The sequence below is a fragment of the Ranitomeya imitator genome, chromosome 6 (assembly GCF_032444005.1).
Source record: "Ranitomeya imitator isolate aRanImi1 chromosome 6, aRanImi1.pri, whole genome shotgun sequence".
Classification (NCBI taxonomy): Eukaryota; Metazoa; Chordata; class Amphibia; order Anura; family Dendrobatidae; genus Ranitomeya; species Ranitomeya imitator.
The window spans coordinates 510,696,507-510,840,685 of record NC_091287.1 but is presented as its reverse complement, the minus strand read 5'-3'; the positions used below and the strand labels follow the sequence as shown (position 1 = coordinate 510,840,685).

The 144,179-nt window shown below is 44.2% G+C and overlaps 1 protein-coding gene across 3 annotated transcripts; it reads left to right on the top strand.

Annotated features, from left to right (window-relative positions):
• The first annotated feature begins 45,217 nt into the window (after nt 1-45,217).
• On the top strand, nt 45,218-125,730 carry TMEM74 (transmembrane protein 74). 3 transcript variants are annotated; one of them, XM_069731781.1, is made up of 3 exons: nt 45,218-45,344; nt 120,387-120,433; nt 124,685-125,730. In XM_069731781.1, exon 3 carries the CDS (start codon nt 124,742-124,744, stop codon nt 125,549-125,551), a length of 810 nt encoding a protein of 269 aa, XP_069587882.1. In that variant the 5' UTR covers nt 45,218-45,344; nt 120,387-120,433; nt 124,685-124,741; the 3' UTR covers nt 125,552-125,730. The 3 variants fall into 3 exon arrangements, with proteins under 3 accessions (XP_069587882.1, XP_069587883.1, XP_069587881.1); XM_069731782.1 differs by lacking the exon at nt 120,387-120,433 and having other exon boundaries at nt 45,221-45,344; nt 124,685-125,156; nt 125,245-125,730; XM_069731780.1 differs by lacking the exon at nt 120,387-120,433 and having other exon boundaries at nt 45,221-45,344.
• Nucleotides 125,731-144,179: the final 18,449 nt, after the last annotated feature.

Sequence of the window (144,179 nt, the reverse complement as noted above, 5' to 3'; positions counted from 1 at the left end):
TGCCTTGATACAGCACTCTGGGAACAGCCTATTTGTTGAGAAATTTCTTTCTGGGTCTTAAGGCCCCTTCACATTAAGCGACGCTGCAGTGATACCGACAACGATCCGGATCGCTGCAGCGTCGCTGTTTGGTCGCTGGAGAGCTGTCACACAGACCGCTCTCCAGTGACCAACGATGCCGGTAACCAGGGTAAACATCGGGTAACTAAGCGCAGGGCCGCGCTTAGTAACCCGATGTTTACCCTGGTTACCATGCTAAAAGTAAAAAAAAACAAACACTAGATACTTACCTACCGCTGTCTGTCCTCCAGCGCTGCGCTCTGCTCCTCTGCTCTCCTCCTGTACTGTCTGTGAGCCGGAAAGCAGAGCGGTGACGTCACCGCTCTGCTTTCCGGCTCACAGACAGTACAGGAGGAGTGCAGAGCACAGCGCTGGAGGACAGACGGCTGTAGGTAAGTATCTAGTGTTTGTTTTTTTTTACTTTTAGCATGGTAACCAGGGTAAACATCGGGTTACTAAGCGCGGCCCTGCGCTTAGTTACCCGATGTTTACCCTGGTTACCAGTGAAGACATCGCTGGATCGGTGTCACACACGCCGATCCAGCGATGTCAGCAGGAGTCCAGCGACGAAATAAAGTTCTGGACTTTATTCAGCGACCAACGATCTCCCAGCAGGGGCCTGATCGTTGGTCGCTGTCACACATAACGATTTCATTAACGATATCGTTGCTACGTCACAAATAGCAACGATATCGTTAACAATATCGTTATGTGTGAAGGTACCTTTACCCTCTTGCTTGAGGGTGTCAATGATGGCCTTCTTGACATCTGTCAGGTCACTAGTCTTACCCATGATGGGGGTTTTGAGTAATGAACCCGGCAGGGAGTTTATATAAGCCTCAGGTATCTTTTGCATGTGTTTAGAGTTAATTAGTTGATTCAGAAGATTAGGGTAATAGGTCGTTTAGAGAACCTTTTCTTGATATGCTAATTTATTGAGACAGGTTTTTTGGGTTATCAGGAGTTGTATGCCAAAATCATCAGTATTAAAACAATAAAAGACCTGACAAATTTCAGTTGGTGGATAATGAATCTATAATATATGAAAGTTTAATTGTAATCATTACATTATGGTAAATAATGAAATTTAACACTATATGCTAATTTTTTGAGAAGGACCTGTATATCTTCCTTCCTGAAGCTCTGCAGACCAACTGTGGTATCAGGTTTCACACAGCAGCTAGAGCCAGGAGACTATCTAGAGGGAGGGGGTTTCCTGAAAATCTGGTGAGAAGGGAGAAATGAAAGTAGAAGAGATGTGCCTGTCAGGCCTATTGTATGTGACGGAGGGTTAATGATTAGACCCAGAAAACTCCTGTTAGGGCATTCTCCCATCTGCAGCAAAGCCATAAATGTTGATGTTAAGTTTGTGCACACTAGGGGGCTTAGAAGAGGGGATCATTTGGCTTTCAGAGTGTGGATTTTACTGGATTGGTTTCTTGGGAGCCATATTGTTTTTCCAGCGCCTCTGAAGTGCTAGTAACATGGACAACCCCTATTTTTCTGTCGACAGACAACAGGGGCTTGTTTTTGCAGGATGACATTAACTTTTTATTGGTGCCATTTGGGGGTACATAAAATTTTCATTTGCTTTTCATTCCAATTTTGTGAAATAGAATGAACAAATGAAAACCAGGAATTGTCTTTAATTTCTTTAACCCCTTCATGACCCAGCCTATTTTGACCTTAATGACCTGGCCGTTTTTTTGCAATTCTGACCAGTGTATGAGGTAATAACTCAGGAACGCTTCAACGGATCCTAGCGATTCTGAGACTGTTTTTTCATGACATATTGGGCTTCATGTTAGTAGTAAATTTAGGTCGATAAATTTATACGAATATTTATGAAAAAATCTGAAATTTGGCGAAAATTTTGAAAATTTCACATTTTTCAAATTTTGAATTTTTATTCTGTTAAACCAGAGTTATGTGACACAAAATAGTTAATAAATAACATTACTTACATGTCTACTTTACATCAGCACAATTTTGGAAACAAAATTTTTTTTGCTAGGAAATTATAAGGGTTAAAATTTAACCAGCGATTTCTCATTTTTACAACGAAATTTACAAAACCATTTTTTTACGGACCACCTCACATTTGAAGTTAGTTTGAGGAGTCTATAGGGCTGAAAATACCCAAAGGTGACACCATTCTAAAAACTGCACCCATCATGGTGCTCAAAACCACATTCAAGAAGTTTATTAACCCTTCAGGTGCTTCACAGCAGCAGAAGCAACATGGAAGGAAAAAAATGAACATTTAACTTTTTAGTCACAAAAATGATCTTTTAGCAACAAATTTTTTATTTTCCCAAGGGTAAAAGGAGAAACTGGACCCCAAAAGTTATTGTCCAATTTGTCCTGAGTTTGCTGATACCCCATATGTGGGGGGGAACCACTGGCACACGAGAGGGCTCGGAAGGGAAGGAGCGCCATTTGACTTTTTGAATGAAAAATTGGGTCCAATCTTTAGCGGACACCATGTCGCGTTTGGAGAGCCCCTGTGTGCCTAAATATTGGAGCTCCCCCACAAATGACCCCATTTTGTAAACTAGACCCCCAAGGAACTTATCTAGATGCATAGTGAGCACTTTGAGCCCCCAGGTGCTTCACAAATTGATCCGTAAAAATGAAAAAGTACTTTTTTTCACAAAAAATTTATTTTAGCCTCAATTTTTTTCATTTTTACATGGGTAGCAGGATAAAATGGATCCTAAAATTTGTTGGGTAATTTCTCCTGAGTACAGTGATACCTCACATGTGGAGGTAAAGCACTGTTTGGGCGCACAGCAGAGCTCAGAAGGAACAGAGCGTCATTTGACCATTTGAATGAAAAATTAGCTGCAATCGTTAGCGGACACCATGTCGCGTTTGGAGAGCCCCTGTGTGCTTAAACATTGGAGATCCCCCACAAGTGACCTTACTTTGGAAACTAGACCTCCCAAGGATCTAATCTAGATGTGCGATGAGCACTTTGAACCCCCAAGTGCTTCACAGAAGTTTATAACGCAGTGCCGTGAAAATAAAAAAATCATTTTTCTTTCCTCAAAAATTATTTTTAGCCTGCAATTTTTATTTTCACAATGGTAACAGAAAAAATTGGACCCCAAAAGTTGTTGTCCAGTTTGTTGTGAGTGCGCTGATACCCCATATGTGGGGTAAACCACTGGTTGGGCATACGTCAGGGCTCGGAAGGGAAGTAGTGATGTTTTGAAATGCAGACTTTGATGGAATGGTCTGCGGGCTTCATGTTACATTTGCAGAGCCCCTGATGTGCCTAAACAGTAGAAACCCCCCAAAAGTGACCCCATTTTGGAAACTAGACCACCCAAGGAACTTATCTAGATGTGTGGTGAGCACTTTCAACCCCCAAGTGCTTCACAGAAGTTTATAACACTGAGCATTGCAAATAAAAAATCATTTTTCTTTCCTCAAAAATAATTTTTTAGCCCTCATTTTTTATTTTCACAAGGGTAACAGGAGAAATTGGACCCCAAAAGTTGTTGTCCAATTTGTCCTGAGTACGCGGATACCCCATTTGTGGGGATAAACCACTGTTTGGGCACACGTCAGGGTTCAGAATGGAAGTAGTGACGTTTTGGAATTCAGACTTTGAAGGAATGGTCTGTGGGCGTCATGTTACGTTTGCAGAGCAACTGATGTGCCTAAACAGTAGAAACCCCCCACAAGAGACCCTATTTTGAAAACTAGACCCCCCAAGGAACTTATCTAGATTTGCTAGATGTGTGGTGAGCACTTTGAACCCCGAAGTTCTTCACAGAAGTTTATAACGCAGAGCCATGCAAATAAAAAATCATTTTTCTTTCCTCAAAAATTATTTTTAAGCCCGCAATTTTTTACTTTCACAAGGGTAAAAGGAGAAATTTGACCCCAAAAGTTGTTGTTCAGTTTGTCCTGAGTACGCTGATACCCCATATGTGGGGATAAACCACTGTTTGGGCGCACGTCAGGGCTCGGAAGGGAAGTAGTGACGTTTTGAAATGCAGACTTTGATGGAATGGTCTGCGGGCATCACATTGTGTTTGCAGAGCCCCTGATATGCCTAAGCAGTAGAAACCCCCCACAAGTTACCCCATATTGTAAACTAGACCCCCCAAAGGAACTTATCTAGATGTGTGGTGAGCACTTTGAACCCCCAAGTGCTTCACAGAAATTTATAACGCAGAGCTGTAAAAATAAAAAATCATTTTTTCACGCAAAAATAAGTTTTCAGCCCCCATTTTGGTATTTTCCCAAGGGTAAAAGGAGAAGTTAGACCCCCAAAGTGGTTGTGCAATTTTTCTGAGTACACATATGTCCCATATGTTTGGGTAAACCACTGTTTGGGCGCACGTTGGGGCTTGGAAGGGAGGGAGCACCATTTGACTTTTGAACGCAAGATTGGCTGGAATCAATGGTGGCGCCATGTTGCGTTTGGAGGCCCCTGATGTGCCTAAACAGTGGAAACCCCTCAATTCTAACTCCAACACTAACCCCAACAAGCCCCTACCCTAATCCCAACTCTAGCCATAACCCTAATCACATCCCTAACCTCAACACACCCCTAACCACAACCCTAACCCCAACACACCTGTAACCCTAATCCCAACCCTAACCCTAACCCCAACACACCCCTAACCCTAATCCCAACCCTAACCATAACCCTAACCACAAGCCTAACCCTAACCCCAACACATTCCTAACCCTCATCTTAACCTTATTTCCAACCCTAACCCTAATTCCAACCCTAACTCTAATTCCAACCCTAACCCTAAGGCTATGTGCCCACGTTGCGGATTCGTGTGAGGATTTTTCCTGACAGTTTTTGAAAAATCCGCAGGTAAAACACACTGCTTTTTACCTGCGGATTTACCGTGGATTTCCAGTGTTTTTTGTACGGATTACACCTGCGGATTCCTATTGATGAACAGGTGTAAAACGCTGTGGAATGCGCGCAAAGAATTGACATGCTGCAGAAAATACAACGCAGCGTTTCCGCGCGGTATTTTCCGTACCATGGGCACAGTGGATTTGGGGTTCCATATGTTTACATGGTACTGTAAACGTGATGAAAAACTGCTACGAATCCGCAGCAGCCAATCCACTGCAGATCCGCAGCCAAATCCGCACCATGTGCACATAGCCTAATTCTAACCTTAATTCTAACCCTAACCCTAATTGCAACCCTAACCCTAGTTCTAACCCTAACCCTAGTTCTAACCCTAACCCTAGTTCTAACCCTTACCCTAGTTCTAACCCTAACCCTATTTAACCAAAATATACTGGCCTAATAGAGGCACTTCCAATTCTAACAAAACCTACAACAAAAACGGAAGTAATGCCAAAGTAGAAGATTAAAGCATAAGTTTATTACATATATACGTACAATACATAGATAAAAATAAGGGGAACAACACAAAGAGAGCCACAGAAACCACAGAATATTGCACTCAAAGTGTTAGAAGTACATAAATTGTAAAAAATACTTGTTTAATCCACTCCAACAATCACAATATTCTATTCCAAGGTAAGGGATATAAAAAATAATACATTTTAATAAATTTTAAATTTTATTAGATAATGAAATTAATTAATAAATATAAAGAAATAATACATAATATGCACCCAAACCAAGGAACAGAATGTAAAGCTGCACTTCAGTATGACCCAATAACTGCACAAAAAGTCTCAATAAACGCAAAATAAATATTTACTTAATTAGTCCTTAATAAACAAAAAGTAAAAAATACTGCGCAAAAAAGGCTAATAATAAAGTGCCAAGTGACAAAGGAAAATGTTTCCATGTATAAAATGAATTCACTTCAAATATATATCCATGATATCGTAATGGTAATCAAAAAAGCGCCATATGTAAGCAGCTAAATAGTTAATGCATAAGTGCAACGTGCTGATAAACAATAAGGCTCTACTACTATATAGGGAATCCTAATAGATACTACATTGTGTAGCCACTCAATTAATCCACAATGGAAAAGTAGAGTTGTGCAAAAAGGCAATCAATAAGGTGCCAGATAATAAAGAGTTTTCATATATATAAAAGAGATTTGCTCTAGATATGAGCCCAAGCAAACAGCTGACTGGTTAGTGCATAAGTGCAAAGTGCTGACTACAAAGGAGAGATTAGAGGTAGAGGCAATACATAACCTGGGTATGTGGCTCGGAACCCGAGGAACCCGACGCGCGTTTCGCGTGTAGCTTCTTCGTTGGGGAGAAGTAGTATGAGTGGGAGACATAAAGAAGTCCTTATATATACGCCTTTGAGATCAGTGGTGGCAGCGGCATATGTGCGGCGCTTCCGTTACGTAAAACCGGATGTGACGTCCACACAGACCGGCGTCTCACGTCACCCGTCCACGCCTCCCTCCGACGCATCAGAGCGAGAGGCGCGGCACACGCGACGAACAGGACGCGTCACTATGGGGACACACATGCCGGCGATGCGGGAAGCGCTCACCGCTGAGGGGAGGGGAAAAGAAGACCTGGCCGTAAGTATCCTAATAGTTGCACAAAGGAACGAAAATATTGCAACCAAGAATTAAAACAAGTGCTGATAGTGACCATGAGAGCACATATACCACCAATCTAGAGAATATACATCACTAAAAGGAGAAAGATCATATAACATAATGCTACAGGCACTTGTACTCTACTGCAGATTAGGGAGGCTGGTGGAGGAAAAATGCAACGGGCAAAGAAAATAGGAAAGAGATACAATAGAATTATAGCTGCAATTCCTGTACAGTAAACTTGTGCTACCCTAACCCTAATTGCAACCCTAACCCTAGTTCTAACCCTAACCCTAATTGCAACCCTAACCCTAGTTCTAACCCTAACCCTAGTTCTAACCCTAACCTAGTTCTAACCCTAACCCTAGTTCTAACCCTAATCCTAGTTCTAACCCTAGTTCTAACCCTAATTCTAACCCTAACCCTAGTAGAAAAATGAAAGTAAATATATATTTTTTTAATTTATTATTGTCCCTACCCAATGGGGGTGATAAAGGGGGGTTTATTTATTATTTTTTTTATTTTGATTGCTGTGATAGAACCTATTAGAGCAATCAAAATGTACCTGGAATGAATCTGCCGGCCGGCAGATTTGGCGGGCGCACTGCGCATGAGCCTGCCATTTTGGAAGATGGCGGCGCCCATGGAAAAGACGGACGGACACTGGGAGAGACACCGGAGGTCAGTAAGTATGCGGGGGTGGGATCGGACAGCAGGGGGGTGAGATCAGACTGTGGGGGGAGCGGACAGGAGGACGGAGGGGAGCGGAGCACAGGACGGAGGATGGGGGCGGTGGATCGGTGGCGGTGGCGGGGCAGATCGCGGTCTCCAGCCATGGCCGATGATATTGCAGCATCGGCCATGGCTGGATTGTAATATTTCACCAATTTTCATTGGTGAAATATTACGATTGCTCTGATTGAAAGTGAAAGTGAAACGTCACTTTCAACAGCCAATCAGAGCGATCGTAGCCATGGGGGGGTGAAGCCACCCCTCTGGGCTGAAGTACCACTCCCCTGTCCCTGCAGATCGGGTGAAATTGGAGTTAACCCTTTCACCCGATCTGCAGGGATGCGATCATTCTGTGACACAGCATATGCGTCACAGGTCGGATTGGCACCGACTTTCATGACGCATACGCTGTGTCACAGGTCGGGAAGGGGTTAATGCCATTTTACGTTGTTAACCTTGCGGTAAACATGATTAGATAACTTTTTTCTTTCGGGTCAGTACAATTACAGCGGCAGTACAGTCATAAAGTATTTTCAGAATTTCCAAAACTCAGGGAACGTGCCATCTTCATTGCATAAAGAGGGCAACACATCATCATGTAGCAATTTCAGATATCAAGTGGCATTGAGATTTCCATTGATGAAGAATGGCCACGCTATCTTTGAACCCCATATACCACACCATACCATCAATTTTTGTGTTCCAACAGTATTGTAGGGATCTATCCATTGAGGGTTAGTGGGTTAGTGTCAGACCAATAGCGGGGATTTTGTTTAACTTCACCATTCACAAAAAACTTTGCCTCATCACTGAAGATGGCACATTACCCGAGCATTCCTACATGAACAGTTTCCTGGAAAGTGGATTGGTCATCGTGGGCCAGTTGAAAGGCCACCAAGGTCTCCCGATCTGACTCAATTAGACATTTATCTTTGGGGTCATCTGAAGGCAATTGTCTATGCTGTGAAGATATGAGATGTGCAGCATCTGAAACAACGGATTCTGGAAGTCTGTGCTAGCATTTCCTCTTTGTTACTATCAGTGTATCATGAGTGGGAGAAGAGGGTTGCATTGACAATCTAACACAATGGGCAGCACTTTGAACACATTTTCTAAGTGGTCATAAACTTGTAAATTAAGGTACCGTCACACTCAACGACGCTGCAGCGATATAGACAACGAGCCGATCGTTGCAGCGTCGCTGTTTAGGTCGCTGTAGAGACATCAAACACAGCAGCTCCGGAACGATGCAGGAGCGATCCAGTGACGTAACGGCGACTCACTTATCGTTCTTGCTGGTTGTTCGCTCCATATAAAACATTGCTGGCATTGTTGCTTTTGATGTCAAACATGACGATACACGCCAACCTGACGACCAAATAAAGTTCTGGACTTCTAGCTCCGACTAGCGATATCACAGCGGGATCCTGATCGCTGCTGCGTGTCAAACACAACGAGATCGCTATCCAGCACGCTGCAACGTCACGGATCGTTGTCGTTCTCGTTGTAAAGTTGTTGAGTGTGAAGGTACCTTAACTCATGAAAGAATAAAGTTACGTTAAAACCAAGCACACCATTGTTTTTCTTGTGAAATTCTCTTCTCATTGGAAAAATAAAGTTGGATCCAAAATGGCCAACTTCAAAATGGCTGCCATAGTCACCACCCATCTTGAAAAGTTTTCCCCCTCCCATATACTAATGTGCCGCAAGCAGGAAGTTGATATCACCAACCAGTCCCATTTTATTTAGGTGTATCCATATAAATGGCCAACCCTGTAGTGCAAAAAAAGTGACTTGAAGAAATCACCAATGTTTAAAGGGAACCTGTCACCTGAATTTGGCGGGACTGGTTTTGGGTCATATGGGCGGAGTTTTCGGGTGTTTGATTCACCCTTTCCTTACCCGCTGGCTGCATGCTGGCTGCAATATTGGATTGAAGTTCATTCTCTGTCCTCCATAGTACACGCCTGCACAAGGCAAGATTGCTTTGCGCAGGTGTGTACTATGGAGGACAGAGAATGAACTTCAATCCAATATTGCAGCCAGCATGCAGCCAGCGGGTAAGGAAAGGGTGAATCAAACACCCGAAAACTCCGCCCATATGACCCAAAACCAGTCCCGCCAAATTCAGGTGACAGAGTCCCTTTAATCAACGCTTTTGTCTTTTTTTTAACTGTTTAAGTTCTAAGACCTCAGAGGCGAGGTTTCAAAAACAGCCAAGCGCAGCTCCAGGTTGCTGGTTACATAATTCTCAATTCTGTTAAGCAGCTATTACCATCTTGTCTATGAAAGGCACAGATTGGTATAACCTTTTCCTAAAAAAAATAATTACAATATTCCAAGATATAGCCTATATTAATGTCGAATATACACAAATGTTAAGGGGTTATTCCTACAATCACATTAGTTTTCACAAAGCACAGAAAATGTTTACTAATTGCTAATATACAGACAAGGCCCAACATTACATTCCTTTCTTGTATCATAGCTCTCAAACCATCCCAGATCAATGGGACAATCCGGTGGGGTCAAGGCTAAGTCCCGACTTTCACTCACTCTGTATCTGAGATAGCACTTATCCTGTCCTGCATCCTTCATCACGCTTTACTGAGTTCATTTCTCAGTCATTCCTCCTTCTTGTGGGAAGGGGCTGTCATCTCTCTATGCTATGTAGATAGATACTTAGGGTATGTGCACACGTCTGGATTTTTTGCGTTTTTTTGTGGAATTTCGCTATAAAAACGCTATAAATCCGGTAAAAAAACGCTAACATTATGCATCCTATCCTTTAGAATGCATTCCGCATTTTTTGTGCATATGTTAGCGTTTTTTTCCGCAAAAAAAAACGCATTCCGCAAAAAGAACGGACATGCTCATTTTTTTTGCGGATTTTTTGCGGATTCCTTATCAAAAAGGACATTCCGAAAAAAAAAAAAACGCAAAAAATCCGCGCAAAAAACGCGCAAATTCCGCGAGAAATCCGCGCGAAAAAACACGCGGATTTCTGGCAGAATTCTCAGGATTTTGTCAGGAAAAAAACCTGACGTGTGCACATACCCTGACAGTCATTAAATCTACTCAGTCTTTTGTTTTTCCCTAGAATTCAAACTCTCAACCTGTAGCATTGGAGACAGCAATAATAGCTATGAGCCTTCCCTAATTAAGGAATTGTTGCTTCTTTATTTATTCCTTTTCCCCTTCAGGCAATGTGCACACGTTGCGGATTAGCCTTAGGAATTTCTGGTGCGGATTCTGCCTCTCCTGGCAGAAAACGCACCTGCGGATTTGTCGTGTTTTTTGTGCAGTTCCGCAGCGTTTTTTGTGCATTTTTTGTGCATTTTTTCAGCGTTTTTTTTGTCCGGATTTGCTGCATTTTTTACCCCTGTGGTTTTCTATAATGGAGTGGGTACAAAAACACTGCAGATTCGCAAAAACGAAGTGACATGCTAACATAGTAACATAGTTAGTTTTGGTGACCTTTTAGGCAAATCTCCCCTGATTTAGTCATTCTCTTTCTTTTCATCTCCATCTTGTCCAGATGCCATGATGACTTTTCAAACCACCGATCTTCTCTGCAGACGTATCTCTTTTCCAATCTTCGGCAGCACATAATTACAAAGTGACCATAAAAATAAAAGTGTTATTAAAATGCCCTCTGCACAGAAATATCTATAAATACAATGCCCTAAACAAGCCTCCAACGGTATATGGCCTGTACACTGTCTGCCCTTATGAGTTATACCCACTACACTGTCTCTCCTACTGGGCTATAACCACCACACTTACTACTATTATGGGCTATAGCTGTCACACTGTCCACCCTTATGAACCATGGCCTACACCTTGGCTATCCCTTCTCCACTGTTTTCCATTATATATAAGAGGCATCATGATTACTCGCTAATCCCGCCCCCTGCACAGTAGCTCCGCCTCCCACCACATCACCATGCACAATCCCGCCCCCACCACATCACCACACATAATCCCGCCCCAACACATCACCACACATAATCCCGCCCCAACCCCATTACCACACACAATCCCGCCCCTCACCCCATTACCACACATAATCCCACCCCCCACCACATCACCACACATGATTCTGCTCCCCCACACATCACCACACATAATCCTGCCCCCCACCACATCACCACACATAATCCCGCCCCCAACACATCACCACACATAATCCTGCCCCCCACCACATCACCACACATAATCCCGCCCCCAACACATCACCACACATAATCCCGCCCCCCAACACATCACCACACACAATCCCGCCCCCACCCCATTACCACACATAATCCCGCCCCACCACATCACCACACATAATCCCACCCCCCACCCCATTACCACACATAATCCTGCCCCTCACCTCATCACCACCCATAATCCCGCCCCCACAACATCACCACCCATAATCCCGCCCCCACAACATCACCACCCATAATCCCGCCCCCCACAACATCATATATCACAGTCAACACATGCTCCAGTGTTATTGGGATTCAGTAAAGCCAGCTGATCCCCTGCTGTGTGTGTGGCAATTTCGCCTGCTCCCTCCACATTCACACTACAACAGATATTAAACTTCCTCCAATTAGGCCTCAGCCTACACTCTGTTTCTAGCATTGACCCTGGGATCCAACACTGCCACACTGCCAGTTGCTGCTCAGAAGTGCCATCTGCACAGTCAACACTTACTGCCGTGTTATTGGGGTTCAGTAACGTCAGCTGCTCCCCTGCTGTGTACCCGGCAATTTCTCCTGCTCCGTCCACGCTCACACTACATCAGATATTAAACTTGCTCCAATTAGGCCTCAGCCTACACTCTGTTTCTCCTGTAATCCCTGGGCTCCAACACAGCTGGTTGCTGCTCAGAAGGGTCTTTGGCATGGGTAGTCCCTCCTGCCCAGCCTGGTTCCAGCACGCCAGCTGTTTCCGGGAAGTGTCAAGGTCACTTTGCCTCCAATACGTTGTCCTGTCTTGTTGCGGTCAGCTTAGCCGACTCTATGGTGCCTGCAGTTTAGGTGCTTCCTATGAGGGCTGTGTGAACTGGCAATCAAGGCTGGTTCCGTAGTGCCAATAGGACAAGCTCCCCCTGTAGGTCTGTGGGTGTTCGCTAACTACGGCCGGCTTGCAGCCTTGCAATTTTTTTGTTCATGTGGACCTTCTGATGCCTATCTGAGTTCCAGCACCATTAGCTGGTTCTTTGGAAGTCAATCATGAATAGGTCCTCCTGGGTTCCAGTACCGTCAGCTGGTTCTTGGCAGTTCCTCAGCCTTCTTGTACCTTCTGCTACATTTCCAAGTTCAAGCTTTTGGAAATAGTTTTTGCTAATCACTCTGAATCTCCCTGACGACGACCCTAAAGATGAGGACCCTGAAGACCACCCCGAAGAAGACGACGACCCCGGAGATGACCCTGGAGATGACGACCCTGAAGACCACCCCGAAGAAGACCAAGAAGCAGAAGAACAAGAAGCTGCAGAACAAAAAGCAGAAGTACATTAAGCATAAGACTAAAAATCATAGCAAAATATATTATCTAAATTATAAGCAGAAGAAGACTAAGCAGTGTATGGGGGAGAGTCCGTTCCTCCTCGTGGTGCCCTGGAAAAAACCTGCTGCTGCAGGCAAAACTGAACATGGACAGATCCTGTTGTAAATCTTTTGGGACAGGCAGAATGGAAGGTGTAATCTTCAAACTTTTATAGGTAACCACTACAGGGATGCCTGTCACAAATAAGAATATGATGAAGAAGAAGAAGAAGTAGAAAGTGAAAAAGAATAGTTGAATAAGAAGAATATGAAGAATGTAAAAAAAAGGAATAATAGGGGGAAGGTGAAGAAGAAGAAGAAGAAGAAGAAGAAGAAGAAGATGAATAAGGGGAAGAAGTTAATGAAAAAGATGCTGCTGCTGAGGATGATGAAGGAGAAAGTGTGGGAGAAGTAAAACATGTGAAAAGCATGGAAATAGTGAAACATAAATATCTGACAAAATATAAAAAGCTTAACATAGTCAATATCTTTGTAACTCCGAACGTCTTAAAAAAAATTAATTCCTGCTATTCCATTAGATTGGCCTAAACCTCTATGCCTTTAATATCTCCTCCACCTCCCCAAATACATTCTACGTTATTCTTAGTTGTTTTCCTTCATGTAGAATTAACCTACAAGGAAAGAAAGGGTTTATTTTAATTCTGATATTTTTGTCCCATTGACTTGCATTGGTTTCTGGTATCCAATCCGATACCGATATTTCCCGATATTGGAATGTATCGCTCAACACTACTGATAACATGCACAGAAGTTGACAAACATATGTTTGAATGGCTATCAAAGGTAACATCCTCATCAGTGACCTGTTTGCTTGTAATCCATGTGTGTGCATAAAAACTGTGATTTTCTGGGATCCAGACAGACTCTTGCATCTATCATCCAGCCACTGAGGTTTCTGGATTCTGAGTAATAAAGAAAGCAAAAGAATTGTCAACAGATCTATGGGAAAAGTTGAACTGTATAAAGCAGGAAAGGGATACAAAAAGATATCCAAGCAATTGATAATGCCAGTCAGCAGTATTCAAACTGTGATTAACAAATGGAAAATCAGGGTCTCTGTAAAAACAAAACCACAGTTAGGTAGACTAACAAAAGTTTTGTCCAAAACTGTCAGGAAAATTGTTCAGAATGCAAAGAAAAACCCACAAATAACATCACCTGAAATACAGGACTTTCTCAAAACTAGCAATGGGGCTGTTTCAAAATACACAATAAGGAGGCACTTGAAGAAAAATGCGACTGCATGGTCGAGTCGTTAGAAGAAAGCCATTACTGCACAAACGCCACAAAATATCTCGCCTACAATACGCAAAACAGCACAGAGACAATACTCAAAATTTCTGGAACAAGTTAGTTTAGAATAAGGAGACCAAAATTTAACTTTTTGGTCACAATCATAAACGTTACATTTGGAGAGAGGTCAACAAGGCCTATGATGAAAGGAACACCATTCCTACTGTAAAACTCGGAGGAGGATTGCTGATGCTTTGGGGATGTGTGAGCTACAAAGGCACAGGAAACTTGGTCAAAGTTGAAGGAAAGATGAATGCACCACATTATCAGCAAACACTGGAGGCAAATTAGCACTCATCAGCTCGGAAGCTGCGCATGAGATGTACTTGGACATTCCAACATGACAACAATCCAAAACACAAAGCCAAGTAGACCTGTCATTGGCTACAGTAAAACAAAGTTAAGGTTCTGGAGAGGCCATCTCAGTTTTCTAACCTCAATATCATTGTGCCACTCTGGGGAGATCTCAAGCGCACAGTTCATGCTAGACAGCCAAGGAATTTACAGGAACTGCATGCTTTTTGCCAAGAAGAGTGGACAGCTTTACAATCTGAGAAAATAAAAAACTTCATCCACAACTACTACAAAAGACTTCAAGCTGTCATTGATGTTAGGTAGTCAGGTCAGGGACCCATCCGATTCATGAGATTACCTTGACGTTGGTAGATGGCCTCATATTTTTTGGCCAAATTTTGTGCTAAGAATCTCATGTGTTTTTTCATATATTTCACAAGCCATTGTGCTATTCACATTTCATGTATCGCACATTCATTTGCTTTAGTACAATTCAATGCAACCATTTATCTATTTGCTATGTTCCTCTGCCTGTACACACGTTGTGCATCTGCCGCCGGGATTAGCCGAATGATTCACTGCACCTGCGCATAATTCACGTAAATCAGACCGCCACCATCTTTGTGCAGACAGATAGCGGCTGTCACATAAAAACTGTGCATGGACTCCGCCTGTCCAAAGATGGTGGCAGTCAGTCAATTATTCGGCTGATCCCGGCGCCAGATTGTTCGTGACAGTGTTCGGCTGGTGATACCATGCAAGAGGCTGCGTGAGAGTGTGTATAAGTGTATGAGTGTGGGAGTGTGAGTGTGGGATGTGAACGGCGTATAGTGTGTGTGTGTGTGTGTGGTGCGATGGTGTTCCACTGGTGGTACCACAAAATAGGTTGGTACCAACAGCAGTTTCCATATTGAGATACCCATCACTTGGGTGTCCCAATATGGCTGTCGGTGAACTTCCTGCACTTGGAATTCTGGGATTCGAGGGCGTCCAGACGGAAGTGCATGACAGACAATTTAAGGCAATTATATAAATAGATACCAACACAAAGTAGCAAGTATTTCTGAAGAGTAAAGAAAATGATACATACATTAGTTTTCCATTCATTTAAAAAAAAATAAAAAATCTGAATAACTACAACTATTTTGTAAAGGATACAGAGGTTTGCTTGAGAATAGTTAGTGTGATCAAATAGCAGCATAACAACTATTGAAAACAACAGACAGGTCAAGAATAAAGTTGTGGAGAAGAGAAAAGCATGGTTACGTTATAAAAAAAATAGCCCTAGCTCTGAACGTCACAGGAGTACTGTTCAATTAGTCATCGAAAAATTTAAGAATTATAGCATAACTGCAAACCTACCAAGACATGGCTGTTCACCTAAACTGACATCCCAAACTAGGAGAGTGCTAATTAAAGAAGCAGCCAAGAAGGCCATGTTCACTCTGGAGGAGCTGCAGAGATCCACAGCTCACATGGGAGAATCTGTCCATAGGACAACTATTAAACATATGTTCCACAAATCTGGACTTCATGGAAGAATTACAAGAAGAAAGCTATTTTTGAAAGCAATCCATAAGAAGTCACATTTTCAGTTTTCATACATACAATAACAGGGACTGGGGAGCCATGTATGCCAGGACAGGGACTGGGGAGCCATGTATGCCAGGACAGGGACTGGGGAGCCATGCATAGGACAGGGACTGGGGAGCCATGTATGCCAGGACAGGGACTGGGGAGCCATGCATAGGACAGGGACTGGGGAGCCATGTATGCCAGGACAGGGACTGGGGAGCCATGTATGCCAGGACAGGGACTGGGGAGCCATGCATAGGACAGGGACTGGGGAGCCATGTATGCCAGGACAGGGACTGGGGAGCCATGCATAGGACAGGGACTGGGGAGCCATGTATGCCAGGACAGGGACTGGGGAGCCATGTATGCCAGGACAGGGACTGGGGAGCCATGCATAGGACAGGGACTGGGGAGCCATGTATGCCAGGACAGGGACTGGGGAGCCATGCATAGGACAGGGACTGGGGAGCCATGTATGCCAGGACAGGGACTGGGGAGCCATGTATGCCAGGACAGGGACTGGGGAGCCATGCATAGGACAGGGACTGGGGAGCCATGTATGCCAGGACAGGGACTGGGGAGCCATGCATAGGACAGGGACTGGGGAGCCATGTATGCCAGGACAGGGACTGGGGAGCCATGCATAGGACAGGGACTGGGGAGCCATGTATGCCAGGACAGGGACTGGGGAGCCATGTATGCCAGGACAGGGACTGGGGAGCCATGTATGCCAGGACAGGGACTGGGGAGCCATGCATAGGACAGGGACTGGGGAGCCATGTATGCCAGGACAGGGACTGGGGAGCCATGCATAGGACAGGGACTGGGGAGCCATGTATGCCAGGACAGGGACTGGGGAGCCATGTATGCCAGGACAGGGACTGGGGAGCCATGCATAGGACAGGGACTGGGGAGCCATGTATGCCAGGACAGGGACTGGGGAGCCATGCATAGGACAGGGACTAGGGAGCCATGTATGCCAGGACAGGGACTGGGGAGCCATGCATAGGACAGGGACTGGGGAGCCATGTATGCCAGGACAGGGACTGGGGAGCCATGTATGCCAGGACAGGGACTGGGGAGCCATGCATAGGACAGGGACTGGGGAGCCATGTATGCCAGGACAGGGACTGGGGAGCCATGCATAGGACAGGGACTGGGGAGCCATGCATACAATGACAGGGACGGGGGTGCCATGCATACCACGATAGGGATGAGAGGACAATACATACCAGGCTTATACTCGAGTCAATAAGCTTACCCACTACATTTAGCCCAACTTGGGTCTCTCCCTAAGGTGGCTAGCATATGTGTAAGCTTACCCAGTATTTCGTGGCAAAAGTAGGTGCTTCGGCTTATACTTGGGTCGGCTTATACTCAAGTATATACGGTAAGTTTGTGGCTGTAATTTAAAAAAATGTGGAAAAGCTCACAGCGTATGAATAATATTTCAAGGTACTGTAGATTTACAGTACAGTGGATTTATCTATTGGATAATATTTTTCTATGTCTAAGATAAGGATATTTAAATGTTATTTATATGCTGGATTTGTTCATATTCATAAGCATATAAATAAAATATACATTTTACATAGGTGTGCAGACTGTTATATGTATTGTGGTGTGGTTGGACGCAGTTACAGCTTCCGCTCACTATGTCCTGAGTGGTGACTGACACCATGCCGGCTGCATCTCTGTGTCTGAAGGCAGGAATAATGTTCATTTCCTCTTGATAACTTGGACTTCAGTGCAGGAATTAACCTGCAGATTAATCCTATATCTGCAGGTCAACATCATTTTAGGACATGACAGGTTCCATTCAATAGTTTTTAACATTGAACAAAATGCTAAGTAAATGAAAAAAGAGAGATCTAAATTATGTTTGGTGTAACCACTCTTTGCATTCAAAATCATCAGTCCTTCTTTGTACAGTTGCGCAAGGTAGAGATTTTGTAGGATTATAGTCACGTGAATGAGTAACCAATTATACCACTGAGGTGATAATGATCATCATTTACATATGTAGGTCGAATACCATTCACTAACTGATATAAAAATAGCTGTGTAAAAAGCTTAAAACTGGGTGAGGAACAGACAATCTCAATTACAAAAGTGAGGTCGTGGAAGACATTTTCCTGTTATTAATCATTCACCTTGACAAGATTGAGCACAGCAACAAGACACAAGGCAGTTATACTGTATCAGCAAAGTCTCTTCCAGGCAAAGATTTCCATGCAGACTGGGATTTCAAGATGTGCGATGGAAGATCAGGTTCAAGAAGCATCAAGAAATGGGCAATCTTGAGGAGTGTAAATTCAGTGGTTGACCAAGGAAACTTAGTGCCACAGATGAAAAGACTCATCATCCTTACTTCTCAGCAGTGCCATTATCTCAGACCTGGCCGCACCAGTGGGATTCAGCCACACCCATCTACTATTAGGAGAAATTTGGCTAGAAGTTGTCTTCGTGGAAAAAATGTGGCCAAAAAGCCATACATACCTTCGACATGGAAACAAGGCCATGCAACTCAACTATGCACAAAAACATAGGACCTGGAGTGCAGAAAAATGGCAGCAGGAGCTCTGAACTGATGAGTCAAAATGTGAAATATCTGGCTGTAACAAAAGAGTTTGTTCACCATAGGGATGGAGAGCAGTGCAATAACGAGTGTCTGCAGAGTTTTAGTGACTCTATAGCGACAGGGTCTGTTCCGCAGGACTGGCGCATAGCAAATGTGGTGCCAATATTCAAAAAGGGCTCTAAAAGTGAACCTGGAAATTATAGGCCAGTAAGTCTAACCTCTATTGTTGGTAAAATATTTGAAGGGTTTCTGAGGGATGTTATTCTGGATTATCTCAATGAGAATAACTGTTTAACTCCATATCAGCATGGGTTTATGAGAAATCGCTCCTGTCAAACCAATCTAATCAGTTTTTATGAAGAGGTAAGCTATAGGCTGGACCACGGTGAGTCATTGGACGTGGTATATCTCGATTTTTCCAAAGCGTTTGATACCGTGCCGCACAAGAGGTTGGTACACAAAATGAGAATGCTTGGTCTGGGGGAAATTGTGTGTAAATGGGTTAGTAACTGGCTTAGTGATAGAAAGCAGAGGGTGGTTATAAATGGTATAGTCTCTAACTGGGTCGCTGTGACCAGTGGGGTACCGCAGGGGTCAGTATTGGGACCTGTTCTCTTCAACATATTCATTAATGATCTGGTAGAAGGTTTACACAGTAAAATATCGATATTTGCAGATGATACAAAACTATGTAAAGCAGTTAATACAAGAGAAGATAGTATTCTGCTACAGATGGATCTGGATAAGTTGGAAACTTGGGCTGAAAGGTGGCAGATGAGGTTTAACAATGATAAATGTAAGGTTATACACATGGGAAGAGGGAATCAATATCACCATTACACACTGAACGGGAAACCACTGGGTAAATCTGACAGGGAGAAGGACTTGGGGATCCTAGTTAATGATAAACTTACCTGGAGCAGCCAGTGCCAGGCAGCAGCTGCCAAGGCAAACAGGATCATGGGGTGCATTAAAAGAGGTCTGGATACACATGATGAGAGCATTATACTGCCTCTGTACAAATCCCTAGTTAGACCGCACATGGAGTACTCTGTCCAGTTTTGGGCACCGGTGCTCAGGAAGGATATAATGGAACTAGAGAGAGTACAAAGGAGGGCAACAAAATTAATAAAGGGGATGGGAGAACTACAATACCCAGATAGATTAGCGAAATTAGGATTATTTAGTCTAGAAAAAAGACGACTGAGGGGCGATCTAATAACCATGTATAAGTATATAAGGGGACAATACAAATATCTCGCTGAGGATCTGTTTATACCAAGGAAGGTGACGGGCACAAGGGGGCATTCTTTGCGTCTGGAGGAGAGAAGGTTTTTCCACCAACATAGAAGAGGATTCTTTACTGTTAGGGCAGTGAGAATCTGGAATTGCTTGCCTGAGGAGGTGGTGATGGCGAACTCAGTCGAGGGGTTCAAGAGAGGCCTGGATGTCTTCCTGGAGCAGAACAATATTGTATCATACAATTATTAGGTTCTGTAGAAGGACGTAGATCTGGGTATTTATTATGATGGAATATAGGCTGAACTGGATGGACAAATGTCTTTTTTCGGCCTTACTAACTATGTTACTATGTTACTATGTAATAGTGAAGCACGTGGGAGGTTCCTTGCAAGATTAGGACTGCACAATGACAAATGGAGTTGGTTATTTGGTCAGTATTAACGGTTTAGTCAATGTTGAGATATACAGGTAGATACTGTGAGAGCAGGATTTATATCTATTTATCCTTCCTCCAATTTGTTTTTTTTCTGTACGTGCATCTCCTTGCTTGCAAAATGGAGTCTTAGGAATGTCTTTGTCTAAAGCCTTATCGATAATGGAGAAGTGAAATTCCATTCTTACACTATCTAAATTTGTCCTTCTTTCTTGGTCCCGGTGTGTTTTGGGTAAGTGGGCCCACAGATCACTCGATCTGTTCATAGTAAGTGGGTCCATTATTGTTAGAAAATGAACCCCTGAGGAAACCTTGTGTACTGTGTTGAATTCCTGTGTTGTATGTTGTATGGGAAGTGTGTATTTGGCATTTCACTGGTCATCTGTTCGTGGGGCTGGATTGTAGTGATTAGTTAATTGTAAAGAAGAAAAATGTCCAGCTCCACGGAATCCGTGAAGATAAAGTTTCTTTATTCACAAAACTTGTGACATAAAGGATGCAAACTTCAGCACAAACCGAATAAGTGTGAATATCAACGCGTTTCTGGAGACTAAGCTCCCTTAATCATGACATGAAGCTTGTATCCTCTATGTCACAAGTTTTGTGAATAAAGAAACTTTATCTTCATGGATTCGGTGGAGCTGGACATTTTTCTTCTTTGGATTACAAACGCTTGGACACAGTGGTCCCAAGCTCCCGAAGCTCAGTTAATGCATTGACTGGTGAGCTGGTATTTAAATTTTTTTCTTCATTAGTTAATTTTACCTGGTGGAGCTAATGTTGGTGATTGTCGGCATCAGCCTTTTGTACTGCTAAAGATACCCATATGGTTGCAGCTCCTATACAGTACAGACCAAAAGTTTGGACACACCATCTCAATTAAAGATTTTTTTTGTATTTTCATGACTATGTAAATTGTACATTCACACTGAAGGCATCAAAACTATGAATTAACAAAAAGTATGAAACAACTGAAAATATGTCTTATATTCTAGGTTCTTCAAAGTAGCCACTTTTTGCTTTGATGACTGCTTTGCACACTCTTGGCATTCTCTTGATGAGCTTAAAGAGGTAGTCACCGGGAATGGTCTTCCAACAATCTTGAAGGAGTTCCCAGAGATGCTTAGCACTTGATGGCCCTTTTGCCTACAGTCTTCAGTCCAGCTCACCCCAAACCATCTCGATTGGGTTCAGGTCTGGTGACTGTGGAGGCCAGGTCATCTGGCTTAGCACCCCATCACTCTCCTTCTTGGTCAAATAGCCCTTACACAGCTTGGAGGTGTGTTTGCGGTCATTGTCCTGTTGAAAAATAAATGATGGTCCAACAAAATGCAAACCGGATGGAATAGCATGCCACTGCAAGATGCTGTGGTAGCCATGCTGGTTCAGTATGCCATCAATTTTGAATAAATCCCCAACAGTGTCACCAGCAAAGCACCCCCACAGCATCACACCTCCTCCTCCATGCTTCACGGTGGTAACCAGGCATGTAGAGTCCATCCGTTCGCTTTTTCTGCGTCGCACAAAGACACAGTGGCTGGAACCAAAGATCTCAAATTTGGACTCATCAGACCAAAACACAGATTTCCGCTGGTCTAATGGCCATTCCTTGTGTTATTTACCCCAAACAAGTCTCTTCTGCTTGTTGCCTGTCCTTAGCAGTGGTTTCCTAGCAGCTATTTTACCATGAAGGCCTGCTGCACAAAGTCTCCTCCTAACAGTTGTTGTAGAGATGTGTCTGCTGCTAGAGCTCTGTGTGGCATTTACCTGGTCTCTAATCTGAGCTGCTGTTAACCTGCGATTTCTGAGGCTGGTGACTCAGATAAACATATCCTCAGAAGCAGAGGTGACTCTTGGTCTTCCTTTCCTGTGGCAGTCCTCATCTGAGCCAGTTTCTTTGTAACAATTGATGGTTTTTGCCACTGCACTTGGGGACACTTTCAAAGTTTTCCCAATTTTTTGGACTGACTGACCTTAATTTCTTAAAGTAATGATGGCCACTTGTTTTTCTTTACTTAGCTGCTTTTTTCTTGCCATAATACAAATTCTAACCGTCTATTCAGTAGGACTATCAGCTGTGTATCCACCAGACTTCTGCTCAACACAACTGATGGTCCCAGCACCATTTATAAGGCAAGAATTTCCACTTATTAAACCTGACAGGGCACACCTGTGAAGTGAAGACAGTTTCCGGTGACTACCTCTTGAAGCTCATCAAGAGAATGCCAAGAGTGTGCAAAGCAGTCATCAAAGCAAAAGGTGGCTACTTTGAAGAGCCTAGAATATAAGACATATTTTCAGTTGGTTCACACTTTTTTGTTAAGTATATAATTCCACGTGTTAATTCATAGTTTTGATGCCTTCAATGTGAATATACAATTTTCATAGTCATGAAAATACAGAAAAATCTTTAAATGAGAAGGTGTGTCCAAACTAATGGTCTGTACTGTATGTAGGGGCCAATGGTTTTTGTCTGATTATGTATAAGTCAGGTATGGAGTGACAGAGAAAGTGACCATAGCATAAGGTAAAAGTCCCACTGGTTTACCTCTCTAGTCCTCCAGAATTCCTGTTGAAAAACACAAGCTGGGTAATCTGTTCAATTAGGGACAGATTGAGCATGGTGGAGGTGCTGCTGAAGTGGTGAAAGAGAAAGAAGAAAAAAAATATGCACAAAATGCATAGGTTTTGTTTAGCGTCTAGTTGTACAACGGGTGTCAGCCATAATAATCTTTAATTTTATATAGCGCTAACATATTCCGCAGCGCTCTACGGTTTGCACACATTATCATCACTGTCCACGATGGGGCTCACAATCTAAATTCCCTGTCAGTATGTCTTTGGAATGTGGGAGGAAACCAGAGTACCCGGAGGAAACCCCGGCAAACACAGGCAGAAGATACAAACTCTTTGCAGATGTTGTCCAAGGTGGGATTAGAACCCAGGACTCCAGCGCTGCAAGGCTGCAGTGCTAACCACTGAGCCACCGTGTGCCCTGATGAAGGTTTCTGGAAAAACGTGTTGAAGGAAAAGAGAGGTTGCTTAAATGATGATGGCTTGTTAGACCAGGCTGAGGTATGGTGGGAAACCTCTAAATGTGTAACTAGAGGCAAGTTGAAGGAATAAAAACATGGTGATAAGTTGTTGTATGTTACAGTATGTAACAAGTATGTCACCAAGTGACTTTGGTGTGCTCGAAAAATATGTTCAAGTGGATGTCTTGCGGCTATTTGACGGCAGCAAAGCATAGAGGAATTGCCTGTTTGTTAGGCAATCCCTGCATGTGTTGCAGCTGTTGAAAAGTTGCAATACATACAGCTGCGGTGACTCAAACATATTTTTCGAGCACGTCGGAGACACTGCAATATTTGGTGTAATGGAGGGGTTGCAGACCAGAAGATAATTCATGGGAGCAGGTGTGCAATGTCCATGCACCCAGGCTTACAAGAGCCTTTCATCAGAGACATCCAGAGGCCATCCTGGAAGGAGGAGAGTACGGTCAAGACTCAAAACCAGCAGCTATTGTGCACCATGCAGCAGCTCTTCCCTCTGAGCTATTCAGCTTGCTGGACAATTCCTTGCTAAACCAAACACTAGATTGTCTCCACTCTGAGTTCCTGATTGGCTCAACCCTGTCGTCTCCTGATTGAACACCCTACTTAAACCAGGTACTGCACTTCCTTCCTTGCAGGATTATTGAGCTCCGAGCTTTTAGTCTAGACTCCTTCCACCTGCTGCTTATCCTCAAGATTTTCCTGCTGCTCTGTGTACCGACCTCTGGCTATTTCATGACTACGATACGTGCTTATCCTCCCAACTATACTGCTTCTCCATATACCGACCTCTGGCTATTTCATGACTACGATACCTGCTTATCCTCCCAACTATACTGCTTCTCCATATACCGACCTCTGGCTGTTTCCTGACAACGCTACCTACTTATCCTCCCAACTATACTGCTTCTCCATATACCGACCTCTGGCTGTTTCCTGACAACGCTACCTACTTATCCTCCCAACTATACTGCTTCTCCATATACCGACCTCTGGCTGTTTCATGACTACGATACCTGCTTATCCTCCCAACTATACTGCTTCTCCATATACCGACCTCTGGCTATTTCATGACTACGATACCTGCTTATCCTCCCAACTATACTGCTTCTCCATATACCGACCTCTGGCTGTTTCATGACTACAATACCTGCTTATCCTCCCAACTATACTGCTTCTCCATATACCGACCTCTGGCTATTTCATGACTACGATACCTGCTTATCCTCCCAACTATACTGCTTCTCCATATACCGACCTCTGGCTGTTTCCTGACAACGCTACCTACTTATCCTCCCAACTATACTGCTTCTCCATATACCGACCTCTGGCTGTTTCATGACTACGATACCTGCTTATCCTCCCAACTATACTGCTTCTCCATATACCGACCTCTGGCTATTTCATGACTACGATACCTGCTTATCCTCCCAACTATACTGCTTCTCCATATACCGACCTCTGGCTGTTTCATGACTACAATACCTGCTTATCCTCCCAACTATACTGCTTCTCCATATACCGACCTCTGGCTATTTCATGACTACGATACCTGCTTATCCTCCCAACTATACTGCTTCTCCATATACCGACCTCTGGCTGTTTCCTGACTATGCTACCTGATGGTGCTGCCCCTACTGGTTGCAATATCACTACTCCAACTCAGGTCAGTCCGCAACATATTGAGAGTTTTACCTGTGATACAATATTACTTTCTCTCTGAGGTATAAAAAGTGTTTAGATATTGAACACTGACGAGTTGCCTTCTCTCTATTATGTTTTTTTTATTGATTTTTTTTTAAACTTGATATGCATATATTGCTTTGACCACCAGGTGGGGATGTAATACATTTCTTTTCTGTGAAATACCTATATGTGATTTACATTGCATCTTTTATCCACATGCACCTTTTATCAGGATCAATTGCGCCCTTTATAGTTATTATGATCAGCATTTCGTTGTACTGACATAACACTTATACTTATTTTTGTTTTCTGCAGTTCAACTTCCCTTTTAATTGTGTTTACTTACTGTATGTGTTGTTATTATTTGCATTTTCAATAAAGGAATAATTTATTGAAATATGGGAGTATGTTTGTCAGCTTTTGTTATTTTTTCTATAAGAACTACCAGTTGTAAGCTGTGTTATCTTTGTTCCTGAATAAATATATATTCGCTGTCAAATGGCTGGACAGTGCAGACATTAATCCGCTGCCAATAGTAACAAAAAATAAATAAAAATGTAACACGCTGTAATAGAAAACTATACAATATGCAGAAATGTAGATGAGTGAATCAATTCATGGGACCTTAGTCCAGTGGCCAGGTCAATAATCCATGCATGATGCCACAATGATGACGTAATGCTTGATCTACAAATCAAAAGTGGCGCCATGGAAGCTGGCAGGTAGGAAGACGATGGCATGATTCCCTCCCAATGGCCACAAGGTACAAGCATGCCGCGAGTCAGTCTCTAGGGTTCGTTCAGATGAGAGTGTTTTCCTACATGTGCTGCCTGTGTTTAAGCTGGATAACACTTGAATCAATTAATGCATATGGTTGTTCAGATGAGAGTTTGGTCATATAGACCAAGAGCCCATGTGAAAAAAAATCTCAGCAAGCACTATTCTCCTCCATATTTCAGCTGAGTTTCACCTATACAAGTCTATTGGTGCACAAAGAAAATCGGATGCCAGTGGATAATCTGTATTGCCATTGGTGTAACTACAGTCCAATAGGCCCCATTGCAATTTTGAACCTGGTCCCACCCCCTGGTCATTTATATGGGCCTTTAAAGTGTTCTATATCCTATAAAGACATACTTTCTGCATGATGTACTAATCTCCACATCCTGCCCCCCTCCAGGTATATATGTCACCCATCCTGGGCTCCTTAAAGTTATATAAGACACCAATCCTGGGCTCCTTACAGGTCTATATGTCACCCATCCTGGGCTCCTTACAGGTCTATATGTCACCCATCCTGGGCGCCTTACAAGTATATATGTCACCCATCCTGGGCTCCTTACAGGTCTATATGTCACCCATCCTGGGCTCCTTACAAGTATATATGTCACCCATCCTGGGCTCCTTACAAGTATATATGTCACCCATCCTGGGCTCCTTACAAGTATATATGTCACCCATCCTGGGCGCCTTACAAGTATATATGTCACCCATCCTGGGCTCCTTACAAGTATATATGTCACCCATCCTGGGCTCCTTACAAGTATATATGTCACCCATCCTGGGCTCCTTACAGGTTTATATGTCACCCATCCTGGGCTCCTTACAAGTATATATGTCACCCATCCTGGGCTCCTTACAGGTCTATATGTCACCCATCCTGGGCGCCTTACAAGTATATATGTCACCCATCCTGGGCTCCTTACAAGTATATATGTCACCCATCCTGGGTTCCTTACAGGTTTATATGTCACCCATCCTGGGCTCCTTACAAGTATATATGTCACCCATCCTGGGCTCCTTACAAGTATATATGTCACCCATCCTGGGCTCCTTACAAGTATATATGTCACCCATCCTGGGCTCCTTACAAGTATATATGTCACCCATCCTGGGCTCCTTACAAGTATATATGTCACCCATCCTGGGCTCCTTACAAGTATATATGTCACCCATCCTGGGCGCCTTACAGGTCTATATGTCACCCATCCTGGGCTCCTTACAAGTATATATGTCACCCATCCTGGGCTCCTTACAAGTATATATGTCACCCATCCTGGGCTCCTTACAAGTATATATGTCACCCATCCTGGGCTCCTTACAAGTATATATGTCACCCATCCTGGGTTCCTTACAAGTATATATGTCACCCATCCTGGGCTCCTTACAAGTATATATGTCACCCATCCTGGGCTCCTTACAAGTATATATGTCACCCATCCTGGGTTCCTTACAAGTATATATGTCACCCATCCTGGGTTCCTTACAAGTATATATGTCACCCATCCTGGGCTCCTTACAAGTATATATGTCACCCATCCTGGGCTCCTTACAGGTTTATATGTCACCCATCCTGGGCTCCTTACAAGTATATATGTCAGCCATCCTGGGTTCCTTACAAGTATATATGTCACCCATCCTGGGCGCTTTACAAGTATATATGTCACCCATCCTGGGCGCTTTACAAGTATATATGTCACCCATCCTGGGCTCCTTACAAGTATATATGTCACCCATCCTGGGCGCCTTACAAGTATATATGTCACCCATCCTGGGCGCCTTACAAGTATATATGTCACCCATCCTGGGCTCCTTACAAGTATATATGTCACCCATCCTGGGCTCCTTACAAGTATATATGTCACCCATCCTGGGCGCCTTACAAGTATATATGTCACCCATCCTGGGTTCCTTACAAATATATATGTCGCCCATCCTGGGTTCCTTACAATTATATATGTCACCCATCCTGGGTTCCTTACAAGTATATATGTCACCCATCCTGGGCGCCTTACAAGTATATCGCTATATAAATAAAGATTATTATTATACTAGATTGTGGCCCGATTCTAACGCATCGGGTATTCTAGAATATGCATGTCCACGTAGTATATGGACAATGATGATTCCAGAATTCACGGCAGATTGTGCCCGTCGCTGATTGGTCGAGGCGACCTTCATGACATCATCGTCGCCATGGCAACCATTATGACATCTACGTCGATACTGTGCCCGTCGCTGAATCAGAAACGTGGGATTTCTACGTCCTGTATGACATCATCGTCGCTGTGCCCGTTGCTGATTGGTCGAGGCCTGGCGGCCTCGACCAATCAGAGACACGGGATGTCTACGTCCTTTATGACATCATCGTCGCTGTGCCCATCGCTGATTGGTCGAGGCCTGGCGGCCTCGACCAATCAGAGACGCGGGATTTCCAGGACAGACAGACAGAAAGACAGACAGACAGACAGACAGAAAGACAGACAGACGGAAAAACCCTTAGACAATTATATATATAGATATGTCACCCATCCTGGGCGCCTTACAGGTCTATATGTCACCCATCCTGGGCGCCTTACAAGTATATATGTCACCCATCCTGGGTTCCTTACAAGTATATATGTCACCCATCCTGGGCTCCTTACAAGTATATATGTCACCCATCCTGGGCGCCTTACAAGTATATATGTCACCCATCCTGGGTTCCTTACAAGTATATATGTCACCCATCCTGGGCTCCTTACAAGTATATATGTCACCCATCCTGGGCTCCTTACAAGTGTATATGCCACCCATCCTGGGCGCCTTACAAGTGTATATGTCACCCATCCTGGGCGCCTTACAAGTATATATGTCACCCATCCTGGGCTCCTTACAAGTATATATGTCACACATCCTGGGCGCCTTACAAGTATATCGCTATATAAATAAAGATTATTATTATATATTTCACCCATCCTGGGCGCCTTACAGGTCTATATGTCACCCATCCTGGGCGCCTTACAAGTATATATGTCACCCATCCTGGGCGCCTTACAGGTCTATATGTCACCCATCCTGGGCGCCTTACAAGTATATATGTCACCCATCCTGGGCTCCTTACAAGTATATATGTCACCCATCCTGGGTTCCTTACAAGTATATATGCCACCCATCCTGGGCTCCTTACAAGTCTATATGTCACCCATCCTGGACGCCTTAGAGGTCTATATGTCACCCATCCTGGGCGCCTTACAAGTATATATGTCACCCATCCTGGGCTCCTTACAAGTATATATGTCACCCATCCTGGGCTCCTTACAAGTCTATATGTCACCCATCCTGGGCGCCTTACAGGTCTACATGTCACCCATCCTGGGCTCCTTACAAGTATATATGTCACCCATCCTGGGCGCCTTACAAGTATATATGTCACCCATCCTGGGCGCCTTACAAGTATATATGTCACCCATCCTGGGCGCCTTACAAGTATATATGTCACCCATCCTGGGTTCCTTACAAGTATATATGTCACCCATCCTGGGCTCCTTACAAGTATATATGTCACCCATCCTGGGCGCCTTACAGGTCTATATGTCACCCATCCTGGGCTCCTTACAAGTATATATGTCACCCATCCTGGGCGCCTTACAAGTATATATGTCACCCATCCTGGGCGCCTTACAAGTATATATGTCACCCATCCTGGGCGCCTTACAAGTATATATGTCACCCATCCTGGGCTCCTTACAAGTATATATGTCACCCATCCTGGGCGCCTTACAAGTATATATGTCACCCATCCTGGGCGCCTTACAAGTATATATGTCACCCATCCTGGGCTCCTTACAAGTATATATGTCACCCATCCTGGGCTCCTTACAAGTATATACAGTGGGGCAAAAAAGTATTTAGTCAGTCAGCAATAGTGTAAGTTCCACCACTTAAAAAGATGAGAGGCGTCTGTAATTTACATCATAGGTAGACCTCAACTATGGGAGACAAACTGAGAAAAAAAAATCCAGAAAATCACATTGTCTGTTTTTTTAACATTTTATTTGCATATTATGGTGGAAAATAAGTATTTGGTCAGAAACAAAATTTCATCTCAATACTTTGTAATATATCCTTTGTTGGCAATGACAGAGGTCAAACGTTTTCTGTAAGTCTTCACAAGGTTGCCATACACTGTTGTTGGTATGTTGGCCCATTCCTCCATGCAGATCTCCTCTAGAGCAGTGATGTTTTTGGCTTTTCGCTTGGCAACATAGACTTTCAACTCCCTCCAAAGGTTTTCTATAGGGTTGAGATCTGGAGACTGGCTAGGCCACTCCAGGACCTTGAAATGCTTCTTACGAAGCCACTCCTTCGTTGCCCTGGCGGTGTGCTTTGGATCATTGTCATGTTGAAAGACCCAGCCACGTTTCATCTTCAATGCCCTTGCTGAGGAAAGGAGGTTTGCACTCAAAATCTCACGATACATGGCCCCATTCATTCTTTCATGTACCCGGATCAGTCGTCCTGGCCCCTTTGCAGAGAAACAGCCCCAAAGCATGATGTTTCCACCACCATGCTTTACAGTAGGTATGGTGTTTGATGGATGCAACTCAGTATTCTTTTTCCTCCAAACACGACAAGTTGTGTTTCTACCAAACAGTTCCAGTTTGGTTTCATCAGACCATAGGACATTCTCCCAAAACTCCTCTGGATCATCCAAATGCTCTCTAGCAAACTTCAGACGGGCCCGGACATGTACTGGCTTAAGCAGTGGGACACGTCTGGCACTGCAGGATCTGAATCCATGGTGGCGTAGTGTGTTACTTATGGTAGGCCTTGTTACATTGGTCCCAGCTCTCTGCAGTTCATTCACTAGGTCCCCCCGCGTGGTTCTGGGATTTTTGCTCACCGTTCTTGTGATCATTCTGACCCCACGGGGTGGGATTTTGCATGGAGCCCCAGATCGAGGGAGATTATCAGTAGTCTTGTATGTCTTCCATTTTCTAATTTTGCTCCCACTGTTGATTTCTTCACTCCAAGCTGGTTGGCTATTGCAGATTCAGTCTTCCCAGCCTGGTGCAGGGCTACAATTTTGTTTCTGGTGTCCTTTGACAGCTCTTTGGTCTTCACCATAGTGGAGTTTGGAGTCAGACTGTTTGAGGGTGTGCACAGGTGTCTTTTTATACTGATAACAAGTTTAAACAGGTGCCATTACTACAGGTAATGAGTGGAGGAAAGAGGAGACTCTTAAAGAAGAAGTTACAGGTCTGTGAGAGCCAGAAATCTTGATTGTTTGTTTCTGACCAAATACTTATTTTCCACCATAATATGCAAATAAAATGTTAAAAAAACAGACAATGTGATTTTCTGGATTTTTTTTTCTCAGTTTGTCTCCCATAGTTGAGGTCTACCTATGATGTAAATTACAGACGCCTCTCATCTTTTTAAGTGGTGGAACTTGCACAATTGCTGACTGACTAAATACTTTTTTGCCCCACTGTATGTCACCCATCCTGGGCGCCTTACAAGTATACATGTCACCCATCCTGGGTTCCTTACAAGTATATATGTCACCCATCCTGGGCTCCTTACAAGTATATATGTCACCCATCCTGGGCGCCTTACAGGTCTATATGTCACCCATCCTGGGCGCCTTACAAGTATATATGCCACCCATCCTGGGCTCCTTACAAGTATATATGTCACCCATCCTGGGCGCCTTACAAGTATATATGTCACCCATCCTGGGCGCCTTACAAGTATATATGTCACCCATCCTTGGCGCCTTACAAGTATATATGTCACCCATCCTGGGCTCCTTACAAGTATATATGTCACCCATCCTGGGCTCCTTACAAGTATATATGTCACCCATCCTGGGCTCCTTACAAGTATATATGTCACCCATCCTGGGCGCCTTACAGGTCTATATGTCACCCATCCTGGGCGCCTTACAAGTATATATGTCACCCATCCTGGGCTCCTTACAAGTATATATGTCACCCATCCTGGGCGCCTTACAAGTATATATGTCACCCATCCTGGGCGCCTTACAAGTATATATGTCACCCATCCTTGGCGCCTTACAAGTATATATGTCACCCATCCTGGGCTCCTTACAAGTATATATGTCACCCATCCTGGGCTCCTTACAAGTATATATGTCACCCATCCTGGGCTCCTTACAAGTATATATGTCACCCATCCTGGGCTCCTTACAAGTATATATGTCATCCATCCTGGGCGTTCTTTACAAATATATATGTCACCCATCCTGGGCTCCTTACAAGTATATATGTCACCCATCCTGGGCGCCTTACAAGTATATATGTCACCCATCCTGGGCGCCTTACAAGTATATATGTCACCCATCCTGGGCTCCTTACAAGTATATATGTCACCCATCCTGGGCTCCTTACAAGTATATATGTCATCCATCCTGGGCGTTCTTTACAAATATATATGTCATCCATTCTTGGCCCCTTTCTGGTATAGATGTCCTCCATCCTTGGCCCCTTTCTAGTAGGTATGCCCCTATCTTGGTATTTATTACCTCTCTTCCTGAGCCCCTTCTTGGTATATTTGTCCCCCTTCTTGGAATAGATGTCCCCCATCCTGGTATACATGTCCCCCATATTGGGCCCCTTACTGTTATATACCATCATGGCCGAAAGTGATGGCGCCATTTAAATTGTTGCAGAAAGTGATGTATTTCTCCCAGAAACGCATTGCAATTGCACGTTTTGTTATACATACAGTACAGACCAAAAGTTTGGACACACCTTCTCATTTAAAGATTTTTCTGTATTTTCCTTACCTCGAAAATTGTAAATTCACACTGAAGGCATCAAAACTATGAATTACCACATGTGGAATTATATACTTAACAAAAAAGTGTGAAAGGGAACACTAAAATACCACATCCTAGATATCTCTAAATATTCCATTTGCAAATTTTTATTCATTGCATAGTGGAATGCGTTCAGAACAATTAAACATAACAATTATCAATGTAAGTCAAAATGAATATCCCATGGAGGTCTGGATCTGGAATGATACTCAAAATCAAAGTGGAAAATTAAATTACAAGCTGATCCAACTTCAGTGGAAATGCCTCATGACAAGGAAAAGATGTTCAGTAATATTTGTGGGCTCCACGTGCCTGTATGACCTCCCTACTGCATAACGCCGGGGTATGCCCCATGATGAGTCGGCGGATGGTCTCTGAGGGATCTCCTCCCAGAGCTAGACTAAAGCATCCGCCAACTCCTGGACAGTCTGTGGTGCAACGTGATGTTGGTGGATGGAGTGAGACATGATGTCCCAGATGTGCTCAATTGCATTCAGGTCTTGGGAATGGGCGGGCCAGTCCATAGCTTCAATGCCTTCATCTTACAGGACCTGCTGACACACCCCAGCCACATGAGGTCTGGTATTGTCCTGCATTAGGAGGAACCCAGGGCCAACCGCACCAGCATATGGTCTCACAAGGGGTCTGAGGATCTCATCTCAATACCTAATGGCAGTCAGGCTAACTCTGGCGAGCACATGGAGGGCTGTGCGGCCCTCAAAAGAAATGCCACCCCACACCATTACTGACCCATTGCCAAACTGGTCATGCTGAAGGATGTTGCAGGCAGCATATTGCTCTCCATGGCATCTCCAGACTCTGTCACATCTGTCACATGTGCTCAGTGTGAACCTTCTTTCATATGTGAAGAACACAGGGTGCCAGTGGCGAATTTGCCCATCCTGGTGTTCTGTGGCAAATGCCAAGTGTCCTGCACGGTGTTGGGCTGTGAGCACAACCCCCATCTGTGGACGTCGGGCACTCAGACCATCCTCATGGAGTCAGTTTCTAACCGTTTGTGCAGACACATGCACATCCAACTCCTGGACAGTCTGTGGTGTAACATGGCAGTGGTGGATGGAATGAGACATGATGTCCCAGATGTGCTCGATTGGATTCCGGTCTTCGGAACGTGCAGGCCAGTCAATAGCATCAATGCCTTCGTCGTGCAGGAACTGCTGACACATTTCAGCCACATGAGGCCTAACATTGTCATGCATCTCAAGGAACCTAGGGACCACTGCACCTAAATATGGCCTCACAATGGGTCTGAGGATTTACCCCGGTACCTAATGGCACCCGGTACCTCTGCTTAGCACATGGAGGGCTGTGCGGCCCTCCAAAGAAATGCCTCCCCACGTTATTACTGATCCACTGCCAAACCAGTCAAGCTGAAGGATGTTGCAGGCAGCAGAACGTTCACCATGACATCTTTAGACTTTGTCACATCTGTCACATGTGCTCAGCATGAACCTGCTCTCATTCTCGAACAACACAGGGCACTAATACCGAATCTGACAATCTTGCCATTCTCTGGCAAATGCCAATCGTCCTGCATGGTGTTGGGCTGTAAGCGTAACACTGACTTGTGGATGTTGGGCCCTGACACCACCCTCATGGAGTCAGTTTCTGGCAGTTTGAGCAGACACCTGGATGTTAGTGGTGGGCTGGAGGTCATTTTGCACGGCTCTGGCACTGCTCCTCCTGTTCCGCCTTGCACAAAGGAGGAGGTAGTGATCCTGCTGCTGGGTTGTTGCCCTCCTACGGCCTCCTCCACCTTTCCTGGTGTTACTGGCCTGCCTCCTGGTATCTGCTCCATGCTCTGGACACTGTACTGACAGACACAGCTATCCTTCTTGCCACAGATTGCCTTGATCTGCAATCCTTGATGCCATCCTGGATGAGCTGCAAATTCTGTGGGTTGTAGACACCACGTCATGATACTGTTCAGTACCTTTAGGGGTCAAAACGAATGTGAACAGAGAAATGGTCTGTGGTCTCCCCCTGCCGAACCACTCCCTTATAGTGGCTGTCTTGCTAATTGCCGATCATTTCTACCTGTTGTCTGTTTCATTTTGCTCAACAGCAGGAGAAATTGTTTCACAATCAGTGTGGCTTCATAACTGGACAGTTTGACTTCACAGAAGTGTGATTGACTTAGAGTTACATTGTGTTGTTTAATTGTTCCCTTTATGTTTCAGAGCAGTGTATATATTCATTACTTATTGATGGATTTTTATATTAGATTTCTAACTTTAGAAAAAAAGAATGAAGACAGTACTTTTCAGCAATCAGTAAGTCTTTGACAAGTGTGAGAGCTGAAATGTTCATACTTCGGAAATAGAATATATCACATTTTCTACTTGTACTGTATTGAAATTCTGCATTTTTTTCAATTTTATTGTCTCCTCAGTAGAGATGGGCCGACCCCAGGATGCTCGAGTCTGGTAGTTTTGGCTGAACTGGTAAAAAAAAGTTAGGGTTCGGGTACCAGAACAGTACCCGACCTGAACTCGGACCCCATTAACATGTACATGACAGTGCGGCGAACACTGTTTTTGAAAGGCGGTAAAATCATTATCACCGGTCAGAAAGCCATGGTTGCCACGCTGTCAAATGACAGCATGAGGCTGCAGCTATGATCGGAGGTAAAAGTTTACCTCCGGTCACTGACGTTGGATGATAGAACTACTGCTTTCTTCAGCTTATGGCTGCTGCCGCTAATAACAGCAAGACAGACAGTGGCTGATGGGAGAATTAATCAGCCGGTGCCTGTGCTCTAACAAAAACGGTGTGGGTTCCCCTGTATTTTTGATAACCAGCCAAGGAAAACTGACAGCTGTGGGGTGCAACCCTCATCTATCAGGGTTAGCAAGGTTGTTTATCAAGAACAGCGGGATCCCCACATTGCTTTTTTTAATTATTTAATTAAATCATTTAAAAAATGACAAGGGGTACCCCCATTTTTTACAACCTGCTAAAGCAGACAGCTGGGGCTGGTGTTCTCCAGCTGGTAAATACAGAGGTGACATCAATCTCACAAATATGAACCCTACTTGTCACTACCCCATATTTATGGGGTTAATGTCACCTTTTTATTGTCCAGTGACATCAAACCCACGGCTTATTAACCCCTTTGTGTCACTGGACGTACTATTCCGTCCATGTGGGGTGGGCCTAAATTCCCAAGGACGGAATAGTACGTCCAGCGCGATCGGCCGCGCTCACGGGGGGAGCGCGGCCGATCGCGGCCGGGTGTCAGCTGCCTATAGCAGCTGACATCCGGCACTATGTGCCAGGAGCGGTCACGGACCGCCCCCGGCACATTAACCCCCGGCACGCCACGATCAAACATGATCGCGGTGTGCTGGCAGTGCAGGGAAGCATCACGCAGGGAGGGGGCTCCCTGCGTGCTTCCCTGAGACCCCCGTAGCTACGCGATGTGATCGCATTGCTGCGAGGGTCTCCTTACCTCCCTCCCTGTATCAGGCCCGGATCCAAGATGGCCATGGCATCCGGGTCCTGCAGGGAGGGAGGTGGCTTACCAAGTGCCTGCTCAGAGCAGGCGCTTGGTAAGATTGCAGTGCTCTCAGACAGATCGGTGATCTGACAGAGTGCTGTGCAAACTGTCAGATCAGCGATCTGTGATGTCCCCCCGGGACAAGGTAAAAAAGTAAAAAACAAAATTTCCACATGTGTAAAAAAAATCCTAAATAAAGAAAAAAAATATAATATTCCCATAAATACATTTCTTTATGTAAATAAAAAAAAACAAACAATAAAAGTACACATATTTAGTATCGCCGCGTCCGTAACGACCCAACCTATAAAACTGTCCCACTAGTTAACCCCTTCAGTAAACAGCATAAGAAAAAAAAAACGAGGCAAAAAACAATGCTTTATTATCATACCGCCAAACAAAAAGTGGAATAACACGCGATCAAAAAGACAGATATAAATAACCATGGTACCGCTGAAAGCGTCATCTTGTCCTGCAAAAATCGAGCCATGATACAGCATCATCAGCAAAAAAATAAAAAAGTTATAGTCCTCAGAATAAAGCGATGCAAAAATAATTATTTTTTCTATAAAATAGTTTTTATCGTATAAAAGCGCCAAAACATAAACACATTATATAAATGAGGTATCGCTGTAATCATACTGACCCGAAGAATAAAACTGCTTTATCAAATTTACCAAACGCGGAACGGTATAAACGCCTCCCCCAAAAGAAATTCATGAATAGCTGGTTTTTGGTCATTGTGCCTCACAAAAATCGGAATAAAAAGCGATCAAAAAATGTCACGTGCCCGAATATGTTACCAATAAAAATGTCAACTTGTCCCGCAAAAAACAAGACCTCACATGACTCTGTGGACTCAAATATGGAAAAATTATAGCTCTCAAAATGTGGTAACGCAAAAAATATTTTTTGCAATAAAAAGCGTCTTTCAGTGTGTGACGGCTGACAATCCCGCTATAAAAGAAAATCAACCCCCCCCCCCCCCCATCACCCCCTTAGTTAGGGAAAAATTTTAAAAAATGTATTTATTTCCATTTTCCCATTAGGGTTAGGGCTAGGGTAAGGTTTAGAGTTAGGGCTAGCGTTAGGGCTAGGGTTAGGGCTAGGGCTAGGGATAGGGCTAGGGTTAGGGTTAGGGCTATGGTTAGGGTTAGGGCTAGGGTTAGGGATAGGGCCAGGGTTAGGGTTGGGGCTAGGGTTAAGGCTACAGTTAGGGTTGGGGATAAAGTTAGGGTTAGGGTTTGGATTACATTTACGGTTGGGAATAGGGTTGGGATGAGGGTTAGGGTTGTGTCTGGGTTAGAGGTGTGGTTAGAGTTACCATTGGGATTAGGGTTAGGGGTGTGTTTGCATTAGGGTTTCAGTTATAATTGGGGAGTTTCCACTGTTTAGGCACATCAGGGGCTCTCCAAACGCGACATGGCGTCCGATCTCAATTCCAGCCAATTCTGCGTTGAAAAAGTAAAACAGTGCTCCTTCCCTTGCGAGCTCTCCTGTGTGCCCAAACAGGAGTTTACCCCAACATATGGGGTATCAACGTACTCAGGACAAATTGTACAACAACTTTTGGGGTCCAATTTCTTCTGTTACCCTTGGGAAAATACAAAACTGGGGGCTAAAAAATAATTTTTGTGGGGAAAAAAAAGATTTTTTATTTTCACGGCTCTGCGTTATAAACTGTAGTGAAACACTTGGGGGCTCAAAGTTCTCACAACACATCTAGATAAGTTCCTTGGGGGGTCTAGTTTCCAATATGGGGTCACTTGTGGGGGGTTTCTACTGTTTAGGTACATTAGGGGCTCTGCAAACGCAATGTGACGCCTGCAGACCATTCCATCTAAGACTGCATTCCAAATGACGCTCCTTCCCTTCCGAGCCCTCCCATGTGCCCAAACGGTGGTTCCCCCCCACATGTGGGGTATCAGTGCACTCAGGACAAATTGGACAACAACTTTTGGGGTCCAATTTCTCCTGTTACCCTCAGAAAAATACAAAACTGGGGGCTACAAAATAATTTTTGTGGGAAAAAATTTTTGTTTTATTTTTACGGCTCTGCATTATAAACTTCTGTGAAGCCCTTGGTGGGTCAAAGTGCTCACCACACATCCAGATAAGTTCCTTAGTGGGTCTACTTTCCAAAATTGTGTCAATTGTGGGGGGTTTCAATGTTTAGGCACATCAGTGGCTCTCTAAACGCAACATGGCGTCCCATCTCAATTCCTGTCAATTTTGCATTGAAAAGTCAAACGGCGCTCCTTCCCTTCCGAGCTCTCCCATGCGCCCAAACAGTGGTTTACTCCCACATATGGGGTATCAGCGTACTCAGGACAAATTGTACAACAACTTTTGTGGTCCAATTTCTTCTCTTACAATTGGGAAAATAAAAAATTGGGGGGAAAAGATAATTTTTGTGAAAAAAAATGATTTTTTTATTTTTACGGTTCTGCATTATAAACTTCTGTGAAGCACTTGGCGGGTCAAAGTGCTCACCACACCTCTAGATAAGTTCCTTGGGGGTCTACTTTCCAAAATGGTGTCACTTGTGGGGGGTTTCAATGTTTAGGCACATCAGTGGCTCTCCAAACGCAACATGGCGTCCCATCTCAATTCCAGTCAATTTTGCATTGAAAAGTCAAATGGCACTCCTTCGCTTACGAGCTCTGTCATGCGCCCAAACAGTGGTTTACCTCCACATATGGGGTATCGGCATACTCAGGACAAATTGTACAACAATGTTTGGGGTCCATTTTCTCCTGTTACCCTTGGCAAAATAAAACAAATTCGAGATGAAGTAAATTTTTTGTGAAAAAAGTTAAATGTTAATTTTTATTTAAACATTCCAAAAATTCCTGTGAAACACCTGAAGGGTTAATAAACTTCTTTAATGTGATTTTGAGCACCTTGAGGGGTGCAGTTTTTAGAATGGTGTCACACTTGGGTATTTTCTATCATATAGACCCCTCAAAATGACTTAAAATGAGATGTGGTCCCTAAAATAAAATGGTGTTGGAAAAATGAGAAATTGCTGGTCAACTTTTAACCCTTATGACTCCCTAACAAAAAAAAATTTTGGTTCCAAAATTGTGCTGATGTAAAGTAGACATGTGGGAAATGTTACTTATTAAGTATTTTGTGTGACATATCTCTGTGATTTAATTGCATAAAAATTCAAAGTTGGAAAATTGCAAAATTTTCTACATTTTCGCCAAAGTTCCATTTTTTTCACAAATAAACGCAGGTGATATCAAAGAAATTTTACCACTTTCATGAAGTACAATATGTCATGAGAAAACAATGTCAGAATCACCGGGATCCGTTGAAGCGTTCCAGAGTTATAACCTCATAAAGGGACAGTGGTCAGAATTGTAAAAATCGGCCCGGTCCATAACGTGCAAAACACCCTTGGGGATAAAGGGGTTAATGGAGAGGCATCTATAAGGCACCTATCCATTACTAATCTTATAGTTATATTGTAGTTAAACACCCAGCCAGAATAAAGTCCTCTAATTGAAAGAAATACACAGACACCTTTAATGATTCTAAGTTAAACCATACTCACATCATCGCACATTTCATTGAAGCCATCGTCTCCTGTAATAAAACAAAAATAAAACACAACAATTTCCCTCACATGTCCGTCGTTCTGCCACCTCTCCATTACTAACCCATGGGCTTGAGGTCACCAGACAATGCAGAGGCGACATGAATCCCACAAATATGAACCCCATTTGCCACCGCTACAGGGCAAGTGGGAAGAGCCCTGCAAAGCACCAGAATTAGTGCCTTTTCTGGGTGGCTTTGGGCTGCTATTTTGAGGGTGGGGGGCAATATCAATGGCCTCTAAACAGCCTGAGAATACCAACCCCCAGCTGTCTGCTTTAGCAAGGCTGGTTGTCAAAAATTGGGCGACCCCATGTAATTTTTTAAAATTATTTTCTTAAATAATGAAAAAAGAAAAGAGTGGGGACCCCTGTGTTCTTGATAACCAGCCTTGCTGAAGCTGATAGCTGAGGGTTGCAGGCCCCATCTGGCAGTTTTGCCTGGCTGGTTATTAAAATTACAGGCAACCCACGCCGTCTTTTTTAAATTATTTATTTAGAGCGCAGGTGCCAGATAATTACTCCCATCAGCCGTTGCTCTTGCTGTTATTAGCGGCAGCAACCGTCGCCTGATCGGAATAGTTGTGCCATCAGCTGATACCAGTGACCGGAGGTAAACTTTTTACCAACGATCACAGCTGCAGGCTCACGCTGTCATTTGACAGTGTGGGAACTGCTGCTGTCTGACCGGGGGCAATGGTTTTGACCAGGGCCAGCATTAGGGGCAGGCAGACCAGGCAGCTGTCTGGGGCCCCCGCTCTCCCAGGGGCCCTCAGCTAGCGGCACATCATGCAGCCACTATGGGGCACCTTTGAGGCAGGGGGCCCGCCTGTTGCCAGCGCCAACTCCACCGCTGCATTGAAGTATATCGGCATCTGCTGGTACAGTTCAAAGCAATGATGGAGGAGAGAGCATCAGTGCAGCCGCTGAGAAAGGAGAAGGGAGCAGCGCGGGCACGAGGAGAGGTGAGGAGTGTTTTTTTTTTTACTGGACTGTGGGTTGTGTTATATACTACTTGGCTGTGCTATATACTATGTGGCTGTGGTATATACTACATGACTGTGCTATATACTACGTGGGCTATGTTATATACTACGTGGCTCTGCTATATACTATGTGGGCCATGTTATACTACGTAGCTGTGCTATATACTACGTGGCTATGCTATATACTATGTGGGCTATGTTATATACTGCGTGGCTGTGCTATATATTACATGGCTGTGCTATATACTGCGTGGGCTATGTTATATACTACGTGGCTGTGCTATATACAACGTGGCTGTGCTATATACTACGTGGGCTGTGTTATATACTATGTGGTTGTGCTATATACTATGTGGCTGTGCAGTATACTACGTGGCTGTGCTATATACTACGTGGCTGTGTTATATACTACATGGCTGTGCTATATACTACGTGGACTGTGTTATATACTACTTGGCTGTGCTATATACTATGCGGGCTGTGGTATATACTGTGCGCGCTGTGGTATATACTATGCGAGCTGTGCTATATACTATGCGGGCTGTGCTATATACTATGCGGGCTGTGTTATATACTATGCGGGCTGTGCAATATATACTATGTGGGCTATGCTATATACTCTGGAGGTATATCATATTCTATGGGGGAGGCTGTGTTATATACTATGTAGTGTGTTATATACTTGGAGGGGTACATTATATTATATTTTATGGTTTCATTATATTCTATGTGTTATATACTGTGGGGTCTGCATTATATTCTATGGGGGGCTACATTATATACTATCGGGAGGTGGGTTATATTATATTCTATGGTGGGCTACATTATATTCTACGGGGGGCTGTATTAGATTTTATGAGGCTGCATGAAAATAGAAGAAATGCGGGCACTCACCATCCAAATAAAATCCAAACTTTATTCTGACATCATGTCAAATGCAGGACAGGCAGGGAAACACGGGCTTCCACAAGACGATGGCCGTTTCGCGCAGTTGCGCTTCCACGGATTTTTGGGGATTTTATTTGGATGGTGAGTGCCCGCATTTTTTGTATTTTCATGCAGCGGTGATTTGGACTTATTTTCAGCGTGAGCACCTGATTTCCAATTCAGCTTCTTGATATCTGAATCATGCTTAATTTATCCAGGTGATAGAACCAGCTGTTAGTGCGGTCTTCTGTTTTTCTTTGGTTTTTGGATTAGATTTTATGAGGGATGATTGCATCATACTCTTTGATGGGGCTACATTTTATTCTATGGGGAGGTGGGCTGTATTATATTCTCTTCGGGGCTACATTATATTCTATGGGGGGCTGTATTATATTTATATTCTATGAGGAATGATTTCATCATACTCTATGTGGGGGCTACAATATACTATATGGGGAGGCTGCTTTATATTCTATGGGGGTTATATTATACTCTATGAGGTGGTTGCATTATACTCTGTGGGGGTGGCTACATTATACTACATGTGGGCTGCATTATACTGTATCGAGGACTATGGGGAATACATTATACTATATGAGGAACTATGGGGTGCATTATACTATGGGAAGTGAATTGTACTGCATGGATGACTATGGCGGAGCATTATACTATATGGAGCACTGTGAGGAATGTATTATGCTATATGGAGGACTATGAAGAGTGTATTATACTATATGGAAGACTATGGGAAGTGTATTATACTATATGGAGGACTATGGGGCACATTATAATATATGGAGGACAATGGGGTGTATTATACTAAACAAGTAAAATGCTGCATATTCATCGAGTGATTGGATTGTTTATGCCGGAACAAAAATCCTTGTTCTCAGCAGCACATCGCCGGTGTAAACTGTAGATGTGCTGCTGATAACATGATCCTGTATGGTGATCTGTTAAGGTACCGTCACATTTAGCGACGCTGCAGCGATCTAGACAACGATGCCGATCACTGCAGCATCGCTGTGTGGTCGCTGGAGAGCTGTCACACAGACAGCTCTCCAGCGACCAACGATGCCGAAGTCCCCGGGTAACCAGGGTAAATATCGGGTTACTAAGCGCAGGGCCGCGCTTAGTAACCCGATGTTTACCCTGGTTACCAGTGTAAATGTAAAAAAAACAAACACTACATACTTACATTCCGGTGTCTGTTGTGTCCCCCGGCGTTCTGCTTCCCTGCACTGTGTAAGCGCCGGCCGTAAAGCACAGCGGTGACATCACCGCTGTGCTCTGCTTTACGGCCGGCCGACGCTGACACAGTGCAGGGAATCAGAACGCCGGGGGACGCGACAGACACCGGAATGTAAGTATGTAGTGTTTGTTTTTTTTTACATTTACATTGGTAACCAGGGTAAACATCGGGTTACTAAGCGCGGCCCTGCGCTTAGTAACCCAATGTTTACCCTGGTTACCAGTGAAGACATCACCGATTCAGCGATGTCTGCGGGAGATCCAGCGACGAAATAAAGTTCTGGCCTTCTAGCCCCGACCAACGATGTCACAGCAGGATCCAGATTGCTGCTGCGTGTCAAACACAACGATATCGCTATCCAGGACGCTGCAACGTCACGGATCGCTAGCGATATCGTTGTTAAGTTGTTCAGTGTGAAGGTACCTTTAGTGATCTATTAGTGATCGTTCTGTCCCCATCATTCTTTCTCAGACGGTGGAAAGAGGCCGGGAAACAAGCGTTGAACGACTTCAATATTGTTGATCACACTCGTTTAGCGGCCTGAACTCAGCGCATGTAAATATAACCGAAATGCTTTTGTGTGATGTGCAATATGTTAGCATTTGGGACCCCATTTTAAACTTGCCTAGGGCCCCACTTTGCCTAAAACCGGCCCTGCATATGACAGTGCGACAAACACCCGCTGATTGGGGGATCGAACCTGAACAGTAAAACGGACAACCTGATGAAGTCCATGTTTGGTGTCCTTGCCTGACTAGTAGTTGTCCGGTACGGACGCCGAACTTTACTAATCAGGATTGTCCATCTGTACTCCTGAGGTCCTGTCTACAGTGGATCAGGCAGGCGGCTCCCACACTTCACTGGATCATTTCTACTATATTATCCATTTTTTGTGTATTTGGATCTGTTGGTCTATATCTGTAATTTTTTTTCCTGTTTTCTTCTTATTACATACATACATTTAAAATGTGTTTGTTGTTAACGTCCTGCAATTGTAAATACTTGTATTTTTGTCACTTTATATACATATCGCATTGGGGTGAATACAGTTTCAATTTTTACTTTGATACCAAACTGGAGTGCTGCCAATATGGACTGAGTAGGATGCTGGGTGGGCATCCTGGGGTCTGCAGCATCTGCTACATGCTTAGAGCTGGTTTATTCTGCATCTTTCTATTAATGCATTTATCTATATTACCTATCTATCTATCTATTATCGTCTATCTATTATAACTATATGTCTATTATCTATCTATTGCGGTATGTATCTATCATCTATTATTTATCTATTTTATATCTATCTATTATCTATCTATTGATCTATTTTCTTTCTATTATCTATTATCTATCATCTATCTATGTATTATCGATCTATCTATCTATTGTCTATCTATCTATACAGCTCTGGAAAAAATTAAGGGACCACTGCAAAATGTTCCGTTTGTCTGATTTTTCCCTTTATAGGTATATTTTTGAGTAAAATGTAAATTGTTCATTTATTCTATAAACTTCTGACAACGTGTCTCCGAATTTCCAAGCAATAATTTTTGTATTTTTTTTCTGACAAAGAAAAATGGTCAAAATTTAAAAAACAATAGTGCTTTCAGACCTCAAGTAATGCAAAGAAAACAAGTTCATAATCATTTCAAAACAACAATACTAATGTTTTAACTCAGGAAGAGTTCAGAAATCAATATTTTGTGGAATAACCATGATTTTAATCACAGCTTTCATGCATCTTGGCATGCTTTCCACCAGTCTTTCACGCTGCTTCTAGCGCAAAAATGTAATCAGTTCTTCTTTGTTTGCTGGCTTGTGACTATCCATCATCCTCCTGATTACATTCCAGAGGTTTTCACTGGGGCTCAGGTCTGGAGAGTGGGCTGCCCATGACAGGGATTTGGTGTGGTGGTCTCTGAATTTTTGCCTGAGCTGTATGTATTATCTTTTATCTATCAATCCTTCTATGTATCTATCTCTATATATCTTTCTCTCTCCTTACATAGATCAGTAAGTAAACCACTACATTACATTGTGAACATAAAAAAATATTGAATACTGTAACAAACTGGGCTCTGCTCCATCTGTGTAACTCCAGTAGTCTGTCCCGTTAGCTGATGTCGGTGCATTTATACTATATTATTGTGTATCACCTCCATCTCCCCGTGCCTCCATCCACTCACACATCCTCCCAGCAGTCATCTGTGAGCACAGACAGCACAGGAGCATCCGGACTAAAACTACAACTCCCAGCAGGCAGTGCGCACAACCACTCCCCAGCTAGGATCGTCCCTGCTGGAGCAGCCAGAGGAGAAGGGCAAGAAAAGCGAGAGCAGCCGCCGGGGCTACAAGTGCTGGAGCCCGGACCGTGCACAGGCTGGACAGCAGGGCGGCCGGAGCGGCGACGAGTGAGTACACACGGCTGCCACACTGTCACACTGCCACACTGTCACACTGCCACACTGCCACACTGTCACACTGCCACACTGCCACACTGTCACACTGCCACACTGTCACACTGTCACACTGCCACACTGCCACACTGTCACACTGCCACACTGTCACACTGCCACACTGTCACACTGCCACACTGTCACATTTCCACACTGTCACATTGCCACACTGTCACACTGCCACACTGTCACACTGCCACACTGTCACATTTCCACACTGTCACATTGCCATACTGTCACATTTCCACACTGTCACACTGCCACACTGTCACACTGCCACATTGTCACATTTCCACACTGTCACATTGCCATACTGTCACATTTCCACACTGTCACACTGCCACACTGTCACACTGCCACACTGTCACATTGTCACACCGTCACATTGTCACACTGCCACACTGCTACACTGTCACATTGCCACACCGTCACATTGTCACACCGTCACATTGTCACACTGCCACACTGCTACACTGTCACATTGCCACACCGTCACATTGCCACACTGTCACACTGCCACACTGTCACACTGCCACACTGTCACACTGCCACACTGTCACATTTCCACACTGTCACATTGCCATACTGTCACATTTCCACACTGTCACACTGTCACACTGCCACACTGTCACATTGTCACACCGTCACATTGTCACACTGCCACACTGCTACACTGTCACATTGCCACACCGTCACATTGTCACACCGTCACATTGTCACACTGCCACACTGCTACACTGTCACATTGCCACACCGTCACATTGCCACACTGTCACATTGCCATACTGTCACATTTCCACACTGTCACACTGCCACACTGTCACATTGCCACACTGTCACACTGCCACACTGTCACATTGCCACACTGTCACACTGCCACACTGTCACACTGCCACACTGTCACATTGTCACACTGTCACACCGTTACACTGCCACACTGTCACATTGCCACACTGCCACACTGCCACACTGTCACACTGTCACATTGTCACACTGTCACACCGTCACTGTCAGTGTTATCCTGTGCTGCATTGTTTCTTATAGCATCAAATCAGCTTTACAACTGAAAATACAGTAGTCAGTGCAAGCTCCCTGTACAATGGCCCTACACATATAGGTGTGTATACATGCACATGGCATATATATATGTGTGTGTGTGTGTGTGTGTATGTATGTATATATATATATATATATGTGTATATATGTATATACATGAATGTATAATATATGGATAGTATAGATCAGTGGTTCTCAACCTTTCTAATGCCGTGACCCCGCAATACAGTTCCTCATGTTGCGGTGACCCCCAACCCAAAAAATAATTTTGGTGGCTACTTTAAAACTGTAATTTTATTAGTTATGATTCGGAATGTAAATATCTGATATGCATTATGTATAGAGGTAATACAGAGATCACTGGTGACATTATACACAGGACCTCTATATAGTATACAGTGTATAGTGTCAGTGTATAGGTAACACTGACTCACCAGTGACGTCTCTAGGTGAAGTCCTTCATCTTTCATCCAGCACAGACCGCCATCATTCCTTCCAGCCAGGACTCGTTTCTGCAGGAAATAACACCGTTATCTAGAGCTCCGCTTGCAGAACACATTACTTAATTTTTCACAACTTCTACATTACACCACATGAAGATAAAAAGGCGATATAGTGTCACTCTGCACAGTAACAGGACCGCCCCCCCATTTAAAACAGTATACTCAAAAAATAAAATAAATACATCACTGCAGTAATAATATCCCTTAATTATCCCCTATTATGCCTATGGTAACACTATTCCCCACCCTGGCCCCGTTTATCTCATTCCTGGCTCCAGCCATATGTTCTCGCATCCTGCCCTCATGAGTATCCATTCTACTCCATATGATCTCCCCATCCTGCCCCACCAGCCTCCATCGTATCCGTCCTGCCCCATGATCCAATCCTGCCCCGTGTCTCCAATCATGCCCCGTATCTACATTCTGCCCATGCCTCAAGTCCTGCCCCCAGTGTGTCCAGCATATTACCCCCATGTTGTCCAGCAATCTGCCCCAGTGTGTCCAGCATATTACCCCCAGTGTCCAGCATTGCCCCAGTGTGTCCAGCATATTACCCCCAGTGTGTCCAGCAATCTGCCCCAGTGTCCAGCATTGCCCCAGTGTGTCCAGAAGTCTGCCCCAGGGTCTCCAGCATTGCCTCAATGTTTCCAGAAATCTGCCAAAGGGTCTCCAGTATTGCCCCAGTGTGTCCAGCAATCTGCCCCATAGTCTCCTGTATTGCCCCAGTGTGTCCAGCAATCTGCCCCATGGTCTCTAGTATTGCCCCAGTGTGTCCAGCATTCTGCCCCATGGTCTCCAGTATTGCCCCAGTGTGTCCAGCATTCTGCCCCATGGTCTCCAGTATTGCCCCAGTGTGTCCAGCAATCTGCCCCATAATAGTCTCCTCTATTGCCCCAGTGTGTCCAGCAATCTGCCCCATGGTCTCCTGTATTGCCCCAGTGTGTCCAGCATTCTGCCACATGGTCTCCTGTATTGCCCCAGTGTGTCCAGCATTCTGCCCCATGGTCTCCAGTATTGCCCCAGTGTGTCCAGCAATCTGCCCCATAGTAGTCTCCTGTATTGCCCCAGTGTGTCCAGCAATCTGCCCCATGGTCTCCTGTATTGCCCCAGTGTGTCCAGCATTCTGCCCCATGGTCTCCAGTATTGCCCCAGTGTGTCCAGCATTCTGCCCCATGGTCTCCAGTATTGCCCCAGTGTGTCCAGCAATCTGCCCCATAGTCTCCAGTATTGCCCCAGTGTGTCCAGCAATCTGCCCCATAGTCTCCTGTATTGCCCCAGTGTGTCCAGCATTGCCCCCAGACAGTCAGACATAAAGAAAAAAAAAAAAAAGTAAAATCCTCACCTCTCCCGTTCCTAGCGCAGGTCCGGTGCAGCCAGTCAGCGTCTCTCTGGCTCTGCGACGCTCAGGACAGAGAGGCAGAGCGGCGCGCACAGTAGTGACGTCATCGCGCCCCCGGGCTCTGAGACGTCGCAGAGTCAGAGGACGCTGCAGCTGCCGGCGCCGCAGGAACCAATAGAGGTGAGTATTAGAGCGGGGGCGGGGCCCGGGGGTGGGGGGAGCTGGCCCTGGTCGTGGCGGCGGACGGCGCCGCCCGAAGATTTAAAGGGGCGTCTTTTTTTTTTTCTTCTTCTCCCCCCTTCCTACGCCACTGGTGGCGACCCCTGTGTTTTGGTCGTTCGACCCCCCTCGGGGTCGTGACCCCCAGGTTGAGAACCGCTGTTATAGATAGATATTGTGTGTATTTGTGTACGTGTGTGTATGCACATATATACATACATATATATATAGTGTGTGTATATACTGTATGTGTATATATATATATATATATTTATATTAACAATGATAAATGTAAGGTTATACACATGGGAAGAAGGAATCAATGTCACCATTACACACTGAATGGGAAACCACTGGGTAAATCTGACAGGGAGAAGGACTTGGGGATCCTAGTTAATGATAAACTTACCTGGAGCAGCCAGTGCCAGGCAGCAGCTGCCAAGGCAAACAGGATCATGGGGTGCATTAAAAGAGGTCTGGATACACATGATGAGAGCATTATACTGCCTCTGTACAAATCCCTAGTTAGACCGCACATGGAGTACTGTGTCCAGTTTTGGGCACCGGTGCTCAGGAAGGATATAATGGAACTAGAGAGAGTACAAAGGAGGGCAACAAAATTAATAAAGGGGATGGGAGAACTACAATACCCAGATAGATTAGCGAAATTAGGATTATTTAGTCTAGAAAAAAGACGACTGAGGGGCGATCTAATAACCATGTATAAGTATATAACGGGACAATACAAATATCTCGCTGAGGATCTGTTTATACCAAGGAAGGTGACGGGCACAAGGGGGCATTCTTTGCGTCTGGAGGATAGAAGGTTTTTCCACCAACATAGAAGAGGATTCTTTACTGTTAGGGCAGTGAGAATCTGGAATTGCTTGCCTGAGGAGGTGGTGATGGCAAACTCAGTCGAGGGGTTCAAGAGAGGCCTGGATGTCTTCCTGGAGCAGAACAATATTGTATCATACAATTAGGTTCTGTAGAAGGACATAGATCTGGGGATTTATTATGATGGAATATAGGCTGAACTGGATGGACAAATGTCTTTTTTCGGCCTTACTAACTATGTTACTATGTTACTATGTTACTATATACACACACACACACAATATCCATATATAGTATCATGAATTTTGTTTATATATATATATATATATATATATATCGCAAAATAGAAGAAAGAAGCGCACTACCTGGACATCCGATGCAGTAAAGCTTTATTCCAAATGCATAAAAAACATCTTCACGACCGGGGGTGCTGTGAAAGGACCCGTTGAAGCGCCAGCCGGGCGCGAAACGGCCGTCGTCAAGCCTAGCCGCATTCCTTTCACAGCACCCCCGGTCGTGAAGATGTTTTTTATGCATTTGGAATAAAGCTTTACTGCATCGGATGTCCAGGTAGTGCGCTCCTTTCTTCTATTTTGCGATATATTTGTGGCTGCTTTCTTGTGGAGTCGTTGCACCCTGGACTGAGCCTTTCCTCCAAGACACAGGTGAGCGGTTCACTCAGCGTCAGTTGTCGGAGGTGCCGTCCGGCTGTTTTCTTTTTTTGGTTTGGATATATATATATATACTAGATTGTGGCCCGATTCTAACGCATCGGGTGTTCTAGAATATGCATGTCCCCGTAGTATATGGACAATGATGATTCCAGAATTCGCGGCACACTGTGCCCGTCGCTGATTGGTCGAGGCAACCTTTATGACATCATCGTCGCCATGGCAACCATTATGACATCTACATCGATACTGTGCCCGTCACTGAATCAGAAACGTGAGATGTCTACGTCCTTTATGACATCATCGTCGCTGTGCCCGTTGCTGATTGGTCGAGGCCTGGCGGCCTCGACCAATCAGAGGGCCGGGATTTCCAGGACAGACAGACAGACAGACGGAAAAACCCTTAGACAATTATATATAGAGATATATATATTCTGTATTATATTTTATATATACTGTATTATTTTATATATACTGTATTGGATAATTCTATGTGTGTGTATATATATATATATATATATAAATATATATATATATATTTATATATATAATATTTTAATAATAATGTTGTATATTATAATATATATTCATCATGCACTTCTTCCCAACTTTTCCGATTTCCATGGACCTTCTGTGATAAGACCCTCCTGATAACCTAGGTTTATTATTACACGTACTTGCACATTACTTTTGGCTACCAGCTCCTCTTACTATCACTACCATGTATTTCTGTGGAGCTGAGTATTAACCCTTTGCACATTGTGTATACATATTTCATTAGAAATGTTTCCTTATCTATGGCATTACTGAATTTCTGCTGCTGAAGCAGCGGCGCGTCCCCTCGGGATTATCACATTTCCTTGCAGGATCCTCGCTATCTCTGGGTTACAATAGCCACCACCAGAGATCTCCTGCATTAATCTGCGTCGAGCTCAATCTTCTCTCCCCCTCGGGGGGGCTCTGTGGACAGTGTGCTTTCTCATGTTCATTAGTCACTATAATGTCTTTTTTTATATGTGCAGTATATAGACTTTTTTTTTATAAGTGACGGCTTTAAACAGCTGCCATTGATCTGATTTATGAACGTTAAATGCATCCTGACTTTCAGATCCTGCTTCTTCCTGTCCGGCCGACATTAAGTTTCCATCTTGATTATAGATTATAGCAGTGACTGATAGAGGCTTGTACGGACTACGGATGACATTGTAGTGTATGGAGGGTAGGATATTGGAACTAGTTTGGCAGTTTTGGTAAAACATGCTTTCCTTTCTTATGTCGAAGCTGTGGGAATGGACATATTGTAATGAGAAAACCTTGTATTGCTACTTAGCAGGAGAGTTGAGAAAACTGATTTGTAAAACATCAGATTCACTATGAATTGCTTTAAAAAATTTGATGTCGCCAAAATTGTAATACTTTGGTATTCAAATTGCACAAATACAGTAACATTTTGCTGGGCCAAAAATGGTTAAAAAATAATGAAAGTTTGTTCTCACTTACCCTAAGATCCCCCCTTAACTCTCCTGCAGCCGCAGCCCCCTTCCTGGTTCTCCACTCACTTCCTCCACTCTTCGCTCTTTCTTCACTGACTAGGCCTCATACGGTCACATAGGACATGACCCACTTCAAATAATGAAAGTTTGTACTCGCTTACCCTAAGATCACCCCTTAACTCTCCTTCAGCCGCAGGTCCCTTCCTGGTTCTCAACTCACTTCCTCCACTCTTCGCTCTTTCTTCGGTGACTAGGCCTCATGCGGTCACATAGGACATGACCCACTTCAAATAATGAAAGTATGTACTCACTTACCCTAAGATCCCCCCCTTAACTCTCCTGCAGCCGCATCTCCCTTCCTGATTCTCCACTCACTTCCTCCACTCTTCACTCTTTCTTTGGTGACTAGGCCTCATACGTCACGTAGGACATGACCCACTTCAAATAATGAAAGTTTGTACTCGCTTACCCTAAGATCCCCCTTAACTTCCTGCAGCCGCAGCTCCCTTCCTGGTTCTCCACTCACTTCCTCCACTCTTCTCTCTTTGGTGACTAGGCCTCATACGTCACGTAGGACATGACCCACTTCAAATAATGAAAGTTTGTACTCGCTTACCCTAAGATCCCCCTTAACTCTCCCGCAGCCGCAGCTCCCTTCCTGGTTCTCCGCTCACTTCCTCCACTCTTCACTCTTTCTTCGGTGACTAGGCCTCATACGGTCACATAGAACATGACCCACGTCAATGAGGGTAGTACATAGCAGGGCAAGTCACGTGAGAGGTAAGCATAGGGCAGGTGAGTTATTTTTTATTAAGCTTGGGGGCCTGGGGAAAGTTCAAAGCTCAGTAAATGTATTTTCATGGCAATTTTGCTTTGGACTAATTTTTTTCATACCGACTTGAACAAATCTTTATAAATTTGCTTGTTCGTAGCACTTTCTTTCGTTAATTTCAATAGTGTAACTAGGGCAGGAAAACAAGGAGGGCAAAAGGGGTGAATGCCCGTGTGGTTCCATTATCCAGTAACTCTGTTCCCTTTTGCCTTTAAAAGGGTGGCCTCTAATATTAAAACTGCAGCAGTATCTACTGTATGTCCTTACTTCTATACTCCTGTGTGAAGGTTCGCGCTACTTTTGTTATGTCTCCTTGCTAAGCCAAACCTTCTCACATCTCTCTGAGATGGTTTAGTTAATCCTGCATTGAGCACGGGGTTGGACACGATGACCCTGGAGGTCCCTACCATCTCTAACATTCTATGATTCTGTTTTATCTGCTGCATCTTTCAACTGCACTAGTGTCATAAGCAATGCTGCGCAGGCATAGTGTATTTCAATGGATGAGGCCGAGTGACATCTCTGGTTACATGCCCTTCTATCTTCCACCAATTTATGGACCAGAGTGCCAATGGCTTGCCAAGCGGCATGGTTTACTAAATGTATAGATCTTCATACAGGGGTATATCAGTGAGGCTGTAACGTGTTAGACAATTAAAGGGAACGTATCAGTAGGATCAACCCTCCTAAGCAATCTTTATGGGCATGTAGGTCATAGGAAGCTGAGTAAAACGGTACCTTGATATCTGCAATCTGATGTTTTATTCCAGAGAAATCCATGTTCTTCCAAATATGTAAATTAGCGGTTAAGATCTATGGGTGGGAGATGTATCTCCCTGAGAATCTGTCTCCAGAGCTTATTGTGAATTAAATGGGGCATTACCAGTGTGGCGCACATGGTTCGTGAACCCACTGTGCCATGGACCGGACTCATCCTTGAGGGGCATGACTAAGCAGCTGCCTGGGTGTTCGCTGGAGCCACTGGTGGTGAGGTCAAACTTGTGTGGCAGGTTGCTGCCAGCTGCCATTCCTGGACGACGTCCGGCCATAGCTGCTGACCCCAAAGGGCAGAGACGCTACTTCTGCTTCTCCGACTAAGCAGGATGGCCACTTGGGACAAGTTCAGACAGGACAGCCTCTTGGGACAAGTTAAGGTAGGACAGCCTCTAGGGACAAGTTAAGGTAGGACAGCCTCTTGGGACAAGTTAAGGTAGGACAGCCTCTTGGGACAAGTTCAGATTGTGCGGACAGGATGGCTGTAATAGAGTGCAGTATGAATATGTCGCCACGGAACAGACAGACCAACTGTTGAGGGGGATTTATTAACAGGAGTAAGATTCTCCTCGCAGGGAGAAAACAGGGGGTTAGTAGAGATAAAGCAAACAGTATAACAATACACAGCAAGCTAACTGAAGCTATGAAACAGTTAAGCGGAATAGAAATGGTTAACGAGTGTTCTTGTAACTTATCAGTCCAGCGAGGTCCTGACTGGAGGGTCCTTATTCCAACGTGGGTACAGTCACCCGCAGCACTTGAAGATTCTGAAGTTTCTCCTCTGTATCCTGGGAACTGGAGACTCTGGGGTTAAATCTTTGCAGTCTTTTTCTCAGAGTGAAACTGGAAGCAAGAAGTAGCACAGTCACACTGCTGCATGAGTCTCTGTATGTTAAGCTGGCAGTCTCTCTGAAGTAGCAATGCTACACACACTGGGCAGTTTACTTATCACACTCAGGGGTCTTGGCTTGTCACTGCGGTCGGGTAACTGTCTCTGCACTGTCTGGGAAAAGTCTTCTCTGATTACGGAAGCTTCTGAGTCCACACCCTCACATACAGCCTTCACTATGGTGGGTATCTCAGCCTCAGTGCCCTCATGGGGAGCACTCTCTCGTGGGGAGCGCGGCGCTGCAGCCTGCTTTCTCTCGCGCATGCTGTCCCCTCTGTCCCGCGCGCTCTGCTTTCCCGCTCTTTTCTGACCACACTCCTCTCTCTTCCTCTCTGCCCCCAGCAGTCACATAGTCTCCTCTGTCCAGGGCAGAAAGTCCTTCCCCCAACAACCCAGCTGTCCGACTAAGTGGTTCCAGGTAAGGAGCAGGGAAAGCATCCTCCTTTGGGCTCGTCTTCCTCTTCACTCCCTTACACGGCCATGAGTACTGGTTCTCCCTGTGCAGACAGGGAAGCCACAGGGACAGATTCACACGGTGCAGATTGGACGACCACAGGGATAACTTGACAGTTCTGGCTAGGGTATTCAGCCCCCAGGATGGCAAACATACTGCCGATGCTGCCATGGGGTACGCACACCACCAAAGCGGTCACAGGACAGCAAGGGCAACTATGGCGGACTAACGGGTACATAGGATACGGGATACTATTAGACTAAGGAAGGGGGACCTGGCAACAAACAGTTGCACACCAAACCACCTAAAGAACTATAGGGGTTGCACAGGCATCTCCCAGTAGGGGAGGGTGCCTTTTATACAAGATGTCTCCCAGCTATGGGAGACACCTTGCAGATGTAGGGATATTAAAGTAAATGCCTCCCAGCGGGTGCTGGGAGCATTTTTCATGTGTGTGCTGCCTTTTTAAGAACAGGCCTTAGGCATGCTGCTGAGACACAGTGCGGCGTGCACATAGGAGGAAGGAGGCAGAAACAGGAGCATAACAGTGATCGCGCTAAGGACCTGGGCGGTGAGTAGGCTGGAGTCCCCGCATGGTGGCAAAACGGAATACCATGCAGGGGCACCGGACATAGCGTTACAGTGAGACATGTATATCAGGAGAGCGGACTGTCAGTCTATACATGTCTCAAATTGGTAACGCCCCAGGTCATTGAACATAAGCTCTGGAGGCAGATTGTCAGGGAGATTTATGTCCAGGAAAGAGATCTTAACAGCTCATTTACATATTTAAAATAACAGACATGTCGGGAGAGGCGACATCTTTAATATGTAGTACCTCTTACAATATAAGGCCGGGGTCAGACGAGCGTATGGCATCTGATGCGAGAGCATTGGATGCGATATGCTAATGACCCTCGGCTCCTGCTCTGCTGTGAGCGGGACTCACGGTAATTGGGAGCTGTCCCATAGATGAATACTGGTCTGAGTGCTATGCGATGTTTTATCACATAGCACTCGTTCGTATTCCTCACACGTGTGACCCCAGCTTAAGAAATCTAATAGATGGTAGCAGATGTAATTATGTAGCCTTGGCTAATTACTTATTGGGGTCAGAACTGAATTATACCGCTTGCACTGCCAACCAGAAGGAATCCTAGGTGGACTGCATATTACCAGTATAAAGCAGCCGTCCTATAATTCTGGATCCACTTGATAGAATTAATTCAAACATACCAAAACCTGTTTCCTCCAATAAGCAGACATCGGGGGTAGTGGGCTGAACCCTCACATAAGATTTGTTAAATCCGGTTGTCATTAGTGGGATCTGGCAACATTTGCCCTCGTATGTCATAACACTGATGGTAGGAATTGGAATGACCATCATCAATTTTTTTTCTGAGGGATCTCCGCCAACTTGATCTAGCTCTGATCATGACATTGAGGGGAATAATCATTTAGGCAATCCGCCCAAACCATTGGGGTGGTCTATAGTTGCACTATAGTATATACCACACAGAGCGCAAAATAACTTAAAGGAATTGTCTGAACTTCTTGAATGGTGAAAGTTGCAATGTGCTTGCTCTTTCAAGTAACTTTAAATATCCCTTCTCAATAACAGAGAGACTTTTAATTCTATACTTTACTGCTCGTTGCGAAGGTTACCGGCTACCTTTGCAGTCTATCAGTCATTGCCAGTTTCTTATAAATCTTGCAAGTGCCTATCAGATCGCCGGATCTTGCCAGATTCAGTGCCCCTACACCAATCCGCTGCTGCAGGCAATGCCACCTTTCCTACCAGTATGAGAGAGCACTAATTTCAGACTGGTGGTGCTCTGATGCCGCTGGTCTAAACTGTCAATCTTCAGGAACACACTGCCCTCTCACTAACAGGAGGTTGAGACAACCCCTTTAATGTCCGAGAGGTCACCATAAAGTAGGGGGTCAAAAAAATATATGGTGATATTTCATGGGGCAATTACCTTTATTTCCTGGGGGCATAGAAATTCTGCTGCAGTGATTCTCGATACTACTCCGACTGCAGCTGAAACTGTTCGCTCACCTATAGCATGTCTATGAAGAAAAAAAAAAAAAAAAATGGGAGTATGCTGTGTATTTTTCTGGGGGTCATCTTTTGGGAGCGCCCAGTTTTCTTTAACTGTCCTCTATAAATCACATGGACAAAAAGGGCAAAAATCCTTTCTATAGTAAATTAATCTGGCTTAGTTTTGGGACAATATTTTAAAATTCTGAACAGAGACAGCCAATTACAATTTATTTGATGGTAAGGTTAAATGAAAGCTGCCTATTATGTGTTGTTATATGTTATATTTGGGCTGTCTTCTTGACTGTTTTTAACCTCATCTCAACTTACATCTTTATTAATAACAAAAAAACAGTGGAATACTCACTATAAAGAGAAAACTAGAGTGAGATCTGTCATGCAGCTTTTCTGGGGCTGTCACAACCTTATTAACATAAATTTTCTAAGCAGAAACTCCGATTGGTAGAAACCTTCTCAGCTGTGCTCCACCAATCAGCAAAGAGGAAGCTCTGTCTGCACAATCCCCTGCAGAACTCTGGCCTTGTGAGCGGATGCTGCAGCTTTATGCACTGCATTATTTAGGCTTTATACTGCACCGTACCATATAGGCAGTATGTAAACCCCACAATGTCTGATTCACAGAGATTGGGTGGTATCTAAGCTTTCATGAATGCTTCTCTAGCCAAGTTTCGAAATTCCATATCCGGTGCACCATTGTCTGGAGCCTTCCACCAACAACTCCAGATCCTTTTATTGTCACTTAAAATAATGTTATATTAATCTGCAAAGTAAATGAAATTCCTCAACAGATAATGTGACATAGTACAATTTATACAGAAGACTTATGACTAGTATACAGCCTCTGGAGAGAGAAAGAGGACCTCACTGACTATAAGAGCTTACACTCTACAGGAGAGAGGACCCCACTGACCATAAGAGCTTACACTCTACAGGAGAGAGAGGACCCCACTGACCATAAGAGCTTACACTCTACAGGAGAGAGAGGACCCCACTGACCATAAGAGCTTACACTCTACAGGAGAGAGAGGACCCCACTGACCATAAGAGCTTATACTCTACAGGAGAGAGAGGACCTCACTGACCATAAGAGCTTACACTCTACAGGAGAGAGAGGACCTCACTGACCATAAGAGCTTAACTCTACAGGAGAGAGAGGACCTCACTGACCATAAGAGCTTACACTCTACAGGAGAGAGAGGACTCTGCTGACCATAAGAGCTTACACTCTACAGGAGAGAGAGGACCCCGCTGACCATAAGAGCTTACACTCTACAGGAGAAAGAGGACCTCACTGACCATAAGAGCTTACACTCTACAGGAAAGAGGACCCCACTGACCATAAGAGCTTACACTCTACAGGATAGAGAGGACCCCGCTGGCCATAAGAGCTTACACTCTACAGGAGAGAGAGGACCCCACTGACCATAAGAGCTTACACTCTACAGGAGAGAGAGGACCCTGCTGACCATAAGAGCTTACACTCTACAGGAGAGAGAGAGGACCCCACTGACCATAAGAGCTTACACTCTACAGGAGAGAGAGGACCCTGCTGACCATAAGAGCTTACACTCTACAGGAGAGAGGACCCCACTGACCATAAGAGCTTCCATTCTACAGGAGAGAGAGGACCCCACTGACCATAAGAGCTTACACTCTACAGGAGAGAGAGAGGACCCCACTGACCATAAGAGCTTACACTCTACAGGAGAGAGAGGACCCTGCTGACCATAAGAGCTTACACTCTACAGGAGAGAGAGAGGACCCCACTGACCATAAGAGCTTACACTCTACAGGAGAGAGAGGATCCCACTGACCATAAGAGCTTACACTCTACAGGAGAGAGGACCCCACTGACCATAAGAGCTTACACTCTACAGGAGAGAGGACCCCACTGACCATAAGAGCTTCCATTCTACTGGAGAGAGAGAACCCCACTGACCATAAGAGCTTTCAATCTACAGGAGAGAGAGGACCCCGCTGACCATAAGAGCTTACACTCTTCAGGAGAGAGAGAAGACCCTGCTGACCATAAGGGCTTACACTCTTCAGGAGAGAGAGAAGACCCTGCTGACCATAAGAGCTTACACTCTTCAGGAGAGAGAGGACCCCACTGACCATAAGAACTTAGACTCTACAGGAGAGAGAAGACCCTGCTGACCATAAGAGCTTACACTCTGCAGGAGAGAGACTTATTCAGTAACTCTGGAGATGGAAAACGACTCTTTTGCGTAAACTGTGCTCCTCTGGGAACCGCTGATCTGTAGAGTCTCAAGTGCTGACCCCCACTGTACAAGGTGTGGTAATTCACTAGATGTCATAGCTGCAGGGCATTATGGTGAGGACCGTGCTACGAAAAATGACATTTGCTTTTTGATGGTTCAGCACTGTGTGAAAAGGTGCAGGGCAAGTTTTTATTTTACAAACTGCAAATCGAATCTCAAAATGTTCTGTTCAAATTTATGTAAAACTGCAAATTTCATGAAGTTCAACTCAAACTCAATAATCTGCAAATCGATCTGCTTATCTCTAGAAAAGAGTAATACTTGTAGAACAACAAGCTCTGGGCCCTCCTGCCCCAGGATGTTGCAGTGTGATGGTATGAAGCAGCGCCCACAAGGGCCCCATCCTAGTCTTGGTATACGGACCCTCTGCGGAATGCTAATCTGAGATAGAAAAACAACTAACCCGCTGAGAAAGTCATTGATGACATATCACGTACAGACACAAAGAATGCATTATGTATGTAATATAAATGTGGCATCTTTAGATTTGTGTGTCAGCGGCGTATCTCAATTTTTTGCATTGTTATGTTGTGACATGGAGCTTCCTCGGTGACAGTGCGACGACTGAGGCTGCCTCATATCAGTGTAGTTGACAGCTGTAGCATGTTCGCAATTGCATTGCGGCATCATGATTCAATTACTACAGTTGTAGCAGAGCTGAATTTGTTAATTACGTCTTTGGGGCTGCACGAGTCATCGATAATAATGATATTCTCATTCTGCTGTGATAACCTGTGCTTATGGAAAACAAATTCATATGCAATTAATCTAAAGCTCAATTGTATCTTACAAAAATCCCCTCTTCTCTGTGATTTCTGTAGTTGTATAATGAAAGGAGCTGTTAATGATTATTGACATTTTCTTTTTTAATGTAATCATTTGGATCGCCCCCCCAAGGGCCGTGGGGTACTCGGTACCGGGTCCGGTCTTCACAGGGGGATGTCATGGTAGCTGACCCGGTCCATGACCCTGGGACGTCCATGTAAGAGAGAAAGGTCTTTAAAGGGATAAGTTTATGTTCGTGACGCCACCTGTGGTATTCGGTCAGGGTGACCGACGCTGCTTTCAGGGGTCCGCTGGGGTGATGTTATGGCAGCTAGATGGAATACCTTCCGACAGGTGAAGTATGTCCCCAGGGCTTCCCGGTGTATAGATGGTGAATGGTGAATGGCCAGTGAAGAACGAGGACACAAGGTTGCAGTCTCTTTACCTTTACTGGAGACTTCAGCATCCACAGTCCAGGGCACCAGATCACAGGGCAGGCAGAGTCCGGCCGGTTTGGAGGCAAGCCCAGAGTTCCCTTGTCCAGGTGGAAATCAGAAGCCTTCCCTTGGCTGCGGTGGTGTAGTCCCTTACTGTCTATGGCTTCACATAAGGGTCTCACAGATGTGGTGTTTCATTCTCTCTGTCCCCCATATAGGATAGGACAAAACCCATATGACTGGTGACTTGAGCCTGTTTATAGGGTCTCTTAGATAACCCAGCTCTGTAGGTGTCACTGTGCCTCCTGGGTGTAGGTGCGGACAGGTAACCTGCAATTAGCTGTCCTGCCGGTCTCTGAAATAAGCTGTAGAGGTCCTTACTCCCTCAGTGTTCTGGCTACAGGGATTTTGCGCCTTAGAAGGAGGCAGCCTGAGCGGGGCTGGTCCCCTTCTGGTATCCTCTCCTTTGCTTCGACTTCCTTCACGCTTGCTGCAATACAATTCTGCCTTTCAATGTCTCTTTCCGGAAGCTGCAGCTCTGAGGGCATGCACAGCTCCGTTAACCTTCTGTCCTCCTCAGACTCTGGTCTGGAACTAACAGAACTCCTGTCTGGAGCTCTGTCAGGAACTGACTAACTTTCCCTACAGACTACCAGTTATATATATGTGGGGAGTGACCTAATAAATAGGAGCAGAAGGTCCCCCTGGTGGTCTGGAGTGTGAAATGTGTTGCATGTTTGTGATACCTGGATGCAGTTATCCTTTCATGCCTCCAAACGTAGCATCACTCTCCCCGAGAGGAAAGCAATACCACTGCGATGACCAAGACCCTGGGGCGCCGCACATTTGTAATAGTGTCCCTCATCCTGGCCCCCTTTCTGATATAATGTGCCTTTCTGGTGTAATGTCCCCCATGCTGAACCCCTTCCAGTAATAATGTCCCCCATCATGTGCGCTCTCCTATTATAATAACTTATTTTATATTTTATATTTTATTTTAATAATTTATTCTGGGCTCCTTACTGTAATAATGCTCCCCATCTTATAATATTGTCCCCTATTCTGTGGCCCTTCCTGGTATAATGCGCCCATCCTGAACCATTCCTTGTATAATGCACCCCATCCTAGTATAATTCTCTCCATTCTATGCCACTTTCTTCTATAATTTCCCCCATCCTAGACCTCTTCCTGGTATAATGACCCCCAATCCAGCATAATGACCTCCATCTTGTGCCCCTTCCTTCTATAATGTCTCCCATCCTAAGCCCCATCCTGGGTCCTTTTTTTGTATGTCTCCCGAACCTGGGTCCCTTTTTTATGTCTCATTTTTGTGTAATGACTACCCATCCTGGGTCACTTTTTTATGTGATGTCTCTCCATCCTGGTTACCTTTTTTGTTTGATGTTCCCCCATCCTGGGTCCCTTTTTTGTATAATGTCTACCCATCCTGGGTCCCTTTTTTAGATGATGTCTCCCCATCCTGGGTCCCTTTTTTGTATAATGTCTACCCATCCTTGGTCCCTTTTTATGTGATGTCTCCCCATCCTGGGTCCCTTTCCTGTATGATGTCTCCCCATCCTGGGTCCCTTTTTATATGATGTCTCCCCATCCTGGGTCCCTTTCCTGTATGATGTCTCCCCATCCTGGGTCCTTTTTTGGTTTGATGTCTCCCCATCCTGGGTCCCTTTTTTGTATGATGTCTCCCCATCCTGGGTCCCTTTTTTGTATGATGTCTCCCCATCCTGGTAATGTCCATTCTGCTGCTGTTTACCAACACATAAAAAAATGAAATGATTCTTCTTACCTTCTTCTGCTCCCACGACATGCGGTCTTTTGTGTGCGTGTCATGGTCGGTGCATGATGTCACTGCCATGTGTCGCTTGTGACAGTACGCTGACGTCAACTGCTGACCTCTCATTGGCTGGCAACATTTATTTCAGTCTGGGTCTCTGCATCCCAATACACTTCAGCTAAATGTCCATCCTCGGACACACATTCAGCTGAAATCGGCGCTGGTGTCGGCGGGTCTTCATTCTGCACGGCCTGGTTGCAGTCTCACGCTCCTCAACCACGATCATTACGCCCTGGCTTTGATACATTTTATTAAATAATTGTCAAACATACTAGTGAATGGGATTTTAATACATGCTAATATTTAACGGCCGAAGTATCTAGTGTTTTCTGACCTCAACTCGCCCATAAAATCAGTTCTATAGAAAGAAATAGATCTCTGTAGATCTCTTATGCCTTCAGTATAAATAGTATGTACCGTAACTGAATAACTGTAACTCCAAACTTGTCTACCTCCGCAAATGTGGCCAAGGTCAGAGCATTTCATGTTTTTTTTTATAGTGAAATCACATTTTTGTTTCCTTTAATAATTTTTAGAATATCAGCTCCAAACACACTGATACTGCATAAGAGCAGATCATTTGCTCTGTCAGCTTTTATAAAACTGCCTTTGTTTAATTTGAGAATATATTCAATGGCAAAAATGTATTCTAAGACCTTCAGCCAAAGCTACATTTATATGATAAAACGCCACCGTCCACAGTCCAGGTCTACATGGTGAAACAGCTTACGCATTATTGGATAGCTGCTATTCAGGAGCATGAATATGAAAGCATAAAGGCCCATTCTGCAGATATTTTGTTGATCCTGGACCTGATATCAAAGAGTCATCTCCATCTCAATCACTGGGATATGCCATTACTTAATGGTTGCTGCTTGGGGCTCAATCTCTGGGACACTGACTGTAACGGGGTCTACCAAGCAGGGGTACCTCTTTCAGTACCACCCCGTGTTTCAGGAGGTCCACTCTGCTTTTGCTGGATTCTGAATGAAGGACGCTGGCTGGAATTCCTTGATTACGTGAGAACATATAAAAGCTGACTGCTACTCCACGTATTTCCAGTCTAAAAGAACACACTTTATTCACAGCACACAGAATATATAACACAGATACAGAGGGCAGGCCAATAGAAAAAGCAGGCCAGACATACATTACAATAGCCGCAGGGGGCCGGAACCTGCTGATATTTACTGTGGGAATTACAAAGGTGGGGGGCGGACAAAAGGGGATATTTTGTCCGCTCTGCCCAGGGGCGCAGCCTGTGGACTGATGCATTTCACATGGAACCTATTATACATAATATATACTGCATAACATATTATTGGTGCTGGGGGTTCTGTAACACTGACCAATCTTGAGAATGAAGGAGCCTCAGCGCTGCATTGGTCCATACATCGCGGTGCTCGTTGCCACCAGGCATTGCAGGGAATTGCAGCTATCCCCATAAATTTGATTGGAGGTTCACTGTGGCATGTGGCCCTGAACATTCCTATGTGGAGGAAAAACTGTGAAGGGGACACATTGGTGCGTCTTTCCTTTGTTAGGATGGAGGAGCAGTCCTCCAATGGCATTAAAGGGGTCATCCAGAACATAAATATTGATGGCCTATCCTTAGGATAGCTAATCTATACCATATCAGCAGTGATGTGACACCCGGTTATTCAGTTGTCCCTGGAGTTGGCGGCTGACGGATGTGATTAGTTGTGGAGCCCCACAGCACAGTTCCATCAACTGCATAATGGCCACCGCCGGGTGCTGCACATCCATGCTCCACACGAATGATCTGCAGTTCCACCCTGTGGTCACTATGCAGTGGACAGAGTTGTACTGTGCAGCTCCAAAACTAAGCACATCCGGCTGATGTCGACATTGGGAACAACTGATCTACAGGGGTGCTGGGTGTCAACACGCACAGATCGGTATTGATGACCTATCCCATCAATTTAAAAGTACCGGACTCTTTGGGTGGCAAACCTTAGTGATAGTGAATCAGTCACTTTACAAAATATCTGTCACAGAAGAAATAGTTACAATCAGCCCTTGGATAGCTCTATACATGTATTAGTTTATAGCAGCCAGAAAATGTACATATAAAGCCAGCAGTTTCAAGTCTTTTCCACTCCTCTTCATCATTTTTGCAATGTTCATTTAGTTGGACAGAGCCATTTCCTTTCCCCATACTGCTCCTCTCTCCTCTGCAGCTTCATCTCCTCCTATCCCCCCTCTCTCTCTCTCTCTTCTCCTCTGTGACAAACTTTATAGGGACTAGAAGAAGAAGAACCGATTATTTTCATCAGAGTTTGACCACAGTGTGGTCCGATTGTTATCCCTTTTTCTCGTGCGCGAAGAGAAGAAACTAAATGTCTCTCCACCTTTTCCATTCTGACAGTCCGTGACAATCAGGCCACAATAGGATGTCACATGAGTGCGGTCCGTTATTTTTATGGTGCCACAGACTTGCATTGGCAATATGGATCCGTAACTCGGGTCAAAATCAGATGTCTCAGATATTTTCCGCAGACCGGTCGATTCAGGAGAAATTCGCACATTTGCACAACCTATAGATTATCATAGGTACGAGTGCTATTCGTGAAAACCATGGATAGCTCTCGTATGAGAAAGTCGGACGTGTGAACGAGCCCTTATAGAGAGACTTCAGGCAGAGAAACAAAAAACTAAAGAAATATCGGAAGGTGAAGAAGCAGCCTTGTAGAGGAGCCATGTGCTCAACATCAAACTCTACATTCAACATAGGTGAAGGAAAGACTTACTAGAACTCTGCCTTAGCTCTGCCAGAATAAAAATGGAATAAGTGGCTTAACAATAGGGTTTAATAATAAAGCATGAACCCGGCTATATATTGCCCATGTCAGGTTCCTTACTTTTATGTAGGAAACAGACATTTCTCAAAGTTTTTTTTCTATAGATATTTTACATTTAATTGGAACAGTAAATGCCTGGAAGGTCCTAATTGTCTCCATTCTTTGGCAATGAAGGGTCGTGAAACCATGGAAACTTCGGAGACGAGAGAGAGAAAAACTACTGTACATACAGTATTACAGTAATGGGGAGACGAGAATGAGCTGTATAAAGGGCCGTTACCAGATGACCTCACTCTTACTAATGTTCTCCTGCCAGGTCCGCACGTAGAGGAACATCACAAAGCTGTGAAGAAATTTACTCCTTTCATGCAAGCGTTAATTTTCCAGCATTCAATGATTTCATATCGTACATATCACTCGGAAGAGGAAAGGAAATTTAGCACGGCAAAGCAAGAATGAGACATTATTATGCATGGGGAGATCAAAGAACAAAATCGTTGAGGGGGAGTTCAGCGCTCTACAGGGTGCATCCGAGGATCTACCCTCAGTGAAGCCACACATCGGGAAACGGCCAGGAAAATGAAAATGAATGAAAAAATGATGACGATAAATTGATATCAGCCTTGAGCTTCACCGTAACACCTGCTGTGTTTAGAAAAGTGATTTACGTAGTGACACAGTCCGACATTTCACACTTATCGTGGGAGGAATAGGTGATTACCTTAGGCAATGTTTACATCTCGACATACAGGTGCATCTCACAAAATTAGAATATCATCTAAAAGTTAATTTATTTCAGTTCTTCAATACAAAAACTGAAACTCATATAGAGCCATTACAAACAGAGTGATCTATTTCAAATGTTTATTTCTGTTTATGTTGATGATTATGACTTACAGACAATGAAAACCCAAAAGTCATTATCTTAGTAAATTAGGATACTTTATAACACCAGCTTGAAAAATAATTTTAAAATACGAAATGTTGGCCTACTAAAATGTATGTTCAGTAAATACACAAAATACTTGGTCGGGGCTCCTTTTACATCAATTCCTGCATCAATGGGGCGTGACATGGAGGCGATCAGCCTGTGGCACTGCTGAGGTGTTATGGAAGCCCAGGTTGCTTTGATAACAGTCTTCAGCTCGTCTGCATTGTTGGGTTTGGTGTCTCTCATCTTCCTCTTGACAATACCCCAAAGAGTCTATGGGGTTCAGGTCAGGTGCGTTTGCTGCCAATCAAGTACGGTGATACTGTTGTTTGTAAACCAGGTATTGGTACTTTTGGAAGTGTGGACAGGTACCAAGTTCTGCTGGAGAATTAAATTTCTATCTCCAAAAAGCTTGTCGGCAGAGGGAAGCATGAAGTGCTCTAAAATTTCCTGGTAGACGGCTGCGCTGACTTTGGTTATGATAATATACAGTGGACCTACACCAGCAGATGACATGAGTCATATGAGTTTCACTTTTTATATTGAAGAACTGAAATAAATTCATATCATTGTGATGATATTCTAATTTTGTGAGATGCACCTGTATACCCTATACGCAAAATGCATCTAACGGAGAAATTCGGCACTCATCTAAAGAGTCAAATGCCATGTGAACCTCAGCTCATTGTTCACAACTATCCATAGAATAGTGCTATAAAATGGTTAGTGCTGGTACACAAAAATATGTAAAATAATATGGTCTTTTTAATATTTATTGATCATTTTACAAATTATTATTTATTTCTTAATTTATTTAGCTGTCACCATTACCTTCCTGATCTTTATAGAGCATATTACTGGGGTGAATCCTTGTAACAATTGCCAAGAATAGTTTGGTGCAGACACGTGAAATACGAGGCATATTACCAATTATGGCAGACCACGAGGCCGCTATTGGGCCCATGAGTCACAGGGGCTCAGTGCAAATGCTGGCTTCCGGTCCCCCTAGATGCAGAAACAGTTGAAAACAATGATACAACAAGGAGTCATAAGCTCCGTGTTCCATGATTCTCCATGTACATCTCTCTGTGCTTTAATGTCTCAGCATGGCAGACGCGATGACATCACTACATTCTGCCCTTTACATAGAGTTTCAGGGGAAAACGGATTTTTTTTTCATTTTTTGGTAAGTGGGCATCATACTGTGTTAATCACTTCACTACCTTGTGATATTCCCTTTTTGTGTCTTTGTTTTTTGCTCTCCTTTTTCCCAGAGCCATAACTTTTTTTATTTTTCCATGAATATGGCCATGTGAGGGCTTGTTTTTTGCAGGACGAGGTGTACTTTTGAACACTATATAGTGTACTGTAAAATGTAAAAAAAATGTTAAGTGCGGAGAAATTGGAATGGCAAGCATGGGGGACTCCTGCAGACCCACGCCTGTCATGCCAGCCCATAGGCGCCCCGCAATCATGTGAGAGGGTCGCCGATGGGCAGGGTAAGTGACGCGCTTCCAGCGCGACCATGTTAAATGCTGTTGGCAGAGATTGACGACGGCATTTTACATGTTCGCAATTCCACCCACGGCTGTTAGGGGTGATGAAATCAGCTGTTATGTGCCTGAAAACATGCGGACACTGGAGCCTGCATCAAAGTGGGGGAGGCGATCTGTAATGTTTAAGTACTTCATAGTTCGTAAAGGGGTTAAGGAGATATGGAGCTATCAGCTGTATATGGGGGTGGTAGAATTGTGTATTACGCTTTGTTGCGCTATTATATTGTACATAAAGCTGTGTGGGGGACATTATACTCTGCGGAGGCCATTATACTGTTATGGCAACTCTGTGGGCTGTGGGGACCATTATACTGTGTGACAGTCTGTGTGCGGGCCGTTATACAGTGTGGAGGGTTGTGTGCATGCCATTATACTGTGTGGAGGGCTATGTGGGGACCATTATAATATACTATATTATAGGGCTGTGTTTGGGATGTTGTACCGTGTGGAGAGCTGGCTCTGTTTTATTACGTGGGGCTGTTATGCTGCAAAGGGGTCATTTTACTGTGCAGAGGGCTAGGTGGAGATCATTATACTATGTTGGGACAATTAAACTGTGTCAGACCATTTACTGTGTGGAGGGCTGTACGTGCCTCATAATGTGTTCTGGACTGTGGGTTTATCATACTGTGGAGGAATTCACTGTGGGGGTATCATACTGTGTTTGGGGGTATTTTTGTCAGCATAATGATTTACTGGGGAAGTGAAAGCTTTATTGTAGTGTGTGAGAACACTAATGGGCTTCAAGAAGGGCAAAATTATTATATTAGTGTCACAATACAAATCCTTCTTACTGTCTTTAAAAGTTGTGACATACGAGCTTTAGTCACTACGCCTATGTGCTGTGATGCACTCCTACTCTGCCGAATATATATATTTTGGGGGGTTGGGGACCCAATTAAAACTTCTGTTTTGAGGCTCCATGATTCCAATACAAATTGTGCAAACAGTCCAATAGAGTGTGTAAATAATTAGCCTGAATCAGAAGTCCTTTTTGTCTACAAGAAAAAATACAATTTGATTTCAGTCTGCTGGATCTGATTTTCATCCATTTTTTGCTCTTTGTGTCCATTTTTAACATCAGATTGACATCTGTGTTAGGGCTAGCGGAACACACCGAGTAAATATAGAAGTTTTATTGCAATAGATGTGTTCGCAGCCCGGGTCCACCGTGCAGGAGAACCTGCTGCTAGCAAGCGGCGGAACTATATGGCGGTATGAGCTAACTCTGTTACTTCACAGAGTAGCCGTGAAATCAACGCACTGCGCCCTGTTTGACTTCACAGAGGCACAGGCTAACTACCCAAGTGAGAGCAGTCAGTGGTCATGCATGCACAAAAAACTCGTCGCCGGTGGTGCCAGCATTCTAGGGGCTTATTTCAGCCTGGTCCCTGAATACATATACACAAAATCTCCTCACCGGAGGTGCCAGCATTCTAGGGGCTTATTTCAGCCGGGTCCCTGAACACAAACTCTCATGACCACACTGGTGCAAAGCACATAACATAGAGAGATACTAGCGCATGGCCATGCGGCCATGCGAGCCTTAAATAGTTGAAGCACGTACAGGACCTTCCTAGAAAGACCAATGAGAGGCTGCTACAGAGCCTGCGCACCTACAGGACCTTCCTAGAAGGACCAATAGATATGGCTGCAGTATATGATCATCTGACCTTCGATCTCCACTGAGAGATCTTACTCTGGGCATGCTCAGAACGAGAAAAGCAGGACGTAGTCCCAGAAGCGTCTGCTCGCCTCTGCCCAACACTGGCTTCAATGGCAGAAGCAGGAAAGGCAGCAGTAACTCTTTGTACAGAGTCAGCCTGAGCGAGACGCTGGGACCGACGTCTCCGCTGAGCAGGCTCCACTGCGTCAGAGGAAGAATGGGAGACCGCAGTGGAGATTGCCCGAGATTCCCCCTGTGCAGAGGCGGGAACTCGACCCCTAGCATTACCCCCCCTCCTAGGACCCCCCTCCTTGGCCCTCGCTATGTTAGAAAGCAGCAATGAGCTGCGGAGACCAAATGTGTTCAGCAGGCTCCCAGGACCTATCCTCAGGACTGTAACCCTTCCAGTTCACCAAATAAAATGTTTTGCCACGTACTACCTTGCACCCCAAAATAGCGTTCACCTCATAATAGTCTGTAGACGAACCCGATGTCCCGGCAGATGACTCAGAAAACCGGGACATGTATACGGGCTTAAGGAGGGACACATGAAAGGTGTCGGTGATACCTAGGCGTGGAGGAAGGGCTAGACGGTAGACCACAGGATTAACCTGTTCGAGGACCTTGAAGGGACCCAAGTAGCGAGGTGCAAACTTAGTGGACTCAACACGCAGCCTGATATTACGGGCGGAGAGCCACACTAAGTCACCAGGAGCAAAGGTTGGGGCAGGGCGCCGATGTGCATCGGCGGAGGATCTCATTCTCTCCTTGAAGGCCCGGATGGCATCCTGAGTGCGGTCCCAAATGTCTCGTGCCTCCACTGCCCAGTCTGCCACCCTCGAGTCAGCAGAGGACATGGGCATAGGCACAGGAACCCGCGGATGCTGGCCGTAATTAAGGAGGAAAGGAGTCTGACCGGTGGAGACAGCTACAGCATTGTTAAGGGCAAACTCTGCCCATGGTAATAAGGATGCCCAGTCATCCTGCCTGGCAGAAACAAAATGTCGTAGATATGAGACCAGAGTCTGATTGGCTCTCTCAACCAACCCATTCGTCAATACTGAGTAAACGACAAAGCTCTCTCCAGAATCGAGACGCAAACTGGGGACCCTGGTCACTGACAATCTTGTCCGGCATACCGTGTAAGCGAAAGATATGTTTGATGAACAACACAGACAGAGCCCGTGCAGAAGGTAGCCGTGGAAGAGGCACCAAATGAACCATTTTGGAAAAATGGTCGGTGATTACCCAGATAATGGTGCAGCTACGAGACTTGGGTAAGCCCACCAAAAAGTCCATCCCGACCATCTCCCAGGGCCTGTCCACCACCGGCAGAGGGTAAAGCAACCCAGCTGGCCGTTGCCAAGGGGACTTGTTCTTGGTGCAAGAGACACATGCCCGAACATAGTCTGCGACATCACGAGCCATATGTGGCCATCAGTATGTCCTCGCCAGTAACTCAGATGTCCTTTTGGAACCAAAATGTCCACCCACCCTGGATGAGTGAACCCAAGAGAGAACCTCCGGTCGCAAACTGGATGGTACAAAAGTCTTGCCCGGAGGCACAGACTCTAGCGAAACCGGGGCCACAGTTCTCAGACTCTCGGTAGGGACAATAAGCCGCGGCTCCTCTTCCTCCTCCACAGATGATACAACGGAGCGAGAGAGAGTGTCGGTATGAATGTTCTTCTTCCCAGAAAGGAAATGGAGGGTGAAATGAAACCGGGAGAAGAACAATGACTATCTGGCCTGGCGAGAATTTAACCGCTGGGCTGTCTGTAGATACACCAAATTTTTGTGATCTCTGAAGACTTGGAAGGGAAAACGAGCTCCCTCCAAGAGATGTCTCCACTCCGAGAAAGCCAACTTCATGGCTAGCAGCTCCCTGTCTCCAATGGAATAATTCCTCTCTGTAGGTGAGAAGGTCTTAGGAAAGAAGAAGCAAGGATGCTTCCGACCTTGAGCATCCTTTTGGAAGAGGACTGCTCCAGCACCAACAGATGAGGCATCCACCTCCATGATAAATGGCTTATCAACATCGGGGCGATGTAGGATGGGAGCGCTAGCGAAGTGTGACTTAATGGAGTTAAAGGCCTTGGAGACCTCCTCAGACCACAATTTGGGATTTGCTCCCTACTTGGTGATGGCAACCAAAAGAGCTACCAAAGTTGAGAAGTGTGGAATGAACTGGCGGTAGTAGTTAATGAACCCCATAAAGTGCTGCACCGCTTTAAGAGAATGGGGTTCCTGCCAGTCCATCACAGCCTGTAGTTTGGCAGGATCCATAGCCAATCCCTGGGTGGAGATGATATAGCCTAGGAAAGGTAAGGACTCCTGCTCGAACATACACTTCTCCAACTTGGCATAGAGAGAGTTTGCCCATAGGAGGTTGAAGACTTTGCAAACATCTCTCCGGTGGGAGTCAGTATCTGGAGAGTAGATGAGAATATCATCCAGATAGACTACGACCGAGGTGGAGAGCATATCCCGGAAGATGTCATTCAAAAAGTCTTGGAAAACGGCTGGGGCATTTACAGAGCCCGAAGGGCATCACCAGATATTCATAGTGCCCATCCCTGGTGTTAGAAGCCGTCTTCCATTCGTCCCCCTCACGGATGCGAATCAGGTTGTAAGCACCCCGCAGATCTAATTTAGTAAATACCCTTGTTCCCCAAAGCCTATCAAAGAGCTCAGATATCAGGGGCAAAGGACACTTATTCTTAGTGGTGATGGCGTTAAGACCCCTGTAATCTATGCATGGACGTAGTTCCCCATTCTTCTTCTGCACGAAGAAGAACCCAGCCCCAGCAGGTGACACTGACTTCCTGATGAACCCTCTTGCCAGATTCTCTTGAATATACTGTGACATTGCCTCTGTCTCCTGGAGAGATAACGGATAGACTCGACCCCGGGGAGGCTCAGCACCATGCAAGAAGTCAATAGGACAGTCATAGGGGCAATGGGGCGGAAGGGTCTCCGCCACCTTTTTGGAGAACACGGCCGCATAAGACCAATATTGCTTGGGGAGAGAGGATAGATCTGTGGGTACCTCTGTAGTAGCAACCTGAACGCACTCCCTCTGACACCTACCCCCACAAGATTCACCCCATCCCAGAATTCTGCCTGAGGACCACTCGAGTGGAGAGTGGTACCGTAGCCAAGGTATCCCCAACAGGACCTCATCAATTCCCTCAGGGATGACGAGCAGAGATATAATCTCCTGATGGGATGGTGACATGGACAGAGTAAAAGGGATGGTCTGGTGTGTTATCTGTGAGGGTCGTGTCGACCCATTCACCACTCGTACCATTACTGGTTGAGCTAGCATAACCAGGGGTATTGCGTGACGTTGGGCGAAGGCAGAAGACATAAAATTGCTCTCCGCCCCAGAATCCACGCAGAGCTCTACCGAGTGGGAGGATGAGCCTACAGTAATCGTCCCCTTAAAGGACAATTTGGAGGCAAACGTCGCCGTGTCTAGTGTACCTCTACCTACTACCACTAGACGCTGACATTTCCTCGACCGCTGTGGACATCTGGTGGCAAGATGTCCTGACTGCTGGCAAACATGACAGGCCTTGAGTGCACAAGCGGTCTGGGACTTAGATCCCGCTCGTGACACTCCCATGGCCTCATGTGACTCAGGAACCAGGACCGGAGATTCCAGAGGTTTGGCGAAGGTGGGAGCCTGCCGAAACCTCTGCCTACACTGGGCTTGCTCTAACCTCAGCTTGTTAAAACGGAGGTCAATACGAGTGGAGACAGCTATTAACTCCTCCAGTGTGGCAGGAATCTCCCTAGTGGCAAAAGCCTCCTTAACATGATCAGCCAGCCCCCTCCAAAATATGGGGATAAGGACTTTATCCGACCACTCCAGCTCAGATGCTAAAGTACGGAAGTGGACGGCAAAATGGTTGACCAAGGACACTCCCTGAGTTAATGCCAGCAGTTGGAGCGCCGTGTCATGGGTGACTCGAGGTCCTACTAAGACCTGTTTCAGAGTGCTCAGGAACAGCGGAGCACTCTGCACCACATGATCGCCACGCTCCCACAGCGGCGTAGCCCATTCCAACGCCCTGTCCGACAAGAGAGACACAATAAATCCCTCCTTAGCCCGCTCTGTGGGAAAACGTGCAGCCAGGAGCTCGAGGTAAATTGACCACTGATTCACAAATCCCCTACAAGATTTACTATCTCCAGAAAATTTTTCTGGCAGCGGGAGGCGAGATAATGTCGGAACAGGGGTGGCAGTGGACAAGGTTGCTGCAGCCACGCTGGCAGCCTGTACAGCAACTGCGGTAACATCCCCAGCTGAAGTTGTGCTCTCAAGAGCCAGCAACCTACCCTCCAGCTGCTGGATATACCGCAAGGATTGCTGAATGTCCTCCATTAACTAGCCAGACCCTGGCGCTGGTATACTGTTAGGGCTAGCAGAGCGCACCGAGTAAATATAGAAGTTTTATTGCAATAGATGCGTTCGCAGCCCGGGGTCCACCGTTCAGGAGAACCTGCTGCTAGCAAACGGCAGAACTATATGGCGGTATGAGCTAACTCTGTTACTTCACAGAGTAGCTGTGAAATCAACGCTCTGTGCCCTGTTTGACTTCACAGAGGCACCGGCTAACTACCCAAGTGAGAGCAGTCAGTGGTCATGCATGCACACAAAACTCCTCGCCCGAGGTGCCAGCATTCTAGGGGCTTATTTCAGCCTGGTCCCTGAATACATACACACAAAATCTCCTCGCCGGAGGTGCCAGCATTCTAGGGGCTTATTTCAGCCGGGCCCCTGAACACAAACTCTCATGACCACACTGGTGCAAAGCACATAACATAGAGAGATACTAGCGCATGGTCGTGCGGCCATGCGAGCCTTAAATAGTTGCAGCACGTACAGGACCTTCCTAGAAGGACCAATGAGAGGCTGCTACAGAGCCTGCGCACCTACAGGACCTTCCTAGAAGGACCAATAGATTTGGCTGCAGTATCTGAACATGTGACCCTCGATCTCCACTGAGAGATCTTACTCTGGGCATGCTCAGAACGAGAAAAGCAGGACTTAGTCCCAGAAGTGTCTGCTCGCCGCTGCCCCACACTGGCTTCAATGGCAGAAGCAGGAAAGGCAGCAGTAACTCTTTGTACAGTCAGCCTGAGCGAGATGCTGGGACCGACGTCTCCGCTGAGCAGGCTCCACTACGGCAGGAGAAGAATGGGAGACCACAGCGGAGATGTCCCGAGATTCCCCCTGTGCAGAGGTGTGAACTCGACCCCTAACAATCTGTTTTTCTCAAATACAGAAAAAAACATAAAAAAAATTAAGGTTTCTTCTACCTTTCAAACAGTAAAAATGGACAGCACTAAATTGACACATAGATGACATCTGAGTGCTGTCCAATTTCCAATTTTTTCACTGATCCTCTAATTTGATTTTGCAATTTTGAATCCAGAATCGGATCAATGTCAAACACCTGTGGGTTTGCTTTTGCAGATACGTGAACAGCCGATTGACTGCAATGTGTTCTTGTCCTGTGAAAAACATGGATAAAAGATGTTCGTTAATCACAAATGTCTGAATGAGGCCTCAAAGGGGCTATCCAGGTTTGTGATGAAAGTCTGCAGTCACTCTATGTGACATAAAAAGTTAATTGAGCGAGGCTGCGCATGTCCAGCCAGAATGTGGCTGTAAATATGCAAATCACATGACCTCCCGCTCTAGCTTTTGACATCAGAGAGTCTTAACAGCCTACATAGAGTGCAGAGTTTCACCAGAAATCTGGACAACCGCTTTTAAGGCCGTCACACACACTAGATGTCACGCCCCCTGAGGAAGCCACATTTAAGGCGAAACGCACGTTGGGAAACGTGACATCTAGTGTGTGTGACGGCCTTAAAAGCGGTTGTCCAGATTTCTGGTGAAACTCTGCAGACACTCTATGTAGGCTGTTAAGACTCTCTGACGTCAGCAGCTAGAGTGGGAGGTCATGTGATTTGCATATTTACAGCCACATTCTGGCTGGACATGCACAGCCTCGCTCAATTAACTTTTTATGTCACATAGAGTGACTGCAGACTTTCATCACAAACCTGGATAGCCCCTTTGAGGCCTCAGGTCTAGGCAGGATGGACTACTAAAATGGCTAATTACTCCCTGTATTACTAATATTATTTGTAACATGCACAGTGCATAACAATAGGACCCAGAGACATGTTATACTGTATGCTTAAGTATTTGCCTCCATGACTGATCACTCGTTTACCATGAATGTACGTGAGATGTTAACTATATATAGGCATTCAACATGCTTTTCATGAGTCTCTACGATGGGATAAAACCCCTCTTTTTGCTTGCACTATAAAATTTGATCCTGACCTATACTCCGGCCTCTTTTTACACCCACAGATTTACTCACATTCTACCCAGATAAAACCCATGTACTGTATATTTTTCTACAAATCTTTAAATTGTTATTAATTTATGTTTATTAATAAACTTTTTTTATTTTTGGCATATTGAGTTGATTGAGTTTGACTAGCAGCCATCTCGGCCGATTCTACCAAACACTGGAGAGCCCGTTCGGCCGAGCACTCTTGCTTTCTTTATGAGAAAGTCATCGCCAGGCATATCTGGCCGTGGCTTATCTCCAGGAGAAAATACAATCGGCAGTCCAAAATTGGACATGCCCATTCAACATCTCCCCCGACAATCAGTTGGCCGGCTCCCCCGTACACATTAGTTTCATCCAAACATGTCGATATCTATATACCGTTACATGCAGTGTCTCTTGACTATCAACTTCCGCTAACATCAAATGTGCAGTAAATTCCTTTCATTCATTATCGATAAGGGTCCTAGGAGTGAACCCCCCACCAAGTCTCATAACTATAGCCCATTTATAGCTCATTACATATTATAGTAAGTAAGTAGATTGGGAAAAATGGGATGCAGAAATATGTAAACTATAGGATAATAATGAGAGAGAAGATTCGTTTTTAATGACTGTTACATTTTAATTACTCGGATCCCCTCCAATGTATTTATATTGTTTTCATTTTAATTGCATGGCATTACTGCAGAGAATAAAAAGTATATAATGGAGACAACAAACATTTAAATGGGAAAACAATGTCCCCATTAAAAGCCGATTCACTCCTTAATTTTGAAAGAAAATCCTATTTGTTAAGTAAAAAATTAATGAACTTTCCAAAGCTTCTTGCACTCTTTGAACAAAATGTATTTAATAGTTTCCATTTCATTGTGTAATCTCCCGTTGAATCCTAATTATTATGTCTTTCAATGGTTCGTACTTTAAAGAAGCAAATATTAACAGACAACTTTGTGAAAAATAACAGAAATATTGCCACAGGAAAGATATATGTCTTGGTACCGTGTAAGCCAGTAGATAGAAAAATATTTAGAATTGAGAGTCCTCCGTGGTTGCAACCTTTTAGTTTTTCAGTTAGCCATTAAAAAGGTATCAACCACTGAGGACTCTCAATTCTAAATATTTTTCAGAAATATTGCCAGTAACTGCATGGCTCTTCAGTTCACTCATTTGCTTTATCTTACCATTACAAAACTGCATTTATAAGTCATTTTTTTTGTTATGAATGTAGATTTTAGGATTTGTAATTAAAAAATCCTTAATAAACAATCTTGTAACTTTACAGGTTTCATACAGGCCATTAAAACAGTTACTAAATTTTGTATTGTTTTCTGAAGATAACTTTCCAGCTTTGCAGTGTAGACTGGGATAGGGTGTCATCTCATTATCATTATCCCATGTAGAATTTAACTCTATTGAACGTCTGGATATCTAGAAAAGTCAGGCTAGAAACCCAATATACAGAGATAAGGGTCTGTATTCAGCTTCCCTGGAACTTAGTATATAGAGGTTTGTATTTTATTTTTTCCTGTACTGTAGTAACCTATGACATTACACTTTTAATTGGTTTACATTAATTTCAGCTGCTATAAAGCTTGTATTTTTAACACCAGGCGACCTCTTCCACCTCTCTTCATAGTAACCTCAGCATATAGCATGCCCACAACACTTTCACATTAAACTCAATAAGTCTACTTCAGACAGACGATTCCTATTTCCATGTAGGTGATTGTGACGATGCAGCATTTAATTTTAATTATCCAGACATAAATTCAGTAATATATGAGGCATAAAGTGTTATCTTTATTCTAATTTCTTTATTTTTATGTTGAGTCTTCTTGTAGGTTGAATTGATATTCAGCTATATCAGCTTTACAATTTATTGTACTGTTATCTTTGCAAAACAGTGACACAAGGTCACTGAACAATGATGTTTGATAATATGTCGATTACACATTACACCAAGCCATGCAGTTTGCTGACTTGCAAATATTAAAAAATAAACTATAAAAAATCAAACAATGTGGGTTAATCTCATCACACCTTTCCTTGACCTGTACAGGGATTATGGCTTGAAAAACAATAGTTGTTAACTATAAAAAAAGGCTCTATCATGAGGAACACAGATTTGACATTCAACAGGATGCCAGATAAGGGGACCACGGCCCCGGGTGAAATAATACAGATCTGCTCCGTTGACCATCACTGAAACCATGGATACATTTGAGGAAGCCAGGATTGGGACCCACCGGTCACCTGGCTCCATGGAGATGTTCAGAGAAGCCAGGCTGTGACCCCCCGATCAGGTGGCCTTGTATCTCAATGGACTGTTGGCTTCCTAAGCTTGTCATTACTTCCTCTCTGTGCGTGTCATAGGTGGAGATAGTCGGCCCTGTAAGGCCTGAAGTTACAGCTGCTCTTATCCTAGCGAGTCAGCGGAAGGGTGAGACTCTGCAATTTTGCACCACCTTGTTGGGACTGTTATATATATTATTTGCCTTTTTTTGTGGTTCAACAAAGTATTGCCACACTGTTTTACTCTCACCCTGTGTTGTCTGAGTAGTATTACGCCCACTGTAAAAGGAGAACAGGCATTCGGTGGGATGATCCCTGGTCCATATGGTCTCGAGCCAGTGGAATTGAGGACCCGCTCACCATCCTGTGTCTCCACACTTGGTGGGAGCAGTAGGATCCTACTCAGCCCGGCGGATACAGGGGAGCTGCAGGGGACTGGTGTTGTTAGACATCATCCAAGGGCTCCACAACCAGGGAGGAATAAAGTCAGACCCTGAGGCATACCCAGCAGGTCTCGGACTCCAACATGTCTAACACCACAAGCTCAACCTTGGGTAGAGGATAAGAGTAAATGTATAACCGCAACAATAAATGGCAACTACAGGAGCTGTGCCTGCTTTAACGGATTGAATACCAGTCACCCGACACTCGATCGGATTTAATCCAGGAATCACAGGGTGTGTATGTATGGATGCAATGGATATGAGTTGGTTCTCATTAATTATGTGTGGAGTTTATTCACAAGGAAGACATAGAATATGGTCTGATTTTTGTTCTCATGAAGGTGAAACCTCTTAGATTTGTAATAAGAATGAAATACGCGTCACTTCGTTCTTCAAAGGTGCCCAGTGAAAGATACCACTCCAAAGTTATATAAATATCAAATAATCTGGCACTCATAAAATTTGCAATTAATTTCTGAGGATATTGTCCAGGAATTTTTCCAACACTCTGCACTGCACATGGGCCGTCCGTAATTTTCTGCATACCGGGATTCTCCCATTACATTATACCATATATGGGCCATCCATTTCCTAATATTTCTCATCTGAGGAAGGTCTGATTATAAGACAAAAACGTCACACAAGACATTGAGATTGCTTCACTTGAATAAATGAATTGCATATTTTTATGAGTGCCGAATAAGTTGATATTTATACCTCACGTCTGGCTAATTAGGATGGAGAAACAATGTGATGACACAGCATTTAATCTTAATTATACAGACGTAAATTCAGCAATCTAGGAGGCATAGACTTTTATCTTTATGTTGACTTTTCTTGTAGGTTGAATTGATATTTGTAAATTGATGAATGGTTGTCATTTACCTCTTATATCAGCACCTACAGTTTATTGTACTGTTATCATTGCAAAACAGGGATGCAAGGTCAATGAACAATGATGTTTGCTAATATGTTGATTACACATTATTCCAGGCCATGCAATTTGATGACTTGCAAACAGTGAATGATAAACTATAAATAATCAAACATTGCGGGTTAATCTCATCACACCATCCCCTTGTTGGCTTTAAAAACAACAGTTGTTAACTATATAAAGTGGATTTGCCTCTTTAACAAGACATCCAAACATCCAGAGGTCCAAACAACAAGAGGCTCTTTACCACAGCCAGGAACATGATATTGGATAGCTGCTATATCATGGTTCCATCACGAGGGACACAGATTTGACATTCTACAGGATGCCAGCTTAGAGGACCATGGCCCCAGCTGAAAGAATACAGATCTGCTCCATTAACCATTACTGAAACCATGGATACGTTTGGGGAAGCCAGGATTGGGACCCATCAATCACCTGAGCCCTATGGAGATGTTCGGAGGAGCCAATTTGTGACCCTCTGGTCACCTGGCCTTGTTCCTCAATGGACTGTCAGCTTCCTAAGCTTATTGTTACTTTCTCTCTGTGCGTGTCACAGGTGGATGTTATCAGCCCTAGAAGGTATGGAGTCACAGCTGCTCTTAACCCAGCAAGTCAGTGGAATGATGAGACTAATTTTGCACCATCTTGGGTAATTTGCTGGGACTGTTCTATGTGTTATTTGCCCTTTTTGTGGTTCAATAAAGTATTGCCACACTGTTTTACCCCGTGTTGTCTGAGTAGTATTACACCCAGGGTAAAAGGAGAGCAGGCGTTCGGTGTGATGATCCCTGGCCGATGCGATCTGAAGCATGGGGACTGTAGAACCCGTTAACCACAGTGTCTCCACAGTGATTCAAAGCAAACTTCTAAACCTATGTTAAGATTGAAGAGGAGCAGCGCTAGCCGCCTGTAAAATCATGCACTGAAAATAAAAAAACTTCTATAATCAGAACATAAAAAATAATTAGCTGAATATAATGTTTCAGTGTCCGGTTTTACTTCATAAGAAAATTATAGATGATATAATGCCTCCAACTGAATTTTATTATAAAGTTATATTAGCATTATTGTAACTAACCCCAAACAAATGAGACTAAATTTACCTTAATCACCTGATATTGGTGGGATCGGCTGACAGCCTAATGTGCATTGGGGCCGCTATCGTGACTATTCTCCGACAGATGATGTCGGTAAAGGTAAGGGTCTGCCCTTTCTTAGCAACTGACCCTTTTTTCTTGAGCTGATAAGCTGCTGTCGAAGAAGTCAGAGTAGTAGATAGCGACTTTTTCATCTTTGATGTGTATGGAGGAGTTGCTAGAGACATCTGATGACTAAACAAACGCTCGGCTGTTAGCTATCATTTGTGTATGGACAGCTTAAAGTGGTTGACCAGCCTTAGGCTACAAGTTTGCAGTCATTTTATATGACTGCAGACTTGTGAATCCTCACAGTGTGCACTGTGACGATTCTACAGTGCCAATGCTGAGAGATGGCAGTCATGTGACCGCGAGTATGATATTTGCACCTGTAATTATAAAGTAGCTGTTTGATTATAGATCACCTAATTCCAAGACCCTTTTAAAAGGGTTTTCCAAGTTCAGAAAATCCTTGTACCTCATCCGCAGTTTGTTTAAAAAACAAAAAAAACAGAACTGCGCTTTACTCACCCTCTGCCAATGTTGCCAGTGTCTGTCATTGTCTGCAGCACTGACGTCACATGAACAGCACTGCACCCACTCAGTGAGCTCAGTGTCTCGTGCCCATCAACCTGTGCTGAGCTCACTGGATCGAAAGAATGTGAGAAAGAAACAGTTTGATTTTTTTTAACAAACTGCAGCACCCGGAGAAAGGTTTTTCGAAAATGTAGAAAACTGTTTTAACTATTTTCTTTTATTCTTCATAGTGGCTTTATGAAGAATTGCTTTTTCAGGAACAGTTTGTAGTTGCCATTTTGGAATACATACTACTTTCGACTATCTTCAAGCCTCATACTGTATCTTAGCTGCTTACGGCGCCAGATAAATGATGTTATTTTGTATGGGTTATTACTGTATGGGTTGTTACGAATGCTACAATGCCAAATATGTATCGTTTTTATTATTTTTCTTTTTTCCATAATTTAACATAGTGTAAAAGAAAATTAATTTTTTGGAATTTCTGTCTCGGGCACACTGAGATATTACCTAGGACCACTAACTCTGTAAAACCACCTAGGAGGCATCTGAAACAGGAGGACATGAGCAGCACCCATTTAACATAGTAACATACATAGTAACATAGTTAGTAAGGCCGAAAAAAGACATTTGTCCATCCAGTTCAGCCTATATTCCATCATAATAAATCCCCAGATCTACGTCCTTCTACAGAACCTAATTGTATGATACAATATTGTTCTGCTCCAGGAAGACATCCAGGCCTCTCTTGAACCCCTCGACTGAGTTCGCCATCACCACCTCCTCAGGCAAGCAATTCCAGATTCTCACTGCCCTAACAGTAAAGAATCCTCTTCTATGTTGGTGGAAAAACCTTCTCTCCTCCAGACGCAAAGAATGCCCCCTTGTGCCCGTCACCTTCCTTGGTATAAACAGATCCTCAGCGAGATATTTGTATTGTCCCCTTATATACTTATACATGGTTATTAGATCGCCCCTCAGTCGTCTTTTTTCTAGACTAAATAATCCTAATTTCGCTAATCTATCTGGGTATTGTAGTTTTCCCATCCCCTTTATTAATTTTGTTGCCCTCCTTTGTACTCTCTCTAGTTCCATTATATCCTTCCTGAGCACCGGTGCCCAAAACTGGACACAGTACTCCATGTGCGGTCTAACTAGGGATTTGTACAGAGGCAATATAATGCTCTCATCATGTGTATCCAGACCTCTTTTAATGCACCCCATGATCCTGTTTGCCTTGGCAGCTGCTGCCTGGCACTGGCTGCTCCAGGTAAGTTTATCATTAACTAGGATCCCCAAGTCCTTCTCCCTGTCAGATTTACCCAGTGGTTTCCCATTCAGTGTGTAATGGTGATATTGATTCCTTCTTCCCATGTGTATAACCTTACATTTATCATTGTTAAACCTCATCTGCCACCTTTCAGCCCAAGTTTCCAACTTATCCAGATCCATCTGTAGCAGAATACTATCTTCTCTTGTATTAACTGCTTTACATAGTTTTGTATCATCTGCAAATATCGATATTTTACTGTGTAAACCTTCTACCAGATCATTAATGAATATGTTGAAGAGAACAGGTCCCAATTCTGACCCCTGCGGTACCCCACTGGTCACAGCGACCCAGTTAGAGACTATACCATTTATAACCACCCTCTGCTTTCTATCACTAAGCCAGTTACTAACCCATTTACACACATTTTCCCCCAGACCAAGCATTCTCATTTTGTGTACCAACCTCTTGTGCGGCACGGTATCAAACGCTTTGGAAAAATCAAGATATACCACGTCCAATGACTCACCGTGGTCCAGTCTATAGCTTACCTCTTCATAAAAACTGATTAGATTGGTTTGACAGGAGCGATTTCTCATAAACCCATGCTGATATGGAGTTAAACAGTTATTCTCATTGAGATAATCCAGAATAACATCCCTCAGAAACCCTTCAAATATTTTACCAACAATAGAGGTTAGACTTACTGGCCTATAATTTCCAGGTTCACTTTTAGAGCCCTTTTTGAATATTGGCACCACATTTGCTATGCGCCAATCCTGCGGAACAGACCCTGTCTCTATAGAGTCCCTAAAAATAAGAAATAATGGTTTATCTATTACATTACTTAGTTCTCTTAGCGCCTCTTATCTCCCTACTTCCAAAACCTGCTATAATTATAAATTGTAATCTCATTATTTTTATTTCTTAGAGCTAAAAATTAGCGAAAATTTAGTTTGGGGGTAATTAACCCAAAAACACATTTATTATGCCTTGAGGTCATCTTCAAGCCCCTAAACATAACAGATAGAGGATTAGGAAGGGGTTAAATGTAATAAAAGACAACCCTAACCTGTCCCAGGTTCGCCCCTCATCTGTCCTGCCTATGTAGCTCTCCTCTGCTCGTTTCAGTCTTCAGTTTGTATTTTAGGGCACTGACTAAGCCTCAGGTGGCCTCTTGGGGTTCGATGACCATCATTTACAGTGGGTACAGAAAATATTCAGACCCCTTTAAATTTTTCACTCTTTGTTTCATTGCAGCCATTTGGTAAATTCAAAAAAGTTCATTATTTTTCTCATTATTGTAAACTCTGCACCCCATCTTGACTGAAAAAAAAACAGAAATTTAATTTTTGAAAATGTAATAAAAGAGAAAAACTGAACTATCACCTGGTCATAAGTATTCTGACCCTTTGCTCAGGCACTCATATTTAAGTCACATGCTGTCCATTTCCTGTGATCCTTCTTAAGATGGTTCTACTCCTTCATTGGAGTCCAGCTGTGTTTAATTAAACTGATATGACTTGATTTGGAAAGGCGCACACCTGTCTATATAAGACCTCACAGCTCACAGTGCATGTCAGATCAAATGAGGTCAAAGGAACTGGTCAAGGAGCTCAGAGACAGAATTGTGGCAAGGCACAGATCTGGTCAATGTTACAACAGAATTTCTGCAGGACTCAAGGTTCCTAAGAGCACAGTGTCCTCCATAATCCTTAAATGGAAGAAGTTTGGGAGCACCAGAAGTCTTCATAGACCTGTCCGTCCAGCCAAACTGAGCAATCATGGTAGAAGAGCCTTGGTGAGAGGTAAAGAAGAACCCCAAGATCACTGTGGCTGAGCTCCAGAGATGCAGTAGGGAGATGGGAGAAAGTTCCACAAAGTCAACTATCACTGCAGACCTCCACCGGTCAGGCCTTTACGGCAGAGTGGCCCAGACGGAAGCCTCTCCTCGGTGCAAGACATATGAAAGCCTGCATAGAGTTTGATTAAAAAAAACACATGAAGGACTCCCAGACTATGTGAAATAAGATAGATGGAGATAAACCTTTTTCATGTTAATTCTAAGCGGTATGTGTGGAGAAAACTAGGCACTGCTCATCACCTGCCAAATACAGTGACCACATAATGATTAGTCAGCATTGGAAAAGTAGGGCTAAAACTTTTCTGAACACTGAGTCAAGGTAAGTGGAGGACTGGGCCAGGGAGCTGTGGCAGGGCAGATGAGGGTCTGGTCTAAGGCAGGTGAGCATAACCTTTAATTTAAGGAAATCTGAATAGGACAGAAGTGAACAGATATGGCAATACTGCAAGGAGTAGGATGGTGATGGGTAGCATTCATTTTGTGAGGGCTGTGTGAGGATATAACACTTAGAAAAGCCTAATATGTTGTCGTAGGCAGCCCTGTGGCTGGAGGAAAGTTTCTTCCAGATAAAATGTTACCAAATCGGAGGTTATCACAAAGTGCGGGCTGTGCTTACGGGATAAATGAGGTTCGTAAAGTATAAACCAAGGTTTTATATTTACACCAATGCATTTTGGCGCCAGACAAGAGTCTTTATCAAGGTGTTTTTTTACCTTAATAAAGGCATCGAAATGCGTTGGTGTGAAAAAAAAACACCTTGATTTAGACTTTCTAGACCTCATTTATCCCGCACATCGTGATAACCTGTAATCTGGTTAATCCTTATTTTAATAATTGTTTAACCCCTTACAGGCACTACATATATATAACACAAGTGCTCGCCATTTTTCTGGATTGCTTCAAATTGAATCAATGTCAAAATATGGATTCTGACAAATCATCATTTTTCTTGAACTTCAGTTTGTTACAAATTGATTCGCTCATCTCTACATGTAACTCATCTATTAAATTAATATGGAGCAATGCCCCACATATTCAGCTTGGATGGATTGGGCCTAATTTAGACAGTGGGAGATAATTACTGTATTTAGAAAAAAAAAGAAAGTCAGCAAGAAGAAAATAATTCTTCCTCCACTCCCTCATTTATTAGATTGAATTTATATTTTCACCTGCTAATTATAAGCTAGGCTAGCACCCCCCCGGGGGTGGTCTCATGCACCCGCTAGGAGGTGTTAGAGGAAATGAGTAAAAATAAATTTTTTCACATCATTGACTAATGAAACGTCAAGTAATCATGGCTTCTTTTCTCTCTGTACTGGAAGATGAGACGCAGGATGATTCTATATACAGGTCATCGTACAGTTCACTGCCATTGTATACACTCTATAAGGTCTAATATTAATTATGATAGACTCAACATATAGGGGCCGATTCCACTCTTAATGAAGGGCTCAATGTAGTGCGATGTGTCAAATTCATTAAGAGGAGCTCCCCACTTAATGAATTTGGCGAATCTTATTAGTGGCGCCTTGACAGAAATGCGGCTCCAGTCACGGACTGTGATAACATTTTTGGCATAAGTAAACACCACTACTTTTAATTAATTTGACGAGCGAGCTGCATGGACTAAATCAAATCTAATTTATCATATAAATGTCAGAAGATTCACTCATCTATAGACCTGTGTTTTACTACATGGCAGGAGAGTATAAATTTTACATATTACCAGGCATACCTATTCCCCAAAACGGTATTGATGTCAGATCAGTACACTTCAGCGCCATTACTTCTGATAACTTCTCTCCTACCCTGTTCCTGTCTCACCTGAAAATTCTTAGGTGAAACGCGTTGGGAGTACCGTGTGGGACGCGTCAGCAATACCGTGGGTAACATGCCGGGAGTACTGTGGGGGAACGTGTATGGAGTACTGTGGGGGAACGTGTATGTCTGATCCCTGGAAGAATATTGTGGGGTAATGTGTGGCTTCAATAAAACGGCGCTCCCCTCTCCTTCTGTCCTACACAAGGGATAATCCAACCTGAATCAGTATATAAGGACACCACCGGAACTTATGGTGAGATCATTCCATATTTTATTTTGTATATAGCCTGTATATATCATCTTAGGTACCTCATCAGATATGAGGATTTATTATCCTCAGCACGGCACAGTGGCGCAGTGGTTAGCACAGCAGCCTTGCAGCGCTGGGGTCCTGGGTTCTAATCCCACCCAGGACAACATCTGCAAAGAGTTTGTATGTTCTCTCCGTGTTTGCGTGGGTTTCCTCCGGGCACTCCGGTTTCCTCCCACATTCCAAAGACATACTGATAGGGAATTTAGATTGTGAGCCCCATCGGGGACAGTGATAATAATGTGTGCAAAATGTAAAGCGCTGCGGAATATGTTAGCGCTATATAAAAATAAAGATTATTATTATTATTATCCTAATAGATTCTGGGTAGGTGATATTTGCATGTGAGGTTTTTGTATCTATAAATGTTGTTTGTCAATTAGCCTGTGGCTATTTTTATCTATATTAAAAGTCATGTTTTAGTATTTGTACCCTGCTGAATCTCACTTTACAGACAAATAGTGTCCCAGTCCCAGTATGCTGTGAGGTGTGGGGTGCATCACACTCAATTGTAGGCCGTAGGCCTCTACTGTCTCCAGGCCTTCATGTTCAGGAAGTACCGCACATAATTCACGGGACACCAAGTTCATTGCAACAAGTAAACGGCTAAAAGTCAGTTCAAGTTCATCAAGTGGTAACACGTGGGAAAGGGGACAGCACTTCATGTTACTTACTTTCTTAGCACAACACATTTTCTTCAGCTCTACCATTTATTCCTTCCTTAGTCCAATGGCTCTGTTAAGCCCAGGGATCTCCCTTCCTGTTCTGCAGTGCACCTGGGATCCATTACCTTGCATTGGCAAGTGTGGAAATAGTTTACGGAGTTCATGTCAGCATTGTAATGTCAGCTGACATCAAGTAAAAGATTAATCTATCAGACACCCCCCCATTGCTAACCATGTGTTCATAAGTTATACAGACACACAAAGAGAAAAGCCCATTAATTGTATAAATCACACCCCAACAATTACCCTTTTTTACCTGTCTATTAACATGAAAATATAAACTCAAAGTAATCTTCATTTGTGTGCCACTAATCCATAACGATGAGGTTCCATGATGACAAGCTCTCTGTTTAGCCCTTGCTGGTTAGTAAAGATAGGGGTGACCCTAAGTTGTTTTTTGGGGGGTTCCACCTATTTAGTAACCAGTAAAGGCTACACAGACAGTTGTGAGCTATTACTAATAGGCTGGGAGCTTTTATGGATATTGGCCCCTTCACTGGTTTTCTTAGGCCGGGTACACATTGCGTTAATAGCAGCCCGTTTAACACATACGTAAACAGGCTGCTATTACCGCAAGTACTGGTATGGCAGCGCGCTAGCGCAGATAGAGCATCTGATAGCTCTATCTGCGCTAGCGGTGACAGACCTGGAAATGCTGCAGCCCGCATCTCGGGGTCCGTCACTCAATGACGACACATCGCTAGCGCACGCCCATTGTGGACGTGCGCTAGCGATGCGTCCGACATTGTATTCAATGGCGCCGTTAGACGAACTGCTTTACACCACGTTATGTCGCGGTGTAACGTAGTTCGTCTAACGGACACGTGGAACGCAGTGTGAACCCAGCCTTACAAATGTGATTTAACTCTGGGTGGGTTTCAATGATTGGATGGATATTTGCACATGACATTGATATTGTATTGACATTGTATGTTGTCTAGTCTTAAGGTACTGTCACACATAACGATATCATTAACGATATCGTTGCAATGTCACGCTTTTGGTGACGTAGCAACGATCCCGCTAACGATCTCGTTATGTGTGACAGCGACCAACGATCAGGCCCCTGCTGGGAGATCGTTGGTCATTGGGGAATGATCAGGACCATTTTTTGGTCGCTGATCACCCGCTGTCATCGCTGGATCACCGTGTGTGACGCCGATCCAGCGATGTGTTCACTTGTAACCAGGGTAAATATCGGGTTACTAAGCGCAGGGCGCTGACACAGTGAACGCCGGGGGACGTGACAGACATCAGAATGTGAGTAGTGTTTTTTTTTTTTTAACTTTTACAATGGTAACCAGGGTAAATATCGGGTTACTAAGTGCGGCCCTGCGCTTAGTAACCCGATGTTTACCCTGGTTACCCGGGTGCTGCAGGGGGACTTTGGCATCGTTGAAGACAGTTTCAACGATGCCGAAGTTGTTCCCCTGATCGTTGGTTGCTGGACAGAGCTGTCTGTGTGACAGCTCCCCAGCGACCACACAACAACTTACCAACGATCACGGCCAGGTCGTATCGCTGGTCGTGATCGTTGGTAAGTCGTTTAATGTAAAGGTACCTTTACACCACTCTCTTTATTTTATCCAGCATGTTGAGTAAACTAATTAACTCAATGTTTACTGACGTATTTAAGGGATTTAAGTCATTTTCTGTCATTTTTTATTTGCTTGCAGGGCAATTGTTCTACTCTTACTCCCATTTTGCTTCATTTTGTCGCCCCTAGTCTTTGCTATCCATTTTACAACACCAAAGTTTAAGCCCCCATTGACTTCTATTGGGTTGGAGTTCATGGTCAACCGCACCAAACTTTTAACCCACGTTCAGATGAACCTGATGAACCCGATCTTCCAAGGGTTTGCTCATCACTACCTCGCTATCAGGAAGTGCCCACCTTTTATTTACACTCGTTCCCCCCCTTTGGGCTAGTTCTATCATTAGCTATAGGTACCTTCACACTGACCAACTTCACAACGATATCGCTAGCGATCTGTGACGTTGCAGCGTCCTGGATAGCGATATTGTGTTTTACACGCATGTGTTTTACATGCAGCAGCGATCTGGATCCTGCTGTGACATCGTTGGTCGGAGCAGAAAGTCCAGAACCTTATTTTGTCGCTGGACTCCTGCAGACATCGCTGAATCGGCGTGTGTGACGCCGATTCAGCGATGTCTTCACTGGTAACTAGGGTAAACATCGGGTTACTAAGCGCAGGGCCGCGCTTAGTAACCCGATGTTTACCCTGGTTACCAGTGTAAATGTAAAAAAAAAACCACTTCATTCTTACATTCCGGTGTCTGTCGCGACCCTCGGCGTTCTGCTTCCCTGCACTGTCAGCGCCGGCCAGCCGTAAAGCAGATTACAGTGGTGACGTCACCGCTGTGCTTTACGGCCGGCCGGCGCTCACAGTCAGTGCAGGAAAGCACAGCGACGGGGGACAGATACTGGAATGTAAGTATGTAGTGTTTGTTTTTTTTACATTAGCACTGTGACAGCTCTCCAGCGACCACATAGCGACGCTGCAGCGATCGGGATCGTTGTCTAGATCGCTGCAGCGTCGCTAAATGTGACGGTACCTTATGTCCTATCCTATAGACCTATTGTCTTTATCTTATGTCCTATACCATTGCTAAACCACTTACTATATAAACAGTACTTATCTTATCCCTAATCTTCTCATGTGCCTACCCTGCACTGTGCACTACTCACATTATACATTAACACCTTACATAACGTATATGCTGTGCATCACCATAACACATTTTATAAGACACACATCACTATTCACAGTTCAAGTAAAACCGCATGACACTTTACTCATGGCGCAATTGTTGTCTTCAAGGTTAGGAACGCAGCAGAGCAGTCCATCATTATTACAGATGTTCCAGTGGTCAGATACCCAGAAATCCAGAAGTTGTTTCCTGTCCTATGGATTGGGGATAACTTACAAAACGTAAGAAGAAAGGAAGGAAAAGGAAAACCTTCCAAATTTGGTACAACCCCCTAAATGGGAATTGCATACCTTGAAGCTTTTGAAGGGACTTTTTTCCAGCAGAAGTGCACTTCAGGCAATGAAAACGTACTGTACTCCCATCATTGATATTTATGTCGTATCTGCAGGATGTGCCATAAATGTCTTTTAGATACTGGTCCAATCTCTGGAATGAGGTCCCATTTTAGTGCCATCAGGGATCAAAACGTGGGTGCACATATTTGGCTCTCTCCGTACATTTTGTTGGAAGTCCAATAATTGACAAGCACGTTGTAAAAATACAAAAATTCACAAATGTATATTGGGGTCTATTGTAGCTTCTCAGCTCTCTACCTTGCACCTCCAGGAGATGAGAATGTGGATTATGTAAAAACCATGAAATATATTCACAATATACTCAACTCTGCATATGAAATGGGAAACGCAGCAAGGTGCTCTTATAACAGAAGGAATTTGCACAGCTCGCTTCCATCACATCCTCGCATAACACAGTGGTAACCTCGCACACAATCTCATAAAATGTGTTAATTAAACTGCACAAAAATAGTTGTGCACATATTAAGTTTAACAAGTTTTGTCTTTCGTTTAGACAGGGGCGTAGCTAGTGTTTTGGTTCGGGGGGCGAAAGTTCTGAGTGGGCCCCTAACCAGGTATCCTTGATTACAGCTGGGTGATGCGCCCTAATAGTGGAGGAGAACCTCAGCAGATGACCGCGCTGTTACTGAAGATAATCTCTATATAAAGTTCCAACATGGATATTACTGTCATATGGTCAGTGGTAGATACCAGCCCTACAGAACATATAAGAGATCACAGCACAGTTACAAATAATGACTTTTGATGTTCTTTCTGATGGAATCATTCATTTTTCCTGTCTTTTCCATCTGCCCCAGACCAACATGACAACTTCTTCCAGCCACGACTCGGCTGCAGTGAATACAACAAAGGCACATTTCACTTCTCATTCCAGACCCATCACCATCTATTCCTCAACAATATTCTCCAACATCATGTCCGCTCTCTATCTGAAACTCAACCTCTCCAAAACTGAACTTCTTCTGCTCCCACCATCTACTAACCTCCCTAAATCTGACATTTCCCTCTCCGTGGGTGGCACCATAATAACACCCCGGCAGCAGGCGCGCTGTCTGGGTGTTATGTTTGACTCCGATCTCTCCTTCACCTCCCATATACAATCTCTTGCCCGCTCGTGCCGCTTACACCTAAAGAACATCTCTAGAATCCGCCCTTTTCTCACCATGGAGACAGCTAAAACCCTCACGGTCGCCCTGATCCACTCCCGCCTGGACTACTGTAACGCTCTATTAATTGGCCTCCCCCTCACTCAACTTTCCCCTCTCCAGTTCGTCCTTAATGCAGCAGCCAGGGTCGTCCATCTGGCTAATCGTTACTCGGACGCGTCCGCTCTTCGCCAGTCGTTACACTGGCTGCCCATTCATTACAGGATACAATTCAAAGTACTTGTTCTCACCCACAAAGCTCTCCACAGTGCGGCACCCCCTTACATCTCCTCCCTCATTTCTGTCTATCAGCCTAACAGACCACTGCGCTCTGCAAATGACTTTCGGCTAACCTCTGCACTAATCCGTACCTCCCACTCCCGACTCCAAGACTTCTCCCGTGCTGCGCCAATCCTCTGGAATGCTCTACCCCAAGATATTAGGACCATCCATAATTTGCATAGTTTTAGGCGCTCGCTCAAAACACATTTGTTCAGAGCGGCCTATCACGTTCACTAATCAAAGTTATGTTATGTTTGTGTGTGTGTAGCCCATTCACTATCCCCATCTATTCCCCACCCCCTGAAGATGGCTGGACCATGATTGTAAATACATCATTGTAAATACACACCTGTACTTTGTATCTCCCCCACCTCATTGTAGATTGTAAGCTCTCACGAGCAGGGTCGTCTTATTTTGCTTTAATTATTGTATTGTTAACGTTGTTACTTATGACTTTTGTGTTTGAAACTGTTAAACTGTAAAGCGCTGCGGAATATGTTGGCGCTATATAAATAAAGATTATTATTATTATTATTATTATTCCCAACCTGCACAAACTCCTCATGCTGCTGATACCCCAATACTGAACCGCTGCTGCCGTATGTGCCCCTATTACTGCACCTGATACCCCAATACTGAACCACTGCTGCCGTATGTGTCCCTATTACTGCCCCTGATACCCCAATACTGAACCGCTGCTGCTGTATGTGTCCCTAATACTGCCCCTGATACCCCAATACTGAACCGCTGCTGCCGTATGTGTCACTATTACTGCCCCTGATACCCCAATACTGAGCCGCTGCTGCTGTATGTGTCCCTATTACTGCCCCTGATACCCCAATACTGAGCCGCTGCTGCCGTATTTGTCCCTATTACTGCACCTCTGTGCCTTCTAAATTCTAAAGCAACCCTCTAGAATATATTAATGCCGGGTGCAAATGCCCTAGAAAATAGTGCCCAAATTTTGCCCCCTAGAAAGTAATAATACCCTCTGTGTGCCCCTTTGATAGTCAGAGTAACCTGAGTTCCCCTATAACAATAAGTGCCAACTTTACATTTAATAATATCCCGAGTCTCTCCCCTGTACAGCTTCCCTATACTGAGTGTGATGCTCTCTTATACACAGTATAATGCCCCCTCACTGTATAGTAGCACCCACAGTATACTGACCCCTTAGTAGCCCCCAAACTGTTTGATGGCTCCAACACTGTATGATGACACCCTCACTGTAATCTCCACACTGTATGATGGCCTCCCTAGATAGCCTCCACATGGTATAATGCACCAGATAGTCCTCAATATGGCATAATGCACTCCCCCATAGACCTCCACATAGTATAATGCATCAGATAGTCCTCAATATATTATAATGCACTTCCCATAGGCCTTCATATAGAATAATGCGCTCCCCATAGGCCTACTCTACTGTATATTGTATAATGCACCCCCATAGGCACACTCTGTAGCATAAGGCAGCCTCCATAGGCAGACTGTACAGCATAAGGCAGTCCCCATAGGCAGACTCTATAGAATAAGGCAGCCCCCATAGGCAGATTCTATAGCATAAGGCAGCCCCCATAGGCAGACTATAGCACAAGGCAGCCCCCATAGGCAGATTCTGTAGTATAAGGCAGCCCCCCATAGCCAGATCCTCTAGTATAAGGCAGCACCCCATAGGCAGACCCTGTAGTATAAGGCAGCCCCCATAGGCAGACTCTGTAGTATAAGACAGCACCCCATAGGCAGACTCTGTAGTGTAGGATAATGTTGCCCCCCATAGGCAGACGCTGTAGTATAAGAGCACCCCATAGGCAGACTGTAGTATAAGAAAGCCTTGCATAGGTAGACCCTCTAGTATAAGGTAGCACCCCATAGGCAGACCCTGTAGTATAAGGCAGCACCCCATAGGCAGACTCTGTAATGTAAGGCAGCCCCCATAGGTAAACTCTAGTAAAAGGCAGTCCCCATAGGCAGACTCTGTAGTATAAGGAATCCCCCATAGGCAGACTGTAATGTAAGGAAGCCCCCATAGGCAGACTCTGTAAGGAAGCCCCCCTTAGGCAGACCCTGTAGTATAAGGCAGCCCCCCATAGGCAGACTCTGTAATAAGGCAGCCCCCAGAGGCAGACTGTGTAATAACGCAGCCCCCATAGACAGCCCCTGTAGTATAAGGAAGCTCCCATAGGCAGACTGTAGTATAAGGAATCCCCGCCATAGGCAGACCCTGTAGTATAAGGAATCTCCCCATAAGCAGACTCTGTAGTATAAGGAAGCCCCCCATAGGCAGACTCTGTAGTATAAGGAAGCACCAATAAAAATAAATACCTCTCTTCCTCTTTGTTCCTCCACTGCTCTGAGCTCCCGCACATCTCTGGACAGTGGGTGCCGGGTAGTGACGTCATCATGCCCGCTGTCAGTGTCGGCATTGGTGACGTCAGAATCTGACAGGGGGATGATGGGAGGAGTGTAACGCTTCTTCTCTCATCAATGCGGCGGTCAGCTGAATCAGCATCCAGCCTATACAGCTGAACCTGCGATGATTAGCAGGGGGCCGACTGCTGGCACCGCCCCCCCGCCTGCTCAGGGGCCCCATTGCGTCTGGTTGGCAGAGCAGTGAGATCGATTCTCCCTGCTCTGCTGCAGAATGCAACTGTATCGGCACACTGCACATGCCGATACAGTTACAGTAGCGTAGCTCCGGGTGGGCCCCCTTAGAGCGCGGGGCCCGGGGCGATGGCCCCCTCTTTCCCCCCCGGTAGTTATGCTACTGTATAAGTAATACTGTCACATAGTACCCAAATAATATTACTGTAAGATGCCCAAATACTGCCGCCAGATCAATAAACCAAAGAATGTATATGAATGTGGGGTTGTATTTCCATTGGTTTGGGCACCAGGTGATGTGGATACAAGTACTGGGTCAGGTGCCTAAGAATCAATGGCAAGTGCAACCCTTTTTAATGCAACCACAAGAGGACCGCAAATCTCTTATTTTCTGTTGTCTCCAGTGCCGCATATGATTTGTCAGAGCTACCTCATTTGTATGATTTGTCAGAGCTACCTCATTTGTATGCCATGATATACAGGTGACATCACGCCAGCTCTGGCTAATCAAAAGCCTCATTTCGGAAGGTAAGAGAATCAACCAGCTCAGCACTAATGCTAAACCATTTTGATCTTTGTAAGGAAGAACTGCAGTAAAAACACTGATATTGACATGCTATGTCAAGACAATGCAACACAGGTCAAACACACAATGATCTATTCTTACGTGCACTCATATTGCCATGTGCCATGATTTTTTTTCAAATCTCAAAAAAACAGGAACTTACTGTAATTTTGCTGAATTCCCTGAATAACTTATCCGAGAAATCTGCCAAAATCGATCGGTCATTATTAGTGTTGAGCATTCCGATACCGCAAGTATCGGGTATCGGCCGATACTTGCGGTATCGGAATTCCGATACCGAGATCCGATATTTTTGTGATATCGGGTATCGGTATCGGATCAATAGAAATGTGTAAAATAAAGAATTAAAATAAAAAATATTGATATGCTCACCTCTCCGGCGGCCCCTGGACATCACGCTGCTAACCGGGAGGCTTCTTTGTTTAAAATGCGCGCCTTTAGGACCTGCGAATGACGTCCCGGCTTCTGATTGGTCGCGTGCCGCCCATGTGACCGCCACGCGACCAATCAGAAGCCGCGACGTCATTCTCATTCACAAAAACTCCTAATTCTAGGAATTGAGGACCTGCGAATGACGTTGCGGCTTCTGATTGGTCGCGTGCCGGTCACATGGGCGGCACGCGACCAATCAGAAGCCGGGACGTCATTCGCAGGTCCTCAATTCCTAGAATTAGGAGTTTAGTGAATGAGAATGACGTCGCGGCTTCTGATTGGTCGCGTGCCGCCCATGTGACCGGCACGCGACCAATCAGAAGCCGCGACGTCATTCTCATTCACAAAAACTCCTAATTCTAGGAATTGAGGACCTGCGAATGACGTTGCGGCTTCTGATTGGTCGCGTGCCGGTCACATGGGCGGCACGCGACCAATCAGAAGCCGCAACGTCATTCGCAGGTCCTCAATTCCTAGAATTAGGAGTTTTTGTGAATGAGAATGACGTCGCGGCTTCTGATTGGTCGCGTGGCGGTCACATGGGCGGCACGCGACCAATCAGAAGCCGGGACGTCATTCGCAGGTCCTAAAGGCGCGCATTTTAAACAAAGAAGCCTCCCGGTTAGCAGCGTGATGTCCAGGGGCCGCCGGAGAGGTGAGCATATCAATATTTTTTATTTTAATTCTTTATTTTACACATTTCTATGGATCCCAGGGCCTGAAGGAGAGTTTCCTCTCCTTCAGACCCTGGGAACCATGAGAATACCTTCCGATACTTGATGTCCCATTGACTTGTATTGGTATCGGATATCGGTATCGGCGATATCCGATATTTTTCGGGTATCGGCCGATACTATCCAATACCGATACTTTCAAGTATCGGACGGTATCGCTCAACACTAGTCATTATCAAAATTCTGAGGTAAAATCTGTATTCAGGGAAGACAGACTTTCCCATTATTGAGATAGGAGATGGCAGTTGCTACAGATACAATTTTATAGATTTAACAAAAAAAGTGTCCTTAAAAATTATTATGGCACTTCATATCAATAGAACAACACAAAACATAAAATGTATAAATTTATTTCAATATCATTAAAATGTAAAGGTTAAAAAACAAGATGTCTCAACAATAGGAGAGACGCCACAAAAAAAATGGAAATTCCTTATAAGTGGATGTGGATATACATAATTACCATAGTTAAGCTAAATATTCAGAATTTTTGATATAAGTGATTTACTATTTTCAATAATCAACAATTATTGTAAAATATATACTAAATTATAAAAGTTTATGTACCCAAGAATTCATTAATAAAGTGCACAGTGCCATTCAAGGAAAATCAATTACGGTAATATTAAATGTGGGATCACATTAATTCAATAAATAAACTACAGAAAGACCACAGAACTGACACTGTGTGCTTAAATTAAAGTATAGCCATAACATTATAGGAGTCCAAAGAGGAATAACGTGAGTAATTAGTAAGTAAAAGGAACTCAACATATGTCCATATAAGTCAAAATCCTATATAGTCCAATGACAGCGCAGACCCAAACCAAACAGTGTGGATGGACAAGTGTGCAAAAGATGCATATACCTGAGGATTAATTAAATATACAGAGCTCAAATTAACTTACATCAAATCATTGTGGTGGCATCCCATCACCCCAACGCATGTTTCGCCGCTGTCTTCTTCGCCTCTACACAGAATTGTATTAGTAGCACCAGCTGTCATCTCTACTGGTGGGCAAACCCCTGGATGTTCTGGTCTGGCCTGGTTCTGGTCTGGTCGAACAGTTAAAAAAAGGTTTGGTTAGGGTACAGGAATAGTACCCAAACCTCTAATCCATTCACATGAATGGGGAGCTCGAACATCCAGTGTCTGCCACACAGTCAAGTGAATGACAGCGTGGCAAACACTGCCTCTGATTTATTATTATTATTATTATTTATTTATATAGCACCATTAACCCCTTCAAGACCCAGCCTATTTTGACCTTAAAGACCTTGCCGTTTTTTGCAATTCTGACCAGTGTCCCTTTATGAGGTAATAACTCAGGAACGCTTCAACGGATCCTAGCGGTTCTGAGATTGTTTTTTCGTGACATATTGGGCTTCATGTTAGTGGTAAATTTAGGTCAATAAATTCTGCATTTATTTGTGATAAACACGGAAATTTGGCGAAAATTTTGAAAATTTCGCAATTTTCACATTTTGAATTTTTATTCTGTTAAACCAGAGAGATATGTGACACAAAATAGTTAATAAATAACATTTCCCACATGTTTACTTTACATCAGCACAATTTTGGAAACAAAATTTTTTTTTGTTAGGAAGTTATAAGGGTTAAAATTCAACCAGCGATTTGTCATTTTTACAACGAAATTTACAAAACCATTTTTTTTAGGGACCACCTCACATTTGAAGTCAGTTTTAGGGGTCTATATGGCTGAAAATACCCAAAAGTGACACCATTCTAAAAACTGCACCCCTCAAGGTACTCAAAACCACATTCAAGAAGTTTATTAACCCTTCAGGTGCTTCACAGCAGCAGACGCAACATGGAAGGAAAAAATGAACATTTAACTTTTTAGTCACAAAAATTATCTTTTAGCAACAATTTTTTTATTTTCCCAATGGTAAAAGGAGAAACTGAACCACGAAAGTTGTTGTCCAATTTGTCCTGAGTACGCTGATACCTCATATGTGGGGGTAAACCACTGTTTTGGCGCACGGCAGGGCTTGGAAGGGAAGGAGCGCCATTTGACTTTTTGAATCAAAAATTGGCTCCACTCTTTAGCGGACACCATGTCACGTTTGGAGAGCCCCCGTGTGCCTAAAAATTGGAGCTCCCCCACAAGTGACCCCATTGTGGAAACTAGACGCCCCAAGGAACTTATCTAGATGCATAGTGAGCACTTTGAACCCCCAGGTGCTTCACAAATTGATCCGTAAAAATGAAAAAGTACTTTTTTTTCACAAAAAAATTCTTTTAGCCTCAATTTTTTCATTTTTACATGGGCAACAGGATAAAATGGATCCTAAAATGTGTTGGGCAATTTCTCCTGAGTACACCAATACCTCACATGTGGAGGTAAACCACTGTTTGGGCACATGGTAAGGCTCGGAAGGGAAGGAGCGCCATTTGACTTTTTGAATGAAAAATTATTTCCATCGTTAGTGGACACCATGTCGCGTTTGGATAGCTCCTGTGTGCCTAAACATTGGCGCTCCCCCACAAGTGACCCCATTTTGGAAACTAGACCCCCCAAGGAACTAATTTAGATGCCTAGTGAGCACTTTAAACCCTCAGGTGCTTCACAAATTGATCTGTAAAAATGAAAAAGTAATTTTTTTTTCACAAAAAAATTCTTTTCGCCTCAATTTTTTCATTTTCACATGGGCAGTAGGATAAAATGGATCATAAAATTTGTTGGGCAATTTCTCCCGAGTACGCCGATACCTCATATGTGGGGGTAAACCACTGTTTGGGCACTCGGCAGGGCTCGGAAGAGAAGGCGCGCCATTTGACTTTTTGAATGGAAAATTAGCTCCAATTGTTAGCGGACACCATGTCGCGTTTGGAGAGCCCCTGTGTGCCTAAACATTGGAGCTCCCGCACAAGTGACCCCATTTTGGAAACTAGACCCCCCAAGGAACTTATCTAGATGCATATTGAGCACTTTAAACCCCCAGGTGCTTCACAGAAGTTTATAACGCAGAGCCATGAAAATAAAAAATAATTTTTCTTTCCTCAAAAATGATTTTTTAGCCTGGAATTTCCTATTTTGCCAAGGATAATAGGAGAAATTGGACCCCAAATATTGTTGTCCAGTTTGTCCTGAGTACGCTGATACCCCATATGTGGGGGTAAACCACTGTTTGGGCGCACGGCAGGGCTCGGAAGGGATGGCACGCCATTTGGCTTTTTAAATGGAAAATTAGCTCCAATCATTAGCGGACACCATGTCACGTTTGGAGAGCCCCTGTGTGCCTAAACATTGGAGATCCCCCAGAAATGACACCATTTTAGAAACTAGACCCCCAGAGGAACTAATCTAGATGTGTGGTGAGGACTTTGAACCCCCAAGTGCTTCACAGAAGTTTATAACGCAGAGCCATGAAAATAAAAAAAAAAATTATTTTCTCAAAAATGATGTTTTAGCCTGCAATTTTTTATTTTCCCAAGGGTGACAGGAGAAATTTGACCCCAAAAGTTGTTGTCCAGTTTCTCCTGAGTACGCTGATACCCCATATGTGGGGGTAAATCACTGTTTGGGCACATGCCGGGGCTCGGAAGTGAAGTAGTGACGTTTTGAAATGCAGACTTTGCTGGAATGCTCTGTGGGCGTCACGTTGCGTTTGCAGAGCCCCTGATGTGGCTTAACAGTAGAAACCCCCCACAAGTGACCCCATTTTGGAAACTAGACCCCCAAAGGAACTTATCTAGATGTGTGGTGAGCACTTTGAACCCCCAAGTGCTTCATAGAAGTTTATAATGCAGAGCCGTGAAAATAATAAATACGTTTTCTTTCCTCAAAAATAATTATTTAGCCCAGAATTTTTTAATTTTCCCAAGGGTAACAGGAGAAATTTGACCCCAATATTTGTTGTCCAGTTTCTCCTGAGTACGGTGATACCCCATATGTGGGGGTAAACTACTGTTTGGGCACATGCCGGGGCTTGGAATTGAAGTAGTGACGTTTTGAAATGCAGACTTTGATGGAATGCTCTGCGGGCGTCACGTTGCGTTTGCAGAGCCCCTGATGTGCCTAAACAGTAGAAACCCCCCACAAGTGACCCCATTTTGGAAACTAGACCCTGAAAGGAACTTATCTAGATGTGTGGTGAGCACTTTGAACCCCCAAGTGCTTCATAGAAGTTTATAATGCAGAGCCGTGAAAATAATAAATACGTTTTCTTTCCTCAAAAATAATTATTTAGCCCAGAATTTTTTATTTTCCCAAGGGTTACAGGAGAAATTGGACCCCAAAAGTTGTTGTCCAGTTTCTCCTGAGTACGCTGATACCCCATATGTGGGGGTAAACCACTGTTTGGGCACACGTCGGGGCTCAGAAGGGAAGTAGTGACTTTTGAAATGCAGACTTTGATGGAATGGTCTGCGGGTGTCACGTTGCGTTTGCAGAGCCCCTGGTGTGCCTAAACAGTAGAAACCCCCCACAAGTGACCCCATTTTAGAAACTAGACCCCCCAAGGAACTTATCTAGATATGTGGTGAGCACTTTGAACCCCCAAGTGCTTCACAGACGTTTACAACGCAGAGCCGTGAAAATAAAAAATCATTTTTCTTTCCTCAAAAATTATGTTTTAGCAAGCATTTTTTTAGATTCACAAGGGTAACAGGAGAAATTGGACCCCAGTAATTGTTGCGCAGTTTGTCCTGAGTATGCTGGTACCCCATATGTGGGGGTAAACCACTGTTTGGGCACACGTCAGGGCTCGGAAGTGAGGGAGCACCATTTGACTTTTTGAATACGAGATTGGCTGGAATCAATGGTGGCGCCATGTTGCGTTTGGAGACCCCTGATGTGCCTAAACAGTGGTAACCCCTCAATTCTAACTCCAACACTAACCCCAACACACCCCTAACCCTAATCCCAACTGTAGCCATAATCCTAATCACAACCCTAACCCCAACACACCCCTAACCACAACCCTAACCCCAACACACCCCTAACCCTAACCACAACCCTAATTCCAACCCTAACCCTAAGGCTATGTGCCCACGTTGCGGATTCGTGTGAGATATTTCCGCACCATTTTTGAAAAATCTGCGGGTAAAAGGCACTGTGTTTTACCTGCGGATTTTCCGCGGATTTCCAGTGTTTTTTGTGCGGATTTCACCTGCGGATTCCTATTGAGGAACAGGTGTAAAACGCTGCGGAATCCGCACAAAGAATTGACATGCTGCGGAAAATACAACGCAGCGTTCCCGCGCGGTATTTTCCGCACCATGGGCACAGCGGATTTGGTTTTTCATATGTTTACATGGTACTGTAAACCTGATGGAACACTGCTGCGAATCCGCAGCCAAATCCGCACCGTGTGCACATAGCCTAATTCTAAAGGTATGTGCACACGCTGCGGAAAACGCTGCGGATCCGCAGCAGTTTCCCATGAGTGTACAGTTCAATGTAAACCTATGGGAAACAAAAATCGCTGTACACATGCTGCGGAAAAACTGCACGGAAACGCAGCGGTTTACATTCCGCAGCATGTCACTTCTTTGTGCGGATTCCGCAGCGGTTTTACAACTGCTCCAATAGAAAATCGCAATTGTAAAACCGCAGTGAAATGCGCAGAAAAAAACGCGGTAAATCCGCCATAAATCCGCAGCGGTTTAGCACTGCGGATTTATCAAATCCGCAGCGGAAAAATCCGCAGAGGACCAGAATACGTGTGCACATTCCTAACCCTAACCCTAGCCCTAACCCTAGCCCTAACCCTAACCCTAACCCTACCCCTAACCCTAGCCCTACCCCTAGCCCTAACCCTACCCCTAACCCTACCCCTAACCCTAACCCTACCCCTAACCCTAACCCTAACCCTATTCTAACATTAGTGGAAAAAAAAAATTTTCTTTATTTTTTTATTGTCCCTACCTATGGGGGTGACAAAGGGGGGGGGGGTCATTTATTATTTTTTTTATTTTGATCACTGAGATAGATTATATCTCAGTGATCAAAATGCACTTTGGAACGAATCTGCCGGCCGGCAGATTCGGCGGGCGCACTGCACATGCGCCCGCCATTTTGGAAGATGGCGGCGCCCGGGAGAAGACGGACGGGACCACGGCTGGATCGGTAAGTATGATAGGGTGGGGGGGGACCACGGGGGGGGGGATTGGAGCACGGGGGGGGGATCGGAGCACGGGGGGGGGAATCGGAGCGCGGGAGGGGTGGAACGGAGCGCGGGGAGCGTGGAACGGAGCACGGGGGGGCTGGAATGGAGCACGGGGGGGTGGAACGGAGCACGGGGGGGTGGATCGGAGTGCAGGGGGGGTGATTGGAGCACGGGGGGGTGATTGGAGCACGGGGGGAGCGGACACGAGCACGGGGGGGAGTGGAGCACAGGGCGGAGGGGAGCCGGAGCAGTGTACCGGCCAGATCGGGGGGGTGGGGGGGCGATCGGAGGGGTGGGGTGGGGGCACACTAGTATTTCCAGCCATGGCCGATGATATTTCAGCATCGGCCATGGCTGGATTGTAATATTTCACCCGTTATAATGGGTGAAATATTACAAATCGCTCTGATTGGCAGTTTCACTTTCAACAGCCAATCAGAGCGATCGTAGCCACGAGGGGGTGAAGCCACCCCCCCTGGGCTAAACTACCACTCCCCCTGTCCCTGCAGATCGGGTGAAATGGGAGTTAACCCTTTCACCCGATCTGCAGGGACGCGATCTTTCCATGACGCCGCATAGGCGTCATGGGTCGGAATGGCACCGACTTTCATGACGCCTACGTGGCATCATGGGTCGGGAAGGGGTTAATTCCATGGTGCTGTACATGAGAAAGGAGTTACATACAGGGTTATAGATATCGATTACAGTAAGCAGGTTTACATTGACAGACTGGTACAGAGGGGAGAGGACCCTGTCCTTGCGGACTTACATTCTATGGGATAGTGGGGAAGAGACAGAAGGTAGGGGCGAGGCGGCGGCTCTGGCGATGGCGAGGCGGTGGCTCTGGCGATGGTGAGGCGGCAAAATGGTTATTGCAGGCTGTAGGCTTTCTTGAAGAGATGGGTTTTCAGGTTCCGTCTGAAGGAGCCGAGGGTGGCGGATAGTCGGACGTGTTGAGGCATGGAATTCCAGAGGATGGGGAATATTCGGGAGAAATCTTGGAGGCGGTTGTGTGAGGAACGAATAAGTGTGGAGGAGAGTAGGAGGTCTTGGGAGGATCGGAGATTACGTGAGGGAAGATATTGGGAGATTAGTTCAGAGATATAGGGAGGGGACAGGTTGTGGGTGGCTTTGTAGATCAGTGTTAGTAGTTTGAACTGGATTCGTTGGGGAATGGGGAGCCAGTGGAGGGATTTGCAGAGGGGAGAAGCAGGGGAGTAGCGAGGAGAGAGGTGGATTAACCGGGCAGCAGAGTTGAGGACAGACTGGAGTGGTGCAAGAGAGTTAGCGGGGAGGCCACAGAGGAGGGTGTTGCAGTAGTCGAGGTGGGAGATGATGAGGGCATGCACAAGAGTTTTGGTAGATTGTGGGCTGAGAAAGGAACGGATTCTGGCAATATTATTGAGTTGGAGGCAACAGGAGGTGGAAAGAGTTTGGACGTGCGGTTTGAAGGACAGGGCAGAGTCGAGAGTTACCCCGAGGCAGCGGATTTCAGGTGCGGGAGAGAGCGTGATGCCGTTTACCATAATAGATAGGTCAGGTGGGGATACGTGAGATGGGGGAAAGATGATGAGTTCGGTTTTGTCTACATTGAGTTTTAGGAAGTGAGAGGTGAAGAAGGAGGATATGGCTGACAGACACTTCGGGATTCTGGACAGCAGAGAGGTGACATCTGGGCCAGAGAGGTAGATCTGAGTGTTGTCCGCATACAGGTGGTACTGGAAGCCATGGGACTTTATGAGTTGTCCTAGGCCAAGAGTATAGATGGAAAAAAGTAGGGGCCCTAGGACAGAGCCTTGAAGGACTCCAACAGAGAGAGGGCGGGATGAGGAGGTGGTGTGGGAGTGGGAAACGCTAAATGTGCAGTCAGAAAGGTATGAAGCAATCCAGGACAGGGCAAGGTCTTTGATGCCAAGGGAAGAAAGAATCTGTATCAGTAGGCAGTGATCGACTGTGTTGAAAGCAGAGGACAGGTCAGGAAGGAGGAGGATGGAGAACTGTCTGTTAGCTTTGGCTGTGAGTAAGTCATTAGTAATTTTTGTCAGGGCAGTTTTGGTGGAGTAGTGGGGGCGGAAGCCAGATTGGAGGTTGTCAAGGAGAGAGTTAGATGAGAGGTGGGAGGAAATTTGAGCATGGACGGGAGCAGTGATATGGGGCGGTAGCTGGGCATAGCAGTTGGGTCAAGGTTAGTTTTTTTGAGGATGGGTGTGATGGTGGCATGTTTGAAGGCCGAGGGGAAGGTACCAGAAGAGAGCGATAGATTGAAGAAATGGGTTAGGGCTGGAATGAACATTCATTACCGCTGGTCAGAAAGCCGTGGCTCCCACACTGTCATATGACAGCGTGAGCCTGCAGCTGTAGTGCTGCCCATTCTGGCAGTTTTGGTGTAGGTTATGACCCACAGGAGTAATGAGCTCCATGCTGTGGCCAGTGGGATAGCAACGCACCTTACTTTAACTTCTAGCTTACTGTTGAGCGTTGACAATTATAATTTATACATGCTCTGGTACTCTCATGTTTTTTGCTACTGATTAGCCTGTTTCATTCTCTGTTTCCGACTTTGGCCCTGCTTGAACAAAGTGTCTTCTAAAATCTGGCAGTAAGTTTAGGAGTTGATTTTGAGTCCATCTTCAATCTGGAAAGGTGCAACTAGCTCATCTTTAACCCCTTCCTGACATGCGCCATACTAGTACTGCACTGCGGGAACTGAGTTCTCTCAAACCGCAGTACTAGTACGGCGGCACAATCGCGTGGTCTCACAGTGAGCACCACGGCGATCGCTGTGACAGCTGACACCCCGCAGCAATGCCCACGATCGCTGCTAGCGCCGATCGTGGGCATTTAACCCCTCTGATGCCGCTGTCAGTAGTGACAGCGACATAGAGGGGCATCGCGCAGGGACGGGGGCTCCCTGCGTTCTTCCACCGGAACAATGCGATGCGATCATGGGATGGCTTTTGTGCTGTTTTTTGATCAAAAAACAGTATTGCTAAAAACTGTGTTATTTAAATGCACTTTTGCTTTTTTACTTAGTTAATTCAGGGTTTTCGTTTACTTTTTTCTCTTGTAGGTTTTAATAAACATGCCAGTCCACCTCCGAGACCAGTTACCATAGCGACTGCACCGCTGTGTACGCTTTGGGTGCCAGGCCTTTCAGCTCCCTTGTCTGTTTGGCTCTGGTTGCCTGTATTGCCTCTCCCAGGTGGAGCTCTGCAGAGCCTTCTGCTTTGCATTCTTGGAAATATGTCCTTCCACCTTTAATAAATATACTTGCACCCGCTACAAACTTTGGAGATCCTTTTTATTGGACAAGGTGCTGACCCAGAGATACCACTTTGCCTTTCTTACCTCGCCATTTCCCACCAAACCCAGTAGGTTTAGTTCAAACAGGAGAGGTCCGGGAACCATTCACCATTCACTTTCCAATAAGTGTTTATGGGCTCCGTAACCCAATAAGGTGAGAGTTTTATAGTTTTCTTTGCCCTGACGTGTTGCAGTACGATGAGCTGCACCACATGACTCCATCATCCCATTCATCAGTTTTAAGTATGACATATGGCTCTTGTGGGCATTACCCATGGAATTAACAATGGATATGATATGACAGACCCAGTTCTCAGAAAGTCTGATATATCAGGCTCCGTTCTGATTGGTCCTTTTTAGTCGTCAAATATAGGTAAAAACAAAGTTCAAGGGGCAATAGAGTCCATGTTTTTATACCATAGAAATGTTATATTTGTAAAGATTTAATATACAAAACACTCAGACGTTTCAATGATTATATACACACCACATTACAGTCTGCATATGGCGGCACCAGTGTGCAGCATCCTGCCATGACCTTACACAACGCAACTACGTTACCGGCTGCCAGACTCTCTCATTATACAAGATAATTACACTGTAAAAGAAACATCAGGAGTTAGGAAAAGCAAATAATAGAGCGGCAGACAGAGGTCAGATGTTGATTTCTTATTCCATATACAGATATAGCAGATTTGTGTTTCTCATTTTTTTTCTACATATCCAAGAATAACGTAACATACATTACTCCTAAATTAGAAACAAAAAACCTAGAGATTTAAAGGGGTTTTCTGGTTTTGTAAAACCCTTGTCCTCGTGTGCAGATTGTTTTAAAAAATTAAACTGCTTTTCTCACCCTCCAAGGGTTCACCATGACTCCCTAAAGTCACCGATTGGCTGCAGCACTGTCGGTGTGAAGCTAGTGCTGCAGAGAATAGCAGACATTAGGAGCAGCTGCAGAGATTTGGCTGGACCCGGGCAGGGTAACGTACACGGGTATACAGTAAGATACTGTGCCTGGAGATACGGATTTTGTAAAACTGGAATACCTCATTAAAGTTTCAACTCTTCAATCTTTAATTTTTTTTTTTGCCAGACATCAAGCCTGTAAATAAATAAATATAGGTAGTAAAGGTGGGAGACATTCTGCAGGCAAAAAACTGCTGACATACGCTCTGTAATAGTTGATCTGGCAAGTTCAGATAGTCCAGATTCACACAGATTAGCAGAATGCAGGGCAGTTTATAAGTGGATCAGAACTTGTGTGGCTCTAGTTTGAGGATGGTATAGTGGAGCACACAGACACAGTAAAGTAAAAAGTTTGAGGACGCAAATGTAATGGCCACACATCGCAAATGAAGGACTGAGCTTGGTAGTTTCATGATCTTAGGAACTGTCTGTAAACTTAGTATTTAAGATCTAAGACAGTGTTCCCCAACTCCAGTCCTCAAGAGCCAACAGGTCATGTTTTTAGTATTTCCTTAGTATTGCACAGGTGATAATTGCATCACCTGCACAGGCAACAATTCCATCACCTGTGCAATACTAAGGAAATCCTGAAAACATGATCTGTTGGTGGCTCTTGAGGACCGGAGTTGGGGAACACTGAGAAGGGGTAAGATTTCTCGCTGTGGAGAGTGACATGCCAGGTCTGGCATGCCAGTATGAGGAGACTTAAATGCCTTGCATGCTTCTCTAGGGAAATTAAATATGCAAATTGTCTCTTTAGAGAGGAAGAGGACTTGTAGAGTTGCTACTTCCGATAGGTGGCACTAGAATTAAATAAATAAAGATCAAGAGGCATGGAGCTTGGAGATGACACTACTAGGAGGCATGGAGCTTGGAGATGACACTACTAGGAGGCATGGAGCTTGGAGATGACACTACTAGGAGGCATGGAGCTTAGAATATGATGCTACTTAGAGGAGCAGAGCTTGGTGATGAAACAAGTAAGAGGCATGGACTTTGGAAATTACACTTCTTGGATACACAGAGCTTGGAGATGACACTGCTAGGAGGCATGGAGCTTAGGGATGATGCTGCTTAGAGGAGCAGACCTTGGTGATGACACAAGATGGAGGCATGAAATTTGTAGATGACACTACAAGGACACATAGAGCTTGGAGATGAGACACATAGGAGGCAAGGATCTTGGAGATGACACAACTAGGAAGCCTAGAGCTCAGTGATGACACTAGTAGGAGGCACAGAACTTAAAGATCACACTAGTAGGAGGCACTGAGTTTGGAGTTGTTGCTGGGAGGCACTGAGATTAGAGATTACACTAATTAAATGTCTGCAGCTTGGAGATGGCACTACTACGAGGCACCGAGCTTGCAGGTGACACTATAAGAAGTCACGGAGTTTAGAGAAGACACTACTGGGAGGCATAAGGCTTGGAGAATAACATAATGTATTTTACTCTAACTGCAGTCAGTTTTTCTCAATAGTAAGCTCAATGAAGCAGGTCTGGGGTTACGAGTAATTATCTGGGCGGCACCCATTGCACTGTCACTGATGCAGATAATACCTTTCTCTGGAGGTTTACTCTTTCCAAGATCAGGCCACTTAACATGTAGTGTGTGTGTGTGTGTGTGTGTATGTGTGTAACATGAAGGGGCGTAATGATCTTGGTCGCAAAGCGTGCAACCTTAATTGTGCCCATGCGGGAGGGGGATCACCTTCATCAGCATCTATTCCAGCTAGATATGCATCCGAGAATGCAAATTCAGCTGAGATATATTGCGGTGCAGAGACCCACCGACTCAATGCACTGCAATAGACGCCACCAGCCAATCAGTGGACAGCAGCTGATGTGTGCGTACCCATCAGGGGCACCACGTGGCAGTGATGTCATGTGCCACCCATGCCTGGCACAGCAGAGTAAGCTGCCAGCCTCTGCGCCAGCTGTAGAGTCACGGGAGTGGAGGAAGGTATGAAGAATTGATTTAAATTTTTTAACTGTGTTGGTGAAGAGCGGCAGAACGGGGGACAATAGAACAGGAAGGGGCCCAGGATGGGGGATATTATGTTATAAAGGGACCCAGGACGGGGGACATTAATACATGTGGTGGAGAACACGTCTTTATGGGATCTAGAATGCTACAGGGGCCCATACATCTGTTCAAATGTTTCACTGGGGCCCATCAAACACCACTTCTAACATGCAGTGTGTCATGCAATATGTGTGTGTGTAACATACAGTGTGTGCAGCATCCACACACAAAAATATTGTCCATGCAGACTGGCATTCATAGGTGTAAACATGTCGGCAGTGGGCCAACAAATGAGCCAAACACTTCTTTATGTAAATAGGACATGTGCTGTCGATAACATGGTACTGGGGACAGAGCGGAGCGATCTATTAGCAATCGTATTGTCCACATCATTCTTCGGCAGCCTGTGTAAGGGTGAATTCACATTGCTTTCAGGCACCCATTCACTGCCCATGTCGGGGCTTATATCTGAACCCCCCGGGGGGCATAACGGGATTTGAACACATGTGCCGACAGGGCCATAGACTGTAATGGTACCGGTAGAGTGAATGTGCGCTCTGACATGCATCGTTTTCGGGAGTGTACACCTACTGGCGGCGGACATCCAGATGCTCTCTGCTATATCTCAGTGTTGCATGGGGTTCGGACGTTAGCCCCAGGAAGAGGCACGAAAGAGTGAAAAGGAATGTAGCCGGTCATTGTCGGAATATAGTCAGTGAACTCGTAGTGATTGCCCATTGGAAGAGTTTGCAGGTTATTTTCAGGTTTTTTTTTTTCGTGATTTATGACCTCAGATCACATCAAACTTGAATGTGTAGGGAAATTTTAAAAAACTACAGATGTATTTTGCAAAAAAAATCTTCTGATACAGAGTCACATTTATACAATCATTATACTATCCGATTTCATTGATCTTTATGGCAGACAAGAAGAGAGAGCTTAAAATAAAAATCATTAGATCTAAAAATCCTGATGGTGTCACAGATAAAATAATTTATTAAAATCTTCACTCGTATGAGATTCCTGCGCTATTTTAATAAGATAATGCCTCTTGGATCATAATTTTATATGCTCTAAGTGCTAGAGACCTTCATTTTGATCTTTAACCTTGCCTTCACCCATCCCCCACCTCTTTCCTGCCCTTGGTATTGATCATCTTGATGTATTTGTCTCTCGTTCTCTCAGATATGACTTAATGCTGCGTCTTTGCTTCCTGATGAATAAATAACATATTCCCAGCGCTGCAGAAACATTGCCCTTCACTTTCCGGCAGACCCCCACATCCTGGTGGTCTTCTCTTTGGAGATTTATTATGTCAGGGTCAAGTCACAGCATTTCACAGTGACTTGACCCGTGCTTTGATCTTTTGGTCCATGTTCTCAGCCATCTCAGTTTCTCATAAATAATGAGGTTTTATAGTTGGGATATGATTGCCGGGGTCCGACTCCTCGGAACAGCACTGATTCACAGAATAATGATGCGATAGAGCATAATCTCATGGTCAAATGATATACAGCCAGGAATCAGCAACTAAGTTTAACGTGGTCAGGGCCAGTTTTAGACACAATGTGGCCGTGGGCAAAGTAAAAAGTGTGGCCCTAAATGCTAAAATATTGAAATATTAGAATGTATTTACACGAACCGATATCAGACTGTTAAGTGAGCGCCAATCCACTATATGTAAGTCGCTCAGTGGAGCCATGAAAAAAGAAGGAGGAAAACCCAGCAAGAGCAGAAAAATTCTAACATATTTATTCTAGATATTTAAAAAAGGGGAATAATTGTTTCAAGTTTAAAGTACCTTAGTGATAAGCATCGACGCGTTTCTAGTTATACAAGCTCTTAATCTTGACCAACCAAAGCAAATGGTGCACAATTTTTAATGAAACCCAATTACAAGAATGATTTTTAGCCATCTGATTTCTCCTACTCCTGCACTGACTAGAAGCACTTCACCTTCATATTAGATGATGAAACATTATTTTAGCAGTGCAGGGGTTAATCTGTTCTGTTGAGAGCTCCTAGAAGCTTTCCTGTGTTAAGGCTGCGTACTGTTAGCCATTCCCATCTCCTATATAATCTGGGTCCTGGCTAGCCCTCATTAGAGATAGCTTATGCTGCATGGCTGGAGGTTGTTGGTTGTTTTTGGAGGTGTTGGTGGATTTATCTGTGACTGTTGCTAGGTTTTGAGTGTGTGATAATTCCCTTTCTTCTTCTACTTTGGTTTAACCCCATCCAACACTCCCGTTGCATTCCTCCCTTATTTGTGTATGTATATTTGTATGTTTGGTGTTTTTCATTACCCCTGTTCGAATTACCTTGTTAGTCTGGTTGGTGTGTTTTACGGTACACTACTACTCCCCTCTTCCCGTGTTGGGTGAAGGGTACAGACTGAAGGTGGATTCAGGAACTAAGGCAAAGTACGTGACGCCGGTGTCATCACCCTGTAGGTGAACAGGGTGAGCTAGGGACAGGGAAGGAGCTCCTAGTACTAGGACACCCAACAAGAGTCACGACAGTGACAGTTCAGCCATCTAATTAAGGCTGGGGAGTGCCAGGGCTTCATCCATGTGTCTGCTATTCGAGTGATTACCTGGCTAATTAGCTGACTCTGCCTCCAATTAGTGTCAGTTATAGCTTTTTCTCAAATGGTGTGGGCTTGCTCTGTGATCTGAGTTCCTGTATTTGATCTTTGTTACCTCACTTTGGACTTTGCTTTTGACCATCAGTTTGCCTAGCCCATTTCTCCCTGAATTCTGACCTCAGACCTTGGCCTTCCCTTTTGTATATAACAATCCCTCTTGGTGTCTGACTCTGGACCTCTTTACTACCCAAGCCTCTCTGCTTGACTGGGAGTAGTGACTGGTTGCACAACATGTATTTAAAAAATAAAATGTCCCCAAAGGTGGATAACCCCTTTAAGGCTCCCATATGCATAAATTAAAGTTATCAGACCATCTAGTGTGCATGGGGGCCTCCTGACTCTCCATCAATAGTTGGTATTGCGGGAGGTAAGGATGAGGCAGGGTGAATTCTATTACCATGAATGGGGAGAAGGTGACGTTAGCGGATGCTGCTAAATTGCTGGCAGGAGTGGTCTGTGACTGCTCGGTGCTGGGCACAACAATCAGGTAGTTAGCAACTACCTGCCTGTTAGTTTTTAGGCTCATATTCAAAGAAAAAAAAATAGGTCTAGATAAACCTTTTAGTACTCTGTTTTTACAGCATGGCAAACAACAGAATTTAAAACGCAATAAATCATGGGTATAATTGCGGTTTTATTTATATTCCTTCTGTTGAATAGTTAATAAAAAGTTCTTAATAAGTTATATGCACCCTATAATGATGCCACTGACAATTACAACTCATCCCGATAAAAACAAGCCCCCATTCAACTACATCTACAAAACAAAAAACAACAAAAAACAACTGATGCCTCCTTGAATGTGACAATAAAAAAGTGAAGAAAAAAAGGTAAGAAACGTAAAAGCTTGCTGCAATTCTAAAGGGTTAGTACATTAATATTGATTGTTTTTGTTTATTATTGATAGAATTTTATGCATGATTATTAGCGTTTTTTTAATGCAATATAATTATTTTCTTTATTATTGTATGTTGTTTCACATAATAAATTGCATTTCTTGTATACTTTTATATAAAATGTAGAGTTTTCTATTTTTACATTATAATTTCTTTTTTTTTTCAAGACCGATGCATCCTTTGTCTTCTGAAAGCAGGAACAGTTTAAAACTTGGCATAAAATTCTCCCATCCTCACCACCCCCATTTCAAAAATTAAATAAATCCACCAACTCCAATTATTTTTTGGCTTAAGGAAGTTGGCACAATTGGCACATTATCAGAGAATAGTAGTTTGTGGACCTGGCTTTTGTCCAATTCTAAGTATTATTTATATCTTTTATTCAACATTAACATAATCATTTTTTATAAAAAAAATAATAAAAACAGCAATTTAATAATAAGACAAATACATTACAAAGCTATATATTTAACCACTGGTTGTAATTTATTGATTTTTCTTGTTAATCATGTATCTGTCAGCCAAAAATACATTTTGGCACATCTGTCTGCCAAGAGCCATATCCTGAAATCTGTGACTTAGCTCACTCTTGCAGGGATATTGTTTTCGGGCTCTAAATTCGGTATCATGAATAAATAATGCAGCCATTGGCCTAGCAACCTGTGACGGCTTATGTTTATCCAGTTAATTATATTTGCATACATTAACTTAAATAAACAAATTAAAAGCCGGTATGCGAAAGTAAATTTTGCAAAGGAACCATGCTTCAAATAAAAGCACTATTTGTTACTTTATAACTGCATAAGAATAAGCAGATAATTCCAGATTGTACGTGGATGTGAATATATGTGTGTAATTTCAGAGTAAATTTTATGCAAGAAAATGATTTGTTCTTTTTTTATGGTGCCAATAATTCTTTTTCTTATTTTGGCGAAATGTGAATAACAGATTGAGTTTCATTTTTATATCAGACAGTTCATCGTTGAAAAAAAAAGTTCTAATCTTAAAGGTGTCGTCCCATTAATACTGTTATGACTGCCAAAGAACGCTCATATGGGTAACATATCCTGTTCCCTGTTCAGACTAGGCAAAAACCCTTCTCTGACCCTGCTCTGCTCCTGCCTGACCGCAGAGGTTGGCACCTTATGATAAGATTATAGTGACCCCACAGGACGGCCTACCCTTAGCAGCTCCTAGGGTCGCTAGAGTAGCAGTTCTCCAAGGAATACAGGAATCACACACAAAACGTCTGCAACCAACACAAACTATAGCAAAGTGAATGACTCCAACAAAGTCTATCACAGAAAAGCCAGTCTATCAGCAGGAAACACCAGTAGAGGAAGGTATTTAAAGTTGCACCTGAAAGGTGATAGGACCGACAAACAGTAAAAAGAAAAACAATTGTTACCCAATGTGAGGACCTGACCATGGACTAAAGACTTTAGGCCCAATGGATGTAGAGCGGAGTCTACTGCTCTAAGGGATGCAGACTTTTCCAGCACGGAGCACCAATTATATCAATCTCATTGTTGTGTTTTATTAGAGATTTGTTTGTTTGCCAGTTTAAGGTGCACAAATCTCTCCTAGACAGTGTTCAGCCTCAGGAATTGATGTTTCCATTCAGTGACAATAAGCAGAGGAAGGCGTTCTTGCTTGGTCTTATGTATACATAATGCCAGACACAAGATTGGTAATCAAGGTCTTAAGGGCTTCAAATAAGCCACTGTTCTCCCAGCCACTAGTCCAGTAATGTGGATGGGGATAGTAGACACATTGGAGATGTCACCACGGTACATCTCACATGCAGTCCCAGGGAATGAAGCTCGAACTCAGGAAAATACCTCCACCAAAGCACAGTTAGCTTTGGGGGGGTTTCCCGAGGGCAGAGCTCAATTCTGGGGGTTGGCTTGGGGTATTTAGGACACTGACAAGGGAATGGGAGGGTTCTTGCTGGCTAGAGCTGGATAAACATGGATACAGTCAAATCCATCATCAGGAGGGGCATATACTATGACTACAGACTATAATGGCGGGAGATACAAAAGCTGTGGGCCAACCAAAAGTTGGGAGACTGTGGGTTTCACCTGGTACAGGTGCAGTGGAACTATCGGTCCCTGGTTAGGATCTTATGGACCATGGGCCTCTCATTGTGGCCATCTACCTAGAGTTGCTGTAAGACCGTGAACGGAAAAAATGAAACTAATTGTATCATTCACCTACCTACATGATTACTATAACCCACAATCTCAGATTTTCACACCCAAAACTGACAGAAACATACAGTTATTAATACTAACAGAAGTAATACTTCCAAAGGAAAGGTTTATCTGCTATGGTTTAGTGGAAAAACCACAGAACACAGAATCAAAAGTTCAAATCCAGAAGCATTACAGTACCCTCCTTCAAGGAGGAGCCACTGAACCCATCGAAATCCTCATTGCTGATGCCACAGATAGCACTCCCTCACTAGGCGATCCGCATGTAGATCTTTAGCATCCATGCAGGAGTAATCCTCCAGAACAAAACTCTTCCATTTAACCAGAAACTGAAGTTGCTGTCTAATTTTTTATTTTCAAAACTCGTTCCACCTCATATTCCTTTTCCTCCTCCAAGTCTACCTCAATGCTGCTTTGAGGACCCAGCGTCCTTTCAATCTTTTTAAGCAGCGAGACATGGGAGGAATTATTAATCCTTCATGTAACCAGGAGTTGGAGCTTAAACGTCACCAGATGAATGATCTTGATTATCTTATATGTTCCAATAAATTTAGGAGCAAATCTTCTGGATGGAACTTTAACATGGAGATTTTTAGAAGATGACCAGACAAAATCTCCCATCTCAAAGTCAGGAGCCCTCCTATGTCTACAGTTGGCGGTTCTCTTGGTCTGATCGCAAGTTATCAAAACACCTCTTAAGCTGCCTCCAAGCCTTAACCAAACGAAAAAAGTATCTTTCATCCTCTAGAACCGCTGACTGCAAACAAGAAAAATCTCTGAAAACCGGATGGAAACCCCACAACAACAAAAGAGGCGAGGTGCCCATAGCAGTGTAGGTGCAGCTATTCAGTGCGAACTCAGCCTGGGGAAGAAAATACACACAATCATCTTGATTAGATGCGACAAAACATTTTAAATATTGTGCTAATTCTTAGTTATTTCTCTCCGTCTGACCATTAGTCTCAGGATGATAACCTGAGTAGAATGATAGCTTAATTCCCAACTTAAAGCAAAAGCTACCACAAAAGCAAGCCGCAACTTGCTCTATTGGAATGAATAGGAATTTATTATTATTTATTATTTAGGAAAACCATGTAGTCTAACGAAATACAGTAGGTGATAAACAAAGTAGCTAAACCTTTAGCTGTAGGCAATTTTGGTAAAGGAATCAAGTGAACCATCTTACTAAACGGTCAACCACCACCAACACCACAGTATTACCACCAGAATTAGGTAAATCCATGACAAAATTAATAGAAAATAGGGTTAAAAAACAAGACAGAAGCTCGTTAGGTAAGAGAAACCTTGCCGGGACCTGGTGAGAAGATTTGGACCTGGCGGAAATTCTGCACTTACGGACATACTCTCCCACATGTTTTTGAACATTCTGCCACCATAAGGACCTGAACACAGCTCTCCATGTGGCAGAAGAACCAGGATGTCCAGCCACCACCAAGTCATATATCTCATTAAGGAGATCAGTGTGAAACAAAGAAGGTACAAAAAACTTCCTGGGTGGCAAGCCCTCTGGTGCCATGTCCTGAGCTTCCATAATGCACTGTCTGAGAGTGTATCCAGACCACCCAACACCACCCCTTCATTAAGTATTTTGACTGGGCTTGTTTAGTATTCAGGAACTTGGGAGTATCAACATGCAGTACATTTTTGTGATCAGAAAAGACCATTACTCTATGCCTTACCTCCTTTCAACCAATGTCTCCATTCGTCGAAAGCTCTCTTAACCACCAAGAGCTCTCGAACACCTATATCATAGTTGGACTATACCTGTGAGAATTTCTGCAAGAAAATATCATAAAGATGAAAGTAACCATCCTTCTTCTGTGAACGAACAGCACCCATCCACAGAGAAGAGATGTCTACCTCAACCAGAAAAGGCAAATCAAAATCTGGTTGACTGGGGACTGGAGCTTTTGAAATGCTTAACTTGAGAGAAGCAAAAGCATCAACAGCCTCAAAAGACCAAGAAGTAAAGTCATATCAGTAAGAGGTTTGACTATGACTGAGAAGTTTTTCTTGAACTTACTATAATAATTAGCAAAACCCAAGAACCTCTGTAAAGCTTTAAGATTAGCAAGTAGCACCCAATCAAAGATGGCCTGAATCTTAATAGCATCTATTTGAAAACCTTCAGCAGAAACCAAATGACCTGTTTGGCAAACAAATGATTTTCACAAAGAACCTGAAGCACCTGTTGAACATGCTCCCAATGCTCCTCATGAGAACCTGAGTAGATCAGAATATATCTTCCAAGTACTGCATATAACTACAAATCTACCCATCATTATTCTGTATGGATCAATTTATGGGGCTTATTATTCTGCATGGAACACTATGTGGTGCCCATAATACTGTATGGAGGACTACACTTTCTGGTTTTTGAGCTATTGATATCACTCATGTAATGTAAGTAGTAAGTGAAATCTTTGGCATTGTACTATACCTATATTTCTCTGTTGTATCTGTGCATCATGAGTTGTGGTATGTTCTAAAGGGGCCCACTGAGACTCTTTCGCCTGGGGCCCACGAAGACCTGGAGCCGGACCTGGTCCCATTCTCCACCTATGGACATACATCAGACATCAGTCACACTACGTTATACCCTCTTTATTGCATTTTTTAAGTAAACAAGGAGCTGATCAGCAGAACATTGACCCTTTTTTTTAATAAAAGCTAAAGGCTTATAGAAGCCTTGCTGACAGACAAATAATTAAAAAATATATATTTTGTTTTTTATCCCTTATTTCTAGACTTGGTATCCTGATAATTTTCTTCCTGTCATTAAGATTTTTTTCTTCCTGTAATTGGACCAGAGCGTGATTATATACATTTAATTCCTGGCGCAAGATAAATTGAAATAGGTACTTTCACTAATTAACATGGCGAGAAACTGTCAGCTACATGTTTTATGCTGAGAACGAGCACTTTCTTTAATTAAATCCATAAAAACATTGATTAGACCTATCGCTGCTTCCACGGTGATTACATTAGTTTGTGAATTTTTTTTCTCACTGTGTTTATCCATCGCTTGTATTAAAAGATGACAGCGACAAGTTTTTTATATCCTTGGAAGATCATTTTCTCTTGGAATAAATGGATCGTAAAGTTTTCGTGACAAGTGGTATAAATCATGGAAGCTTACAGGCATACAGAGGACATTGTGTGCAACTGAAAGCTAGTCAAATTTTTTTTTACTCATGTTCTCTAGTTATAAAGTAAATGTGATGGGACTGCTTGAGAAGATATTCTTTTCAGTACAACAGGTTCGGCTCAGAGGATTTGTCCAGTTATCAGTATACTACTTATCCTATACCATATGAGACTGGCATGGGGAATTAATGAGAGAGTACAGTGTTTTGCAAAAGTATTCACCCACCACTTTGGCAGTTGTCCCAGCCTATGATCAAAATTAACGAGTTTGCCAGCTTACCTTATGCAGTTCAATGTGATAGGAGCACGAACGTTTGTCCTGACCAGATGACAGAATAACCAAGGAAATAGGTAGGCTTCAGGTACAGTTAAAATAGTGATCCTTAATTGAAAAATATCAATTAATATACATGTTCCATGAAAAATTCTGGGGAAAATGGATTCGAGAATAACAGACATGCTGCTACTGCAACACATTTCAGACACACTCAAGATCTTTTCATGTAATATGTATTTTAATAGATTTGTTCACTATTAGAGATAAGCAAACCTGAACTTTTCCTGGAAGTCGGTTTTAATAATCAGATTTCCGGAGGAAAGAGAGAGTAGAGAATATTGTCCTACTCCAAAGTTAGGCTCCCCATTGTTATGAATTGGGTTCGGGTTCAGGTTTAAATTTAGGTACAGTTCTAGTACCCGAACCAAACTTTGGGATAAAGTTTGGGTTGGGAACCAGAACCTGAACTGCCACTAGTCCACTAATCCCTAATCACTATTCTACCTGGAGCTGGAACTTACCTAATTTCTTGGATAATGTCCCAGATCCTGTGCTCATCCTATAATAATGTTCCCCGTTTTGCTGTTGTTCTCTGAAACATTTTAAAAAACCTCTCTCCTTCCTCTTCCATGATGCGAGTTGTCCTCTTCTATAGCAGGTAAAGAGGCGAGCAGCTGACTTCGGCATACCTGCCATGTGCGATGCATGATGTATCTTCTATGCACTGCCTGCCTGGCACGACGATGTTAGCTGCCGGACTCTGATTGGTCAGCAGTATGTATTGCGGTGCAGGGACTCAGCAAGTTTGTGCCCCACAATACATTTAATCTGAATGTGCATTTGTCGTGGCTCTGTTGCAAGATATCCTGGGGTTTAGGGGCTCCTTCCCTATCCCTTAAACTAGAGGTACCCTAAATATCTGCTGCTGGATTACTTCTGATGGGGAAGATGCTGGGGTCACGTGCCTTGTAGAGCTCCTAAATCAGCCCTTATCCACTCCCCCACCCAGGGAAGAGGGGAGTTGTAATGTATAGGAATGCACAAACCAGACTAAAAGGGGAAGACAAACAGGCATATATGAAAATACCAATCATACAAATATGCACTCACAAAAAACAATGGAACGCCAGGTAGTAAAGGAATGAAAAAACAAATAGGAGAGGATGAGGATGTGCACACAGACAAATCACCAAGCAACAGTTTTCTGAACAAGACTCCAAACACCTCCTAGAAGAACCAACACCTGCAACTCCAGAACTAGACAATGTGAGTCTATAAAGCGAGTACCGTATATACTCGAGTATAAGCCGAGATTTTCAGCCCAAATTTTTGGGCTGAAAGTGCCCCTCTCGGCTTATACTCGAGTCAATGTGGGTGGCAGGGTCGGCGGGTGAGGGCGCTGAGGTATACTTACCTAGTCCCAGCGATCCTCGCGCTGTCCCTGCCGTCCCACGGGCTTCTGTGCTGCAGCTTCTTCCCCTCTTCAGCGGTCACGTGGGACCGCTCATTAGAGATATGAATAAGCGGCTCCACCTCCCATAGGGGCGGAGCCGCCTATTCATTCCTCTAATCAGCGGTGCCGGTGACCGCTGACAGGAAGAGCTGCGGCACCGAAGACCAGGCAGAGGGACAGCGCGAGGATCGCCAGGACTAGGTAAGTATAGCATATTCACCTGTCCTCGTTCCAGCCGCCGGGCGCCGCTCCATCTTCCCGGCCGGCGCCTCCATCTTCCCGGCGTCTGCGCTCTGACTGTTCAGGCAGAGGGCGCGATGACGCATACAGTGTGCGCGGCGCCCTCTGCCTGATCAGTCAGAGCAGAGACGCCGGGAAGATGGAGGCGCCGGAACGAGACGCCGGGAGCTGCAATCAAGGGAGGTGAGTACGTGGTTTTTTTTTTTATTGCAGCAGCGGCGGCAGAGATTTCTATGGGGCACAATGAACGGTGCAGAGCACCGTATATGGCACAGCAATGGGGCACAATGAACGGTGCAAAGCACCGTATATGGGCACAGATATGGGGCACAATGAACGGTGCAGAGCACTGTATATGGCACAGCAATGGGGCACAATGAACGGTGCAGAGCACCGTATATGGGCACAGATATGGGGCACAATGAACGGTGCAGAGCACCGTATATGGCACAGCAATGGGGCACAATGAACGGTGCAGAGCACTGTATATGGCACAGCAATGGGGCACAATGAACGGTGCAGAGCACCGTATATGGGCACAGATATGGGGCACAATGAACGGTGCAGAGCACCGTATATGGCACAGCAATGGGGCACAATGAACGGTGCAGAGCACTGTATATGGCACAGCAATGGGGCACAATGAACGGTGCAGAGCACCGTATATGGGCACAGATATGGGGCACAATGAACGGTGCAGAGCACCGTATATGGCACAGCAATGGGGCACAATGAACGGTGCAGAGCACTGTATATGGCACAGCAATGGGGCACAATGAACGGTGCAGAGCACTGTATGGGGCAGAGCACTATATGGGGCACAGCTATGGGGCACAATGAACGGTGTAGAGCACTATATGGCACAGCTATGGGGAAATAATGATCTATTTTTATTTTTGAAATTCACCGGTAAATGCTGCATTTCCACCCTAGGCTTATACTCGAGTCAATAAGTTTTCCCAGTTTTTTGTGGCAAAATTAGGGGGGTCGGCTTATACTCGAGTATATACGGTATATATAGCAGTGGGGAGTGGCCAACACTGAACAGTTGAGACCATCAAAGCAATAAAGCTCAGGCAGATCTCTAAACTGAACAGATTAACCCCTGCACTGCAAGCAGAAACCTGTATAGTTTAATATTATGGTGAAGTGCTTCTAATAAGTAAAGGAGTATGTGAAATCAGACATTGAGGTCTTCTGGCCCTTCTCTGTCACTGTAAACCCATATCAGTGTCCTCTGATGCCCATCCAACTGAAATAGGCGCTGGCGTCGGCAGGCCCACTTCCCTCATGGGGCTAGTGGCATTGCTGAAAGTTTGAGGCCGCCTTGTGCTCTCTGTGACCACAGCCATTCAGCATGCTGGTGTCCGGGGCGCATGTACGTAGGGGAGCAGTGTCAGTCACTGACACCGCTCCCCCTCTTTCTGCCTGCGTCGTTCCCTCACCGCACTCAATTGCATTGGCATCTATCAGAGGCAACCAAAGGCTACAGAAAGCAAATGGTAGAACATTTTTAATAAAACCCAATTGCAATAATAATTTGTAGGCCCAAATACATGCAGTTAAGTAAAAAAAATTCCCGAAGATGGACACCTCTGTAAGACTGGTTCCAACATTGCTTAATTTTATGTTTCAGTTGCATTGGAACCATACAGATGTAGCAAAGGTGGAGTTTCCATTTAAGTAAGTCAAGCTTCAGCTTTTTTTTCATTTTTCTTCTGTTCCGTCTTTTCAAAACTATGAACCATTTAATTGAAGCGTCGTCCTAAATTCAGCAGTTTATATAGATATAAGCAGAAAGCATAAAAGAAATCTAAGACGGATCTTAGGAAGACGTATAACCCAGTGTTCATATAGATGTTCTTGGCTCACATCTAAGATGTGATAAAAATAGAAGTAGCCATTACTCACCTGCTCCGACACTGAGCGTCCGGCACAGAGAGAATAAAACGTGCCTTGTGTCTTACATTATATTTCTATATGCAAGGAGCGACCAGGACAAGAACAATGATGTAATGCCGACGAACATTAGGAGGCCAAGTGTTTGCTGCTCACAGGCTATTTTAGAAACATGATGGCATACGATTGTCCGAAGTTATTAAAGATAGAGGAAAGCAAGGCCGGGATCATGTTCCTGCACACATCCTGGCTCGTAATGCATTTCATATCAGTTTAATCTGTACCTAATATACCTATTCTTATTTCAGATTAAGATCAGTTCCCGCTGCCATATAGAAATAATCTAAGTGCAATTTAGGGGATTTTAGTTTCAAGGTTTCAAGGTTCTGGAGTTTTCCAGCATTAGAATATTGACATCGCTGTGATATTGGTGGATGTTTAAAGGGGTTGTCCATGCTTCTCAGACATTGTACTGAAAGTGCTGCTACTAGGAGAAAATGAACTTTATTTCTCCCAGGAGCTGCTGCCTTTCAGTCATAGAGGTGTGCCCAGAGTGGCTACAGTACGCAGTTAAAACCTAGGATAAAGCCAATGAGCATGTACCCTGCAGTGAGAAAACAAGTAAATAGTAACAGTACGTGTAAATAACATAGCTGACACTATTTTGATTAAAAAATAGTGTAAAAGCCATCCCACTGTGATAAAGTGTACCCAATCAGGATGAACCCTAACTCTAGTATATCACTTCTCTACAGTGTCTTCCAAAAGTATTCACCCCTCGGCATTTTTCATGTTTTCCTACCTCACAACCTGGAATTTTATTTTTTTATTTTTTGAGGGTTTGCATCAGTCCATGTAAAGAACATGCCTACAACTGTGAACATTTTCTTTTTATTGTCAAGCAAACAACAAATAGGACAAAATAAATGAAAGCGTCAGTGTGATGAACTGTTCTCCCCTTAAAGTCATTGAGGTAGCCTCCATTGGGGCAACTACAGCTGCAAGTTGCTTTGGATAAGTGTCTATGAGCTTCCCAAATCTTGCTACTGGGATTTTTGCCCATTCCTCAAGGTGGGAGAAGTAAATGATATAATTTTTGCTAACTGCAGCCGCCACTTGATGAAGTATAGGCGGTTACTGCATACTGTGATACATTGAACTCCATGTTATACACATGCTACAACATTAGAGTACTCACCAGACTGTACTAAAGATTTGTAGAAGATCATTGCCTGGTTCAAGGAACTATATTCTCCCTGAGAAGAAATGCTTCCATTTTGTTTTGTTTTGGATTGTCCTGAAATCCATTAGGAGAATAGTATGAGCCAATTGCTTGGGCACCAACATTCAAAAAAGTTGAATTGGGCTTGGGCCAACCAGTACTGCCACTAAGTCACCCTGGAACACCCACTTTCATTTTGGATTTTCAGTAGGCTTGCTCCTTTTGCACCTCAATTCTCAGGACTGTCTGATCACAGAATGTTTTAACATGTTATGGTCATTTTGTTTGCACTGACAAGGAATATTCTATTATTACTCAAGGAAATTGGCATGTATTCCTTAGTTGGGGGTCTGTCCTAAGTAAGGCTAGTTTCACATTTGCGTTAAAAAACGCAGCGTTAAAAACGCATCCGCAGGTGGTGAAAAAAACGCATGTAAACGCGTTCAAACGCTGCGTTTTTTAGACGCATGTGTTTTCGTATGCGGTAAAAAAAACGCTGTGTTTTTACGCGTTTACATGCGTTTTTTACCGCGTTTGCGTTTTTTAAAAGCACGATGAGAAATTTCACAAGAGAAAAATCAAGATCCAGACACCGCCAATGGGACTACAGAGGGCGTGTGACATGACTCTGTGGACCAAAATATGGAAAAATTGTAGCTCTCAAAATGTGGTAACGCAAAAAATATTTTTTGGAATAAAAAGCATCTTTAGTGTGTGACAGCTTCCAATCATAAAAATCAACTAGAAAACCCACTATAAATAGAAATGGCTAGAGTTAGGGTTAGGGTTTGGATCGCTAGGGTTAGGGTTAGGGTTAGGGTCAGGGTTTGGATCCCTTTATCACCTTGATGGGTTAGGGTTTGGATCCCTTTTTCACCTTGATGGGTTAGGGTTAGGGTTTGGATCCCTTTTTCACCTTGATGGGTTAGGGTTAGGGTTTGGATCCCTTTATCACCTTGATGGGTTAGGGTTTGGGTTTCGATCCCTTTATCACCTTGATGGGTTAGGGTTAGGGTTAGGGCTAGGGTTTGGATCCCTTTATCACCTTGATTCCTTGATTGTGGGGGGTGGCTTATCAGTGTGTAGACTTGTTTTTCTCTATGGAAACGCATGGGTTAAAAAACGCAACCAAACGCATGTGCTTAAAAACGCATGCGTTTACATAGACAGCAATACATTTTTTTGCCGCAAAAAAAACGCATGCGTTTTTTTGCGGCAAAAAAACGCCTCTAGAAATTACTACATGTTGCATTTCCGCAACAAAACGCAAGCATAGAAACGACGCATGCATTGTTAAACACGGCAAAACGCATACAAAAAAACCACATGTGTTTTTAATGTTAAATACAGGAAAAAAATGCATGCTTTTTTTGCGTTAAAACGCAGCCGCAAAAAACACAAATGTGAAACCAGCCTAAATTGGAGAGGTAAAAAGTTCAAAATGTTGCACATCCAACTTTATACTACAGTTTTCAGAATTTCCCTGGTGTTCCTTCTCAATAGGTGGAAATTGACTAACATCCAACGTGGACGAAAGTGTACATTGCCCATGGTGATCCCATATTCACATGGGAAGATGGACTTTGCAAGTACAGTTATATGAAAAAGTTTGGGCACCCCTATTAATCTTTAGCTTAATGTTTTATAAAAATTGTTTTTTTTTTTGCAACAGCTATTTCAGTTTCATATATCTAATAACTGTTTCTCATGATTGCATACACCTGGCTATGAAGTTCAAAGCTCAATGAGGTTAGAAAACCAAAAAAAGGGCTTTAGTAAGTCAGTAAAAAGTAGGTAGGAGTATTTAAAACAAGAAAATGATAAGGGTGCCCATACTTATGCACCTGTCAAATTTTGTTTGAATGCAGATTGCACATTTTCTGTTAGTACAATAAACCTCATTTCAAGGCAGAAACATTACTGTGTCCAACAGTTATTAGATATATGAAACTGAAATAGCTGTTGCAAAAAAAACAATTTTTATAAAACATTAAGCTTAAGATTAATAGGGGTGCCCAAACTTTTTCATATAACTGTATATTGGTAGATAAGGCCCACACATTGTCTTAATAGAGACTTTCAGTTGTTCTTGTCTTCTCCTTGAATGGTGCTGTGGATGGTCGAAATGGTCTGTAAATAGTGTTGAGCGATACCTTCCGATATTTGAAAGTATCGGTATCGGATTGTATCGCCCGATATCCGAAAAATATCGGATATCGCCAATACTGATATCCGATACCAATACAAGTCAATGGGACACAAATATTGGAATGTATCCTGTAATGGTTCCCAGGGTCTGAAGGAGAGGAAACTCTCCTTCAGGCCCTGGGATCCATATTCATGTGTAAAATAAAGAATTAAAATAAAAAATATTGATATACTCACCCTCGGACGCGCCCTGGTTGTAACCGCTGCAACCGCTCATGTGACCGCTCACGCGACCAATCACAAGCCGCGACGTCATCGCAGGTCCTTCACGCGCTCATTCTTAGGAACGGGAGCATGGCGGTTGCAGCGGTTACAACCAGGGCGCGTCCGAGGGTGAGTATATCAATATTTTTTATTTTTATTCTTTATTTTACACATGAATCTTCATCCCGATACCGATTCCCGATATCGCAAAAATATCGGAACTCGGTATCGGAATTCCGATACCGCAAATATCGGCCGATACCCGATACTAGCGGTATCGGAATGCTCAACACTATCTGTAAACCAAAAGTCAGATGTATTAAAGAAGGTTAAATAAGTGTCTGTTAAATACGTTTTCTCTGTGGTTCTAGATAATAATTTTTTTTTTTTACCATCTGCAGACCTTTGAGAGTCATGGATAAAGACTTCTATGATCTGTAGTCAAATCTGAAGCTTGCATGGAGCTCCAGCACATCAACGGTCAACCACAAAGGCTTGATGAGTGCAACAATGTGGACTGGGGTTATCATATCAAAGACCCAAAAGCCTATTGCTATGAAAACCACTGTGTGACCTCTGCCTTGTCACCAGATCAATATGAGTCCATATCATTGGCGACGTCTGATGAAGTGTCCTGTCCTAAACTATCCCAAGAAGATCATGGCAAAGAAAAAAGGAAGGTGTGCTGCGTTGAAGAGCTGGAAACATCTTTCACTTATATCGACGAGAACGTGAATATAGAACATGTGGCCCATCCAACGTTCCTGAATGGCCACAGGCATGAACATCTCAACTCCGATGGAGAAATCCAACAAGATAGGATTCAAGAAGTATCTATCATGTCTGATGATGAAGCCACGTCCGAAGCTTCCGGTAAGTCAGTAGACTATGGCTTCATCAGTGCAGTGACGTTCCTCATCACTGGGATTCTTCTCGTTGTAATTTCATACTTATTCCCCAGAGACACTAGATCAGATCCAAGTTCCATCACAGCGAGAGAAATGGAAAAAATAGAGAAGAAGAACGCTCTTATTGGGGCACATTTGGATAAATGTGTGATTGCCGGGCTGTGCCTTCTAACGCTCGGTGGTGTTGTCTTATCAATATTATTAATGATATCCATGTGGAAAGGAGAACTGTACAGGAGGAAGGCATTTGCTTCTAAAGACTCCGCTAAACTATATGGATCCATTAATTTTAACCATTCCAAGTCTGATGGAGCTGAAAATACTTTGGTGCAAGAAGAAACGATTGACATTGTTAATTAATGTTTTCATCTCATTCTCATCCTAAATTATTTTTATTGTCTAGTAAAATATTTAATGTTCTAAATCTACATCTGAAACACTACAAAGCATCCATTTAAAAAAACAAATTGTCCTTCAAAGTACAAAAAACATTGTTGTGTTATCTACCGTTCTGTTAAATAAAGCAGTTATGGAGGAAACATGTATGACTTTAAGTAAAGGGGGCTGTTAAACCAAGATTCCTCAACAAGTAAGCAAAGTCTGAATCCAACCCAACACCTACAACGAGGCTTGCCAAATTTATTTTTTATTTTTTTCTGGACAGGCTCTCCAAAAATCATGGACAGAGAACTTTTTTTACAAACACAATAGAGGACCACAATTAATTATTAAATTGTAAGTGCTACATGTCTGCAGACTATAATTCCTTTGTATTTAGTCATTAGCTGCTTTCATTGTGAACTGTAAAAGGGTGAGAAGTACAGTCATAATAATCTTCAGCCTTAAAAAAATCACTGTGTCGCCATAGCATGTACATATGAAATATGAAAACATTTAGAAAGTTAGCGCATAAATTGGCCAATTCATGTGTACCTGGAAGCCACGACAAGGCATTTCTCGTTTTCAGGACCTATTTCGTGGCTTCCAGGTACACATGAATTGGCCATTTTATGCGCTAAACTTTCTCAATTTTTTCATATTTCTAATGCAGTAATGCAATTCATTTTTCATATTTCATATTTATAAGCTATGGCGCTACAATGTGTTGCCTTTTTGTTTGAGAGTGTAGGAGTTGGTGACTCTAGGTTCAGCACCTGTTCACAGTTAGTCTATGTTTGGATGTGACGATCAGTTTTTTAAGTTTAAAAAAATCACTGACACATCAATTTTTTTTTTTTACGGACAGGTACCCTATTTTTATGGACTGTCCAGGAATTTCTGAGCGGTTGACAATCCTATCTACAATCATCCCAAAACATACAAACAGTTAAGTTGCTTAAACGACTGTTCCAATGGCATCCTGACCTACAGCTTCATATCCCAGCATAATGTCTACCTGCAGCCACCACAAGTGGAATCTTAATGCATCTGTTTTACTATTGAGTTCAATGTCAACCTGTATGCCGTTAACTCTTAAGCTCCCCCTAGTGGTGCCTGAAAGCAACCAGCATGTTATCTTTTCGAGAAATACTAAAAATAGAAATTCATATGTGACCATCTCTTCCAGCTCAAACCGGTCACGGACTGCTCCTGACGGTGAGTCTTCTGCTTCTGGTGACATCATGTTGATAGAGCAGCTTCTTCTCTTCCACTTTGCTCTGTCGACGGGGTGTCACTGCCGACATCATGCTGATTGTTAGCTGGCACCCTGCTGCCTTAGTGCAGGGAGCCGGATGTCAATCAGCATGATGTCGATAGTGACATCCTGTCGACAGAACAAGCTTGGAAGAAGAAAAGCTGATCTGTTGATGAGAGGTCAAATGAAGCCGGAGAATCACTGCCTAAACTGGAATACATCGTCGAAGGGCAGAATCGGCAGGTAGTAAGCAACTACTTGCTGGTAAGTTCTTAGCCTCATAGCAAAACAAACCCAAAGTCCCGGATAACCCCTTGGGTGTTTTGGGTGCAGTGGTGAATTATCCCTGGGGGCAAAGCTTAAAGGGTTTGTATGACAATTCAAACCTATTAGTTGTCCACAATATAGGTGATAACTTACTGATAAGCATAATGCTGAGACCCTCAACCATCTCAAGAATGGGTCTCTGACTAAATGTAATGGCAGTTGAGTATGTGCACCACTGCTCCATTCAATGTTTATGGGCCTGTCGGAGATGCTCATCTGTCTCTGGCAGATCGACACACTCACCCTCACGCCTGATTGAAATAGCCGAGAGCAATTTTACAGAAGGACTGTAAACTGGAGGAACCATAGTAGAAACAGATAAAAACAGGAGAACACCTGGTATTTAAATCTGTCCATTATACATTACGAAATTTCTATCGTAAACCTGAGGGTCGCTTTTAAAACAAAATACAATGTGATAGTTTATGGAATATGAAAGTAAGAATTTACTACTCTAATAATAATGTATCATCTATATATATTTTTCAGAATCAAAATAAGGTACTAATACCAATTCTTTTTCTAAAAAAAATCAGTTTTTAGTTTCAGATAATATATTTTTTTTGCTCAGAGTGTCCATGTTTGCTGAGTTTTGCTTTGTTAACAGCATTCAGAAATTTGTTTTACAGTAAGCACACAGACCATGGGAAAGTGGATGATTAGATGGAGATCTCCATGTAAGCAAAGGAAAAACATATACAGTATATGTACGGTACATTGAGCTAAATTAAAGACAATTATTAAATTATTCTAAAAATATAATGTGTCTCAAGGGAATACCCCTCTTGCTTAGATAAAAAAAAAGACAGAGCAGATGCCTGTGACTGGATAATGATGACTTTTATTGGGTGGTGTTATGGGCATGTCTGTGACCTATGCAGAGGTCCTTCTGCAGAGAGGGTGACAATGTGAGATGATCCTCTGTTATCTGCCTCCAGCTTTATAATTTAGTAGATTTGCTACTTTTTATTGTATTCCTACCTGTGATGATAATGAAGATTACAAAGAGTGCAAAAAATAAGGGGCTTAGACACAGGCTCGGGATAAATCCTGAACTTCCACTGATCACTGAAATAGACCACTGTAAATGAAAACAAAAAGTATCCCACAATCTACCCTATGGATAGACAACTCTGATAAACCACCTATAAAAACATCTAGCAATTATATTTTAGTCACATACATATAAAGAAAAAGTCACACATACAAAACATGTTGATATGAATATTGTGATGTAAAATTTCTCCAAACCAAATGTGCTAGGCGACCACAAGAGCTATATCACCCAACAATCCCCAAAAGTGCACATGCACTATACTGTCAGCATGATCCAGCACTTTGACAGCTCGTCCAGCAGCGCATCTATGCAGTGTGAGCTGTTAAGTCACTGTGTGCTGCTATGTACACCTCTATGACTGAAAGTTGGCGGATCACGAGAGGAAATAAGTTAATTTTCTCCTGGTAGCCATGCTTTAAGTAAGGCAGCTGGTCAACATTGAAACACTATGTACTTGCAGATTAACCATATATCTGCAGGTTAATAGTGTTTGCAGACATGATAGGTAACTTTTAAAGCTGTGAGTCCGTGAGTGCTGTACCCTGAAGAAGCTGTGTGAGTGAACCCAGTTCTGCATTTTTTATATGCTGCATGTTTTACAGTGATATTGTTAGTATAATAAAGCAGCAAGTGAAGCACTTTGCATTATGAGAACCCAAACATTGTATATGTTATTTAATCTTATACTGTTCAGTATTTCACCTGTCAGGAGCAGTGTAATAGGAGGACTAGTTCATGTTTCTAAGAGGTCATTTGAATTAAGCAAGGAGGAGTGTAGAGAGCTGGCATCCATGCCTTGTGATAAAGAGAAAGCTTATGCCTGGAAGGAGACACTAAGTGCATCTCTAGAATGCCAAGACTGGAGATGAGAGAGAAGGTTGTGGCACCCCCCAGGAGTTTGGGTACCACAGTAGTGCTGCCTTCCTCTTGTGGGAGGGGGTAGTGCTATGCCTGGAGACAAGTGAGATTCCATTTGGCAGGTTATCACACACATAACACCTTCCAAATCCAGGCCAGGAGGGGGAGCTCAAAACCCTGTCTTAGGGAAGCTTCCCTGGATAAAGATCCTGGTTTGGAGGAGGAGCTAGACAGTTGGTCCCAGGAGACCATTGAGTGCAGATTAATCTGTACAGAGAGTCTGTGAGTGAAGACAGACAGGAAGGGAGCAGAGAGACGATACAGGGCTCAAAGAGGCTACGAGCAGGTCTCCAAGGAGTCAGTGCGCAAAAACCGGGTACCGGGAACCCAAGGCTTTTGTGGAAACTCTAAGACAGAGCAGAACCGGAGGGCATAGGACATTGTCCATTCACACTTGTGGTACAACAGCACCCTGAAGCCTGGAGTCACCATGCAGAGACCCCCAGAAACAACGGCTCAAGCTGCCTACCATACAGGTACCTGTCCCAGGACAGGGGAAACAACTAGGACCTTGTTTGGAGCACTTAGTGGCAGCAGGGACCTCAGACACATTAAGCGCAGAGTGGAAGGCCCCCAACCTGATCTGCTAAGGGGATTCCACTTGTCTCTGGACTGCCTGTACTCCTAATGTACCTGTTGCCAGTGCCTTGGACTGTGGCCTACCATCTGCAGTAAACCAGGTAAAGACTTACAGCTTGTCTCCTCCATTTATTAATTATCACATACCATCATCTTGGCCACACACCATAGGACCCCTGGGGACCCCACTTCACCTGTGGGAAGTGTAACACCCGTGCTGCCACAACATCTCCCAGAGGACCCTTTCAATGCAGTGTCGGTCCCACTACTGACCGAACACCACAGACTCATAAACATTTTTCCCTTTAAAGACCATTCCCCTTTAACGTTGAGCCCCACGACCACAGACCAGGTTGCAGCCACTGTGACATCCCCCCCTGCAGACCGGATCCGGTACCAAGTACCCCACTGTTCAAGCTGGGCGACTCAACTTTGGCTTCACAAACAGGATTCCGTGCCCTGGCATCGCCAGGTACTGTGTGCCGGAGACTTACAGTTTGCCGCCAAAAACCGCCATTGCCACACCGCGTGAGGGGGAGGAGACTTACCTTCGTGGGCAGAGCTGGCTGAGAAGAGCGCGAAGCAGGAGAAACGGGTGCCGCGCTGCCTGGAACGCCAGAAGTGAAGATGCCGTATAGCAAAGCCAGAAGTGAGGGCGCCGCAAAGTGCTGGATGGAGCACAGGAGGAACCGCTGCAGACTCCGGAGAGGAGACCCGGCTTTTACCAGGTTAGCAAGGAGGAAGCGCCATGTATGACTTGGGGAGAGGATTGGCGGCGGACGCAGCCGCAGGCCCCATAGTATCCCCAGGTCCTGCAGCGGACACACCCGTAGGCCCCGTGATGCCCCCAGGCCCCGCCGTGGATGCAGACACAGGCCCTATACAGCTACTAGGCCCTGCAATGCCCGCAGCTCCAACAAGCCTGCCGGACACCGCCACAGCTACAGTGCCCATCATGCCCCTGTCCATGCCGTATATACCTGGAGCAGCATGGCTTGCACAGTATTCCGGAGAGTCCCATACATTAAAGGACTTTAAGGAAAGACTCTGCAGCCTATTTGAAGTTTATCCCCTGACAGAGAATCAGAAAATTAACATCTTAACTGGCCAACTGATTGGTGCGGCCCTAAGAGAGGTAAAATCCTGGCCGGATGTAGACAAAAGGACTGTGCAGGAGATCTTTGCTAAACTCAAAGTCATTTTTGACACCCGCAGCGCTACAGAAATAAAAATGAAGTTCTTCGGGTGTAAGCAAAAAGCACAAGACAGCATACAGGACTATGCCCTTAATTTGCAGGAGGCACTCTGGGCTGTTAACCAAGTAGATCCTAACAGCATGCAGGATGGAGATAGACTCTTAAAAGAGCAGTTCATTGAGGGATCCTTTCCAGCACTCACAGGACTCAGCTACGCATCCTGGCCTTGCATAACCCTGACTTGGACTTTGCGCAGTTTAAGGACAGAGCCATCCTGGTGTTGCACGAACCTCCCCCCAGCCGTCCAGTGCCTCTTAAACATCCAGCCCTCATGTACCACCAGGAGGTGGAATCATATCCACAGGTCCCTGTTGAAGCTGATGCAAAGGTCCTAGATGAGGATTCTTCTACAGGACTACGCCTCCAGGTGCAAGAGCTGACCAAAAGTGTTGCTGCATTAGCCCGGACCGTACAGTCTCTACAGAAATCCCCTAAGGAGAAGATCAAGCTGGCTTCCAGAATGGAGGACATCCCCTGGCGACTACAGAAGAGGATCCCACCGACCAGAGGGAGAGACGACGATCGCTATCACCAGGATGGATGACCCATCTTCCGCCGCTGCAACCAGGCAGGACACACTGCAAGGTACTGTCATTTAAACGAGCGACCCCTGTGGCAGAGGGCCAACCCCCAGGAGTAGGACGACCAGGCCCACACAACTGGTGAGCCAAGTACGTCGGAGGGTGACCAGTTCTCCCCATTGTGATCGACGGCATCCCGATGAATGCTTTGACACCGGTTCTCAGGTTACAACTATACCTTACATTCTTTATAAGCGATTTTGGGCTGACACAGACATTACCTGTGATCCAGATAGTGATTTAACCATAGTTGCCAGTAATGATCAGCCTTTGCCGCAGGTGGGATACAAGGAGGTCACCATTAAAGTGGGGCGGGTGGAATTAAAAGCCCAAGGAATGGTGATTGTTGATATTGACCAACATGAATGTAACCCCATGATGACTACTGGTACTAATGTTATTGAAAATTGTCTTGCCAAGGTTATTGTCTTATTACAACAGGTGGCTGAAACTGCTGGCTCCAGTGAACAGAGAGTCTTGCAAAAGGAAATGAGCCCTGGTACAGAGACAGCAGGTAGAACTAGCTGGTGGAGAACTTGGCAAAGTCACAGTGATTGATCCTATCCCCATTGCAATACCCCCAGGAGTGTAATGTTGATATGTGTCAGGCAGCTATAGGTATCAGAGGTATAGAGTACCAGGCCCTGGTAGAACCTGTGTATTTGGATAGTAGGACCACAATCCTGACAGCCAGAGGGGTGGTTGAAGTCTGCAAGGGGAGGGTACCTGTACGTGTTCTCAACTGTGGAGAGAAGGAGGTTCACCTAACCAGATATGTCACACTTGCCAAACTGTTCACTGTTGATAATAATGTGATAAAGGCAACAGAAATTACACGTGGGCACTGATTCTACACCTTCACACCAGAAACAAGGGGCTTAAAAGGTGGTCCATGAGTATGAACGAGTATTCAGTAAACACCCACTAGATTTCGGGCAGGTAAAAGGGGTACAACATCATATCCCCACGGGAATTCATCCACCCATTAAGGAGAGCTACCGGCCTGTACCTCCAGATCATTACCAGTGTGCCAAAAGTATGTTGCGAGAGATGAAGGAGGCTGGGGTAATCAGAGATAGTTGTAGCCCCTGGGCAGCTCCATTAGTCCTCGTCAGGAAAAAGAGAATGTGTGTAGATTATGGGCAGATAAACCGCATTACACACAAGGATGCATACCCGTTGCCTAGAATAGAAGAGTCATTAGCTGCCTTAAAATCTGCTAACTACTTTTCCACCTTGGATCTCACCAGTGGGTACTGGCAGGTTCCCACAGCAGAGGCGAATAAGGAGAAGATGGCCTTCACAACACCAATGGGTCTTGCTGAATTTAATTACATGCCGTTTGGACTGTGCAACACCCCAGGAACATTTCAGAGAATTATGGAGTGCTGTCTTGGGCACAAGAACTTCGAAACCATCTTGTTGTACCTGGACAATGTTATTGTCTTCACCAAGACTTATGAGGACCACCTGAAGCACCTGGCCGAAGTGTTTGAAGCCCTGTCCAACTTTGGCTTGAAGGTAAAACCATCCAAATGTCACCTGTTGAAACCCAAAGTGCAGTACCTGGGCCATGTGGTAAGCTCTGATGGAGTGGCACCAGACCCTGACAAGGTCACCGTGATCAAGAACTGGCCGAAACCCAGTAACATCCATGAAGTCCGACAGTTCCTTGGGTTGGTAGGCTACTACAGAAGATTTATTAAAGACTTCATCAAGATATCTGCACCACTGCAAGACCTGTTAGTGGGCCAATCTAAGAAAACCAAGGGTAAGAATATCCCGTTTGACTGGAACGACAGGCTGGAAGGATCCTTCACTCGGTTGAAGTTGGCTCTCATGGGAGATGAGGTACTGGCCTAGCCAGAATATGACCAACCGTTTGTGCTGTACACGGATGCCAGCAATGTGGGATTGGGAGCAGTACTGTCCCACGTACAGAAAGGCAAGTTAAGGGTAATTGTTTACGCCAGCAGGAAGCTTCGCCCTACAGAAAGGAACCCTGAAAATTATAGCTCCTTTAAGCTGGAGTTCCTCGCCATCGTCTGGGCGGTAACAGAGAGGTTCAAGCACTACCTGGCCTCAGCAAGGTTCACAGTGTACACAGACAACAATCCACTGACTCACCTGGAGATGGCAAAACTAGGTGCATTGGAGCAGCGATGGATGGCTCGGTTGTCCAACTATGAATTCACCATCAAATACTGTGCAGGGCACAAGAATTACAATGCCAATGTGTTATCCAGGATGCCCAACTTGCCAGAGGTGGAAGAGGATCCAGAGGTACTGGATTCAAGCTTGAGGAGGATAATTTGCATATTCCAGGTGCCTGCTGGGAAAAGCGAAGAGTCTCCCTCATCAAGAAGATCGTTGGGTACAGCTGGGACCAGCTGCTTGGAAAGCATCATCAAACCAGGGATTCAAGCTTGAGGAGGATAATTTGCATATTCCAGGTACCTTCTGGGAAAAGCGAAGAGTCTCCCTCAGCAAGAAGATCGTTGGGTACAGCCGGGACCAGCTGCTTGGAAAGCATCACCAAACCGGGGATTCAAGCTTGAGGAGGATAATTTGCATATTCCAGGTGCCTTCTGGGAAAAGCAAAGAGTCTCCCTCAGCAAGAAGATCGTTGGGTACAGCCGGGACTAGCTGCTTGGAAAGCATCACCAAACCAGGGATTCAAGCTTGAGGAGGATAATTTGCATATTCCAGGTGCCTTCTGGGAAAAGCGAAGAGTCTCCCTCAGCAAGTAGATCGTTGGGTACAGCCGGGACCAGCTGCTTGGAAAGCATCACCAAACCAGTAATTCAAGCTTGAGGAGGATAATTTGCATATTCCAGGTGCCTTCTGGGAAAAGCAAAGAATCTCCCTCAGCAAGAAGATCGTTGGGTACAGCCGGGACTAGCTGCTTGGAAAGCATCACCAAACCAGGGATTCAAGCTTGAGGAGGATAATTTGCATATTCCAGGTGCCTTCTTGGAAAAGCGAAGAGTCTCCCTCAGCAAGAAGATCGTTGGGTACAGCCGGGACCAGCTGCTTGGAAAGCATCACCAAACCGGGGATTCAAGCTTGAGGAGGATAATTTGCATATTCCAGGTGCCTTCTGGGAAAAGCGAAGAGTCTCCCTCAGCAAGAAGATCGTTGAGTACAGCCGGGACCAGCTGCTTGGAAAGCATCACCAAACCGGGGATTCAAGCTTGAGGAGGATAATTTGATTATTCCAGGTGCCTTCTGGGAAAAGTGAAGAGTCTCCCTCAGCAAGAAGACCGTTGGGTACAGCCGGGACCAGCTGTTTGGAAAGCATCACCAAACCGGGGATTCAAGCTTGAGGAGGATAATTTGCATATTCCAGGTGCCTTCTGGGAAAAGTGAAGAGTCTCCCTCAGCAAGAAGATCGTTGGGTACAGCAGGGAACAGCTGCTTGGAAAGCATCACCAAACCGGGGATTCAAGCTTGAAGAGGATAATTTGCATATTCCAGGTGCCTTCTGGGAAAAGTGAAGAGTCTCCCGCAGCAAGAAGATCGTTGGGTACAGCCGGGACCAGCTGCTTGGAAAGCATCACCAAACCGGGGATTCAAGCTTGAGGAGGATAATTTGCATATTCCAGGTGCCTTCTGGGAAAAGCGAAGAGTCTCCCTCAGCAAGAAGATCGTTGGGTACAGCTGGGACCAGCTGCTTGGAAAGCATCACCAAACCGCGCGCCGTAATTTTTGCCTGTAGGACATTATTGCAAGAAAGCTTCGTTGAGTAGATTACACAGGAAGGAAAACACACAGCAAGTCAGCAGGATCTAGGAGCAACATGGCAGATGTGACAACCTACATGGTGAGCTGCAGCATGTGCTACATGTTCACAGATCGACCCGAAGAAGAATCCAATTTCACCTGTCAGAAGTGTAGACTAGTGGCCCTTTTAGAAGAAAAGGTGCGGGGTCTGAAAGAAAGAATAGCAACTTTGAAACTCATCAAAGATAATGAAGACTTCCTAGACAGAACAGAAGCATCTCTACTGGTCACAGAAGGTGAAAAAAGAGTCAGAGAACCTCCAAAAGAAGATGAGTAGAAGCATGTGACCAAAAGAAGCAAGAAGACCATGGAGAAATCACCAACCACACAACTGAAGAACCGATTTCAAATCTTTGTAGAGGATGAAGATGGCACACCTAAGGATGAAGCAATACCAGCAAGCAAAAAAGAAAAGGGCACACAGCAACAAGTGACAGCAAAAAGTACAGCCAAGAAGCAACGAAGAGTGGTGGTGGTGGGAGACTCACTACTGAGAGGCATAGAAGCAGCCATCTGCAGACCGGACATAACCGCAAGAGAAGTATGCTGCCTTCCAGGTGTGATGATCAAGGATGTGACCGATAGGATACCAAAGCTCTTCAGCTCCAAGGACGTACACCGATTTCTTCTGATACATGTTGGCACCAATGGCACGGCAAAGAAGGACCTACCGACAATCTGCAAGGACTTTGAAGAGTTGGGGAAGAAAGTAAAGGAACTGGATGCACAGGTAGTTTTTTCTTCTATCCTTCCAGTAGACGGGCATGGCACCAGGAGATGGAACAGGATCCTTGATGCGAACAACTGGCTAAGACGATGGTGCAGACAACAAGGATTCGGATTCCTGGACCACGGTGTGAATTACTTGTACGATGGACTCCTCGCCAGAGACGGACTACACCTCAACAAACCTGGGAAACACACATTCGTCAGAAGACTCGCTACACTCATCAGGAGGGCGTTAAACTAGAAGAAGAGGGGACGGGAAGAAAAACATTAGACTCGAACAAAGAAGACCCAGGAAAACATACTCAGAAGGGAGGTAAGAACATTTCTAAAACAATCCACAGCGAGGAGATTGGAACAAAACAAAATTGCTCGCAAACGTCAGAAGCCTGACAAACAAGATGGAAGAACTAGAAGCAGAAATATCTACAGGTAACTTTGACATAGTGGGAATAACCGAGACATGGTTAGATGAAAGCTATGACTGGGCAGTTAACTTACAGGGTTACAGTCTGTTTAGAAAGGATCGTAAAAATCGGAGAGGAGGAGGGGTTTGTCTCTATGTAAAGTCTTGTCTAAAGTCCACTTTAAGGGAGGATATTAGCAAAGGGAATGAGGATGTCGAGTCCATATGGGTCGAAATTCATGGAGAGAAAAATGGTAACAAAATTCTCATTGGGGTCTGTTACAAACCCCCAAATATAACAGAAATCATGGAAAGTCTACTTCTAAAGCAGATAGATGAAGCTGCAACCCATAATGAGGTCCTGGTTATGGGGGACTTTAACTACCCGGATATTAACTGGGAAACAGAAACCTGTGAAACCCATAAAGGCAACAGGTTTCTGCTAATAACCAAGAAAAATTATCTTTCACAATTGGTGCAGAATCCAACCAGAGGAGCAGCACTTTTAGACCTAATACTATCTAATAGACCTGACAGAATAACAAATCTGCAGGTGGTCGGGCATCTAGGAAATAGCGACCACAATATTGTACAGTTTCACCTGTCTTTCACTAGGGGGACTTGTCAGGGAGTCACAAAAACACTGAACTTTAGGAAGGCAAAGTTTGACCAGCTTAGAGATGCCCTTAATCTGGTAGACTGGGACAATATCCTCAGAAATAAGAATACAGATTATAAATGGAAAATGTTTAAGAACATCCTAAATAGGCACTGTAAGCGGTTTATACCTTGTGGGAATAAAAGGACTAGAAATAGGAAAAACCCAATGTGGCTAAACAAAGAAGTAAGACAGGCAATTAACAGTAAAAAGAAAGCATTTGCACTACTAAAGCAGGATGGCACCATTGAAGCTCTAAAAAACTATAGGGAGAAAAATACTTTATCTAAAAAACTAATTAAAGCTGCCAAAAAGGAAACAGAGAAGCACATTGCTAAGGAGAGTAAAACTAATCCCAAACTGTTCTTCAACTATATCAATAGTAAAAGAATAAAAACTGAAAATGTAGGCCCCTTAAAAAATAATGAGGAAAGAATGGTTGTAGATGACGAGGAAAAAGCTAACATTTTAAACACCTTCTTCTCCACGGTATTCACGGTGGAAAATGAAATGCTAGGTGAAATCCCAAGAAACAATGAAAACCCTATATTTAGGGTCACCAATCTAACCCAAGAAGAGGTGCGAAACCGGCTAAATAAGATTAAAATAGATAAATCTCCGGGTCCGGATGGTATACACCCACGAGTACTAAGAGAACTAAGTAATGTAATAGATAAACCATTATTTCTTATTTTTAGGGACTCTATAGCGACGGGGTCTGTTCCGCAGGACTGGCGCATAGCAAATGTGGTGCCAATATTCAAAAAGGGCTCTAAAAGTGAACCTGGAAATTATAGGCCAGTAAGTCTAACCTCTATTGTTGGTAAAATATTTGAAGGGTTTATGAGGGATGTTATTCTGGATTATCTCAATGAGAATAACTGTTTAACTCCATATCAGCATGGGTTTATGAGAAATCGCTCCTGTCAAACCAATCTAATCAGTTTTTATGAAGAGGTAAGCTATAGGCTGGACCACGGGGAGTCATTGGACGTGGTATATCTCGATTTTTCCAAAGCGTTTGATACCGTGCCGCACAAGAGGTTGGTACACAAAATGAAAATGCTTGGTCTGGGGGAAAATGTGTGTAAATGGGTTAGTAACTGGCTTAGTGATAGAAAGCAGAGGGTGGTTATAAATGGTATAGTCTCTAACTGGGTCGCTGTGACCAGTGGGGTACCGCAGGGGTCGGTATTGGGACCTGTTCTCTTCAACATATTCATTAATGATCTGGTAGAAGGTTTACACAGTAAAATATCGATATTTGCAGATGATACAAAACTATGTAAAGCAGTTAATACAAGAGAAGATAGTATTCTGCTACAGATGGATCTGGATAAGTTGGAAACCTGGGCTGAAAGGTGGCAGATGAGGTTTAACAATGATAAATGTAAGGTTATACACATGGGAAGAAGAAATCAATATCACCATTACACACTGAATGGGAAACCACTGGGTAAATCTGACAGGGAGAAGGACTTGGGGATCCTAGTTAATGATAAACTTACCTGGAGCAGCCAGTGCCAGGCAGCAGCTGCCAAGGCAAACAGGATCATGGGGTGCATTAAAAGAGGTCTGGATACACATGATGAGAGGATTATACTGCCTCTGTACAAATCCCTATTTAGACCGCACATGGAGTACTGTGTCCAGTTTTGGGCACCGGTGCTCAGGAAGGATATAATTAAACTAGAGAGAGTACAAAGGAGGGCAACAAAATTAATAAAGGGGATGGGAGAACTACAATACCCAGATAGATTAGCGAAATTAGGATTATTTAGTCTAGAAAAAAGACGACTGAGGGGCGATCTAATAACCATGTATAAGTATATAAGTGGACAATACAAATATCTCGCTGAGGATCTGTTTATACCAAGGAAGGTGATGGGCACAAGGGGGCATTCTTTGTGTCTGGAGGATAGAAGGTTTTTCCACCAACATAGAAGAGGATTCTTTACTGTTAGGGTAGTGAGAATCTGGAATTGTTTGCCTGAGGAGGTGGTGATGGCGAACTCAGTCGAGGGGTTCAAGAGAGGCCTGGATGTCTTCCTGGAGCAGAACAATATTGTATCATACAATTATTAGGTTCTGTAGAAGGACGTAGATCTGGGAATTTATTATGATGGAATATAGGCTGAACTGGATGGACAAATGTCTTTTTTCGGCCTTACTAACTATGTTACTATGTTACTATGTTACCAACTTTCCATCGCCCTGGAGCAACTCAGTACTCTCATTTTGTGAGGATCAGGTGCAGTAACAAGCAAGAAGCAACACTGAACCCATTTCCCCACCATGGATGGGCAAACACAGGACAGTGACCCCACGGTCCGTCTGGTGAAAGAGCTGCTGACGCAGGCAGATTCTCATCCTGGTCCAGATGATCCACAAGAGACGCAACAACTGTGGAAGGAGAAAGGCAAATTATTTATCTACCATGGTAAGCTGTGCCAGAGAAACATCGACCCACACACTCATGAGTTAGTCTAGCAGATAGTGGTCCCAAGACAAGTTGCACCAATGGTTCTGGAAGCGTACCACAAATGGAGCAGGACACTTTGGATGGAAGAAGTTGGAGATCCTGCTACGTGGAAGGTTTTACTGGATTAGCCTGAGAAAAGCCATCGTAAAATGGTGCCAAGAGTGTGGCCCATGTAACCTGCACAGAAAGGACCGTGACAACCAGAGGGCTCCCCTACAGCCCATAGTCACCAAACAGCCACTTGAACTGGTGGCCTTAGACCATGTGAAGCTAACTCCAAGCCGGTCAGTCTATGTCTATGCTTTGACTATTGTGGACCATTACTCCAGATTCCTGGTAGTAGTACTTGTCAAGGACCAGACAGCAAAGATGGCAGCCAAAGCCTTCCAACAGCACTTCTGTAGACCACATGGATATTCTAGAAGGTACTTACTGACCAAGGCCCAGCCTTTGAAGCAGAAGAGTTTCAAGAATTCTGCAGCCTGTACGGATGCAAAAAGATCAGTACAACACCGTACCACCCGCAAACCAACGGAATGTGTAAAAAGATGAACCAAGTAGTGATTGACTTACTGAAAACCTTGCCTTTACATGAAAGAAACTTATGGCCAGAAAAGTTACCAGACTTGGTAGATTTGTACAATCACATTCCAGTGAATTCCACCAACTGCACTCCAACATACCTGATGAGAGGAAGATGTAGTAAACTACCAGTTGATCTAGACATGGGAGTCCTAACACCAGAAAATATGTCACCTGATACAGATTGGGATACTGAGAGACAACACAAGTACCGCCAAGTACAAGAGTGTGTCGAAAGAAGTCTATCACAGGCGAGAAAAAAACGAGAGAGACTATAACCAACGTGCCCCTGCAATTCCCTTGTCACCAGGTGAACAAGTGCTAAAACGTAAAAGGAGAATGCACAAACATGACGACCAGTGGGAAGCAGAACCGTATACTATCCTATCCTCAAACTTCGACAACACGAAAATATGCCTTATAAGCAAAGATGGAGCAGAAACTTCAACTGCAGTATCCAGAGACCATCTCAAAGTATGCCCTGACAAACTGAGGAACAGAGAAGAAGATCCAGAAACTCAACCCGTGGTAGAAGAAGAAAAGAGAATTCACACCGTTCTTGGAGATTTTCCCCAGCCTTGGACACAAGTACATCAGGCCATAGTGATACCTGTCTTGACTTTTCCCCAGCTGGAAATACCAGAACAAAATGTGATTCCAGACCATCCTGAACCAGAAGAGACTTTACACCAGCAGGTTCAAGCAGCAAATGTCACCCCAGCAGTAGAACCAGAAAATCCACCCTCTGCTATTGGTGACACTGTCAGACCTATGGTGAATCTGAGAAGTCGCAGACAATTACCCAGTTTACCCACACAATGCAGGCCTACAAATAGTACATGCACCACTGGGTACCCATCAGCAAACATCTTAGTCCAGGAATTACTTAGGTCTACTCGTAGCACAAAGGGTCAAATCCCAGCCTCTTACAGGGACTGTCAATAATTGGCGTTACCTGTTTGAAAATGTTTGCATGTATTCTGTTACAGGATTATAATGGACATTGAGGTGATGGAAAGTGATTACCCAAAAGCTTTCATTGTAAATAGTTTGGCACCCTCAAGGTGCACCCTGGTTCTGCCCACTTGCTGGCGTGGGTAGAGCCTTCTTTTGTTTCAGCAGACCGAAGATAAAACCATCTGGAGTGGTGAATACCGGGTCTGGATATGCCTTGAAGCCCGCCTAAGTCCTACGTTGGGGGTTTGTGACGGGTCCCTTGCTTCGGTACTGTTATACTTATGAACATGGACACCCTGGTATACGGCCAGATATACTTTTATAAATTGTTTGCAACGTTCAAGAACCGTGCCTCCCATAAGGGATGAAAAGTTATTAACCTGTTCTAATGTATTTCAAATGTTTTGCCAAAATGTCTTTCTAACCTGTTGTTTATGTTTCCTTTCCCAGTCCAGGAGTACTGGATTTAATGGGGGGGAATGTGGCACCCCAGGAGTTCAGGTACAACATTAGTGCTGCCTTCCTTTTGGGGGGGTATTGCTATGCCTGGAGACACGTGAGATTCCCTTTGGCAGGATATCACACACACAACACCTTCCAAATCCAGGGGGAGCTCAAAACCCTGTTTTAGGGCATCCTCCCGGGATAAAGATATTGGTTTGGAGGAGGACCTGGACAGTTGGTTCCAGGAGACCAGTGAGTACAGATTAGTCTGTACAGAGAGTCTGTGAGCGAGGACACAGGAAGGGAGCAGAGAGAAGATACAGGACTCAAGGAGGCTACGAGCGGGTCTTCAAGGAGTCAGTGCACAGAAACTGGGTACTGGGAACCTAAGGCTTTTGTGGAAACTAAGATATAGAGCACAATCGGAGGGCATAGGATTACAGGGACCCACAGATAGAGAACTGAGCAGCACTAGGTATACCAATCTTCACAGGCTGTGAAAGCATAGGAGGAGTCTCGGCAAAGACTTCAAGCAACAAACCTTTATAATAGCAATGCAGGGTGGTGCTCTACATGTGAAGTAGATAGTAATCCAGGATTACAGGGACATTGCCCATTCACACTTGTGGTACAGCAGCACCCTGGAGGCTGGAGTCACCATTCAGAGACCTCCAGAAAGGATGGCTCAAGCTGCCTACTATACAGGTACCTGTCCCAGGACAGGGTAAACAACTAGAACCTTGTTTGGAGCACTTAGTGGCAGCAGGGACCTCAGACACAGCAAGCGCAGAATGGAAGGCCCTCAACCTGACCTGCTAAGGGGATTCCACTTGTCTCTGGACTCCAAATGTACCTGTTGCCGGTGCCCTGGACTGTGGCCTACCATCTGCAGTAAACCAGGTAAAGACTTACAGCTTGTCTCCTCCATTTATTCATCAACACACACCATCATCTTGGCCACACAATATAGGACCCCTGGGGACCCCGCTTCACCTTTGGGAAGTGTAACAGCCGTGCTGCTACAACATCCCCCAGAGGACCCCTTCAATGCAGCGTTGGTCCCACTACTGACTGAACACCACAGGTGGCGTCACGACAGTCTCATAAACATTTTCCCCTTTAAAGACCGTTCCCCTTTAACGTTGAGCCCCAGGGCCACGGGGTTGCAGCCACCGTGACATCCCCCCTGCAGACCGGACCCAGTACCGAGTACCCCACTGCCAGGGCTGGGCGAGTCAACTTTGCAACTCAAGTGGAGAATATCCATCATTGCCACAGGAGTGGTGAGACAGCCATTGGACCACTGTGTTCGGGATTTTATGACTGTGTTGTCTCAAATATTGCGAAGTATTCGGAAACTTTACCCAGAAAAGGACAAGAAGTTTATTGCAATCTGTAAATTGTCCACTAGGGTTGAGCAAAATGGGTCAGCCATTTTCAGAAGTCGCCGACCTTTGGCAAAGTCGGGTTTCATGAAACCCGTCCCGATCCCTGTGTGGGGTCGGCCATGAGGTCGGCGATCTTCGCGCAAAAGTCGCGTTTCATTCCGATACCGCAAGTATCGGATATCGGCCGATATTTGCGGTATCGGAATCCATATTTATGTGTAAAATAAAGAATAAAAAATAGGGATATACTCACCCTCGGACGCACCCTGGTACTAACCGCTGTAACCGGCAGCTTCCATTCCTAAGAATGAGCGCGTGAAGGACCTTCGATGACGTCGCGGCTTGTGATTGGTCGCGTGAGCGGTCACATGAGCGGTCACACGACCAATCACAAGCCGCGACGTCATCGAAGGTCCTTCACGCGCTCATTCTTAGGAAGGAAGGCTGCCGGTTAGTACCAGGGCGCGTCCGAGGGTGAGTATATCCCTATTTTTTATTTTTATTCTTTATTTTACGCATAAATATGGATCCCAGGGCCTGAAGGAGAGTTTCCTCTCCTTCAGACCCTGGACCATTAGTATCCCATTTCACTGCATTGGGTTTCGTGTTTCGGCCGACCCCGACCCCGACTTTTTAATAGGATCGGCTGATTTCACTCGACCCGACTTTTGAGAAAGTCGGGTTTCGTGAAACCCGACCCGACCCTAAAAAAACAAAAGTCGCTCAACACTATTGTCCACATGTTGAAGAGCATGTGTTGTGCATAAAAGATAGAAAAATGAAGACATTTCAGATATCAGGGCCGACTCCAGGTTTTAGTGGGCCCCAGGCGAAAGAGTCTCAGTGGGCCCCTTTAACACATACCACAATTCATAATGCCCAGTTACAGCAGAAAAATATAGGTAAAGTACATTGCCAAATATTTCACTTCTTACATTACATGAGTGATATCTATTGTAAATTCTTCAATAGGTCAGAAACCGGAAAGTATAGTCCTCCGTACAGTATTATAGGCATCACATAATGCTTCATGCAGAATAATGTGCCCCATATATTGCTCCTTACAGTATTATGGGCACCACATAGTGCTCCATACAGAATAAAGTGCCCCATATATTGCTCCATACAGTATTATGAGCACTACATAATGCTCCATCCATAATAATGAGCCCTACATATTGCTCCATACATTATAATGAGCCACATAT

Coding starts and splice junctions, on each gene's coding strand:
- TMEM74 (XM_069731781.1), top strand. CDS start 124,742: ATGGAGCTCCAGCACATCAACGGTCAACCACAAAGGCTTGATGAGTGC.